General features: G+C 44.3%; 1 long non-coding RNA gene across 1 annotated transcript; it reads right to left on the bottom strand.

Annotated features, from left to right (window-relative positions):
• Positions 1-63,560: 63,560 nt before the first annotated feature.
• Positions 63,561-64,357, bottom strand: LOC131400506 (uncharacterized). The gene is made up of 3 exons (XR_009217365.1): positions 64,237-64,357; positions 63,937-64,027; positions 63,561-63,597 (listed from the first exon to the last, which is right to left on the bottom strand). It is a non-coding gene; the product is annotated as an uncharacterized LOC131400506 (long non-coding RNA).
• Between the last annotated feature and the right edge of the window lie 79,822 nt (positions 64,358-144,179).

Raw genomic sequence — 144,179 nt, 5'->3', positions numbered from 1 at the left:
TGCTAAATTTTATGATAAAAATTAATTGAGTATCTAGATCATTTCCAAATAAGATAAGATATTAGACATTGATTGTTAAATGTACGTTTGTTTACATTTGGCTTTTTATTACAGAAAAACTAAAAGGTGTTTTGGGTCTATTGGTAAACATGTCTTGTGTTTCATTAAGAGATTGTAGTATAAAGTAACGTTTCCAGAAATTATGAAGTGTTTATAAATTTTCCAAGCCACAAGACACTAATGTAAAAAAAAGTTTATAATTGTTTACTTAGTTTTTACTTACAAATTAAGGTTTCTAAAGGTTAAAATTTCTGGGCCGGCCCAGTGGCTTAGCGGTTAAGTGCGCATGCTCTGCTACTGGGGGCCTAGGTTCGGATCCCGGGTGCGCACCAATGCACCGGTTCTCCAGCAATGCTGAGGCTGTGTCCCACATACAGCAACTAGAAGGATGTGCTACTATGACATACAACTATCTACTGGGGCTTTGGGGGGAAAATAGGAGGAGGATTGGCAATAGATGTTAGCTCAGAGCCAGTCTTCCTCAGCAAAAAGAGGAGGATTAGCACAGATGTTAGCTCAGGGCTGATCTGCCTCACAAAAAAAAAAAAGGAAGAATCCCCTGCCAAAGGGTGTTAAAGGTTAAAATTTCTAATTAGTATATGTGATTGAAGCTACTAAAAATTAAGAAAAATATGTCTATGTACGAGGAAAGTATGATGTATAAAGAAGGTACAAAGAATGTAAATATTTTGGTTGATTAAAAAAGATAAATTTGTCCTCAAGTACTAGGAGGGAAAAGAGAAGCATAGGACAAATTCTGAATGTAAAAAGAAAGTTATAGAATGTTTGTGGAAGGAATTTTTGAAAAGGAGGTTTATACATGGTCAAGTTGGCTAAGATTAAAATGAATTTAATTAAGTAAATGTGTTTTAATATCAGAAGGTGGTACAAAATTATAATTTGTTCTTCTTTCTCTTAAAAGGATGATTTTCTTAAACTTGATAAACGGGTTATAAAAGATTTTTCTTTACCTTTGAGTAAATCTACCTAAAAGACAGAAAAATAACTGTTAAAATAATTTCCTGTGTTTAAAAGACTGACGTCTCTCTATTAAGACTTTTTGGACTGTTACTGCTCTGTTTGCATTGACTTGACTGTTTATATTTTTGACAAGCTCCCCAAAATTCATATCTTAAATAAAGTCTTTTTTTTACTTTTTTTGTTTGAGAATTTTCAAAGGGCCCTGGAACTTCTCACAGAAATTTGCTCTCTTCCTATAAGGAGGAAGATACTAAACTTATTAGGCTTATTCAGTATGTTAAACTACATGGGAAGCATTGTCAGACAAGTGGTGATAAACCTGCTTAGGTGGTATTTTGTGGGTAAATGTTATTGATATAGATGTTTTAAAATTGTATAACATTACTGAAATTCTGATCTGTCCTGGTTATCAGTCATAATTCTGGTTATTATTATTTTAAAGTGTTGTATGTCACAAAATTAACCAAATTTCTTTATCAATTGCCATTTTGAGGTTTTGTTTACAGACTTATTTCTCTGCTCTAATGCTTTTGCAAAATATTTCAACTTCAGAATAATTCATGGAAAGGACTCTGACGTTTACCCTGGAGTACAGGTTTCTGATAAACTTTCTGATCATAAAACTGAACTTGGTAAGAAATTACAGAAATCTGATGGAGAAACTGATGACTTCATGAAGCTGCTAACAAAAAGATCGTGATCAAGAATGGATTACACAGGACTGAATGAACTGATAAGGATGATTATAATTTTTATGATTTTTCATTTGAAGTATTGCTGAATTTTTAATGTTTTATTTTTTCAGATTTAAGGAAAACTTTTTCTCTTTTCTCCTTAGCTAGCTATGATTTATAGCAATTTGGTAAATGATACTTTTGTAAGCAAAATTTAAATATTTATCTTTTTCTCTCTACCTGATCCCTCCAGGATTTTTAAACTCTTAGTAAGTGAGTATTGTTGTTTTCCTGGCAATATAGTTATTTGCATAAGTTCAATAAGAATCTATTCTCCTTATAACAGGACACAATTGGAACCACTGGTTATATTACCAAGGCTGTCACTAGAACATCATATTTGCGATATAACTGTATAGCTTTTGAGGAATGAAGATTGGACTTTATGGAATAAAACCACGTGGAAATATTGGCCTGGTACCTTATGTTCCAAACAACACTTACCAGGATAAGTAAAGAATGTCACTTATCTGGCAGGTACAAGGAACCTCAAAATATTTTGAGGGAACCTCGGAAGAGAGGAATTAACCGAAGTCTGTAGGTATTACAGGTGAATTTTGATGACAAAATCGTTAGCTTGGCTTTCCTGACCTCGATTTGCCTTTGAAGTTCAATGTGAGATTCCTTATAAAAAGTTCCAGCAAAGCAGATTTAAAAGAGCTTATATGATCAATTGCTATTCTTGCTGTACTTATGTAAATAATTGGGCCAAGTTTATTAAGACTGAACTTATTTTACAAACTAGTTAGTTTTAATTTGGCTATCTTTGATAAACATGAGGATGATTTTAGAGAGAAAAATTATATTTCATTAAAAACTATAGTATACATTTGTGGATATTAGATTCTAGTTTTGTTAATTGTCTTTTAAGGGTTTTGTTTTATATCTGTTGACTGGACTGGATCCTGATTTCTTCTAGTCTCCTAAAATATCTGGATACAGATCTTCTAACCAACGTTTTTTATTTTTTCCATCATTTTCATTTGAAATCACTGAGAACTGAACCTGCCCTTTATCCTGAAGCCTTACAAACTGAAGCCGATGGATTTGATATAAACCGCAAAGATTGCCTGATGACATCATCAGGGACAATTAAACTGCAAAAGATACTTTGACGCTGACATCTAAAAACCTTCTTAACTGGCTGTCATTTGACTCAGAAACTGGTTTACAATTTGCTACAATCATTAACCTTGTTTTTCTTTTGTTTCCATTGAAATGCTTCTTATTAAATACTTGATTGCTTACTTCCACAATATATAAAGCCTAACCTTGAGAGCCCACCTGCATCACCGCCTTCTAAAATGAACTTAATTGAACTATTATCAGGACTAAGAAATGTGTTCAGTGAGATGAAACAGCCTACCAACTCAGCTTCTGGACTATGAAACTTCTTTAAATTTCAAAAGGACTGTGAAACTTTTAGTTTCAAAGGTGTGACTGTGGGAGATCAAGATTTGGCCACCCTGAAATCTATCGTTTTACCTTGATTTTTTTTCTCTGACGGACATTTGACCACCCCCACTAACTGCATAAAGAATTTGACATAGTAACTCCTTCCTGGAACAGATCTTCTATCTGATGGCTGTAATATAATGTAAAATAGATGTTACAATAGGAAAGGCACCAACAAGCCCATCTTGTCGGAAGTTCTGTCTTTCTGGCCACATTCTCTGGACGACCCTGGGAGGAGTTGCTAGACAAACATTTACATTTATAAGGGAAATCTCCATTTGGAAAGTTATCTCCCTCTCTGTATTGGGAAGAGGTGGGATGACCTCATTTCTAGAAACTTATCAATGTGGAAAGTGAGGCCTTAAATCTGCATAATAACCTTACTCTTGTTTACTGTGCTTTAGTGGTAATCGCCTGTAACTGACTTCCCCCAGCCTTAACATCCTCCTTTGTCTTTAGCTGAAGATGTTATTTAAGACGAGAATTTCTGCTATTGTATTGAGAAATGCAGTGTCCCTGCTTTCTCCCATGTATACATGTTATTAAACTTGGTATTATTTTCTCCTGATAACCTGCCTTGCTAATTATTTGACCAGCCATAAGAACCTTAAGGGAAAGGGCAGAGGGGGCTTCTCCCTCTTCCCCCAACACTGTCTAGCAACAAGTTTGTACAGGATTGGCAATCATACCTATAGCTGAGATAAGTTGGGTATGAGACCCATTCCTGGAAATAACTTTGTGCCTGATTTCTCTCCCTTCCATCTCATAAGGATCACACAGCTAAACCAGGTTTAGAACATGATGCCATTTAGGCCCCTTGAGAAGGAATCTCACATGCATTTCAGAAGGCAGTGTTCTGATCTCGGCTTGTCAGGGCAAGTCTGGGAACAGGTTTGCATAGGACTGGGAATCCAGAGTAGAGATGAGCCAAACCTTGTCTAGCACCCCTTCCTGGAAATAACATCATGCCACAATTCCCTTCCTTCCAGCTAGTAAGGATCACATAATACCTAAACAACTTTTGGAACAGATTCCCTTTTGGGCCTTCAGAAGGAATCTCACGTTCCTTTGAGATGCACTTTCTGATTTCAAGTTCCAAGTCACTGTCTAGCAACAAGTTTGTATAGTACTGGCAATCATGATTAGAGCTGAGCTAAACTGGGTATGACACCCATTTCTGGAAGTAACTTTATGCCTAATCTCCCTCCCTTCCATCTCATAAGGCTCACACATCTAAACCAGGTTTAGAACATGATGCCATTTTGGGCCCCTGAAAAGGAATCTCACATGCTTTTCAGAAGGCAGTGTTCTGATTCCGACTTCTCAGGACCGGTCTGGGGACAGGTTTGAATAAGAGTGAGAATCCAGAGTAGAGCTGAGCCAAACCATGTCTAGGCCTCATTCCTGTAAATAACTTTATGCTCCCTCTCTCTCCCTTCCTGCTACTAAGGATCACATAATAGACAACTTTTGGAACATAGTCCCGTTTTGTGCCTTCAGAATGTGTGACATCACCCCCATTTTTATGAGTGACATCACATCAATAGTGTGACCACTTCCACTGCTCTCTTTGACATCATTGACATGTAACTCTAGACATCACTCCCATTGTGTGCATGTGATATCACACCCTTTCTTATGCATGATGTGACACACTTGGTTATGATTGACATTGCACTCCTTCTGTGTGTGTAACTACACCTGCATTGTGTGTCACATCTCATCAATTTTTAGTGACATCAATCTTAATTGTCATATGATATCAAACCATTATTATGTGTGGTGTCACTCCCAGTATTATGTGTGACATCACACCAATTGTGTGTGACATCACTCTGATAGTGTGTTTGACATCCCTCCAATGTTGTGTGACATTGCTCACATTTTGTGTGTGACATCACTCCAAACGTTTTGGGTGACATCACACCCATTTTCGGACATCACAAGCTTTGAGTAAGATAAAACTGGGTTGACATGTCACATCTCTCAACTTGTGTGATATCACTCCCATTCTGTGACGGCAGTCATACTGTTAACTTTGATGTGACATTCATAGTTTTTGTATGAAATCACTCCCAGGTTTCTGTGAAATCTCTCACATTTTACTCTGACTTATGTCCCTATTGTGTGTTTTGTGTAACTCTCATTGTTGTGTGTGAATTTAGACTCATTTTCCTTAGATACAACACTCCCAATGTCCATGACAGCACCAGGTTGTTGTGTGCCTTCATACACATTGTGTGTCTGAAATCACTCAATGTCTGTATAACATCACACCAATGGTGTATGTGTGATGGTGCTCACATTTGTGTGTGAAAACACACCCATTGATATGTATGACACCATTCACATTTTTGTGACATAACTCACAATTTTATGTATGACATTACACCTATTTTGTGTGTGACAGCACTCGAATTTACCATATGAAATGGCTATTGGTAAGTGTCGTGTCACTCCCAATATTCTGTATGATGTCACATACATTCTCAAGGACATCTCTCTGTTATTGTTGTCACATCACTCCCATGGTGTTTCTGTGACTCCACTCATGTATTTTGGGTGACATCTTTCTGTTATGTGTGATATCACGCCTGTTGTGTTGTATGACATCAGACCAATGGTGTGACATCACTCCCACAGATGTGTGACATCAGTCACGTGTCCTTTGTGATATTACTCACATGTTTATGTGTTACATCACTCTCATTGTTATGTGTGACATCACATCAATAGTGTGACATCACTCCCACTATGTGTGATATCAGTGACATGTCCCTAGTGACATAACACACATTTTAAAGTTTGACATCCCTCCCCTTGTGTGCATGTGATATCACTCCCACTCTTTTGTGTGGCGTGACCACACACTTATTGGTGACATCACATCAATTGCTTGAGTGTGACAACATCCTCATTGTGTGTCACATCACAACAATTGTGTGTGACATCAACCTTAATTACCATATGGTATCTCAACCACTATTATGTGTGGTGTCACTCACAATATTATGCCTGACATCACACCAATTGAGTGTGGCATCACTCTGATAGTGTTTGACCTCACTCCAATGGTGTGTGACATGGCTCACATTTTGTGTCTGACATCACTCCAATTGTTATGTGTGACATCACACCCATTTTGGGACATCACACACCTTGAGTGTGATAACACTAGGATAGACGGTCATATCTCTCAAATTGTGTGATATCATTCCCATTGTGTGTGATGGCAATCATGTCCTTAACTGTGATGTGACATCCACTGTTATGTATGAAGTCACTTCCAGGTTCCTGTGAAATTTCTCACATTTTATTCTGACATATTGCACTGGTGTGTTTTGTGTCACTCTCATTGCTATGTGTGAATATACACTCATTTTCCTTAGAGACACCACTCCCTTTGTCTGTGACATCACCAGGTTGTTGTTAGCCTTCACACACATTGTGTCTGACATCACTCAATGTCTGTGTAACATCACACCAATGGTGTATTTGTGACAGGGCTCAGATTTGTGTGTGAAAACACCCCCATTGATATGTGTGACACCATTCACTTTTTGGAGACAAAAAACACATTTTTATGTATGACATCACACCTATTATGTGCATGATAATATTCACAGATGTTGACATCACGCCAATTGCGTGTGACATGGATGCACTTTAACATATGAAATCGCTATTGTTATGTGTAATATCACCCCCAATATTGTGTGTGACATCACACTAATTCTTGAGGACATCACTCTATTAGTGTTGTGACATCACTCCCATGGTGTTTCTGTGACTTCACTCATATATTTGGAGTGACATCTCTGTGTTACTTGAGATAACATTCCTGTTGTGTTTATGACATCACACCAATAGTGTGACATCACTGACACATATGTGTGACATCAGTCACGAGTCCTTTGCTATATTACTGACATGTTTCTGTGTGACATCACTCACATTATGTGTGACATATGAATTGTGTGACAACACTCCCACTGCTATGTGTGACATTGTTGTGTCCCTTTTGACATAACTCACATTTTATAGTGTGACATCAGTCCCATTGTGTGCATGTGATATCACTCCCATCGTTATGCATGATGTGACACACATGGTTATGGGTGACATCACACCAGTTGTCTGTGTGACAACATCCTCATTGTGTGTCACATCACATAAATTGTGTGTGACATCAACCTTAATTAGCATATGATACCCCAACCGTTATTATGTTGGTGTCACTCCCAGTATTATGTATGACATCACACCAATTGGGTGTGGCATCACTCTGATAGTGTGTTTCACATCGCTCCAACATTGTGCTTGTGACATCATTTTGTGTGTGACATCACTGCAATCGTTATATGTGACATCACACCCATTTTTGGACATCACACACCTAGATTGTGATAATACTAGGATAGCCAGTCACATCTCTCAAATTGTGAGATATCACTCCCATTGTGTGTGACGGCAGTCATATTACTCACTGTGATGTGACATCGCTCTTATATACGAAATAACGCCCAGGTTTCTGTGAGATCTCTCACATTTTATTCTGACTTAAATCCCACTTGTGTGTATTATGTAACTCTCATTACGTGTGAATTCACACTCATTTTCGTGAGAGACACCACCCCCATCGTCTGTGACTTCACCAGGTTGGTGTGTGCCTTCACACACATTGTGTGTCTGGCATCTCTCAATGTGTGTGTGATATCACACCAATGGTGTATGTGTGACAAGGCTCACATTAGTGTGTGAAAACACACCCATTGATATGTGTGACACCATTCACCTTTTTTCTGACATAATTCATATTTTTATGTATGACATCACACCTATGGTGTGTGACAACATTCACATATGTTGAAATCAAACCAATTGTGTGTGGGTTAGGGTTAATGTTAGCATTAGGTTTAGGGTTTTTGTTAGGGTTAAGGTTAGAGATAGGGCTATGGTTAGGGTTGGGGCTAGGGCTAGGGCTAAGGCTAGGATTAGGTTTAAGTTTAGGGATAGGGCTAGGGTTAGGGTTAGGGCTAGGGGTAGGGTTAAGACTAGGCTTAGGGCTAGGGTTAGGGTTATGGCTAGGGATAGGGTTAGGGTTGGGGCTAGGGTTAGGCTTGTGGCTAGGGTTAGGTCTAGGGCTAGGTTTAGGGTTAGAGCTAAGGGTAGGGCGAGGACTAGGTTTACGGTTATTGCCAAGGTTAGGTTTAGGGTTTAGGGTTTGGGTTAGGGCTAGGGTTAGGATTAGTGTTAGCATTAGGGCTAAGGCTAGGGATAGGGATAGTGTTAGGGCTAGGGTGAGGGTTAGGGTTATGGTTACTGCTAGGGCTAGGCTTAGGGCTAAGGTTAGTGTTATGTTTAGGGTTAGTGTTAGTGTTACGTTTATGGTTGGGCTTATGGCTAGGGCTAGAATTTGGCTTAGGTTTAGTGCTAGGGTTAGGGTTTGGAGTAGGGCTAAGATTAGAGTTAGGTCTAGGGCTACTGTTAGCTCTAGATTGGGTGAGGGCTAGTCTAGGGCTAGCGTTAGTTCTGTTAAGGCTAGGCCTAGTGTTATGGCTAGGGCTAGTCTTATGGTTACAGTTATGGTTAGGGCTAGGGCTAGGTGTAGGGCTAGGGCTAGGGTTAGGGCTAGGGTTAGAATAAGTGTTAGTTCTATGGTTAGGGTTAAGTTTATGTTTAGGGTTAGTCTTAGTATTGGGGTCAAGGTTATGGTTCGGGTTACTGTTCAGGTTCGGGTTCGTGTTCGGGTAAATGTTCAGGTTTGCGTTTGGGTTCTGGTTCGGTCAGGTTTATGGGTAGGGTTAGCGGTTAGGGTCAGTTTTAGGGTTAGAGTTAGGGTTAAGGTTAGGATTAGCATTGGTTCTGGGCTATTGTTAGGGTTAGGTTACAGATTAGGGTTAGGATTAGAGTTAGCTTTAGGGTTATGTTAGAGATAGCACTAGGGCTAGGGATAGAGTTAGGTTTATGGATAGGATTTGGGTTAGGGTTAGGATTAATCCTCCGTTTAGGGTTAGTGTTAGGTTTATGGATATGATTTGCGTTAGGGTTAGGATTAATTCTCCGTTTAGGGTTAGGGTTATGGGTAGTGGTAGGTGTTGGCTGTGGGCTACAGTTCGGGTTAGTGTTGTTGTTATGGTTAGGGCTAGATTGAGCATTAGGGTTAGTGTTAGGGTTCAGGTTAGGGCTTAGTGTTAGGGTTAGAGTAAGGTCTAGGTCTAGCATTATGGTTAGGGCTATGGCTAGGATTACATTTCTGTTTAGGGTCATGGTTCGTGTTAGACTTAGTGGCAGGGGTACTGTTAGGTTTAATGTTAAGGGTTGGTCTATTGGTTGGGAATGAGAGAGGTAAGTTAGGGTCATGGTTAGGGTTAGGATTAGCATTATTGTTGAGACTATGGTTAGGGATAAGGTTAGTGTTAGAGTTAGGGTTAGGGCCAGGGTTAGGGTTAGGGCTGGGATTAGGCTTAGGTCTAAGTATAGGTCTGTGGTTAAGGTTGGGGTTAGGGCTAGGGTAAGGGTCCAGTCTAGGGCTGGGTTAGGGTTAGGTCTAGGGCAAGTGTTAAGGTTAGCATTACACTTAAGTTTAGGGTTTGGCATAGGGCTAGGTTTAGGCTTAGGGTTGGGTTAGGCTTAGGTTCGGGGTATGGGTAACGGTTTTGGTTGGGCTTGAAGTTAGGGTTACTGTTAGGTCTTGGGGTTGGGTTAGGAACAGTGTTCTGGTTAGTCTTAGGGCTAGGCTTAGGGCTAGGGCTAGGGTTAGTGTTAGAGTTATGCTTGAGGTAGGTTTAGTGTGTGGGTGAGGGTCAGGGGTATGGTTAGCGTTAGGATTAGGTTTTGGGAAAGACTTAGGTTTAGGTCTAGAGTTAGTTAGAGCTAGGGTTAGGTTTAGTGTTAGAGTTCAGTTAGGTTTATGGCTATGGTTAGTGTGAGGGCTAGGTTTAGTGCTAGGATGCTGCTTAGGGCTAGGGCTGGGGCTGGCTTTATGCTTATGGCTATGGCTAGGATTAAGGTTAGTGTTAGGGTTACTATTGGGTTAGCATTAGAGGTAGGAGTATGGGTAGGGTCAGGGTTATCTTTAGGGTTAGGTGTAAGGTTAGGTTTATATTTAGGGTAAGCATTAAGGTGACAAGTAGGAGTAGTGGTAGAGTTAGGGATAAAGTTAGAGTTGGGTTAGAGTTAGGGTTATGGTTGGGGTGGGGTTAGGGTTTGATTTAGGGCTACTGGTAGTGTTAGCATCAAGGTTAGAGCTAGGGCTAAGGTTAGGGCTATGGTTAGGTTTAGGGTTAGGGTTTGCGTTAATGTTAGGGCTAGTATTATGCATAGGGTTAGGGGTAGAGTTAGGCTTAACACCAGGGCTAGGGATAGGGCTAGGTTTAGTGTTAGTTCTAGGGCTAGGTCTAGGGTTACTGTTAGGGTTAGAGTATGGATTAGAGCTAGGCTTAGGGTTAGGTTGAGGTTTAATGTTAGGCTTAGGTTTAGGGCTAGGTTTACATCTGTGGTTAGGGTTAGGGTTAGGACTAGGGCTTGCGCCGGGGTTAGGGCTAGGGCTATGATTAGGTCATGGTTAACATTAGAGTTAGGGTTAGTGTTGGGTTAGTGTTAGGGTTGGAGTTAGGGTCAAGTCTTTGACTAGGGTAGAAGTTAGGCATATTGCTAGGGTTATGGTTAAGTTTATGGTTACGGTTATGATTAGTGGTAGGTCTCCATTTAGGCTCAGGTCTCAGTCTCGTCTTTGGGTTTGCCCTAGGTTTATGGCTAGGTTTAGGGTCAGTGTTAGGTTTATGGTTAATGCTAGAGCTAGGTTTAGGTTTAGGGGTAGGGTTAGAGTTACAGCTAGGGTTAAGGTAGGGTTAGGGTTAGGGCTAATGTTAGGCTTAGGACTATGGTTATGGTTAAGGTTATGGTTGTGTTCAGTTTAGAGTTAGTGTTAGAGTTACGGGTAGGGCTAGCATTAGGGTTAGTGTTAGGGCAAGGGTTAGGGTTAGGGCTCGGTTTAGGCCTAGGATTAGCGTTAGGTTTAGGCTTAGGGTTTGGGTTAGGTTTATAGCTACAGTTAGGGTTAGGGCTAAAGTTAGTGCTACAGTTAGTGTTAGGGCTAGGTTTAGGATTAGTGTAGGGTTAGGGTTAGTTTTGGGCTAGGGCTAGGGCTAGAGCTAGAGCTAGGGCTATCGTTAGGGTTAAGACTAAGTTAGAGATAGGGTTGGGGCTAGGGCTATGATTAAGATTAAGTTTAGGGTTATGATTAGTGTTATGGTTATGGTTAGGGATTGTTTAGGTTTTCGGTTAAGGTTAGGTGCAGGGGTAGGGCTAAGCTAAGAGTTAGGTTAGGGTTAGGGCTAGTGATAGTGGTAGGAGTTGCATTAGGGTTAGGGTTAGAGGAGTGGTAGGTTTAGGGGTAGGGTGAGGGTTGGGTTAGGGTTACAGTTACAGTGAGTGTTAGGGCTGGTGGTAATGTGAGAGTTAGCATTGGGGCTAGAATTAGAGTTAGGGTTAGGGTTAAGCTCAGGGCTAGAGTTACGCCTATCTTTAGGGGTAGGGTTAAGAGTAGGGCTAGGGTTAGGGTTATGGTTAGCATTATGGGTAGGGGCAGTTTTAGGTCTACAGCTAGGGTTAGTGTTATGTTAGGGTTACCTTTAGGGTTAGGGTTTGGGTTAGGTATAGGTTTAGGGTTAGTGTCGGGTTTAGGGCTAGTGTCATGGTTAAGATTAGGATTAGGACTAGGGTTAGTGTTAGGGTTTGGACATGGGCTAGTGTTGGCATTAGAGCTAGGGCTAGGATTAGGTAGTGTTAACATTAGGGTTAGGGTTAGTGTTGGGTTATGGTTAGGGTTAGCGTTATGGTCATCTCTAGGGCTAGAGTTGGGGTTAGGCCTAGGGCTAGAGTTAGAGTTATGATCAGGTTTAGGTTTAGGGTTAGTCCTAGAGTTAATGTTAGGTTTATTTTTAGTGGTAGGGTTAGGGTTAGAGGTAAGTTTAGGTTAGGGGTAGGGCTAGGGCAATGGCTGGGGCTAGGTTTTTGTCAGGGAGAGAGTTACGGTTAGGGTTAGGGATCAAACTAGGGTTAGGGTTGTGGCTCAGACTAGAATGGTTAGGGTCAGGGTTAGCGTAGGGCTGAGTTAGAGTTAGGGTTAATGTAAGACTTAGGTGGATGGATAGCGTTGGGTTTAGGGATGGTTTAGGGTTAGGTTTAGGAGTAGTTTTAGGTTTAGGGTTAGTGATAGGACTAGTGTTAATGTTACAATTAGAGCCAGGGCTATGGACAGGGTTAGGGTTAGCGTTAGTGCTAGGACTACGTCTAGATTTATGATTAGGATAAGGGTTAAGACTAGAGCTAGGGTTAGTGTTAGGGTTAGAGTTAGGGGTAGGGTTATGGATAAGTTTAGGGTCAGATCTATGGCTAAGATTTGTGTTGGGTTAGGGCTAGCGTTGGGGGTTAGGGTTAGGGATAGGGTTAGGGTTAGAGTCAGGTGTAGGGGTAGGGGTTGGCTTAGGGTAGTGTTAGGGTTTGGGTTAGTGTTAGGACTAGGGTTAGGGATAGGGTTTGGCTAGGGATAGGGTTAGGGCTAGTGTTAGGGTTAGTGTTAGATCTAGTGCTAGCGTTAGGGTAGGGCTAGGGCTAGAATTAGGGTACGGTTAGGGGTTATGTTACGGTAAGTATTTGGTTTAGGGTTAGGTGTAGTGTAGGGTTACAGTTAGGGTTAGGTTTAGGGTTCAGGGTAGGGTTAGTGTTAGGGTATGTGGATGGGTTTATAGTGGTGTACGGGGATGGGTTTTTAATGTTATGGTTAGGTTCAGGGTTAACATTAGTGTTTGTCCTAGGGTTAAGGATAGTGTTAATGTTAGGGTTAAGGTTAGGGCCAGGGCTAGAGTTAGAGATAGGTCTAGGTTTAGGGCTATGGTAGGCCTGGGTTTAGGATTAGGGATAGAACTATGGCTAATTTCATGTGTAGGCCTGGGTTAATTTCATGTGTTAGGTCTAGGGCAATGATTAGCTTTAAGGTTACAGTTGGGGTTAGTGCTACGGTTAGGGTTACAGGTAAGGTTATGGTTACTGTGTGCGATAGTGTTAGGGTTACGGTTAGGTCTAGGGCTAGGATTAGTATAAGGGTTAGGGTTAGGGTTAGTGTTAAGGTTGGGTTGGGGTTGGGTTAGGGTGAGAGTTAAGGCTCGGGGTAGCATTAGAGTAAGTGTTAGTGCAATGGTTAGGGTAGGACTATGGTTAGTGCTAGGTTTAGTGTTAGGTTTAGGGCTAGGGTTAGTGCTAGATCAAGCTTAGGGCTAGGGCTGGTGTTGGTTTTGTGTTTAGGGCTGTGGCTAGGATTAAGGTTAGGGGTACTGATGGGTTAGGGTTAGTGTTAGGCGTAGGGTTAGGGGTAGAGCTGGGTTAGAGTTAGCATTTGATTTGGGGTAGGGGTAGGGGTGGGGTTAGGGGTCAGTTTGGATTAGGCTTAGGTTTAGAGTTAGTGGTAGGTGTGGGTGCAGGGTTCGGATTAGTGTTAGGGTAAGGTTTAGGGTTAAGGTTAGGTTTGTGACAAGGTTAATGTTAGTTTTATGGTTAGTGGTATGGTTAGGGTTGGGGTTAAGCTTGCGTTAGGTTTAAGTTTAGGGATGGGGTAGGGTTTGGGTTAGGATTAGGGGAGGAGTAGGTGTAGTGGTTGAGTTAGGCTTAGGGTTAGGACTTGTGTTAGTGCTAGGACTGGGGTTAGGGCTAGTGTTAGGGTTGGATTAAGGTTAGGTTTAACAGAGTGGTACGTGTAGGGATAGTGTTAGGGTTAGGGTTAGGGATAAGGTTAGGGCTAGGGCTAGGATTAGGGTTAGGGGTAGGTCTAGGGTTAGGATTATGGCTAGTGCTAAGAATAGTGTTAGTGTTAGGGATGGAGATGGGGTTAAGTTTGGGTTTGGGTTAGGATTAGTTTTTCCGTTAGTGGTAGGGTTGAGGTTAGGGTTGCATTCAAGATGGTTTAAGGTTAAAAAGGGGGTAGGGTTTGGGTTAGGGTTAGGGTTAGGGGAGGAGTAGGTGTAGGGATAGGTTTAGGGTTAGTGTTAGAGTTAAGGTCAGTGGTAGTTGTAGGGTTTGGGTTAAGGTTAGTTTTAGGGTTAGGGTTAGATTTAGGTTTATGGCTAGTGTTAGAGTTGGCATTAGGATCTAGAGCCATGGTTAGGGTTAAGGGTAGGTTTATGGTCAGGGGTAGGTCTGGGGTACAATTGGGGTTAGGGTTTGGGTTTGTCTTTGGGTTAGGTTTAAGGTTAAGACTGGGTTTAGGGTTGGTTTTAGGGTTAGGGCTAGGGTTAGGCTTAGTGCTAGGGTTAGGGCAAGGGTTTGGGTTAGGGTTAGGGCTAGGATTAGTGTTGGGGTTAATGTTGTGGTTGGGTTAGATTAAGGGTTAATGTTAGGGTTCAGAGTAGTGTTAGGGGTAGGCGTAGGGTTAAGGTTAGGGTTAGCATTAGAGTTCAGATTAGGATTAGACTTGGGGTAGGGGTTGGCTAAGATTTAGGGTTATGGTTACAGTTAGGCATAGGGTTAGGTTAGGTTTATGGGTAGGTTTAGGGTTATAATTATGCTTAAGATTAGTGTTAGTGTTATCACTAGGGATTGGGTTATGTTTAGGCTTAAGTTTAGAGTTATGGTTAGGGTTGGGTTTAGGGTTGGGTTAGGGTTAGGATCCTTGTACCTTAAGTCTTAGGGTCTGGGTAAAGGCTGTTTTAGGGATAGGGGTAGGGTTACAGTTAGAGTTAGGGGTAGTGATATGGTTAGCTTTGGGACTTGCGTTAGGGTTATCATTAAGGCTGGGGCTAGAGTTAGGGCTAGGGTTAAGTTTATGGCTAGGGCTTGGTCTAGGGTTAGGTTTAGGGCTTGGGTTTGGGTTAGGGTTAGATTCAGTTCTACTACTAGGATTAATGTCACATATAGGACTAGGCATAGGGCTGCTTTTAGTGTTAGTGTTCGGGGTTGGGCTAAGTGTTAGGCCCAGTTTTAGGGTTAGGTTTACAGTTAAGGCTAGGTCTAGGGTTGGGGGTCGTGTTAGGATTATGGCTAACACTAGGGTTAGTGTTAATTTTAGGGATAGTGCTAGGTGTCAGGTGAGGACAAGGATTAGAGTTAGGATTAGGGCTGGGTTTAGGGCTAAGTTTAGTGTAAGGCTTGGGTCCAGGTTAGGGTTAGGGTTGTGGTTAGAAGTAGATTTAGGTTTAGGGTAAGGGCTATGGTTAGTGTTAGGGTTGGTGCTAGGGTTAAATTTAGGGTTAGGTATATGGCTATGGCTAGGGTTAGGGTTAGGTTTAGTGTTAGTTTTAGATTTATGGCTATGGTTAGGGTTAGGCATTTGTTTAGGGTTAGTCACAGCGGTAGGGTTAGGGCTACATTTAGGGTTATGTATAGGGGTATGGTTATAGTCAGCGTAAGTTTTAAGGTTAGAGGTAGGCGTAGGGATGGGGTGGGTTTGGATTAGGGTGAGGGTTAGGGTTAGGCTTTGGGTTAGGTTTAGGGTTAGTGTAATGGTTAAGGTTAGGGCTAGGGACAGGACTAGGTTTAGGGTTATGACTAGTGTTATGGTTAGTGTTATAACTAGGGCTAGGGTTAGGATTAGAACTAGGGCTAGAATTAGTGTTAGGGTTAGGATTTGGGTTAGGTTATGCTTGGTTTTAGGGGTAGGGGTAGGTGTTTAGTTAGGTTTAGGTTTAGGGGAGTGTTAGGTGTAAGGCTAGTGTTAGGGTTAGGGTTGCGTTAGGGTTAGGGTTAAAGATAAGGTTAAGGTTAGGGCTAGGGTGAGAATTAAGGTTCAGGTTAGGGTTAGGGTTTGGTTTAGGGTTAGGGGTAGGTGTAGTGGTAGGGGTAGGTGTAGGGTTAGTGTTGGATTAGCTTTAGGGGTAGGGGTAGTAGTAGGTGTAGGTGCTGTGTTAGTGTTTGGGTTAGGGGAGGGGAAGGGGGACTGGTACAGTTAGAGTTGCTTTTAGGGTTTGGGTTAGGGTTAGGGTTAGCGTTATGCCTAGGGCTAAGGTTGGGGTTAGGTTTTGTGTAGGGTTATGGTTAGGATTATGATTACATTTAGGGGTAGGTTTAGCATTGGAGTTAGGGTTAGGGCTAGAGTTCAGGTCAGGACAATGGTTAGGGTTTGGGCTAATTTTAGGCCTAGATTTATGGATAGAGTTAGGACTAGGTTTAGGGTGAGTTAGTGTAAGGGTTTGGGTTAGGAGTAATTTTAGGGCTACGGTTAATGTTAGTGCTACGTTAGAGTTACAGTTAAGGTTAGTGTTTGGTTTATGGCTACGGTTAGGGTTAGGGCTAGGCTTATGTCTAGGCTTAGGGTTAGGGTTAGGACTAGGGCTAGGGTTGGGTTTAGGTCTATGGTTAAGGTTAGCCTTAGTGTTAGTGCTAAGTTTAGGGATAGTGCTATAGTTAGAATTAGCATTAGGGCCAGGGCTATGGAAAGGGCTAGGATTATCATTAGGGCTAGGCCTAGGTCTATATTTATGGTTAGGGTTAGAGTTAGGGCCAGAGCTAGCGTTAGGGTTAGGGATATGGTTATGTCTGGGGCTAAGTTTAGAGTCAGGTCTAGGGCTTGGATTTGTGTTGGGGTTAGGGCTTGTGTGGAGTGTTATGGTTAGGTGTAATGTTAGGTCTAGTGTTAGGGCTAGGGTTAGGTTTAGTGCTAGCATTAGGGTTATTGTTATGTGTAAGGCTAGCATTTCTGTTAACCCTAGCGTTAGGCTTAGCAATTGGGTTAGGGCTAGGGCTGATGTTAGGGTTAGTGTTAGCTTTAGGAGTAGGTTTAGTGTTAGGGTTACCATTATGTTTAGGGTTTGGGTTTGGCTTAGGGTTAGGAATAGGGTTAGGGTTAGTGTTAGAGCTAGGGTAAGGGTTTGTGTTAGGACTCTGTCTAGGATTAGGGTTAGGCTTAGGGTTAGGGTTAGGGTTGGGTTAGAGTAAGCGTTAGTGTTAGAATTAGGTTTAGGGCTATGACTAGGGTCTGGGGTAGTGGTAGGGGTTGACTTAGGGCTAGGGTTAGGGTTTGGGTTTGGGTAGGGCTAGGGTTAGTATTAGGTTTATGTTTAAGGTTAGGGTTAGGGCTAGGGCTAGAGCTAGGTTTAGGGTTAGGGCTAGCATTAGGTCTAGGGTAGCGTTATTTTAAGGCTATGGCTCAGATTAGGGTAGGGTTAGGCTTAAGGTTAGGGTTAGACTAAGGGTTTCTGTTAAGTGTACTTGTAGGGATAAGGGCATGGTTAGGGTTAGGTTTAGGGTTAAAGTTAGGTGTGGGAGATGTCTAGTTTTAGTGTTATGGTTAATATTAGTGTTTGTGTTAACATTAGGGTTCTGCTTATGGTTAGTGTTAGGGGTATGGGTAGGATTAGGCTTCAGGTTGGGTTAGAGTTAGGGTCAGGGTCAGGGTGGGTGTAGGAGTAGGGCTTGGATTAGTGTTAGGTTTAAGGATAGGGTTAGAGTTAGGTTTGGGTTAACATTAGTGTTAGTTTTATGGAGAGAAGGAGCAGTAGCATTGGAGTTAGGGTTGCGTTAGGCTTAGGTTTAATGTTAGGGATAGGGAAAGGGTTTGGTTTACATTTAGAGTTAGGGTTAGGATTGGATTAGTATTAGGGTTAGGCTTATTGTTAGGGTTAGAGTTAGGTTTAGTGTTAGCCTTAGTGTTTGTACTAGAGTTACTATAGGGTTAGTGTTAAGGTTAAAGTTTGGGCCAGGGCTAGGTTTAGAGGTAGGGTTAGGGTTAAAGTTATGGCTAGTGACAGGTCTGGGTTTTAGGGTTAGGGCTAGAGCTAGGGCTAGGGCTAGGATTAGTTTCAGGGGTAGAGTTGGGTTAGTGCTAGATCTAGGACAAGGGTTGGGGTAAGGTTACAGTTAGGGTTAGAGTTAGGGCTAGGGCTATGGCCAGGGTTAGGGTTAAGGCTTCGACTAGGGTTAGTGTTAAGGATAGGGCTAGGCTTAGGCTTAGTGTTAGGTCTTGGATTATTGTTAGGGTTAGTGTTAGTGTTTGGGTTTGGTTTGGGTTGACGTAAGGGTCAGGTATAGGATTAGTGGTAGGCATAGTGTTAGTGTAGGAGTAAGTGTAGGGTTAGCTTTAGGGTTAAGGATAGGGACAAGGATATGTCTAGGGCTATGGTTAGGGTTAGGGTTATGGTTGTGGTTATGGTTATGGTTATGGTTATGGTTATGGTTATGGTTATGGTGATGGTTAAGGCTAGGGTTATGGTGAGAATTAGGCTTCAAGTTCAGATTAATGTTAACATTATTTTTAGGGCTAAGGTTGGGTTTGTGTCACGAACCCTAACCCAACTTTAGCTCTAACCATAAGCCTACTCCAAACCCTACAACTAGCCTAGGCCTAAGCCTAATTGTATGCCTACCACTAACACTCACTGTAACTATAGCCCTAAGCCAACTCTAACCCTAACTTTAAACCTAATCCTAGCCCTGGCCCAGCAGTAAACCTAACACTAGCATAACACTAACTCTAACCCTAGTCCTAACCCAAACAAAAACCCCACGCCTACTCCTACCCTTTCCATTGCCCCAATCTTAAGGCACACCCAACACTAACATCAGACCTAACCCTAATCCTACCCCTAGCCCTAACCCAAAAAACAGCCCTAACCCTAACCATAACAATAAATCTAGCCATTAACGTAAAATGAAACCTAACCCTAAATGTAATAACTAAACCTAGCCCTAAGCCCAGCCCTAACAATAACTCTTGCCATAACACTAACCCTAACACTACTCCCACCCCTAACCCTCATCCAAGCCCTACATATAATCCAACCCTAACCCTAACCCTAGACCTAGCTGTAGCCCTAACCAGCTCTGACACAAACCCTAGCCCTATTCCTAATCTTACCCCTACTGCTAAACCTAACCTTAACCGAAACTCAAAGCTCCTAAGCCTAAACATAACACTAATCCTAACCTTAGCCCTAATCATAACCTGGCCCTAGCCCTTACACTAACCCTAATCCTAACCCTAACCATAGCCTTAAGCAAAACTAACATTAACCCCAACAGTTACCCTCACCCTAACCCTAACCCTAACCTTAAACCTAACCCTAACACTCACCTAGTCCTAGACCTAACCCTAAAACTAACCCTAGCTCAAACCTTAATGCTTGACCAAGCCTTAGACCTAACCCTAACCTTAGCATTAATCCTAACACTAACCCTAACCCCAACCTTAGCCCTAACCAACAATAAACCTAACCCTACTCATAACACCAAGCCTACTCCTTGCCCTGCACCTATCCCTAAGCCAGTCCTAGACCTGACCCTAACCATGGCCCTAGGTAGAAAAGTAAACCTTGAACAAGCCCTAGACCTACGCCTAACCTTAGTACTAACACTAACAATGGCCTTAACCCTAACCATAACACTAAACCTATCTCTAACCCTAATACAAACCCTAACCATAACAATAACCGCACCGTAATCCTAACCCAAAACCAAACCCTAACCCTAACCGAAACCCTAACCAGACTGTAACCCTGTCCAGAACACGAACCCTAACTCCAACCTGAACCTGAACCCTAACCCTAACCTGAACCTGAATCATAACATTAATCCGCACCATAACCCTAACCCTAACTCGTACCTTAACCCTAACCCGAGCTCTAACCTGAACCCAAACCCTAAACGGAATCCAAACCCAAATGCTAACCCGGACTCTAACCATAAACTAACCCTAACCCAAAACCTTACCCTAACCCTAAAACTAACCCTAAACCTAAAGCAAAACCTAACCCTAACCAAACCAAATCCTAACCCGAACACTAACCCTAACCTTAACTCTACCCGAACCCTAATCCTAAGCCTAACTCTAACCCAAACCCTAACCTGACCAAATCGTAACAATAACCCAAAGCATAACCTCACAGTACGCTAACTCTAACCCGAATCAGAACCTGAAACCTAACCCTAACCCTAATCATAATCCGAACCATAACCCTGACCCTAACCAGAATCCCGAACCCGAACCCGAACCATAAACCCAATCCGAACACTAACCCTAATCCTACACCTAACCATAACTCTAACCTGAAACCGAACCTGAACCCTTGCCCTAACCCTAACCCTAATGTAACCCTAACGTAACCCTAACCCAAACCCAAAACCTAACACTAATCATAAACTGAACCCTAACCCGAACCCTAACATTAAGCCTAACCTGAACCCTAACCAGAACCCTAACAATAACGATTACTCTAACTATAAACCTAACCCTAACCCTAACCCGAATCTAAACCCGAACATTAACTTTAACCTGAACCCTAACCATAACACGAACCCTAACCCTGGCCCTAATATTAAGCTTAACCTGAACCCTCACCTGAACCCTAACACTAACAATTGCCATAACCCTAACCCTTTACTGAAAACTAACACTAAGCTTACCCCGAATCCTAAATTTAACCCTAACCTAACCCTAAACATAAGGAGAATGTGAACCCGAACCCAAACACTAACTCTAGCCCTAAACCTAACCAAATCACTAACCCGAACTCTAAACTTAACACTACCCCTAAACCTAACCTAAACCCTAACCATAACCCTAACCCTAACCCTACCACTAGCATTAACGTGAACCCGACCCTAAACCTAAAACTAACCCTAACCCTAACACTAACCCTAACCTGAACCCGAAAACCAACAACAAACCTATCAATAATTTAACCCTAATCCTAACTCGAATACACACCCCAACAATACCTCTAAACCTAACCCAAGCCCTAACCCGAACCCTAACCTAAACTCAGACCAAACCCTAACCTGAACCATAACCCGAAACTGAACCCTAAACCTAACCCAAAACCTAACTCAAACCCGAACCCTAGTCCTAACCCTGACCCTAACACTAACCCAGCCTAAAACTAGCCGGCACCACAAAATGTAACACTAACCCAAACCCTAATACGAACCCTAACCTGAAGCTAAATCTAACCTGAACCTGAACTCTAATTCTAACGCAATCCTGAACCCTATCAGGAACCCTAACTCTACCCTAACCCTAAACTGAACACTAACCCTAACTCTAAACTCTAACACTAAGCATAACCCTAAATAAAACTGGTGCCCGTACCCGAACTCTAACACTAACCAGACCCCTAACCCTAACCCTAACACTAACACTAACCCTAAAACGAACCCTAACCCGAACACAAACCTAAAACCTAACTGGAACACAAACATAAGCCTAACCCTAACCCTAACAGTAACCTTAAACATAACACTAGCCTGAAAGCTAACACTAACCCTAACCCTAACCTGAACCCGATCCCTAACCCTAACACTACTCCTAAACCTACCCCTAACCAAAATTCTAACCCTAACCCTACCCCGACACTAACCCTAACTTTACTCTGACCTTGAACCCAAACCGAACACTAACCCTAATCCTAACCATAATTTCAACCCTAATGCTAACCCTGACACTAACTCTAACCTTCACCCGAACCCTAACCCTAACCCTAACCTAAACCCTAGTCCTAACCCTAACCCGAATCCTAACACTAACTCTAACTTGATACCGATACTGAACACTAACCCTAACCCTAAACCAAACACTAACCCTAAGACTAAACCTAACGCTTACCCTAACCCGAACCCGAACCCAAACACAACCCTAACCCTAAACCTAAGTCTAATCCTAACTCTAACACTAACTCTAAACCTAACCTTAACATTAACCCTAGCTCTAGCCATAACCATAACACTAACCCTAATGTGAAAACTAACCCTAATTCTAACCCGAACCCGAATCCTAAACCTAACCCTAACCAGAACCCATACCCAAGCTGAACCCAGCCCTATCCCTGATCCAAAACTAACCCTAACACTAGACCTTACCCTATGCCTAAACCTAACAGTAACCATAATCCTTACCCAAACCCCAACCCTAAACTTGACTCTAACCCTAACCTTAACCCTAATCCTAAAACTAACCCGAACCAGAAGCCTAACCCAACCCTAAGGCTAACCCCATCCAGAACACAAACCCTAACCCTAACCCAACCCTAATACGAACACTATCCTCACCCGAAACCTTAACCTAACCCTAACAGTAACCTTAATCCTAAACGTGACCATAAAGGAAAACATAACCCTAACCCTAACCAGAACATGAACCCGAACTCTAGCTGCAACCCTAACCCAAAAACAACCCTAACCTTAAACCAAACCCTAAACCTGACACGAACATTAACCCTAACCCTATCAGATACCCTAATCAGAACCGTAACCCTAACCATAACCCTAATCCTAGACCAACTCTAACCCTAACCATAACCCGATCCCAAATCTGAACCCTAACCCTAACCCTAACTCGAACACTAACCCTAACACTAAACCCAAACTGGACCCTAATGCTAACCCTAATGCTAACCCAAACTCTGACCATAATGCTAACCCTAACCTAAAGCCTAACCCGATCACAACCCTAAGCCTAAACTGATACTGAAACCGAACCCTAACACTAACCCTAATCCCAAAATTAACACTAACACTAAACCTAACCCTAACGCTGTCTAACCCGAACCCTAACACTAAACTTAACATTAAACCTAACCCGACCACTGACCCTAACCTTAACCTTAAACCTAAACTCTAACCCTAAGCCTATACATAAAACAAACCTTTACCGAACCCAAACCCTAACCCTACACAGAACCCTAACCCTAATGCTAACCCTAATCCTAACCCCAACAGTAACACTAACTCTAACCCTAGCCCTAAAGTCATCATAACCCTAACCCTAAACTGAACACTAACCCTAACCTGAAACCTAACCTGAACCTGGACCTGAACCTTAACCCTAACCTTAACGCTAACCCTAACCCAACCATAACATTAACGCGAATCATAACCCTATCTCTAACCTGAACTATAAACTTAACCCTAACCCTCACCCTAAGCCTAACCCTAACCTGAACCATAACCTGAACCCTAACCCGAACTGTAACCGGAAACCAACCATAACTCTAACCTAACAGTTGCCCAGGCCATGGCTCTGGGGAGAGATCCACAATGGAGGGCATGCATGAGGCCCTCTGCCTGAGTGTGCAGGCACCACGCCGAGGGCCACAGGAAGGCTGGGTCAGTTAGCCTGCTTTGTCCAAAAGAGGCTGGCCAGATGGCTGGCCAGTCCAGCCACCTGGGCCCGTCCACTTTCAAGGGGACAAGTTCGGGAAGAAAGAAACTTGGCCTGCTGCCAAGTTTTCTGGGGCGTGTGCTGGGCTCCATCAGAGGAGGAACTTCCTGGCAACCGGTGTGACAGACCTGGGATCTGGCAGCCTCCCACACCAGGGTCCCTGCCCTGCCCAGGCCTCCCGAGGGAGGATGATGGTCTTGGCATTGGTGAGTGGGGTGGGGCTGGCGCTGAGCCTTTCCTGGGATGCCCCAAGAGAGGCGCCTGGGGATGGGCTGCCCCTGGCCAGGTCTGAGGGACCCATCCAACTCAGGGCTGTTGGGGGCAGACAGAGAATCCTCTCTCCGCCCTTTCCCTTGGGGATCTTACGGCTGGCCAAATCATTAGCAAGACAGGTTCGCTGGAGAAAATAATACCAACTTTAGGAACATGTGTACATGGGAGAAACCCAGGAAACTGAGTCTCTCAACACAATGGTAGAGATTCTCCTCTTAAATACTATCTTCAGCTCAAGAGAAAGAAGGCTGTTTGGGGTGGGGTTTTGGGATTTGAGAGGGGAAGAAGACAATTCTCATGGAGAGGCACATGTAAACATTTGTCTGAACCGTTTCCCTTGCACTGGGGTCTCGTCCGGAAAGGACAGCATGGAGGTGATAGGAAGAGGCCTCTCTGTAGTGGGGTTGGCCCTGGGGCAGGTGTGGGGGTGGTGGGGGCAAGAGGGATGGTGTGTGAGATGGCACCAGCGGTGGTGGCAGCGACTCAGAGGTCAGGGATCTCTCTCTCTCTCTGTCTCTCTGACTCTTTCTCTGTCTCTCTGTATCTCTCTGTCTCTGTCTCTCTATCTCTCTCGGGGACCTGAGGAGAGGAGGGGGGCACTCCCTGCCCACCTCACCTACCTATCCCATGGGCCCATCTTTCTCTGGCAGCTCTGGGAACCCTGCAGGCTTGGGTTGCACCTGACAGGCCAAGGGCACATGCGCAGCCGCCAGGGACTCGGGTGGGCCTCGGGGGGCCTCAGTGAAGGTTCCTCCCACCTGCCAGTCTCTGAATGAGTGAGTCAATCTCTTGCGGTGACCAGGTGCAGGTGAAGAAGGTATGCTGCTGTTCTAGACTTGGCTTCAGCTGTTGTCTCCCTCCCAACCCTCCACTTGCACCCAGCTTGCTGGCCATTTCCCTTCTTTGGAAGCGGTGGTCTGGCCATGGTGTCCAAAGGTGGACTGGAGTGCGAGGTCTAGGCTCTGCCTTGGCCAGCTGCTTTGTCCCGGGCCTCATTTCTTCTTGGAAAGACAAAACAATGGCCTCACCCCACACCAGCACTTTTGACTCCAGCCAGGTGGAGGAAAGGCTCTGTGGAGTCAGAAGGGCTGAGACAGGCATATGGCAATGCCGTGAGTGTGGCCCCAGCAGGCTGCAGGACTAGGGAGCCAGGGCCACACTGGGAAAGCCCTTCCCAGCCTCTTCTCTGGAGTCAGGAAGGCCTGGCCTTCCAAGTGCCCAGGCCATGGCTCTGGGTAGAAATCGACGATGGAGGACTTGCGTGAGGCCCTCTGCCTCAGTGTGCAGTTGCCATGCCGAGGGCCACGGGAACGCTGGCTCGGCTCACCTATTTTGTCCAAAGGAGGCTGGCCAGCCAGCAGGACTCGCCACCTGGGCCAGGCTGGTTTTAAGGTGACAAATTCCGCAGGAAGGTGCCCTGGGGCCTGCCACCAAGTATTTTGGGGCCTGTGCTGGGCCCTGTCACAGGAGGAAGCCACCTGGCAATTGCTGTGCCAGACCTGGGATCTGGCGGCTTCCCACAGCCAGGTCTCTTCCCTGTCCAGTCCTACCTCCATTGAGGGAGGATGATGGTCTTGGCAGTTGCGAGTGGAGATAGTCATTAAAGACTTAATTTGGACATGTAGTAAAAGAGCATAACACAAGAGCACTGATCTTTGTTCTGCCATTTATCAGCTTTGTAACCTGGGTGAGTTTTCTAGCCACTGTACAAAGTCTCTTCATTTATAAAATGGTGAGAAGAACAACATGTACTATGTCGGGATGTTTTGAGTGTTATGTGAGTTAATGTATGTTCAAGCACAGAATTTACATTCAGAGTGCAGTCCATGGCTCAGTAGAAGTGTTTGCTGCTGTTATTATAATTATCATTATTTCATGTCCTTATCTTCCTTATGAGTTCCCTGTAAAACCAACCATGACCCACGGTGTCAAAAGTTTTATTCCAGGTCCCTGCTTAAAGGCCTGCAGATGGAGCCTCATGCTCATAACCTCCTATTTTTAGCCCAGTCTCTGGAGGGATGCATTTACTTCTTTCTTCTTTGCACCGAGGCACTGAATGGAGGCCCACACGCAACCCTGCATGTCCTCCTTTTAATATGTGATGCTTTTGAAACACTGCTTAGTGTTTACTTGGTGGACTATACTCTCTGACATGAACATCGCACAGGAGATAGGATGTAGGAAACATTGTTCCATATAGGGCTCTGGGTTTACCATAACACAGAGTACAGTTGATCAAGGGCCAAGGTAGAGTTTCTTAATGCAAAGATCATCAGGGATGAGGGTGTTCTAATGTGACACCACCAGAAAATAAAGCAAACACATAACAGTATATGTAGTTTTAAAAGGAAAAGCACACAACTAAAGAATTGATCCCATTAAATACACTATTCTATTTGTTTATGTATCAAATTACTGACAGGAAATAGCCAGGTGTAGAGATAGTAGAATTGATCAATTTCATAGAGAATTCTTTTAACAGTTGCTCATATCTTGTGTTTTACCTCATTGATTAGGGTAATATTTTCATCTTTTCCTTTCCTAGTGTCTCTATCTTTCTCAACTTTTCCAAGAATTATATTTATATTATCTTCTAAAATTTTAGGGAAATTAAAAAAATGTTATGAAATATTTTAAGTTGTTGATTTTGTATATTGCAGGAGCACTAAATTGCAAGTTAATTAGTGATAATTAGAGTTTTAGTTTGGTAAAAGATGGTAGTTGGAATTGATACCAGGATGTTTGTAACCTAGTTTTTTACTTCACTATTTGATGTAGTTTTCAAAATGCCAGAGCCAGTAATTTTTAATATAATAACTTGTCTCATTTTAAAATATGTGTTCTTGGGGAGGGTGACAAAGGTAAGTAGAAAATAACTTAATGTAGTGACTGGTTTTTCTCCAATTGATCTGTTATAAACCCAAGAGCCACATAGCATTCTTTTGTCCAAATGACCTGATGGCACTGGGTTAACTTTTCTGTGTTAAGACTCTAGCAATCTGGGGTCACACAACCATCTCGCTCCTAGTCTTGCTTTCAGTTGTAAGAGTGACATTGTCAATAATATAGTGACAAATTTACACACAGTCTACTATTTACTAAAATAGATATATCAATTGCAAACTTTGATAACATAATTGTTAAGCAATGAACTATTTGCAGTGCAATTAACAACTGATTGCTACACATTATTGTGTAGTGACATCATGGTTACAACCATTATTTGCAACATGTGGCACCTTTCAATTTTATTTTAAAAAAAAGGGTTCAATGACCTTTTTCTTTTTGAAGAACAAAGACTTGCATTTCCACCTTAGAAAATTGAGAACTTGTTTTTTGCCTTTGTTTTTGTCTTCAGCTCTTCTTTATATTGATTACTAATTCACATGTCCAGTTACTTCAGATTCATGGTGCTACCTCCTCTGCCTTTTTCATGGTTCTCACTTTAATTTTTCCATAATCCCTTCTGTGAAAGAGATTTATCTCCACTTTCATACATTGAGGAAGGAACCGAACCTCCTTTATGTGAACTTGGAGACAGAGGCCAAGGTGAAGCCTTGGTGCCCCTCCCCACCAGTGAGCTGCAGAAGGGCTGAAGATTCCTGTGAATCTTTTACTCACCCCGGCTCCCTACATAGTTAGCATTGTCTCCACGGAGGAGCCCAACTTGTTACAATTGAATTTTTGAAGTCTATAGAAGCTGACTGAAGGATAAGATGGCTAGAAAGGACACCAGTAATCAGTGTGCTCCAAAAGTTGGTGACAGAAACATTAATAAGACGAAAACCTTTCCATTTATCTTGTTTTCTCTTTATCTTCTCTCTCTTCATTTTCCTTTACTTATATGGTACAAACCCTGTCCACCCCTCATGGTGGTTGTTTTTGTCTTCAAAGCCCCAGTACATAGTTGTATATCTTAGTTTTAGGTCAACCCATGGTGCTTCTTTTTCCTGGAGTCCCACGTCATTTTATTCATATCTCTTTCATTCAAATTATTTCTGCATTGTAATTTATCTGTTTATACATATCTGTCTTTCTTACAGACTGCCAACATTTCAAGACCTTTGGGCACATAGTATATACTTAAGTATTTGAGTGAATAAATGAAGATCTTTTGTTGAATAAGATCTAAATAAATAAAATACCTACTCAGCACGTGAATGCAAGCATTTGAGAGAGAGTTTTCTGGCTGCTGAAGCAGGCCATGGACAATTTTAGGGGCTCAGTGCCAAGGTTACTCAATAGATTTATACAAAATGAAAGAGATAATTAACTTTAGTTTTAAAAAGCATGGAGAACAGGAGCAGGATATCTAGGTGTGAATCAGGACTTGATCATTCTTGCTGCACCTTTGGAAAATCCAGTCCTTTATCTTTCTATGAAAATGTGACTGGCCAAGAGAGTGAACAGAGGACTGGATTTTAGAAAGGCAATTTGGTCACAGGAAATCCTGGAGGAAAATATATGAAAAGAGAGCTGGTAGAAACATGGCAGCAACTTTTTGTGTAGAAACCCTAAAAATTAGGTTTACATGCTGGCTGAAAGAATTGTAACCAAAATTTTCTCCAATATAGATTTGAGCAGCTTTTAAATATCTAGGTATACAAAAGGTTTACAAAGGAAAATAGATCAAACCAAAAGGAATTTAGGAAGTAACAATGAAATGAAGCTGAAGTAAGACAACACACTGAAATGTGTTTCAGAGGGACCTGCAGTTTTTAAAGGTAGTTGGAAATGTATCCCTCAGGTTTAAAGTAGAAAGGAAAATGGGAACAATTCTCTAACATCTCTTGTCCATGAGATTAAAAGCAAGAGTCTCTCAGAGAAGCAAAACTTTTCTGGCCTCTAATGTCCCAAAAAAGTGTTTTGAATGGTGCCTAATGAAAGAGATTCTGTGTGACATAATGCAAACACAGTATCATCAACTCATTTCCAAGTTTAGTTCAAACACTTTAGGACACGTTCAATTGAGATAATGCAGACATTCTATAAGGGGCCAAGGAAGAGGCTGACAGCATTCTCTCTCTCAGCTTCTCACTTGACCAAGGGAGAATATGTTCTTGAACAGATTGACCATGTCTCCTAAAGACAATGCTCCATTTTCAATTTTTCTTTTTGTAAACTCAGCCTGCATTTCCCCTTACTTATGCAAGCTCAGGTCCGTGTGTAGACATCCTTCGTTGGCAAGGAGGAGCAAATCCATACTATTAAATAATCAAATAAGCAGAACATACGTTTGGTGCCTTATAGGAAAATTACAGGTTACAGCTCACCTTCATTGGCGGAAGGACATGGTATAGCGAAATTAAAATATCTACCATTTATTGTGCAGTTAATCATAAGTTATGTTATTTAAATGAAACTTAATGAATTCTTCTTCTATTAGGTTGATTAGATTTTAGTCAAACGGATGTATAATTTTATATAAGTGCATTTTTACTTAAAATGTAAAACTCTTTAGAGACTGCTTCATTCAGTTTTAGAGGCATATTTTGTATATATTTGTGTGATTTTATTTATTTTCCTTCATAGCAGAGAGGCACATCCTACTCTTTTTCTTGCTTCTCTCTCTCTAGAAGATAAAACTCATCCAAGTTTATTTTGTTTTATAAGGCATAGGCTTACTTTGTGATGATAAAGAGATCATTTCTGAAACCTATTTTGAACTGTGGTGAACACAGAGTTTTAGATTATGCTCAGAATTTTGTGAGGTAACTTCAAAAAGGATGGAACATTTAAAGTTTTACCAGGAAAGTTTTCTCCTACTTTGCTTCACAGTAGTTTTTTTTTTTTTTTTAAACAGTTTAGTTTCTTAATTCTTCAGAAGGGTGAGTGAAGGATTTGGCAGGTTTAAATGTACCCTTGACATAGGTCTCTCTGTGTTACTCTTTCAAAACAACCATCCTAGTTGATGAATATTTAATGGGGACTCTGTCAGTCCCAGAGCTGAGAGAGGCAGTTCCCAAAACTCCAGTAGGTTCGGGGAGAGGAGAGTGTTGGTAACCAGTGTCGTCAGAGTTTGGATGAGGTTTGCTCATTCTCGGGATGTTAGAACTGAATGGAGTTCTCAAATGCAGCCCAGTGACTCTAGACCTGAGCCCTGCTCAGAAGACAGTTGACTTGTCATTCACTATGAGCATGGTGTCTTCCCTCTGCTCGTGCCCCTTTCTGCCATTTCTCATGCTTCTCCTGACTCTTTCTCTTTCCTACACATTCTTTCTCTCTTTCTTACTTTTACTCTCTATTATATTCCTTCTCTTTATAATTTTTTTCTTCTGTCTCTTATTGTTATCATTCATTTTCTTTTTATTTTGTAGTACAGTCACTCTGTACATCACTTTCATCTTAAAATCTTGACCCTCTACAACTCCTATACTTCAGCTAGCTATTTTGAAGAGAGTATTTTGATAAATTTCTCTTAGATATTATAACATGCTGATTCAAGGAAATAAAAACTATCACGAAACTGATGGGGATGGAGAATAAATTCAGTTCAGGAAGCCATGGAATTAGAGGGAAACTGAGAGCTTAGGTGTGGGTGTTCAAAATATTTCCTGATACATCTTTGTGGTTCATTGTTGTGGTAAACTGCACACAGTCTTATTTACTGTTGTAGCCCAGAAGTTTGCTCCTCTGGGCAGCTCACCAGGCCTCGGCCTATAGAAAAGAATCTAGGGAACACTGCATGCATTTCTAATGTAAAAAACTGCTCATGTTCCACCAGGAGACCCTTTGGGCTCTTCTCCACACTATCTGAATAGAAAAAGAGGAAGAGCAGCTTTTCTACATCTGCACAAAGCCAGGACCTTATTCTGAGTTTGAGAGGATTTGGAGGTGACTGAAAACAAAAGTATTCCCGAGTTTGGATTTGCTTTAACAAGAACTATTGGCTGGCTGTGATGTTAAAGGTCTTTATTTAAAATTGGCTACTTCTAGTGCTGAGTTCAGAGTGGAGATTTGTCAGTATAAGAGAGAAGAATCCCTTTTTGATTAAGTCAGTGAAATACAGTATTTGGGAAAATGGTTATATTTGAAGGCCACTTGTTAGTATTCTGTTGCCACAGTGACATCTGTTGGTAAGTGACTGCTTCATGCTATTCTTGACGATTTCTGTTTGAAAGACACACCTGACCTTGATAAATAAATGGGAAGCAATAGGACATATTGGAGCATATGAGGAAGCCATTTGGGGTAAAACTAATGAGGCCTGGGTTTGTTTTTCCAAAAGGGCCTGTCGCCTGCATTGCATATCTGCTTTCCCATGTCCCAAAGACAAAAGTAAATGCCCTTAAGATAAGGATGCAACTTCCCCCTCATTGGCATTTCCTTAAGGATAAACATTTCTCCCGAGGCTGGGATTTGATTGCTGCAGTCATCCTGTGACCACCCAGCTCCAAACAACAGACTTGACACCAGCCATGCCCATAGAGACAGAAGACGTGCTCCCCACTGTGTCCACCAATAGCTATTCTGGCAAGGAAATCCGGCAGGGCCATCTTGTGGCTACTGTAAAAGGGACATTGCAATCCGATATGATGCATGTGCTTTGACGGTATATAACCGCTCTCTATACCCCAATTCTTTGGTGCCCTTCCTTCCTTAGGGAAGGAAGGCCCTGGGCCACGGTCTTCAAAAGTTGGCTCATAATAAACTCACCCCAATTTTGATTTATAGATTGATTATGGATTATTTACATCGACATGTTTTACAAGTAATAAAATATCTTGAAAGGAAAAAACAATAAAGCAGCAGCCCTGCATTACACATGAAAGTTGTACTCCCCCTGGAGGGAAAATGAGGATCCAACATTGTTCAAGTACTTCATTTTATAATAGACTGGTGCTTTTCAAAAATATAGCTATTATTGTAAGAGTAAAGATACTCTTAAGAGTAGTGCCACAAAACAGGCTTTCCCAGCACCTTTTTGTCAGAGCTGAGACCGACATCAGGCTGGGGCACTTGAAGAGGCATGGTGCACTCAGCTGAGTGTTATTTAATTACTGTGAGATGATTAGCCAATAGCGAATAAGATGGAGAAAGATTAAAAAGAGGTAAAGGGAAATAAAGTTGGAAATAATTAAGAAAAATAGTGCCTTCAAATTATCCTCTCATTATTTTTATAGCATTTTTTTTGAGGCATGCCTAGGATAGCATGTTAGATTTTTCTAAATCCTTATCTCCGGGGCATATATTACTGAGTTCTTCATTATATATGATAACGCCAAAGAAAATCTGGACAAAAGTATTCTATACTATCGACAAGGACAAAACATGTACAGCATTGCTCTATATATTAAGATTCCAGTTGTAATAGTCTAGATATATATTCATGTGTGTAAAATTATAATGATTTTCTATTTTTCTCAGGCTGTGACCCATGGTAAAATATATAGTAAGAATCAGAAAACCTGATGAACTAGGTGACTTAAAACACCAGATGTTACATCTTGGACATTCAAGGGTGAAACAGATCAATTTAGATTTCACACCTTCTCCTTTCCTTGTAGCCAGTGAAGTTTCTGGGAGACAGAAAACACATAAAATTAATCGAGAGTTAACAGTATTTGGAGGCAGTTGAGGTTAAGCACTCAACAATGATGTCCCTTACTTCAGGAACCATTCACTCTTTGTCATAAGTTTATTGTATAGACGGGTTCTCTTCTTAGATGATTTGTGTAAGTTTCATAGAACAGAGTCAGGGCAGGAGAATTAACTATCACTTTACTGTGCACCGGTTCCTTTACTGTATTACCTCATGCAATTCTTACAGTAATCCTTTAAAGTAACTATTATAATTCATGTTTAACTGATAAAGAAAACCATGTTAGGGGCCTGCCCAGTGGTGCAAGCGGTTAAGTGCACGCGCTCCACTGCGGCTGCCTGGGATTTGCCGGTTCGGATCCCAGGTGTACCGACGCACCACTTGGCAAGCCATGCTGTGGCAGCGTCCCATATAAAGTGGAGGAAGATGGGCACGGATGTTAGCCCGGTGCCAGTCTTCTTCAGCAAAAGAAGAGGAGGATTGGCAGTTGATAGCATAGGGCTGATCTTCCTCACACACACAAAAAGAAAGAAAACCATGTTTACAAAATTGATCAAGGGTAGGAGGGAAGATCTGAACATCAGTGTGTTGGGTTTTATGCCTCATATTCTCTCTACTGTGATAAAAATGGTACTTCAACACGGCTAGTCACCATCTGGCTATTTAATACCAGCTCCTGCCAACATCATTGGATGAGATGAGATGAGAAGTTTATTTCCAAAGTTATTCTATTACATTCAAAGTATACTATTTATGAGTCAGATGTCAAGACATGTTTTAGAGGCATAGAGAACAACTTAGTTCACCTACACATTTTAAAGTTTTACTAAAACTTTCGTGTGACACATTGTGTCAACTTTACCAACTTTAGTGCCTCACTGTTCTTTTTTAAAAAACTCACAATTTCATTTTTCATGTAAAGCACTTTGCTGTTTTCTTTTTAGTCACTAGATGGCAGTTCTGTATCTCCCTAAATTACCACTGCAGCAGGAAACGAGAGGTCTTAAGCCAGTTTGATCTGTACAAATGATGGACATAGGATGATTTCTGGTCCAGCAAGGCTGCCTGTGTTATCCCATGGCCGTAACGGGGATATCCAGGACTACTTAGTCAGAAGCACGAAGCAGACTCAGAAAACATCGTCTAAGTTCTTCTTCAGATGTGAGTTCTGGCACCTGTCCTCTCACCTGAGCACACTGGAGTTTATTGAATGTGTTCTGACTCTTACTCTCTCCCTGTAGTTAATAAGTCTGGGAGCTCCATACCCCTAGAAAAAACACATGATTCATAAAGCCTTTTCTTAACTAAATGGAGTTGAGGGCTATGTTCTTGCCTGCGAGTCTGATGCTTAAAGCAAACACAACTGGAGCTCTTGCAGAAAGAAAGAGCGTCAGCTACTCCTGGAGGACATTTATTGATGCTCTTATGGAATGAGCAAGTTTAAAATAAAACCACATTGGTTTAAAACTCACTAACTGATTATTTTATTTTCAAGTAATATGCTCTGAAAATCTGCCAAGTCTAAAAAACTATTTCATAAAACTGAAACAATTCTGTTTTTTATTCTCTGGTATTTGAAATACTATTAAAACTGTAAATCCTTTAACAATCTGCAATATAAAAATAGGCAAATATCAATTATATTCTCTAAAAATGTTTGCTCTCATGTTAAAGATTAACATATGGTAGCAAAACTGGTTATCACCCACTTTTTAACTAATTTTTTGCTTTTGAAATTACGTATAAAATGTGTGTTTTGAAGTATTTTCCTAAAACAGCATCTTTCGGATATAAATGGACTAGTTGCAAGGTAACAAGAATGAAATTTTATCTTTAAAATTCTAGCTTTGTGTAAGAATTGATAATATCAGGCAGTTGAAAATTGGGTCTTTCCACATTATGATATTCATTAATTGTGAATAGCCACATCTATTACAAAGTGCTGAATAATAAAAAGAAATTAAACAATATCAGCTCTCTCTTACCCCACATGTACAGTTTATATGCAAATAAATTCTCAAAAGTCAGAAAAATGCTTATGATTTCAAATAAATGGTAAAATACTATCTCATTCCAGTTTTAACCTCATTTAAAATTGACTTAAAACTCTTCTCTTAAGATCCTGCTCTGATCAGTGCCCCCAGTTCCCCTCAATGCCTCATTTGATTGCAAACTTATATGAGGAATTGAATATTCTTTTCCATTTGTTCTCATTAATGTATCGGTGATAGTGCTTTTTATACAATGACCACTTGGTACAATTTATTGTTAGTTTCAGTAACATCTTTATTTAGGAACAAAGCAAGGAAACAGATATAAGGAATGTGGGGTCGCCTAGTTGATGGTGCTTGAGGAATTCCTCACGTGAGTCTTGGCATAGAAAAGTTTAAAGAGTAAAGCAACATTGGTCAGATCAAAAGTGTGGGGTGGGGCCTGCCCCGTGGCGCAAGATGTTAAGTGCACGTGCTCTGCTGAGGCGTCCCGGGGTTCACCGGTTCGGATCCCGGGCATGCACTGATGCACCACTTGTCAAACCATGCTGTGGCGGCATCACATATAAAGTGGAGGAAGCTGAGCACAGATGTTAGCCCAGGGCCAGTCTTCCTCAGCAAAAAGAGGAAGTATTGGCAGATGTCAGCTCAGGGCTGATCTTCCTCACACACAAAAAAGGTGTGGAAGGAACACAATTCTGAAGGAATAATGATGGAGACGTAAAAACAAGAAGCCACTTGAATTACATGGGAAGGTATTAGACACATTAAAGGGCTGGGAAAAAACATTGCTTAATGTAAGTTCCTTCTAAACTCTAAGGCAAAAAGTAATATGAATTTACATTGTAATTATAAAACACAATTCACAAGACAAGTAAACAACTAAAGTAGAAAGCAGAGTAAGAAAAGTAGAGGTTAAAGGAGAGATGGAGAGAGATGGTTGGGGTCAGAAAACATGGCTTAGTCATCCTTGAAGTCTCCCTCAGATTCTGATCATTCTTAGTGCTCAGTAAACACTTGACCCCATGAGCCTGGGGAGGAACAAAGTGAGAGGAGGTTGGGAGGGGAGACAATGCAAAGATACCCTTATGGAGGCACTGACATTGAAAATCAGTGACATTTTCCAAGTTCTTTACCATAATATATTAAAGATTATTCTGGAAAGTTAAGGATTTTTCTGGAATGTACATTTTCATTTCATGGAATTCCAACTAGCCCAGAGAAGGATTCAGACATTTCAGCTTTAGAAATGAAGAGAGGGGCCGGCCCTGTGGCACAGTGGTTAAGTGCGCGCACTCCGCTGCGGCGGCCCCGTGTTCACAGGTTCGGATCCCGGGTGCACACTGATGCACCGCTTGTCGACCCATGCTGTGGTGGCATCCCATATAAAGTACAGGAAGGTGCACACAGTTATTAGCCAGGACCAATCTTCCTCAGCAAAAAGAGGAGGATTGGTATCAGAAGTTAGCTGAGGGCTGATCTTCCTCCCCCCCAAAAAGAAAGAAAGAAATAATAAAATTTTCTGTGAGTTTTAATAACGAAAACCAATTAGCATCTGGGAAACAGTTGCAATTTGAGATGAGAATGTGAAGAAGGAATTAGATATCACACGTTGTTTTTGCTTTTCTCTATGGCAGTAAGGCTTTCAGGGGAATGAAGTTCCATCTTTGCTCTATTGAGTTTGAGAAGGTGTAAAATTCATTTGTGCTGGGCAACACTGTTGACCTGTAGAGAAAGACAAATGGTTCAAGCAGCAAATCTAAAGGAATAACTGAGCTCGTAAAAGTTTTTAGCTTATAAATGGTGCTTCATTTTTATTGAACTTTACTGGACATCCATTGACCTATATGTGCAAGGTATTTTTGGTAGGTATTGAAGGAAATACAAATAATTATAAGATTCCAAGCTCCTCCACATACATGACATTGTTTGCAAGATGTAATTTTATTCTTCCAAGGTATTTAGTGTATGTTATATTACAGAACCTTAAAAAAATTGGGAATGTTATTGAGAAATTGCAATTAAGGACAGCTTCTTAGGAGAGGTGGACTAGATCAAGTCCTCAAAGGGACCACTTTTGGGCAGATAGAGGGAAGAAAGAGTGAGGATTTCAGATTGGGGAAGAGAAGAAATGTACAGAAATAGAAAGGAACATGGCATTTGGGCATGGGGGTGGGGAGGCCATGATAGGCACAGTCTTCCCATGACTGAGAGCCAGCTCAGTTTCTTCCTCCAAGAGCCCAGCACTGCTTCCCACCTCCTGGTCTCCTCCACCTGCAGACCCCAACCTTGAGCCAAGGCCTATCTTTTTTGTGTGTGTGTGTGAAGAGATCAGCCCTGTGTTAACATCTGCCAATCCTCCTCTTTTTTTGCTGAGGAAGACTGGCCCTGGGCTAACATCCGTGCCCATCTTCCTCCACTTTATATGAGACACCACCACAGCAAAATGGCCTGCCAAGCCGAACCAGCGAACCCCGGACCATCTCAGTGGAACACGCACACTTAATAGCTTGCACCACCAGGCCGACCAAGACCGAACTTATCTGGATAGATGCCTAGTCTCCCAACAGGTCCCTTTACTTCCAGTCTTAATTTCTTCTAATCTTTCCACCACAATGCCTCCAGAGTTACCTTCTAGAATGCAAATTTGCTTAAATCTTATATCTGCTTAGACTCCTTCAATGACAGCTCAGAGCATCCGAGAGAACATTCAGATTCCTGAGCTGGACACGCAGGCTTTGCCTTGCTGTCCTCATCTTTAGCCTCGTCACCCACTGTGTCCTACATGTTCGCTTTGTTCCAGCCTTAAAAATACCCCCATTTTCGGAAAGATTTAGCATGCTTTATATCTGTCATTTCATATGTGTTTCTTCTACACTCCTACCCCCTTTTTTAATCAACTTAATTCCTATTTCTTAATCTACACTCACGTCAAATTTTCCTTCCTCTTGGACACTTTCCTGAGAGGTCTCCATCTGGAGACCTCTTTGGATGTTCCCACTCTGGGACCCTGTATTTATCTACTTTTTCATAACTGTTGTTTTATTCATGTCTCATAGACAGTGAGCTACTTAAAGCTGAGATTATCCTCCTTCTTGATAAATAAATGGCAAGCAATAGGATATATTGGAACATATGAGGAAGCCATTTGGTGTAAAACTAATTGGGTCTGACCTTGTTTTTTATTTTTTTTTTCCAAAAGGGGCCTGTAGCCTCTGTTCATCCATTGTATATCCGCTTTAAGCAATTAACATGTCCCAAAGGCAAAAGCAATGCCTTAATGATGTAAACGCAACTTCCCCCACATTGGCATTTCCTTAAGGATAAGCATTTCTCCCTAGGCTAGGATTTGATTGCTGTGCTCATCCTTTGACCACCCAACTCGAGACAACAGCCACACACATGGAGACAGCAGACCTGATACCCACTGTGTCCATCAATCAACGTGCCAACAGGTCGTGCACAACAATGTCGTGGCTATTGTAAAAGGGACATTGCAATCACATGTGGTACATGCTCTTTGATGGTATATAACCACTCTGTACACCCCACTTCTTTGGAGTGCTCAATTTCTTTGTGAAAGGACTCTCCCAGGCTATATGGTCCTCAAAGGTTGGCTCATAATAAACTCACCCCAATTTTGATTTATAGATTGGTTATCGATTATTTGCATCGACATTCTATTTCTCCCTCCAATATCTAAACACAGTACTTGACACCTTTGGTGCACTCAGAAAATTTTTGATGAGTGAATAAGAATGTGGGAGACAACACTGTCTGGAGCAGAAGGGGCTTTTCGGGGAGTGATAGAAAATTCACTCACATTCCTACCATAGTGGATGAGGCTGTGGGCTTTGGACCAGTTTGTCTGGGCACAAATCCCAGTTATTCCACTTTTAACTGGGCAACCTGTGCAAAGTATTTACTCTCTGAGCCTTAGTTTCCTCATCTATAAAATGGGGCTGCTGAGAACTCTTATCTCATAGGGTTTTAGTGAGATTTAAATGCATTAACTTATGTAAAGTACTTAGAGGAGCTCCTGGCATATAGTAGGCACTAAAATGTTAGCTGTTATGTTATCATTATTGCTCTTATATCTGAGCAATATTCTGGTTTTGAAAAGATGCTTTCATAATATAGTTGATCCTCATTATTTGTGGATTCCGTGTTTGCACACTTGCCCACTAGCTAAAATGTACCAGCAGCCCCCAAATCAACATTCACAGGGCTTTCATGTCCATTTGCAGATATACATAAAGTGGTGAAAAATTTGATTCACTCGATGTGCACGTTCCCAGCTGACAGCGAACAAGGTGACGCTCTGCCTCCTTGTTTCAGCCCATACTGTAAACAAATGTCCTTCTTGCAGTCTATTTAGTGCCTCATTTCTTATCTTTGTGTGCCTTGTGTTGGTGACTTTGCTGTTTAATATGTCCCCCATGTGTAGTGCTGCAATGCTGTCTGGCGTTCCTCAGGGCAAGAGGTTGTGACGTGCCTTTACGGAGAAGGAATGTGTGTTCAACAAGCTTCTTTCAGACACAAGTTACAGTGCTGTTGGTGTGAGTTCAAGGTTAATATATCAACAATATATGTTAAATAAGGTGACTTTAAAGAGAAGCACACAGAGAACAAGGTTATGTATTGATCAGTTGAAGAAAATGTGACTAAGGTTTGCAGGAACCTAACCCTGCATTTCCTGTAGGGGCAGTGGGTCATATTCACCAATTCAGTGTTCACAGTGACTTTATAGACTGTCACACTGTGCATAACGAGAACTGACTGTATCTTATGTAATCCTCATATACTCCTTTATAATAGGAAGTGTAGGGAACAGAGTGTCCACATTTTACTATTAAAGTAAGGCTATTAAAGTACTTATGAGCCAAATAGAGAATTTAAAATGTCTTGTGCTCAGCATAAGAGCCATGAGTTTTTGAGAAAGGAAGATCTATGATGAACTGATATTAAGGAAAAATTACCTGACAAGAGAATGTAGTTTTGAGAGGAAGAGGGATAACTGAGTCGGAAAGGAGGACCAGCTGTTAAAGTCTCCAAGTATTCCTATTGCTAGATGAGGAGATTCGGATCTAAGATGCTGATGTGATAAAGGAAAAGTAGCAGCTAAAGGATGAAATAATGGATTTTGTAACCATATATAGGGTATAAATTAGGCTGTGGTTCTCAAAGTGAGCTCCCTGGACCAGCAGCATCAGCATCACCTGGGAACTTGGTAGAAATGCAAATTCTCAGGTGCTGCTGCAGAACTGCTGAACTGGAAACTCTGGGGTGGGGCCTGGCAATCTGGGTTTCAACAAGGCCTCCAGGTGCTTCTGGTGCCCATCAGGTTTAAGAGCCTATGAATTAGAAAAATGATTTCAACACGTCGCCATGCCCAGGTAAGCTGCAAGGCAGGGAGGTGGTATTTCTTTGGAGGATAAGATGCATTTTAAATTTTAGGAAAAAGCATTTCAGTGTCTGTTTCATCGTAAGGATTCCAGAGATGCCATTTTAGCTCTCTGCGTGTGACGCTCTTTTTTCCACAATACATTCTTCTTTAGAGAGCCCTTGGTAAGTTATTTGCCACTCACCACATGTTCTGAGAGTCCCTTCTTTCTTGAAATCCCCTTTCATACTTGAAAACATACTTTATTTTTGTGCACAATCTCCTCTATTTAAAATCTGGATTTCTCTTCCTATAGGATCATGTATGGCACACACAGACTTACTGTAAATTTGGAATGCCATTGGTTTGTTCCAAAACCTTAGAATGTTTTAGAATTTAGAACATGATCCATAGAGAATTTGTATGTTTCTGTGAAGGATTCATATTTTTTAGATGTCTAGAGGTATCCCAACTTGCCAGTAATGTGGCCTTAGATTGAGCAGAACTTGAAAATCTGAATATAGTAGAAAATGAATCACATCTCTCATATTAACATTTACAAAATAAGTGATCGCAATGTTAACTTACCAATAAGAACGTTCTATATTCTAGGCTCTGAAAGTATCTTGCTTACATAATAAACATGATAAAGTTTCAAAGAGGAGCCTATTAACATTTCAGCAAAGGCTTTACTTGAGTATATCTTGGCTTCTTTTTGACAATTTTAGCCTTAATATTACAGTAATGTTTTCTTTTTCTGGGAATCAGATAATCTTGTATTTGGTGAACATTTTAATTTTTAATGGCCACTTGTATTTTGTGATATGCAAGTATTCAAACAATCTATAAGAACTAACCATTACCACCCACATATAAGATTATATAGGAATGGAAGCATTTTGGCTGACATTGTATACAATGGTTCAGCCAAAGCAGATGGTAGACTCTACCACTTACAATGATTTAGGGGTTTGAAGCAGTATTTTTAAATGCAAATAATCTCAAAATTGGTAATATATAAAGTATATTACTAACTGTGTTAACTAACCAAAATCGTTAAATTTGTTGTTTCCTCTGTTTATAAGGATGCACCCATTATATAGATTCTGTACAAAATTGCAAAGATTAATTTTTCCTTTTCAAAATTTATTTATTTCAATTTTTAATAGTGAGAATCTTAGTGTTGGGTAAACTGCTGCACAATTACTGGAAATGCTGAGAGTCATTTTGAAAAGTGTAGAAGTCTAAAGATAATGAAAAGTACATTTCTCCATTGTCAAGTCCCTTGAGGATATGATAGGCCTCTGTCTAGTTGTACCCTGAAGAGATGGAAGATTAAACACCAGCACAAGACACAAGGGAACAGGCTGCCAACTTGAGGGCTTCCGATGGACAACAGAGTGCCTGGTAGACTCTTGGAGATTAAATCTGGGCTTTGTCCATGGGTGGGCCCTGAAAGGAGGATTTTGCTTAAATGACCAGAGAATAGACAGCCTTTCTTCTTGATAATAAGTATTACCATGTAAATTTCTTTATAAATCTCTGAATAAAATATAACCCGTATAGAAATCAACTCTTACTGACAAGCCCCCACAGCCTTCTTTAGAGAGCTCAATAGAAAATGTCTCAGCTGACTGTGAATTGGTCTTCTCTGAAAGCCAGCAAGCCTTTCACTGACAGCCCTGGATAAGGAAGGCCAGATACAATTCTTTGAAGATATTTAGCTGAATTCAGAACCAAAAATCCTAACTCCAGTTGTCTCCTCTGTGAGAATGGATCGCCGGTCTTATTTCACAGGCTGGGCAGTTGAAGTTTCAGTTGAGCTTACTTGCTCTGTTCCCCAGGGATGGAAAAGCTGGACTGTGACATTGATTCAGAGCTGAGATTTTGCAAGTAAAGATAACGTCATAGAGGGGAATAAAGATTTCAGCAAACTGGTTTTTTGTTCTCTACAGTGGAAATAATTTAAGAAGCAGATAGTCTCTCACTCCAACTTCTCTTCCCTGTTCTCTATCTGTAATATCACTTTAAAAATTCTCTCTATCAAAATTTCAGTCTTTTTTCTTTGCAGTGTGTTTATTATCATCTTTACGAATTCTTTGACTTCCCCAACTTCATGGCACCACAACGCTAGCCATTGAGATATTATTATAGATTCAGTTTTGCAATTTCATCCCCTTATCTCTATTTCCTCTGCCATTTCGTAGTTTTAGTTCTTATTGTATGTTATGCTTGAAAACATTCAAAGCTTACAGAGTATATCAGTTCCTTATTTTCTCAATTTTTTATTATCTAAGTGCTCTCAACTATCACTTTTTTTTAAAAAAAGAAGTGAAATACATGACAGAACAATACACTGTAATAAATTGACCACTTATAAAATTAAATTCAACCTGAAATCCCTCCCCACTTAACAGAGACCATCTTTTATAATTCATCATGCTTTAGTTTGGGCAGGGTCAGTTTATCAATGATTTTTGGATGTTTTAATCCACATTAGATAAATACAGTGTAAGGTAAAATTGTTAACCTTGCAGAAGTTGTAGAATTTCCTGATCGTTAGAGAATTTGATGGCAAAGAACCTGAATCATATGAAAAGTAGTTGATTAATTAACACCTGACAAAGTTTGTTAATTTGGTAAAGATGATGATAAGACATACATGTTGAAAAGATAACTTTGCATATCAGAGTGTTGTCAGAGGGCACTGGGAAAATTCATAATGTTCTCAAATACTACAAAAAATGAACATTTCTTCATAAAAGATGTCATACATGATGGCATCATATACTTCTGTCAGAAAATTTGCAATGAAGAAAATTAACACTTGAGTCATTTTAATTCTAACAATTTGTTCATGCCTAATATTAGGTTAAAAAAACTTTTTGGAAATAAAGTGATAAGTGATGTACTTGCTTAATTTTTAATTTTTTTTAGTAAAAAATCTTTTTCACATTAAAAAAAATATTTATTTGCATTTATTCTATGCTGAATTTATTCATGGGCCCAAAGACTTTTTTTTAATTAACTAACACCAATTCTTTTCAAACTCATTCAAAAAGTTGAAGAGGAGAGAATACTTCTAAAGTCATCCCATGTGGTTAACAATACTCTGATATCAAAGCCAAAGACAATAAGAGAAAAGAAAACTACAGTTCCATATATTTGAGAAATATTGATATAAAAATCCTCAGTAAAATAGTAACAAAGTAAATTCAGCAGCATATTAAAAGGATTATACATTATTTTTAAGTGGGATTTATTCCTGGAATACGAGGATGTTTCAATATATGAAAATGAATCATTGTAATAAACCACATTAACAGAATGAAGGAAAAAAACACATGATCATCTCGAGGGTTGCAGAAAAAGCATTTGACAAATTTAAATATGCTTTTATGTTAAAAATACTAAAAAAACCTCAGAGTAAAAGGAAGCTACTTCAACATAATAAAAGCCATATATAGAAATCCACAGAAAACATCATATTTAAGGGTGAAAGACTGAAAGCTTTTCCTCTAAGATCAGGAACAAGGCAAGAAGGCCCATTTTCACCACTTCTGTTCAACATGGTATTAGAAGTTCTAGCCAAAGCAATTAGGCAAGAAAAAGAAAGAAATAGCATCCAAATTGGAAAGGGAGAAGTAATATTATATTTGTTTACAAATAATATCTTATAGCTTTTAACCCATAAAAATTCCACAAAAAAATTGTTAGAACTAATAAATTCTGCAGAACAGTGGGACACAAAATCAACATGCAAAAATTAGTTGTTCTTCTATACATTAATAATAAGTTTAAACTTATTAATGTATAGAAGAAATTTACAAACTTTACATTTTTCATTTACAATAGCATCAAAAAGAGTAAAATACTTAAGAATCAACTGAATCAAAGAGGTAAAAATTCCAATGATGTTTTTTACAAGAATAGAAAAATCTATCCTAAAATTCATATGGACTCGCAAGGGACCCTGAATAGCCAAAACAATCTAGAAAAAGAAGAACAAAGTCAGAGAACTCACACTTCTTGATTTCAGTACTTACTGCAAAGTAATCAAAACAGTGTGGTAGTGGCATAAATACATACAATATTCTAATGAAATAGTATAGAGAACCCAGAAATAAACCTTTGCATATATGATCAAATGATTTTTAACAAGGGTGCAAGGAACATTCATTGGAGAAAGAATAAGTTATTCAACAAATGGTGCTGGGGAAACTGGATACCCACATGCAGTGGGTACCCCTACCTTACACCATATACAAAAATTAACTCAAAATAGATCAAAGATCTAAATGTTAGAGTTGAAGCTATAAAATCCTTAGAAGAAAACACAGGGTAAAAGCTGCGTGTCATTGGGTCCAAATGCCATTGGCAACAATGATTTCTTTAATATGACACCAAAGACATAAGTAGCAAAAAAAATTATAAACTGGACTTCATCAAAATGCAAAAGTTTTCTGTATCAAAAGATATTTTCAACAGAGTAAAAAGGCAAACCACAGGATGGTTGAAAATATTTGCAAATCACATATCTGATACGGCATTACTAAAATATATAAAGAAGTCCTACAACTCAACAATAAAGAAACAACACAATTTAAAAATTCACAAAGGACTTGAATAGACATTTCTCCAAAGAAGATATAAAATGACCACTAAACACATGAAAAGATGCTCAACATCACTAAGTATCAGGACAATGTGAAATAAAACCACAATGAGATACCTCTTCACACCCACTAGGATAGTTACTATCACAAAATCAGAAAATAACAAGTGTTGGCAAGGAAGTTGAGAAATGGAACCCTTGTGCTCTGATGGTGAGAATACAAAACTGTGGAAAACAGTATGGCATGTCCTTCAAAAATTAAAAATAGAATTACCATATGACCTAGAAATTCCACTTATGGGTGCTGAAAGACTAAAACATATATTCATCGGCCTGTGCCTGCAGTTCCTGACACAGAGCTCCTAAAACACTTGTAATTTCATAAATGATAAGAACACTAAGAGCATCTCTTGTTCTAATATTTGTCTTTGACCCTATCCCTGACACAGAGCTCCTAAAACCCTTGTAACTTCTTAAGTGATAAGAACACTAGGAGAATCTTTTGTTCTATTGAGGTAACTCTGGGTGGTCTCCTGGATGGTTCCTGGATGGGGGCTGGTCGCCAGAAAGACCAAGTTCTGATTAGAAGCTTGGAATTTTTAGCCCTATCCCTTATCTTCCAGAGAGGAGAGAGAAGCTGGAAACTGAGTTAATAATTGATCATGCCTACGTAAGGGAGCTTCCATAAAAATTCCAATAGAAGGAGGTTCAGAGAGCTACCAGGTTGGCAATGACAAGGAGCGCTTGGAGAGTGGTGCATCTGGAGATAGCATGAAAGCTCTGTACCCCTTCTCACATACCTTTCCCTATGTACCAATTACATAAGGCTGTTCTTGAGTCATATCCTTTTATAATAAACTGGTGAACTAGTAAATGTTTCTCTGAGTTTTGTGAGCCACTCTAGCCAATTAATCAAACCCAAGGAGGAGGTTGTGGGAATCTCTGGTTTATAGCCAGTCAGTCAGAAGTACAGATAACAGCCTGGGCTTGTAACTGGCATCTGACGTTGAGGTGAGGTTTGGTGGGTGTGCAGTCTTATAGGACTGAGACCTCAACACTTGGAATCTGAGCTATCTCTGGGTTGACAGCACCAAATTGAGTTGAATTATCTGACGACCAGCTGGCATTCCAAGAATTGCTTGTTGGAGGTGTGGGGAAGCCTCTCACATGTGAAAAAAGGAATCTGTGAACACCATTTATGGGTATACTCCCAAAATAATTGAATACAGAGGTATAAAGACATATATGTACACCCGTGTTCTTAACAGTGTTATTCAAAATAACCAGAAGCTGGAAGCAAGCTTGGTGTCCATCAACGGATGACTTGACAAAAAAAATGTGGTTTATACACACAGTGGAATACCATTCACCCTTAAAAAGGAAGGAATTCTGACACATGCTATGACATGGATAAACCTTGAGGACTTTATGCTAAGTGAAATACAGCCAGCCACAAAAAGGAAAATACTGTACGATCCCACTCATATATGGTACTTAGAACAGTCAAATGCATAGGAATAGAAAGGAGACTGGTGGTTCCCAGGGTCAAGAGGGAGGGACAACGGAGTTGTCGCTTAATGGGCCCAGAGTTTCAGTGCAAGGTGAAAATAGTTCTGTGGATGGTTGGAGGTTATGGCTACACAATAATGTGAATATACTGAATGTCAATGAACTGTGCACTTAAAAATGGTTATAATGGTCAATTTTATGTTATGCAAATTTTATGACCATTAAAAAATTAACTATTTTCAACAAATGAACAAACACTAGCTACATGCAATAGCATGGATGAATAGCACAACTGTAGTGCTGCATAAAAGAAATTATATTCAGAAAGCTATATATTTTATAATTCCCTTTATATAAAATCCAAACAAGAAACACAACCGAGGTCTGGCTTCCAGTAATGGTGGAGTAGCTTGTTGAACTAACAGTCTCACAGATAACAATGATAATATCTGCATAAAATATTGTATATATTTATACAGACTCATGTAGCTATATGTAATACACATATAATAAATGTGTATATGTGTGTATGTATAAATAACATCCAAAAGCAAGCAGAACTGAGAGGGAGTCTTCCTTTGCATGATGGGAATTGCACAAGGAGATATTTGTAAGCTTGAGTCTTTTGTCTCAAAGCAATCCAAAATCTGTACATGGCCCAGACAGGGGAAAAACTACAGTCTTACTTGTAATTTTAGAGGATGTATTTTGGGGCTGGCAGAGTAGCTGGAAAGTTAGGGGAGAAGATCTGGAAGAGAGGGAGCCACAAAGAGGAAAATCTCAAAATATGTATGTAAGTCTCCCCCCCACATACACACCAAATTGGCAGATCTTTGAACAACACACATACAGGGTAGGCACCAGAGGGCCTAGTGTAAAAACAGCAGTTGGAAGATGAAAGAACTGAATGACAATTTCAGCTATGCTCGCTGTAAAGGAGATAGGATTGGAGTTTCAGTCCAGCCAAGTTAACTCCCTGCTAGAAAAATATCAACACTCTTCAAAGGAATACAATAGAATCCAGAGACTCTATAACTATCATTCATGGTTTCCAGTACACAATTTAAAAAAAAATCATGAGATTTGAAGAAATAGGAAAATGTAATCCATATATGAGCAAAAGCAGGCAGTAGAAACTATCACCAAGGTGTTGCAATTAGCAGACAAGGATAAGAAAGCAGATTTTATAAAGAGGATCATGGTGGTAAAGAAAATATTCTCATCATGAATGAACACATGTGGAAACTCAGCAGAGAAATGGAAACTATAAAAATGAACAAGGGCCGGCCCCGTGGCTTAGCGGTTAAGTGCGCGTGCTCCGCTGCTGGTGGCCCGGGTTCGGATCCCGGGCGCACACCGACGCACCGCTTCTCCCGCCATGCTGAGGTCGCGTCCCACATACAGCAACTAGAAGGATGTGCAGCTATGACATACAACTATCTACTGGGGCTTTGGGGGGGTGGAGTAAATAAATAAAAAATCTAAAAAAAAAATGAACAGAATAGGAAGATGAAATAAAAAAAATACTTTTGAGTTTACCAGTAGATTAGAAACAGTAGAAGAAACATGAAGACAGAGCAACAGAAATTATACCATCTGAAGAAAAGAATGTAAAAATATTGAAGAAAAATGAAGAGAGCCTTACTACATGTGAGATGATTGAGTCCCCAGCAGAGAAGAGAATGACAGAAAAATTAAGTGAGGCAGAAAGGCAAATCAATAAATAATAGCATAAAACTTCCAAAATTTGGTGGATAATCTTAAACTTTAGATCCAAGAAAGTCAGCAAACCCACAAAATAAAATACAAAATAAAACCATAACTAGGCACATGATAGTCAAGCTGCTAAAATCCGAAGATAAAAAGAAAATCTTGAAAGCAGTCAGGGAAATACATATATACAGAGGAAGACATTACATACATGGAGAAATAATATGAATGATGGATGATATATTATCAAAAACAAAAGAGACAGATCAACAAGAAAATGACATCTTTCAAGTGCAGGAAGAAAACCAAAAAGTCAACACAGGATTCTATATTAAGCAGAACTCTCTTTCAAAAAGGAAGCAGAAGCCACACTAAGTTACCACACACCTATTAGGTGGCTAATATAAAAAATAAAATTGCAAATACCTAGTGCTGGTGAGGACTAGGAGCAATTAGAACTGGGAATGCAACATGATAGTTGCATTCGGAAAAGAGTTTAGCAGGTTCTTATAAAGTTAAACATACACTTATTCTATGACTCAGCTATCCCACTCCTAGGTATTTACTGAAGCAAACTGAAAACTGATGTTTAAACAAAAATATTTGTGTGAATCTTTATAGCCATTTTATTCATAATTGCCAAAAGCTGGAAATAAACTAAATGTCCTTCATCAGGTGAATGGAGAAAGAAACTATGGTGCATCAGTACATTAGACTATTACTTGGCAATAAAAAGGATAAACTCTTGATTCACACGACAACATGGATGAATCAAGATTTCATTTCTCTAAGTGATGGAAGCCAGATTCAAAAAGCTATATAGTATATGATTCCATTTATATGACTTTCTAGAAAAGGCAGAATTACAGGGATGGAAAATTATCAGTGGTTGTCAAGGAATGAAGTAGGGGAAGAGGTTCACTACAAAGAGACAGTATGAGAAAATTTTGGGGGTGAAAAAACAGCTCTGTATGGTACTGTGGACGTGGATACATGACCATAAAGTCAAAACCCATAGAACTGTACACCGCACAGAGTAAATTTTACTCTGCAAATTTTAAAAATCAATCAGGATACTGGGGAACTCAGATGGAATGCCGTGACAAATGAATCTCACTGTATGACAAGCATGTGACATAACCACACAGAAGGGGTGGGGATGAAAGGTCCTGACCTAAGTAACTTTAGAAGACAGTGTTTTGATGGGATACTGTAAAACTAAATTACTGGACACAAACACTATACACTAAGTGGTAAATTTGTTTTTCATAAGGGTATGGATTAACAATTCTGAAACTAGTTGACAGATTAGTAAATGTATTGTAGTTAACTGGAGTTAAATTTCTGTTGGTGAAAGAAGTTAAAAATGAACAAAAGGAGAATGCTAGAATAAACTCTGTGGTGCTGGATTGGAGTTGGAAGTATCAATATCAATCCATGTCTCTTTTAATATATCTATCCAGATAGATAGATTGATAGATGGATAGATTGATAGATAGATGTGTATATCTGAGTTTATATTCATACATACATTTCCAAGCTCTGCTGAGTGGGTCTATAAGCAGTGACACCCTAGTATCAATGAGCACACCTAGCTCCCAGATCTTTGTTTCTAAATATCATTCTCCAATAAAAAGAACCAGGTTGTCTTGGAGAAATGGTTAATTCTAGGGCTGGAGATGGAAAATACAAGATGAACCTGGAGCATCTTGTAGTGCCAGGAAATAGGAAAGTGTTTTAAAAAAAACACAGAAAATGATGAGATGTGTCAAAAAGAATCAATCTGAAAGACTTCTCAAGTGCTCAAGCTGGAAAACTGTGAGCAACAAAATAAACAATGCTAGCATTGGATTATTACCCAGAGAATAAAATAAATATCCATGAGTCTATACTAATATAAAAAAGATTAGATAAGAAAGGAAGAAAGGGGAAAAAAAAGAATGAGAGAAAGAGAGAAAGAAGGGAAGAAGGAAGGGAGAGGAAGCGGGGGAATCTTCCTCACAGAATTCCAAATAATAATTGTGGCTGAACAGCATGAAATAGAAAATCACCACTAGAACACCACAATAATAATTACTGTGGGCAAGACCGACTGATGAATGCAAAAACTGTGAGTGAAACTTAAAGAAGAAACAGTACATTTGCAGAGCCTCAAAGCATCTCCCTCCAAATACTTCACTTTTTTCTCTTACTTTCTTTAAAAGACCTATGACATAGGTTAAAAATTATACAGGTTATATAGGTTAAAAATTATAACACTGTATTGTGGGATTTATAACATGGGTAGATGTAAATTTTATGACAACAATAGCACAAAGGACAGTCAGAGGTTAATGAAATTGTTCTGTAGCAAAGCTTCCATATTTTACATTGAATAACTGGTGCACTATAGAGTCTAGGTAGGCTGTGATATGTTAAAGATGCATATTGTAATCTGTACCAACCACTAAAAAATGCAAAGTTGTGTCACTTAAATGCTAATAAATGAATTAAACAGAATACAAAAAGCGTTTGTACGAGAATGTTCACAGGAGATGACCTGCAAGTCCCCAGGAGGAAGACGAGTGCACTGGGGGGCATCCACAGAGCAGAACACCCTCAGCCATGCCGTGGAGCAAACGCTGACACACACATGCTGGGAGAGTCTCATCAACCTCATGCCGAAGGAGGCAAGCTGGACAGAAAACAATACACGTGGGATGATTTCAGCCATGATGAACCTATGATGAAAAAACCAGCACAGTCGTTGCCTCGAGGGAATGAAAAAATTGCCTGGGAAGGAACAAGAAGGAGTTTTCTGGGGGTGATGGAAATACTCTATTCTTAAAGGGGTGAAGGATATATGGGCATGTTTATTTGCCAAAAATGTACGGTTGAGATTTGTGCCTTTCAGTGTGCGTACATCTTACCCCCCCAACACACAAAAAGGACTAAAAGAATAATAAAGTGAGGTGGGAATGGGATGGACTATGGATGAAACAAAAATGGCAGACGATTAGTAGTTGTTGAAGCTGGGTGAGGGGCCTACTGTGCTACTTTGTTTATTTTGTATATTGTTTAAATTGTTCTGTAATAAAACAGTTTTATAAGAAGACAAACTCTATATACAGTGTTCGCTGGTAAGATCTCGGTTACATTTGGGGAGGAAGGAGGGAGAAAGGGATTGTCAGGGCCTAAGTGAAGCTGGTGCTAGTTCTTGGTCACACAAGTGTGTTCACTTGGTAATAATTCTTTGAGGATTACATGGATGACTTCTGCATATATTTCTGTAAGCATATTATAGATCAATAAACATTTTAAATCCTGCATATTTGCACAAAGATCCTAACTCAATATCTCAAAATAACAGCAGTGTTTTGTTTTAAAGTGGAAGATTTTCACTCATGACATCATCAGACAGATTTTAATACTTCCAAGCATCTATTAATGCCCTCACCCTTGCGTGGTCCCCTGGGTCTTTCCATTTTTGCCCCAATTTGGAAAGTAGCATGACTTTGAGTTTTTATGATGCATTCTTTTTCCAGCGAAGTCCATCCACACGACGAAGCTTACCAAGGCCTTGGCACCTAGCACAATGCCGTGTTCACAGCATGCACTCAAGACCTATGGCACTCGGTTGAATGAGGAACAAAACGAGGAGCACATGATGTTTGTAACTTATACCTAGGTGCCATATCGTGACTTAGGAAATTGGTAGGGTTTTTCGATAGATTTACTATGCCTTCTAATTTTTCCTATTTAAAACAATGGGAAATAGGGTCTCAGAGTTCTTTCTCAGAGAAAGTCTGACATTTCAGGCACAGATTACTGACAATTATTAATGGCATATGACTTTCCCACCTCATTTTAGTTTTAAGTTTCCAATTCCTTACTGTGGAAATGACCTAACTTTGCTTCTTCCAAATCTTCTAGTAATACCGATGCTCCAGAAAGTTGGGCTATGGATATTCTGCTGTTGTACATCCTCCCTGCAAAGAACTGGAGCTGCGCATCCACCAGTCTGAGAAGCATGTGGTGCTGTAGTATTTGGAGTCAATCAGAGAAGCTAAATGGAAAAATGACTTCAGAGATTTACCACCATAACCCCCCACAGCAACAAATTATTTTGTTTAATTATTTTGTGATTCTGAGGGTATATTTAAAAAGGGATATTAAAACTGGTTCCCAACGAGCCAGCCCTATATTAGAGCAGAAATTGCATATTATCTTCCTACACAAACTTGCCTAACATTGTGGGAAGGACCAACGGGAAGTTTCAGTGCTGTTGCCTGTGTTAACGAGGCCAAGAGGTCCACACTGGGATAAGGAAGTCCAATGAACAAGCCTGTCTGCAGCATTGCAGAAGGGGCATACGTATGGTCCCCTGAAGTGGCTTAGGGGTCACTTACCAGTGCACCTGAATTTCCTGTCTGTGTAATGCAGGAATTGGGGCTGAGATTTGTGATATAGTCTCCTTTTTATGATATGGCTGAGGGAAGTCCTTCTAAGACACCTAACAAAGTATGGGCCCTTCAGGCTGGCAGAGTCCAAAGGGAGGATCTCTGCAGTGACCCTGGCCACCGGGTCCAAAGGGAGGATCATGGCAGCCTGGAGGGATGGAGAGGATGGTAGGACAGGTGACCTTGAAAAGGCAAATTCCAGGATCCTAGGCACCTGGTATTTCCATTTGAGATACTGAATTTACATTTCCAATACTGACCAGGGAGCTTCTACGATGGGTGCAAGCATCCTCAGCAGTAGCCAGGCTGGTGAGCCCCACCCCTACCTGAGTACTGGCCTCAAGGGATGCAGCCCAACCACACCGTGTATAGTCTGGGGGTGGGCAGGGCATGGACGGTGTGTGTGGTATAGACCAAAGGCAGGGTACAGGGTGGGGTGGAGAAGCAGAAGGGCGTGGCCCAGTGCTGGAGGGCCAAGGCGGGAGTTGGTGACCCTAGCTGTGCATGCTGGGAGCTTTTGTCTCTTAATTGCTCCCAGCCGGCAGCCTGCAGGGCTTCAGGACTACAATTCCCAGGATGCTCTGGGCATGGCACGGTGCCTAGCCCTGGGGGGAGGAGCAAGGCGGTGTACACTTGGCCCAGGGCAGAACCGCCATTGACTCAAGACTCTTGTCCTCCACCCGCTCCACGTTGACTGAGTCTTGGAGGGATGTGAGATGACGAGAGGGACCAGGGAGTTAGGAGGGTGTGGTGGCTGCATGGGCACCCGAGGGCCTGCAGCGTGCAACTGCTTTAGTCCAAAACTGAAGCCAGACTCATGCCTCTTCTCCAACACCTCCCTCCGTTGCTTGATTCCTCCACCCACCTGTGTGCCTGTGGGTCTTTGCACAGCCTCTTATCTAGTCCAGGGCCAGGTGCTTCTCTAAACTGCTTATAGCAACTGGTTTGACATCCCAGAATCTTTCCACTTTGCCTGATGCCCTCTGCCTTCTCCAGCCAAAGTGTCATCATTTCATCAGCTTTTGGGAGACATTCACCCTTGTGGCCCCTCTTGCAAGCAAAACTTAAGAGCCACGCAGCATGGTAACATTGTCTGTTGCTTGTCTTTTTTGCAGATGTGGAAGTTGAGGCATCTGTGAGGTTAATCATTGGTTTCCCCAAGATCCGTTAAGAGCAGAGGAGAACAACCCAATTCCCAGGCAAGTATCTAGTAGGCCATTTTCACAAACCCATTCCAGTGCAGAGGCCTCTGAAACAGCATCTTGAAGACTAGACTAGCTTAAGCATTTTTCCCTTTAGATTGATCTCTTAATCTCAGCTCAGGCCTGAGTGGTCAGTCTCTCAGGGACACAGGTGGTGACTCCGATCCCTCCAGAAGAGAATGGTGGTCCAGCTTTGGGAGAGGGATGTTCAAGGTAGACAGCACTTGGGCAGCATTTGAAACCCGTCAGCTTTAACATCTCTGCTTTGGATTCTGGCAAGTTTCCCGGATAAACACGCCTAGGGATAGTCAGATGCACTGTATTCCTTAAAAATTGATTAGAGCAGTGAAAGGAACAGAGCATAAGATATCTGCTTATTTGCAAAAGATAAAATTCAAGCAAGATCTTCCTGTTAATTTTTTTCTGCTCATTCTCTTGGCTGTACTGTACGCTTGAATGCAGAAATAAAAATCTTGAATTGCAAAATTCTCTTTTCCTGAGATTGGTAAATTAACTTAAAAGTCTTATTGAAATCTGTGGAGGAATGTTTAGCAGCTTTGATGATTTAATGTTGTCCCTAAAAATCTGGGCATTGATCTACGTGAAAAAAAGTCCTTGTTTATATTACACATCCCAATAGGTTGCATTTCCGATTCCTGAATGTGGGATATTATCAAAACAACTGAAAAACCTTTTCATGGAAACTGGACCCTGTTACTTTGTCAAGAATTTGCCTCTTTATGGTTGATGATACATTAATTCTTTAACATTTTTGTAAAGAAAGGATGAAAAAGTCTGTAGTGTCTCTGAATGTGGCAAGACAGGGAAGTCTCATTAGACCACATCCTCGGGTTCTTCTCTCGTGCTCAATAGGCTCAGCTGATAGTCCGTGTGGTCAGGTGCAACACCGCTTCCCCAGCCCCAGTGTTCCATCCTACTCTGGCCTGTGCCCTCTCCCGGGAGTTCTGACGACGCTTGTCTACAAGTGTTGGAAGGAGATACTGTAACCTGAGGCTATTCATCATCTTGAAACAAGGATTAATGGAGAGGAAAGTCTCGGGGTCTGTGTGCTCCAATGCACTGCTGTTGGGGTGTGGCTGCAGTGACCACTGTGATCCCAGCAGTCCCCACGATGGCTGTCTCAGACATTTGATCTCCTGGTGCAACCACAGCAGCTGTTGACAGAGCTGGGTGCTCGTCGTGGTTCAGTGTCTTCTGTCAGATTTTGTGGCTCTGACCCTCCTCTGCTCGCCCCATTCCTAACTGCTAAGTTGATTGCTTTGTAGTTGTTTCCTAGGAGCCACTGTGTGTAACTGTATTTCACAGTGACTTTAGGGACCACCCTCACTACACAAGTCACTGTACAACAGCCACTTATCCTGTTGTAAACTACTTTCGTCCTCTCCAGTGGAGATGTGAAGAACCCTGCTTACTCGAAGCTCCTCTCATTCTCATGCTGCTGGGGCTGCCCTGGAAGCTGGGCATCTCGTCTTTGGTCTCATCATCATTATTCATTTCATCGATTATTCTGAAGTCGGATACGCTTTGTTAATAATGTGGACACTGGCTGTCACAGGCACTTTTATGTATCTTCCCCAATAGCTCTGAGAAGTAGGCCTGTGATCCCCATTTTACAGGAGGGACACTGAGGCTCAGAGAGGTTGAGTAGGTTCCTTCACTTCACACAGTTTCTTGGTACATTTTGAGTGTCCACCTGGAACTCTACCCCTCAGGTGTGTGCACTTAGCTGGTGTTCCACATTGTGCCCCTCTGCCAGCCTCCCCAAAGGCACAGACCCCATCCTGAGCCCATTGTCTGCTTGATGGCATCACCCTGCACAAACAGGCCCCGGACGGGGAGTGGACTAGCCTGGCATGGTCCACCAACTTACCCTGCGAAGGTTCTAGGTTTATTGTGAGAGCTGGAGAAGTAGAAGCTACTGACCATCACTCACCTGGAAGGTTTGTTATGTAGAAATACTCCACTGACTTTTTGCAGGTGTCATGTCTTCTTTGTCTTCATTGCTCCTCTGGGCTTTCTCCTACAGTCCATGCTGTGCAGTAACATACAGTACAGAGACTGGTGAACATAATACTGTTGCCCTGCACCAAACGGTCACATCGCTCATTTTTCTAATTATGAAAGAAATACATAGTGTAAAAAAAGTCAAATTTCACAGATCTATGTAGAGTAAAGTGAAACCTTCCCCTTCCATCCCCTTCCCTGTAAACTCTCTCCCCTGGTCAAAAGGAACAATTATTAACAGGGTGGGGTTTATTCTTCTGAACATTTCCTATGTATTTATAAATACACATAAAGTTTTTTTTAACATATATTACATAACTATATCGTTTTGCAATTTGCTCTTTCCCAAAAAATATCATAGACGTCTCTACTTATCTGTGCATGTCACTCTAACTTAGCTTTTTAGAAGTTTTAGAGGTACTCCACAGAACAGGAATACCATAATCTGTTTATTTCTTCTTTGATAGAGATGGGATTACATTCAGTTTTAATATTATACATAATGCTGCAGTAAGATAGTTGTATGGAATTTATTACACTGCTATTTAACTGCTCATTTTGCTGTGTTTCCTTTCAGTCAGAGACTGTGATATATTTTTAACATTTTTATGGGAATTATTTTATAGGGAAATTAATTTTATCACTGAATAAAGACATTTATGGGGAAATTGGACTTCAAGGTCATCCATCTCAGTATTCTGGAGAAAAATCATGCAACTTAGAAGGTATTATGCTTGCTCCATCACATTCTAACATGTCATGTTAACAATTTAAAGTTGAATGTTTGAATAGCCTCTACTCTGTTCAGAAGAAGGATGATTTTTTCTTGTCTTGAAAACTTCTGACTCCAGGGGCTCTCAGTTGGGCTTCAGAGAGGACAAGATATTGGTGTTGTATCTCTTTCTCTTCAGCCGTAGGCTGCAAACTTCTAAAAATCATAGAATTGAACATGGTCCAATAGATATATATGATTTGTGTCAAAAATTCAAAGTAATGAACCCAAGATATGAATCTATAACTTTGGTTCTTAATAAAGAACTTCATTTCATGTCCTCAAGTCTCTGTGATTATTGGTAAAAACTCACCTATGGGTGAAGAGATGTGGTTCTGCTGGCAATGTCTGGCTTGAACATCCATAGCTAAGCCTTCCACATCTGTAGGTAGATTAGACTTGATCTCTTGATGATCTCTGCCCTTGGTCTTTGACCTGGGAAAAATAAGAATTAAAAAAATCTGCAGTTATTATCACTCAATGCTAGAAATGCCCATTAAAGAGTGAGTTTGATTTGGTAAACCAAAGGGAGTATAAGCAGAACAAAGTCTTTAATATCTATAAAATTTCAAAAAATTCTAATTTTTAAATATAACTTTATTTTTGCTGCAGTGCAAACTGTGTAAATATGAATGAAATATCCCTCTGTCCAATTCTTAAGTTGTTTCCATTGATTTGATGGATTTATCCTCTAATCCGGATTCCAAATGTGAAAGAACATCTTGGTCCTTCAAAGAAAAGAAGCCATTGAAATTTGATTTTCTTTTAGCTCAGCATCCTATAGGTTTGAGGAACAAATTATCATGAAATGATACAATGATTCTGAAATCTAATTGTTAATTAGAGGGGTGTAAGGGATGATTGAATGGTGGTTCATCCCCATGGGCAGTGTTATTGTACACATGGAGGTTTAAACATGATTCAGGAAGCTGCTTTGGCCCCATGACATCCCTGAGAACCACAGTGCAGGAGGATCTCGGCACACAGCCATCTGCCTGGATCTCCTGGGTTACAGGTAGGTCCAGGGGTCTTGAGAGTGGCTTCAGAGCAGCTAACTTTTATCTATTTCTCTCCTTCCTTCTCTCCAGCTTATCTCAAACAGTCCTGATTATCATATTTTAAAGTAAGACCAATTATAGTTATTTACATGAGCTTCTTGTTCATTATTGCAGAGTAATAATCAGGCATACCATTAAATATCATTTAATTAATCTAATTAAATTTGTTGTACCTTATAATTGATTAGAACACTAAGTTTAGTTCAGAGTTCGATATTCACCAAAGGTGTTAATCTGCTTACTGCTGCCATGTGCCTCACTCCTCTTAGAAGTGTAACTTTGGCCCATCACAAGATTTTAGTGAATCAAATCATCATAAATTAAGATAATGTACAGTCTTTTGGATGATAGGGAAACATCTGAATCCGTTTTGGAAACATGCCTAACTGTCTTTACCCCCCATGGGAAGTATCTGGTCACTAGTTCTCCAGGTGGCTTTCACAAACCATAGGTCTGTAATACCTTCGTGTCTCTCCTTCTACTTGGGGTAGAAATAAAAGAGGTCAGAGAGACTTATTAAAGTTTTGGTTGCATGAAGTCTTCTATGAAGACCATCCATGCATATTGTTCTGGATAGCTCTCTGTTCCTAAGACTAGTAGTTACTTTAAGGGCTTGTCAGGAAATGTGAAAGTCTGATATTTTACCTTATCTGCAAGCTAATAAGTCAGCCAACCACGGTCTTATAGATACTGGCAAAAGACATGAGACCCATGGGTCAGAGACAAAGGACTTAATCACACAGCAATAGCAGTGGCCAGAGTATCAGCATTTGCATCGGTTCACTAAATCTCACTTCCTACAGGGTGATACACAGTGGGCCAGGTGACATGCAGAGGGTTACAAGATCCCAGAGCTAAAGGAACTCAAATCTTTGATAACGGGCAGGAAGTCTGCTGAGCTTTGCCTCGGGGAAGGGTGTAACTTTTATTATACTGGGCAGTAAACAAGCCTGCCCTTTGCACCAGAGGAGGCCACTATTTCTATCTTCCAAGGCTGACAGCTCTACATACATCCTTGAAAAGATAACCTGGTCTTACTGGCTTTCAAAGATAAACTTGAATGAGACTTGATCACCATTCAGTTCTTCTGTTTCCCTTATTGAGATTGTGCAAATATGTTCTTTTCTCTGTAAAGTTCATTAACTTCTTTCATACATAAGGGATGCTTTTGGTTTTATTTATTAAGTTGAAATTGTCTTATTAAAGCAAATGATTAAACTATTATGGGTTGGATCTGAAAGTATGCTTTTCCAGGAAAAATGTGAAAGAAGATGAGTGCTCACAGAACTCTGCCACAAGGAGCTTATAGCAACTTAAAAGATTTTAATTTGAATACTGTTTTGTACAACTTTCTTCCATCTTACTTCATCCTCTCTGCTTCCTGTAACTCTCATATGGGAACAGGGCAGTTTCAGGGATTCACTGAACTCATTTACAATATTCAAATAGTTTTGTCTGTTGTTTTTTTTTATTGAGGTAAAGTTGACATACAACATTATAGTAGTTTCAGGGGTACAACGTAATGATTCAACGTTTGAGTATATGTTGAAATGATCACAACAATAAGTCCAGTTAACATCCGTCCCCATACATATTTACAAATGTTTTTCTCTTGTGATGAGGACATGGCATATTTCAAGGTGTAGAAGAATCAACGATGATGTCATAGTTTTCCATATACAGCTTGATGAATTTGGACATAAGTATACACCCTTGAGACTGTCACCACCATCAAGGCCACAAACATATCCATCACCTCCCAAAGTTTTCTCTCACCTCCTTTATCAGTATCATTCTGTGGTAAGAACTCTTAATACCTACTCTATTAGCAAATGTAATGTATACAATACAGTTTTGTTAGCTGTAGGCACTATGCCATATCCTTTATCTCCGGAACTTATTTATTTTGATAACTGAAACTTTGTATCCTTTGACCATCAGCTCCCCATTTCTCCATCCCCCCAGCACCTGGCAACCACCATTATAACCTCTGCTTGTATGAGTTTGACTATTTTAGATTCCACATATAAGTGAGAATTTGCCTTTCTCTGTCTGCCTTATTTCACTTAGCATAATGTCTTCCAGGTCCATCCAAGTTTTCAAAAATGGCAGGAATTTCTTCTTTTTGCAAGGTTGACTAATATTCCATTTCTTTATCCATTCATCCATCAGTGACGTTTATTTTACTTCCGTATCTTGGCTATTGTGAATTAGCTGTAATGAACATTAAAGTGCAGGTATCTCTTTGAGACCCTTATTTCAATTACTGTGGGTATAAACCAGAAGTGGGATTGCTGGATCATCAGTTAGTTTATATTTTTGGAGGAACCTCCATACTGTTTTCCAAAATGGCTGTACTAGTTTACATTCCCACAAGGATTCCTTTTCTCCACATCCTCACCAGCATTTGCCATCTTTAGTTTTTTTGATAATCGCCATCTTAACAGGTGTAAAGTGATAGCTCATTGTGGTTTTGATTTGCATTCCCTGATGATTAATGATGCTGAACACCTTTTCATACACCTATAGGCCACTTGTATGTCTTCACTGGAAAAAGTCTCTTCGGGTCCCTTGCTCATTTTTTAAATTGATTTGTCTTTTTGTTATTGAGCCAACACAAAGAAGAGAACAAAATTTCCAGGCATTATGGGTGCTTCCCAGTTGATGCAGATGGTTTTTTATTTACAATGGTACCAAAAGATCATGTTTCCTGCTTTTTCTTCAGCTTGTTATAAGACCAGAAGTAGCTACAGATGGCAGATAATTGGGATCTTCTGGGTTTGGAGGTTTACAACATAAATAAATGGTAAGGAATTTTTTATTATTCCAAGGAAATTATTGAAATCATAGACCATGGAAACCAGGATTGATAGGTGTAGGAGGAAATTAAGGTGAGGATCAGTGATCTGGCATTAATTCTGACCTTGAGGGACAGGTATCTACTGTATGAGTGTTTGAATAAAAATATTATAGATCATGAATTTGTGGTGGGTGAATATATTTTCTGAATTATTTACTTTTGTACATAACCATTTGGATTATTTGAACATCTGGAATATGGGAGTAAGTCGCTAACAGGGGGTGGTTGATAATATCACTATTGATTTAACTTCTATGAACATCAAGTGGTCAATGGATTAAGCAAATGAGTAGTCAGAAAACACAGAAATGGGAGGATTTGGGATTTAGTAAAGGACTGGGGACCGACTGTCCTGAGACGGAGTGCCAGGACTTGTGCAGTTGAGAGTGACAAGGACAAGAAGAGAATAGAATCATACTCAAATAAGGAGGGGGTGTTAACAGGATAGGGGGTGAGAAATGATCTGGAGTAGCCTTGAGTTTTGACCTTGAGCTTTCTGTTCTTGATGCAAATCTGCCTGATGACATCTCAGGACATAGGTCAGATCTATCCCCAAAGGATAGAGGGAGGGTGGAAGTACAAAACAGCCAGGATAACTGTCCTAAAAAGGCAGACTTCCTTTATCATTTGACCCAATTTCATGCTTTATTTTTGTAGGGTAAGAGGAAAAGAAGGATGATAGTCACGTCTTCACAGAGGAAGCAGTGTAACTGTGGGAACCAGTCCAAACCAAAGCCTGGTTTAAGCATCTCCATCCCTTTGAGGATGTCCAGTGACATATTCAAGAGGCCGGTTACTAGAATCCCATCCCATCCTGGCAGTGACGCGTCTCTGGGGGGACACCTTGGACCAGCACCACCAGATCTGTTGGCCCTAGAAACTGCAAGGACTCCGGGCCTGCAGCAGTGCAGGACAATTTGTAAGTCCTTTCAATCTTGCCAAAGCGTTCCAAAAATTTGCACCTAGTCACACAGGTAAATCCCTGCCAGGTGTGCTTGCAGGTGGTCCACACTCCAGGTCCCATGTCCACTCCTGCCGGTCTTCCGATTTGGCAGAGATGATTCCAGGAGCTGATCTGGGCATTCCACAGCTCCACTGCCAACAATTTCTGGAGACTGAGGAAGGTATCAGGAAGGAGGTAAGGGCAGTGAAGAGCACAGGAGAGAGACTGGTGATAGCACTGATGGCGGACAGTCTTGCTACCGAGGCAGAGAAAGTGAGGGGCCAAGAAGGCTGTCCTGACAGCAGATGAAATGGACCAGGCACCTCAGTGAGGTCTCTTTGCAGCCTCCCTAATGTTTCCTTGCTTAGAGCTCTTGAAATTTTAAAATATACCAATACTTTTCTTTTATTAAACTCTGCTGTGTGACATAGAGAATATAGACAGCAGTTTCTTTCTGAGGTGAGAGGTTGAATTTCAGGTGAAGAGAGAAAGATTTTCAATTTTCATGCGTTCTCTCATTTTTCTTTACTATGTACATTATTTATTTGTACTTTAAAGTCAGCAGCCAGTTATTAATGTCACGGGATGATTCAGCTTTTCCCCTCACAGTCACAGTAAAACCTACTTAAAGTGGATTACTCTTTTTGTGTAATATTCCAATCGATTCCAAAATATTATTTCAAAAGCACTTTCATGTCTATGTTTTCAAATTAGATATTTACTTCTAGGTCTCCATTTTTCTGTTCCTTGTTGCATGCTAATTCAGAGTCGCATCCAATGAAATGCCAGATTTCCCTCAGTTTTTTAGATCCATATGTGTTGTAAATTTGATTCATGAAGATGGACATGGCAGTTGGGGGATCGTGCTATTATCAAAAGAGATCTTTTCAGCATCAGTAATGCTGAACGAACCCACTGTTTGTTGGGATTTCATTGTCTATTTGAGGGATCAAGCTTTCGCTGTTGGCACTTCTCTTTCTCTTTTGAGGGCAAGTATGGCCTTCCCAGTCTTTCCATTACCAAATCACTTGCCTGGTTGGCTGTGCCAAGTAAGGAAGGGCTTGGGATGTCGGGAACCAGGATTCATCCTCAGCTTATGGCTGTCTTGAGAAGGCTTCCCTGGCAGAGTCCAGCCTGTGTGTCTGGGTGACACTTGCAGCTATCAGAAAGGAGGGGATACCTACAAGTGCCAAGCGATTCATCTGGCCCTTGTCTTACAGGGTGTTCCAAGGGATGAGGTTCAAAATGCCACTTGGTAACCCTTTGAAAGCTCCTAGTCATGGGGTGGGTTCTCAGTGTGAGCTCAGATCAGTGTCTGTTCACCACCAGTTGAGAAGCATTTCAGTATTTTAATTGGTAAGGCTGTGCTCCTGTACGTCCATGGATCATCAGTACTGTGGCATTCCCTGCTGAGCCACACACACCCCTGTCATGACTCATCTTTCAAAGCTCCAAACAGGGTTCACACCCCAGCAGGTGTTGGTAATGTAACCACAGCACAGGACTGGGGGAAAAAACACAACTACCTAGGGGTGACACACTTTAAGGGCTCGAGCCCAATTACCCCATTTGGACAAGTTGGTAACACCAACAATTAGTTTGTAAACTGGAGGATTGTCCAAGACTATGGACCTCAGAATGACACTGGCTCAAAAATCACCTTGGACAGCAAAGGACAGTGTGAGGTCACTCACTGGCCAGGATTATGGTCCCTTATCCTGGCAAAGTAGAGCTCACCCAGGATCCAACAGGCCAAGACAGGGAGGAGGCTGGATGCCTTGTAGGGAATTTCTGCACTAAAGGGATTTGTAGAAGGAAGGCAGGGGTGCTGAAAATCTTAATTCACAGGGAACAGTCATGTTTAAGGAACGAGGCCCAGCAGTAGCCTTAAAAGCTGCATCACAAATTTTTCCTCCTGGATACAAAACAAGCAGGAAAAGGAATTCAGAGTCTTGGACAAGGATCCCAGCAGGATTCAAATATATGTCAGGGGTGAACACGGAGCACCTAGAGGGGCCTCAGGAGGGAAAGTCCTGTCTGCCTTTAGTCTATTTGCAAATGACCTTCCTTGGGCCTTGTCCTCTCCACGTGCATGTTTTCATCATTTTACATTGTTTTCACCACTTAGAGCTGATGCAATTCCAGAGATTGAACTAGAAAACCGCAATTTCCTAAAATTTGGTCAAAAGAAACCTCAACAAGAGAAGCAGAAAACATTCCCTGTTCCTCCAGAATGTAGAAAGGCAGCCCCTGCCTGTGGTAGGACATGGTCCTGGGTATTCTTGTTTTAAAGACACCCACATTTCAGTGGTTGTTGCTCTGCTTGTGAAAGTACTTTCAACCTTTAAATCCCAAGAGATCAGACAGGGGGCCGTGTCTGCTCCTGGAGCAGCTGAATGATACTGAAATGAACTGGTCCTCAGAGTTAGGGGGACTGGGGAGTGTCCCCACTAGTCAAGGAAGGGGCTGGCCCTTCTCCCTTCTCCCACATACAATAAGCTGACGACCCGGAAGAGTTCTTGGTTCAAGGAGAAATGCGAGATTCTGTGTCTCACTTACATGGCCACAGAAAGTGACAGAACCACACCACAACTCCCAGGCTGTAAAGGGAACAGGACTTTCATATAATATTCAAATATGGCATTTATTATTTACAACAAATAACTACTGTCCGTCCCCAATGGTTGAATAGGTGCTGAGGTAGAGATGTCAGGGAGTGGGGTGGGGTCGTCTCCTATCCCTTTGGCTTCAGGGGCCCCAGGAATCAGCCTACAATGCTCCCTTTCCCATCAGGTGGGAGGAGCTGGCCTGGTGCATCGCAAGCATCCCAGCTGTGTCCCCACTGTGGAGGATGGGGCTGTGAACGGCCACTGGTACGGGGCTTGGTGTTGGGGCCTGGGGGCTGAATAGAAGAGTCGGGTTATCTTTGGGGGCCTCCCTCAGAATCATGGCCCCCCACCCTGTCCTCACTGCACTGGGTGCTCCAGACGCTGTGCTCAGTGCTGTCAACCACCAGTACCCCATATGTACCTACCACATGAGTGATCATTTAGTATCACCTATTTCACAGAGGAGGAAATGGATTCTCAGGAAGCTGAAGAGAGTCACCTCAGTCACAGGACTGCTCAGTAGTGGAGCTGGGATCCCAGTGCCAGCTATATGTATCCCCAAGGCCATGCTTAGCCCAAAGCTTTACTGAACCCCAGCCCAGACAGTCACCCCAGCCCAGACACTCACTCACCCCTGACCTTAATGATGGCTGGTTCTTCTTGGCCTTGAGTATTCTGCTGGCCAACTAGGTCTGGGGCTCCAGCTGGCAGGACAGGCTGTAGCTACAGGACAGAGACGCAACTGTGAGCCTACCAGGAGCCACATCTCAGGTGTCCCCCCACCGCCTGCCCAGAAGCTGGAGTCTGGATGTCCCAGATGTTGCCATGCAATAAGGCCTGGGGCTGACCGGGGGCCCACAGAGACAGGCTCACTGGACTGGCCAATAGGGAGAGTCCACCCCTGCCCTAACCCAACTCCTGCCCGGCCTCACCTATCACTCTCGTTGAGCAGCTCCATGTCCTGGAACCAGGCCCCAAATCACTCCTCGGGCTCTAGGTTGTAATTCTTTGCAGTCACCTGGAGCAGCAGGATCTCCCTCATGACTCGGTATTCCTGAGACGAGAGGGAAGGAGAGGATGCAGACAGGGGGTGTGTGGGGGATGCTCAGGGGCCCTGTGGAGGGTGAGGTGTGGGGCAGGGGACCAGTCCTATCAACCGTCCTTCCCTCCAGTTCCATCCAGGCTCTACCTGTTCTCAGAATGGGAATAATCAGCCCCTCCTCCAGGAAGTTTTCCTTGATGCCATCCTCCCCACAACCCACCCGCCAATTGGATGGATCTTCCACTTCTCTGTTATCAAACTCTTCCACTCAATGTAAGATACAGGGGGTGGAGCCAGGGACTGTTCTGCCCAGAGGTTCTCTGATTTCTTCCTCCTTCCCCTCCCCTGCAGGGAGTGCCACAGCTGCACACATCAGTCCTTTACTCAAGGTTGATCTCATTTCCCTGGAAGGCAGACAGCCAGAGTCCATCAGACAGAGCCCCCTAGCCTGACTAGCCACCTATGCCCACCCCTTCTCATGTTGCACTACTGCCAGGTCCCCAGAGGGGGCCAGGCATGCAGAGAAAACAGGACTTGGACCTAGGCTGGGATCTGGGCTCCAGAGAAGGAGGACATTGTGGTGAGGCTTAGGGACTTGGCAGTACAACCCTCTCTGATGAGAGACTTGGAGGCTGAGGCCTCAGGCAGAAGGCACTGCTCAGCCACTTATGTGCTGCCTGACTTGGAGGGGCCCGACCTCTCTCTCCCTCCATGGGCAGCATGGGAGTCAGAGGCTGAGTCCAGCTCAGAGGAAAGCTCATGCAGCTGTGTCATCAGTCAGCTCTGAGCTTCCCCAGCCTGGGGAACCGGAATGGGTGTCTCAGGTGGAGCCTCTATTCACTCATCCCTAAGATGGGCCTGATGCCCCAGCTCCCAGGGGCGGCTGTGAGGCACTCATGAGAGATGTGCAAGTGCTGAGAGCTCAGAACTCAGTTTGGGGGTTCCCGCATCCCAAGGCTCAAGATCCTGGCCCTCCTTGCCTGGTCCTCAGGTTCACCCACCTAGAGATAATCACCCATCACCAGATGCAGCATCAGCAGGTCACCGAGGAAAGTGCCAAGATAGGGGATGACACTATGTAACATCGGGGTGCGGGTGGGATGAGCCCTTGCTTTCAAGTCGGCCCCCTGCAGACACTCCCCTCAAAAGTCCTCACCCTCAGCCTCCTGGTCCACCCCAGGTTTCCAACGGGGAGCAGCCTAGGATCCTTAGCAGTCTCCCCTCAATTCTTCCTCCCTTAACACCCCAAGGACACCACACTCCTCCTCCTCCTGACCTCCTAGGGCCGGCTTCTGGAAAATCACAGGGTATGTAGTCCCTGGCCCTCCCCACAACAAACCCATCCTGCACCAGCTCTTCCAAGCCCTCCTCCTGGTCACTCCTACTGAGAGATTCAGGCACTGTGGCACCAAGAGGAAGGGCCCTCTTCTCTTGATTTGAGGCCTCCAGCTGGGAAGGCAGAACCCCTCCCCCACAGGCACACTCACCTGCTGCTGCTGCTGCTGTTTCTCCCGCACTCTCTGGGGGCTGATCTCCGGGGGGGGGGCAAACTTGGAGGGCGCTGCCTGCCAGGGTCAAAGAGAGTGTCAGAGGGCCATACTCCCCTTGCCCCATTTCTCTCCAGCACCACTGGCCTCCAACCCTGGACATCTGACTTGAGTTAACTGGTACCAATGCCACTCCACCCTCCAAGGTGTTGTGATTCTAGAACATGCCCAGCTCCAACTCTCACTGTGAGTGTCAGCTTGGGCTTTTGTCCTGGCCTCTCCAAGCCTGTTTCCTCACCTGGAAGGTGTGAGAACTCCAGCTACCTCACAGGTTCTCCTGAGGACTCAGTGTCACATGACTGTCATCATTGTGCTCACCCTCACTCCTCCAGGTGGAGCAGGCAGAAAGCTACCACATTCCTTTCCTCCCTCTTACCTCATCACCACCCTGTGAGACCTGTACCACACAATCACCATCCCTCCCTTCCCTGATGAGGAGACAGAGGCCCAAACAGGGGCAGTGAGTTGCTCAGGGGCCCACAGAGGAGAGACCACTTGCCCCTCCCAGCCAGAGGCCCTGTTCCAACATCCTCACCTAACCTCCAGCACCACCACTGACAACAGTCCTGTCCCCTGAGCTCTCAAAGCTGGGTCCTGGGCCAAGCAGTGGAGAGGACGGAGTGTCTGGGGAGTCTGCTTGAGTGGTTCCTGCCTGCCCCAGTCCCGTGGAGTGTCTGGTCCCCAGGCTGGGCCAGATGCCATGCCAAAGCCTTCTCCTCCCCAAGGAACCCCTCAGGACATTCCCCTGCATTGAACTCTTTCTTTATCCACTCAGGAACTGGACCCCCAAGGTTCCACCTCTGATCCACAGGGAAGGGGGTAACAGGAGGCTTTGCTTCCTCATTTACATGAAGCTCCTAACTTCCTTTTAGCAGGATCCACTAAGAATCCATCAGTTGCCTAGACGCTTCTCATAAGCCACTTGGGGCGTATGTCATTGCCAACCAGGCACTCAGGTGAAACTCTTGTGGTTGAGTCGAGTGACTGCTCTACAGGTTCAGGGGTGGGTCCCAGAATGCACACACATCTGTCTCTGGTCCAGCCGTTCAGACCCAAGGATGAGCAGCCTGTTTTGTCCACCTGAGCCATGGGAATCCTCTGCAGTGCATGTCCCTGGGGCAGGCAGGGTGCCCTCCCCTTGGAGACGTGGTGAAGACAGAAGGAACATCAGGGGCCTGGATTCCTGAGGACAAGTTTAGGCTGAGGGCTAAACCTACCCCAACAACCCAACAGCCTGGAAGAAACTACATCCGGTAAGAAGGACATGCACGGAAGCCAGAAACCTGCTGATGGCACCAGCTCAGCAACTCCTCCTGGAACAGCCCAGCCAACGCCACTGTGTCTCATCACCAGGGCCTCCTGCCCAAAATTGGCACCCCGCTGGCCATGGGCTGAACAGATCCCTCTGCTTGTTAACCTGGACAACATAGACAGGAATGTTTCAGAGAAAGTTCAAGTAAGAAACTATCAAAACCACAGGCTGCCCAGTGCCCCTCCCCTCTCCCCCCTCCTCTCTTTCCAGACCCCCAGCCTCCACTCTACCTTGGTCATCAGTTCTCTGTTCAAGGACTCCTCTTGGCTATAGAGCTCCTTAAGATTTTCAGAGCTCTACCTGAGGGGAGGCGAAAGAGTGCAGGATAAATTTAAGGATAATGTGAGGGGTCTGAGTACAAATCCCTGTTCTTTGACAACCCAAGCGATTTCAACCTGCCTGGAGGAGTGTTCTCACTGGGCTCCTCTGAGCACTAAGGTCTCATGGGACTGGGAGGGTGCTCTCTTGTTGGTCACTGGGGTCTCCACTCCTCAGCTCTACAAAGCAGCTCTGTTTTGACCACTTTGAGTTTCAACTGGCTGTAGAGTTCTGTTCCTATAAACACTTGAAAATCTCCAATGTGGCTCAACCCAGTACCTGACATTTAGGGAAACTGCGTCCTGAAGCCGAACTGCTGCACTAAGGACACCAGGAGACTTAGAGACAAACCGCCGAGGCCCAGGCCTTGTCCCCAGCATTTGCTGCCTCCCAGGAGCTCCCAGCTGACTGAGGGGCCAATGGCAGACATACAGGAGATCCCCCATCCACCCTGGTCCTCCTATGGTGAGAGGCCTACCCACCAGGAAACTTCCCCCCGTGTGTTCTTCAGGTGGTTTGTGGAGGTTTTCCGCCGAGCAGAGATGACAGTGTGGGGCAAGGAGAAGTTCTCCAGGATCTCGTACTCCTGGGGAAGGGAAGAGAATGAGCTGTGAGGTCGGGCTCTGGAGCCTCTCTTGCTCTAGATTCAGTCCGCTTCTATTTAAATATCCCCTCCTGGATGAGACAGATGCTCAGGGAGCCCCAGAAGGGCACATTTAGGACCCAAAGAGTAACACTCACAGGGAGGAGGAGTTTAGCTCCACCCAGGGAAGGAGCCAGGTAGGAAATGAGCATCCTCCCACTGAGACCTGAAGTCAAGATCAGCGGTCCCCAGACAGGAAGGGCCTAGGGACTTGCAGGGGTTTAGACCACACACTGCAATCCTGGGAGCTGATAAAGGTGGAGAGGCAGTTCCCAAGTCTCCAGAGAGGGGCTCCACTGGGCCACCCACAGCATACCTGGGCCACCTGGACCCAATGCTCCACCACCCTCGCCCTGTCCTGGGCCATGATGCTAGGGTCCCCGAGGCAGGTGGTGATGACGAGGCTGACCACCCTTCTGAAGTGGTCGACGGTGGCCTGGACGGTGGGTTCCAGGTGCTCATTGCCAGGCTTGTTCTTCTTGCCCCAGGTGGAGCCCAGGCACTGAAAGGGCACCATCTTCCAGATGAGCTCCTGGGGAACAGGGGGAGTGTCATCTAGCCCTGCCACAGGCCAACTCTGTGTCTACAACACCCAAAGTCCCACACAGGGGTCACAGTTTAGAGCTGGAACTCAGGAAGCTCAGGATGTGGCCTGAGCCTTGTGAGAGTCCCTGGGTTTTCTTCTCTGTCCACCGAGTGCGCCCTGCACAGGATGACCCAGGACCCAATACTGGCATGGAAGGGAGAGGAGCATTTGCACCCAGCCTGTCCTGGCTAACTCCAAGTTCCAGAGAGTGGCTCAACTAGGCTCATCCCAATGGGGCATCTTCCACCACCCTGATGCACCCTCTGGTCTCACTCCCCGTTCTGATGCACATTTCCCCATGGCAGCTACAACCACAGGCCTTGTCTGTCTCCGTTGTAGTGAAGTACACATCTGGTGTCTAATAAGTCCTAAGGCTGTTGAGCCTCCTGAGGAGATGGCTGGGCCACCGTGGACCTGGCTGTACACAGTGAGTTCCCCTCCACCACTGAGGGCCAGGCCCTGCCCAGATTTCCATCTCTTCTACCTCATGGAGCTGGCACAGCCACTCTGTGCAGCAGGTCTTCTTAATGTCCACCTCTATGGTCTGCAGGTGGACAGCAAAGGCTTGGGGGTTCAGAAAGTTGCCCAGGTCCTACGGTTGGTAAGAGGTGGAGCCGGGATTTGGGCCCAGATCATAGGAGTCCGGATCAAGTCTGGGGCAACGATGGCAGACGGAAGGCCTGCTCCACTCTTCCCTGACAGCCCAGCTGCTCACCACATCCATCACGGTCAACTGCTCCAACACCAGCTTAGGAGGGAAGGCCATGAGGTTAGGCTTCTTCTCACACTACTTAACAGCCACAGGTGGAGATGGACTTACCACTGGAAATGATGGTTCAGGTGACTCCAGCTCAGTAGCTCCCACTGCTGCTGGAGCCCATTTTGGCCCTTGCTCCAGCTCCAACACTGCTCGTGGAGGGGACGTTGACTCCAGCGCTAGAATTGGTGATGTCAATGGAGCTGGAGCCAGCTCTACCTCCACCACTGCCCACTGCTCTGCTTCTGCCACTGGCTGGAGCTCTGCAGCTGGCACTGGAGTGGGCTAAAGAGAAAGGATCACCCACATAGCTGACTTTCCATGTGTCCTTCTAAACACAGGAAAGATCCCACTTCCCTTCCAGGAATACCGAGTCTGGAGTTCCCCTTACCCTCTGACTCTGCCTCAGTGGCCTCCAGAAGCTCACACCGGGCAAGCATAAGAGGGTCATGGCAGCTCAGCTCTGAAACATGCAAGGTTACCTGCATGTACATCCTCTTTAGCTTGAAAAATGGACAGCTCCAGTCTGTTCCCTCCCTAGTTCTGGTCCAACCCCGTCATCTTAAGGTCCTGAGTGTGGAGACCCTCTGCTCCTGCTCTCATTTCAGAGCAGCACTGGATGGTGTTTGTGGCCTCGTGCACCTGCCCCTTGTCTAGTGAGTTGGTGGAGTTGAAACCATTGGGAAGCTCCTTGATGACTTCCTGAGTGGAGTTCTGCAAAGACTGCCTGGGAGCTGGGCCAGAAGGAATCAGGGGATGCTTGCACACTGCCACTGGGGTCAACTCCCAAGAGAAAGTCTGCTCCTCAGTTCAGGCACAGAGGGAATCCCTTCAAAGAAGTGTAGTCAGGGACGGAAGGCGATGAAACCTCTATGGCTCGGTAACATAAGAGTAGAGGAGCTCACCTTCTCATGATGCCAGCCATGACCTGGAGTATGAACATGACAGACCCACCATGCTTCTGACACCTAACAACCAGCTCCTGCCCAGGAATGACCTGCCCCTCATGCCCTGCCTTCTCCCCTCCTCACAAACACACACAGACACACACACACATACGACGAGGGTCAAGGGCTGTGGGGTTGATCAGGTGGGATCACAGTTGTGTTCTGGCCTGCACTAGCATTTCCTGGGCTGCCCTGTGTTACCCTTCACTGCCTCCTGCCAGACGCCCAGAGGCGTTAGGGATGAGGGCTGAGTCAACGTCGGCAACGACCAAAAAGATTCTTTTTCTGGGTTTTTTTGATCCCAGATCCTCCAAATGTTGGGATACAACAACAAAATATTTTTGCCTGTGGACTGTCTCAAGTCAAGTGAGCTGGATGGGGTGCTGTGGGTGCCTGGTTACAAGAGTTCTAAGATCTGTTGAGGTCTATGACCAAAGAAGTGAGGTCATTTTTCAAGATTCATTTACCTGGGTCCCTTCCCTCAATTAGACTTGTCCAGAGCTGCCCCCTGTGCCCGGGCTGCTCACCCTCCTCCCCCATGTCATCTCCTGAACTGTACACAAGGAGCCTACACAGCCCTAGCCACAGATCCTTGGAAACCTAAGTCGGGTCCTAGCTTTGAGGAGACAGAGATGAATGCAGACCTCCTTTTTCTTACCAGTTCTGCATCCTGGGAAAATCCCTGTGCCTCTCAGGTCCTCCCAAGTCTCCAAGCCTGCACCATGGGGATCAGGCTACATCCTAGGGATGTCACCCAGTGTATATGACATAATATCTATTACCCCTCTGTGTTGGTGTCACACGTACCTAAGGCACAATCTTAGAGATGGAAGAATAACAAGAAGGGGTGACAGGTAGCACAGAACACCACTCGAAACAGACCTGGGTTCTAGTAATGTGATATTGGAACAGTCGCTTCCAACTTGGCCTCATTTTCAGGTCAGCATCATGAGGGGGTTGAAACTAATGGAAATGTAGATACTGCTATCCTGTAGCATAAAACCATTCAATTGTTTTCTGTTTTATGGAGAATGAGACCCAAGTGCCTCATCTTGGCCTATGAGGTGGGCAGCCTCCACAGTGGTACCCAGTAATTCCCACCCATGGTATAGCCATTCCCGTGGAACCACTAAGTAGTTAGTAACTGGCTTCTACATAATAACAGCCAAAGTGATGAGATGTCTTGTCTAAATTTTAACTAAGAATGTCTCTCACTTCCCCTTACTCCCTCTCTCATGTTCCATCACTCTCTCTCTCACTCTGTCCAATCCCTGTAACTGAGGAATCAAATAACAGTGTTTTGGGGCTGCCCAATGTGGAGGTCTATAGAGGAGAGAAGCACGGGAGTGCCCAGGCCAACAGACAGAAAGAAACTCAGGGTCTCAGTCCAAACTGAATCCTGAACGTTGAGAGTGAACTTGGGGGCCAGTCCTCCACCAGTTGAGCCTCAGTTGAAGCCACAGCCACAATCTGTTAAACTCATTGAGTCAGAGGAACCCAGCTAAAATGTGCCTGATTGCTGATCCACACAAATTGTGAGATAGTCCACATTTGTAGTTTTGAAATGCAAGGTTAGGGGCAATGAAGTCAGAGAGGGAAAGGTAACTGACAGCCTACCAGGCCCTGGCCCCACCTTCCACCCCAGCTCCTGTTCTCTCCTCCCAGGCCCCTTCCAGCTGCACTGGCCACCTTTCTAACCTCCTCTGGCCAAACTCACTTCTGCCTGTGAGACTCAGGACCAGTGGTGTTATCTCCCTGACACACTGTTCCCAAACTCATGCAGGGTTGGCTCCCTCTTGTCATTCTGGCCCCAGAAAATGTGACACTAGTGAGGCCTTTCAGACCCTCCTACCCAGTGACGCCCAGCCCTCCCTCACAGCCCCCTGCTGTGTTTCTCTACAGCACTTGCTCTTTTCTTTCTCATGTCTTTGATTTGTCCATTTCCCCTCTAGAGTGTGAGCTCCTGATAGGCAGGGACATCTTGGTCATTTTCATCCTGCACTTTGGCCTACCAGGGCACCTGGCACAGGGTGAGTGCTTATTGCACAGCTGCTGAATGAGTACATGACAAGATCTTACACCCCTCCTCCTGCTTCTGACCAACTTTGATTGTGGAGATGAGCACTAGTAATAGGAGGTACAAGCTGTTTCTGAGGCAGGGGGACAGCCAGAAAGACCTCTGGTTGACTCTTTGCTGCTCTAGGAGAGCAAGTAAAGTTCAGTGGACACCAAGTAAATTCCAGGTTTACAGCAGAAGGAAAGGACTTGAAGTGTATATATATTACGTAATGGTTACCAAAATAAGTTTAGTTAACATCAATCACCAAACAGAAATAAAAGTTTTTTCCTGGTGGTGAGAAGTTTTAGGATATACTTTCTTAGCTACTTTCAAATATACCACACAGCAATGTTAACTTGCAAAGTGCTGTATATCAAGTGTATCTTAATACAACTGAAAAAAATAAAAGCAAAAACTCATTGGCCACTACTGACGCAAGAAGTTGCCAGCCCCCTGGTGGCCAGCACTAGCACTGCAACCCTCTCCCAAACTCCACCAAAAAGAAAGGAACCTTTCTTCCGGGTTCCTCAAGGCAGAGGCTCTCCAGGGTCCCAGGTGTAAAGGAGCAGGAAATTTCACCTTCAAGGGAGTTGGTGGAATCTTGGGAGCCTACCATTGCCCCCATCTTGCTGTCCCCCACCCGGTGTCCTCTTCACTCCTGAGGCATCCAACCTCAACCAGGACACTGACTCCCCGCTGCTTCCAGATGATGACCCCGAGGGTACAAGGACTGGTCTTCTCTCTCGTCTGTAGACTTGGTGTCCAGTGCTCTGGCATCTTTTTCCTTATCCCCAGTTCTCATCCAACCAAGCCCCCAAGCCTCCACAGTTCTAAACAGTCTCATGTGAGTGGAAAGCATTTTCTCCGCATTGCAGAGCACAGTGGGTCATCAACAGAGACCCTAGTCCAACAGACACTTTGCAAGTGCATGGAACCCTTGGAGTCACCTGCTGGATGCACTCCACCTTATCTAGGAGGCTGGGCCAGGGACGGGTCTGGCACAGGTAGAAACCTAGGAACCTTAGGGATTCCTCTGCTCATCTCTGGGCCCCTGGGCACGTATCTAGGAGAACTGATGTTATGGCCCTATGGGAGAGCTGCCCCAACCTCTCTCCCTCCTGCCTCTTGTCAGAACCCTGGTGTCGGCTCTTTCTTGACTGCACCTCCACGGCCCCCACATGAGAATTCAGTGTGAGTGGGTGTGCCTGTGCACATGTGATGATGAGGAGAGGAAAATGACCCCATATGGAGAGGGGTGGGCAGAAACCCCCTAGAATCTTAATGCCTTTCATTGCCAAAGGAAACCTGAGGGAAGGGGCAGAGCCTTGGCCAAGGAAGCTGGAGCTCTGTCTAGTCTTTGGGACCCTGACTACCTCCTGTGGTCTGAGCCAGTACTTGCCTCTTTCTGGGCCAGTTTCCCAACTGTACAGTGAGTGGTAAGAGGAGCAACAGCACAAGCATGTGCTTGACCAGGACAAGACATCAGGGTCCATCGATACATTAAGTACACTTTAAGTGTATTGAATACATTAATATTGCTGTGCAATCATCACCACGATCCATCTTCAGAAGTATTCTCATCTGCAAAACTGAAATTCTATACCCATTCATGTAGTACTCCCCATTCTTCCTCCTCCCAGCCCCTGGCAAACACCATTCTATTTTCTGTCTCTCTGAATCTGGCGATTTCAGGAACCTCATAGAAGGGAAATCACACAAGGTTGTATTTTTGTGACTGGCTTATTTCATTTAGAGTAATATCCTGAAGGTTCATCCACGGTGTGCCGGATCTTAGAATTTCCTTCCTTTGTTAAGGATGAATAATATGCCATTGTACGTATATACCACATTTTGCATATCCATACATCCCTGGACAGATACCATAGCCGGGCCCAAAACCAAGCCCAAAATAAAATGGAGCCCCAGCAAGATTTTTATCAATGGTCCTCTGGAGACTACTTTCTTAAGCCATGTTCCATATGATATTTACTAAGGATCTAGTCTTGTGTCATGTGTTGCTTTTCAGAAACTCCGTTTTTCCTCCTTGCGCAAGTTTCAACTGGTTTGAGCCAGTGAGACCACAAGACGGCTGACAAGACTTAAACCGTGACTTCACAAGAGACTGGAGGATGACCTGGGGGACCAAGATCTCCCCAGCCAAACATGTTAAGGACACTGTCTTTTGAATGTGGGATGTAGGACAGAACACGAAAATTTTCTTGTGCAAAATGCCTAGGACAGCCCCCAACCTTCCCACACCCACTCCTTTGCCCTAAAAAGGCCTTTTCAACAGCCCATTGTGGAGAAGGATTTAAACTTTGTCTCCTGTCTCCCTACTGGCCAACCTCGTAATAAAGATTTTTCCCTTCTACAAGAGCAAGTATCCCATGGTTGGCTTAAGAGGTGCATTGGGCAGCGAGCCCTTCCTCAGTTACAGTACTTGGGTGGCTTCCATGTTTTAGCTATTATGAATAATGATGCTATGAATATGGGTGTTGAAATATGTTTTGGAGAACATGCTTTCAACTCTTTTGGGGGGTATATACACAGAAGTGGAATTGCTGGGTCCTATATAATTACATTTTTAATTTTGTTTTGGGAATTGTTATACTGATTTCTACAGCAACTATATATTTTGTATTCCCAAGACAGTGCATAAGGGTTCCAACTTCTCCACGTCTTGGCCAACACTGGTTCTATTCTTCTTCTTCTTTTTATTTTTTGATAGATGCCATCCTAATGAATGTGAGGTGGTCTCTCACTGTGTTTCTGATTTGCATTTCCCTAATGATTACTTATGTTGAGCATCTTTTCATGTGCTTATCGGTCATTTGCAGATCTTCTTTGAGGAAATGTCTACTCATGTACTTTGTTCAATTTTGATTTGGGTTGTTTGATTTTTGTTGTTGAATTTTGGAGTTCTCTATCTATTCTGGATATTAAGGCCTTGTCAGATACATGGTTTGCAAATACGGTCTCCCATCCTGTGGGTTGTGCTTTTGCTCTGTTGATAATGTCTTTTGAGGCACAAAACTTTTTAATATCCATGAAGTACAGCATGTGTATTTTCTTATTTTATTGGCTGCTCCTTGGGTGTCATATCCATGAAATCATTACCAAATCCTATCTTGTAAAGTTTTGTCTTATGTTTTCTTCTAAGGGTATTATAGTTTTAGCTCTTACATTTACGTCTTTGATCCACTGGGAATTAAGCTCTGTATATCGTGTTAGGTAAGGGTCCAAGTTGATTCTTTTCCACTTTTTCCTGCATAGCTTGTTGAAAAGACTTCCCCATTGAATAATCTTGGCACCCTTTTGAAACACCATTTGATGACATGGGTGAGGGTTAATTTCTGGGCTCTCAATTCTGTTTCCATTGGAAATGTGTCTGTCTTTATGCCATGACAATGCTGTTTTGATACTGTAGATTTGTAGTAAGTTTTCAATCAGGAAGAATCAGTCCTCCAACTTAGTACCTCCTTTCAAGATTATTTTTGGTATCTGGGCTTACTTGAGATTCCATAAGAATTTTAGGAAGGGATTTCTTCCATTTCAGCACAAAACGTCCTTGGGATTTTGATAAGGACTGCACTGGATTTGTTGATCTCTTTGGATAATGTAGACATCGTCACAATAAGGAGTCTTCCAATCCATGATGAGGGGATGTCTTTCATTTCTAGTAGTTCCAGGTGACTGTTCAGGTTGAGGGGGCTGAACTCCTCGAGGTAGTCATGTGGAAACCCACAATTCCTCTTCACTGTGCCTTCACCATTTCCTTAGAACCCATCGACCGTCAACAGAGGGGAAAATGCATGTAAAATGCACGTGGGAAGTTTTCAAGGACTGGGTGTGCATGGAGCACAGATTTCTTCCACTCCTCTCCATTAGCAAAACTATGGACTGAACCAGCAGACCCTAACACATGGTGACTACAGACTCAACGAGCAGACCCCAACAAATGGGGACAGTGGACTAACCAAGGGCCAGGGACTCAGGTTCATGGTAGAATCAACTGCCAGCTCAAGCTCACGTGCTATGTCTTTGTCTGGCACTGTGGACTAGCCAAAGGCTAAGACTGATGCTCTGATAGAGCATCCTGTCAATCTAGACTGACCCATTGACACTGGAATGGAAAGCCAGTTGATCAGGAGCTAAACTCAAAGACAGTGGATCTCAGATCTGAGATGAACTTACTCACAGCCCTCAAAAACAGCGAGAAATATGGGGAACTCAAAGGTTTTGCGGGTACCAATGCCTGTGTTTCTCATCCCTGAAGCCATCAGCTGTCTCCTTTGGTTTCCAATGCTGCCACCAAACTGGTACACAACAAAATAAAACTGAGTAAAATTTAAATATCTTATTAGTTTTATTCAACATTTCATGAATCAGACAGCATCCAGTCTAGCAGAGAGAAAGGAGCTCCAAGGAACTGTACAAAATGAAAGACTTTTATAGGCAGAAGGGTGCAGGGAACAAGGAAGTTACACTAGATGAAAAAGTGGGTTGGTTACTGCAAGGTTACCTTCCTTTAGGGGATGCCAGGGCTCTATCAGGAAGATGACCTACCTGCTGCTCATCAGACGATTCCTGATTGACTGGTTTAAGATTCCATTCCTGAGAGAGCCAAAAGTCTAATTAAGTCTCAGCTTGTTGACATGGGGCTTAGCTTAAGTGGCTCCATTTGGGCCTGTTGTCTTGTTTTAAACACATGACTTCTGCTGGTCCCTGATTTCCCCAGTTGCACCCCGGCTGTCCCTTCACTGACCATTGTTGGTCACACACCCACTGCACCTGCCTCCATTCCTTCCCCCTCAACACTGTAATCTCACACACAGCTCCTTCCGACACTATGATGACGTCTCCCACCACACGTCTCCTATACCTTCCACGCTGCCAGCAAGATGATTCACAAACACCACCACTATTTATGGGCTGAGAGGGCTGCCCATGCCTGGAGAATCAGGAGTTGCAGGGTCTGACACTTGGCCTCCAATCACCTATTGACCCCAGCTGAAGGGCTTACCCTGCAGAGATACTCAGTTATAGCCAAATCCATCCAACAACATCATCTTTGCCCCAGACTTTGTTCAAAATGCTCCACTCACTTTCTGCCGCAACTGCTCCTTGAGGGGTCATATTGGGGTAGACTTTGAAGCCACCTTGGTGATTTTTTGCCTAGGCCCAAACAGCTCTTGTCCAACAAACACTTTAATTATATCCGCTGAAATCATATAGCACAGGTAACTAGTGAATGGGTGCAAATTAGTGGTTTTACCTCCAAGACACCTAATTAACATTTTACACCAGGAGCATCCACTTTTGGGTTTTACTGTGGGCTGATATCACAAGGCTCCCAGCCAATGAGATTCTCTCTCCCCCAGCCCTCTGAGCACCTTTCTCCAGGCTATATTCTGCAAGGCATCATTGTCTCTCTCTCAGCCTGCTTCCCTCAGGTCACAGGTCCCCTGAGTTTCCTGCCCTGACTGTCTACCACCCAATGATAGGAACAATGTCAGTCCTATAGCACTGGGTGTTTCAGTTCTACTAGGATTGACTGACTGGACTGGGCACGGGTTTGGTGGCCCTGCCCACACAAAATCAGGAAACTGAGGCAACCAAGAAGTATTGAAAACCTTAACACCACATGGACTAATCCATAAGGACCTATCCTAGCCGTTGCACAAGAGTCTCATGAGTCTCTTGCCTAAATGGTTTTAGAAAATGGCCTGGCCCTAGACCCTCTATACCGGCCAAGGAAGGAGGGGTTTGTGCCTTTCCTAGAACCACTTGCTGAATGTACATCAACATACAAGTTCAAACCTACCTCCATCAGATGGCCCAAGAGGTTAAAATATTGCATAGTATTACCTAAATCTTTGAACAGATACCCAAGGCCCCCAACATCACTGACCTATTTTCATGGCTGGTCTCTCCAAGTTGGGAACAAGGGAAATGGACCGAATTTTAGACTATTGCTTGTATAATCATAGGATTTGTTACTATAGCCCTCATCAGATGTTTACTCTCTTGGCTACAACCTGCTCTACCCCTAAGAATTCCATTAATTACCATTATTAAATATCCCAACCAACCTAAAATTAACCAATACCCTGATTAATTTAAAAAATTCAAAATTTTTATGGGGGAAAATCTGCTAAACATAGAATACACCGTTTTAAGCATTTCAAAATATACAATTCAGTGGGTTTTAGTACAATGATTATGTCATGTGGCTATCACAATTATCTAATTCCAGAACATTTTCTACACCACCAAACAAACCCATACTCATTCACACTCTATTTTCTCCTAACCTAAGCCAATGGAAACAACTCATCTGTTTTCTCCCCCTATGGATTTGCCTATTCTGGGCATTTCTTGCAAATGGCATCATGCTATCTGTTGCCTTTGTGGATGGCTTCAGTGAGCACATGTTTCAAGGTTCACCCATGGCCTAGCATGTAGCAGTACCTTATTCCTTTTTATGGCTCTATAATATCATATATTATGAATAGGCCACATTTGGTTTATGCAGTCATAACTGGATAGATATTTGGGTTTGTTCTACTTTTGGACCATTGTGAACAATGTTGCTTTGAATGTCCATGGGCAAGTTTGCTCTTGTGGATACATCTACCATGGGCCTCTCCAGGTCAAACGTAATTTTAGATTTAAGATATTAAAAAATGCCAAGATGTTTTCTGCAGTGGCTGCATCATTGTAATTTCCCATCAGTAATGTATGAGGGTTTCCTTTTCTCCACATCTTTACCAACACCTGTTATTTTCCATTATGTTGAATATAGCCTTCATTTTGAGTGTGAAATATTATCACACTGTGCTTTGAATTTGCATTTTCCTAATAATTAATGATAATGAGCATCTATCTTGTACTTATTGGCCATCTATGTATTTCTGGAAGACCTGTCTATTCCAGTTATTTATCCTTTTTCATTGACTGGTCTTTTATAATTGAGTTCTAAGAGATCTTTATATATTCTCAATATTAGAGACTTCTCACTTATATAAGTTGCAAATAGTAGGAGACTTCCATACCCCACTTTTAACAATGGCTAGAATATCCAGACAGAAAATCAGGACATAGCGGACATGAAAACATTAAAATCTAAATGGACCTATCAGACACACATAGAACATTTTACTGGACAGCAACAAAATGCACACCTTTCTCAAAGGCACACAAACTATTTTACAGAACGGATCATGTGTTAGGTCACAAAACAAGTCTTAACAAGATTAAGAAGACTGAAATCATACCAGGTATCTTTACATGACATGAAACCAGAAGTCAATAACAGAAGGAAAACTGGAACATTAATAATACTTTGAAGTTCAACAAAAAACTCTCAAACTTAAAAGTATATCCAGGGGCTGGCCCTGTGCTGTAGCAGTTAAGTGTGTGTGCTCCACTGCCGGCAGCCCAGGTTCGGATCCTGGGCACAAACTGACGCACCACTTGTCAGGCCATGCTGTGGTGGCGTCCTACATAAAGTGGAGGAAGATGGGCAAGGATGTTAGCTCAGGGCCAGTCTTCCTCAGCAAAAAGAGGAGGATTGGCATGGATGTTAGCTAAGGGTTGATCTTCCTCACAAAAAAAAATTAGATCAAAGAAGAAATCAAAAGGGAAATTAGAATATAGCTCAAGACATACAAAAAGAAACAATAAACACACCAAAACTTATAGGATGCAGCAAAAGTAGTACTAAGAAGAAAGTTTATAGTGATAAATTTGTACCTTTTAAGAGAAGAAAGATGTCAAAGAAACAACCTGACTTGCAACACACAGCATAGAAAAAGAAAAAGTGAAACCCAAAGTAAGCAGAAGGATGGAAGTCACCGAGAGGAGATTGGAAAAAAATGAAAGACAGTATGAAAGATCAATAAAAGAAAAATTTCATTTTTTGAAAAAATAAAATTGATAAACTCTTAGATAAAATATATAGAAAAAAAGAGAGATGACTCCAATAAACTAAATCAGAAATGAAAGAGGAGGAATTACAACTGATACTTCAGAAAGAAAAAGATCAGAAGAGACTATTCTGAACTAGTGTACACTCATAAATTGGATAACCTAGACAAAATAGATAAATTCCTAGAAATAACCTATGAAGGCTAAATCATGAAGAAATAGAAATCTTGAATAGACCAGTAACAAATAAGCAGACTGAATCCGTAATCAAACACTTCCCAACGAGAAAGGACTTCTTCACTCTGCCTGTCTTCTCCACAGACCCCTGAGCCAGCCTACCCCAGCCCCAGGCTGACTCCTGTGGACCTAGGTGTTTCCCTGTAAGCTTCTGCAAATCCAGGCCCATGGCTCAACCTCGAACATGCCAGCTCTGGTGGCCCCAAGCAGCATCCTTGACACCAGCCTCTCACCAGGCTCCTTGGAACCCAAGTCCCTGTTTCAGCCTAGGGGCTGCCCTCTTCAACAGCCCGAGGTGGCTCCTGTGACCCCAAGTGGTATCCCTGGCACCAGGCTCCTGGTGGGATCTGGTGAATCTAGACCTTGGCTCACCCAAGTTCCTGCCAACTCTAGGCATCTCACATGGCACCAGGCACTGGCAGGTTCCCATGAACCCAGTCTTCCATCTTGACCCAGTGCCTGCTGGCTTCTGCAGCCTCCAGCAGCTCCTGTGGCCCCAGGCTCCCAGCAGGCTCCCAGAATCCAGACTTCTGGCCTACCCCAGCACAAGCTGTCTCTCATGGCACAAGGCTCCTGGCAGGCTCCCGTGAACCAAGGCTCTCAGCTCATCCCAGCACTGGCAACTCCCCTGGCCCTGGATGACTCCTGTGGCTGCAGGCTCTCAATGAGGCCCTGCCAAATCAGGCTCCAGTGGGGCTACTCATGAACTCATTGTCTCAGCTGTGCCCAGGGCCAGACACAATACCATGGACTCAGGCTTTCCACTCACCCCAGTACCAGGCTGCCCAAGGACTCCAGCAGCAAGCCTGCCCCTGGACACCACCAGATGGCCTACCCAGGACCCCTAGATGGGCTTACTGTGAAGGCTTTGGTTTGCTAAAGCCAGTCTGTCAAGAGTGGAAGAGGTACCTACTTCCTCAAATTTGCAGACACCAATGGAAGGCCACAAGAAAAAGAATAATAAAAGAAGAAAACTGGATATCTGCATGCAAAAGAATGAAGTTGGACCCTCATCCAACACCATATACAAAAATTAACTCAAGGACGTAAATGTAAGACCTAAAATAAGAAAACTCTTAGAAGAAAACATAGGACAAAACCTTCATGACACCAGACTTGGCAATGATTTCTTGGATATGACACCAAAGGAACAGGTAATGAAAGAAAAACAATGGATAAATTGGACTCCATGAAAATTTTATAAGTTGGTACATCAAGAGGCACTGTCCACAGAGTAAAAAGGCAACCTAAGAGTGGGAGAAAATATTTGCAAATCATATTTCTCACAAGAGACTGATATCTGGAGTATACAGAGAAGTCCTAAAACCAAACAACTAAAACACAAGCCAATTCAAATATGGGCAAAGGACTTGAAGAGACAGTTCTACAAAGAAGACTTATGAATGGCATATAAGCACATGAGAAGATGCTCAACACCACTAATCATTAGCGAAATGCAAATCAAAACCACAATGAGACACCACCTCACACCCACTAAGATGAGTGCTATGGAAAAGACAGAAAACAACAAGTGTTGGCCAGGATGAGGCAAAATTGGAACACTTGTACACTGTTGATAGGAATGTAAAATGGTGCAGCCGCTATGGAAAACAGTATGGATGTTCCTAAAAAAATTGAACATAGAATTATCACATGATCCAGTAATTCCACTTCTGGATATACATGCAAGGGATCTGAAAGCAGAGGTTTGAAGAGATATTTGTACACCCATGTTCATAGCAGTATTATTCACAGTAGCTAAAATGTGGAAGAGACTCCAATGTCCATTGATGCATGAATGGACACACAAAATTTAGTATATCCATACAATGGAATAATATTCAGCGTTAAAAAGGAAGCAAATTCTGCAATATGCTACACATGTATTAACCTTGGGGACGTTATTATGACAGAAATAAGCCAGTCACAAAAAGATAAATACTGTATGACTCCACTAACACTAGGAACTGAGAGTAGTCAAAATCATAGAGATGGAAAGTGGAATGGTGGCTGACAAGAGCTGGGGGGAGGGGAGAAGGGAGAGTTATTGTTTAGTAGGTATAGAGTTTCAGATTTACAAGAGTTATGGGTGTGAATGGTGGTGATGACTGTACAACAGCGTAAATGCATTTAACGCCACACAAGTGAACACTTAAAAATGGTTAAGATGGCACACTTTTTGTTATGTATATTTTAACTCAATATACAAAAAGGAAAAAAAAAGAAATTAGCTATCAAGCCACTAAAAGACATAGTGGACCCTTAAATACATATTGCTAAGTGAAAGAAGCCAACCGGAAAGGGCTATATACTCTGTTCCATAGTTTTCGTATATTCCAATTACACGGCATTCTAGAAAAGGCAAAACTATAGAAACAGTATAAAGATCAGTGTTGCCAGGAGCTGGGAGGCAAGGGGTGAAGAGGCCGAGCACAGGGACTTTTAGGGAAATCCAACTCTTCTGTAGTCTCTGTCACTGTGGATACATGAGATTATGCATTTGTTAAAATCCAAGTACATGACAGCGAGACAGTGAACCCTAATGTAAACTATAGACTTGGTTACGAACACTGTAGCAGCATCAGCTCCTCACTTGTAAGGAATGAACCACACTAACACAGGTGGTCATGCAAGATGTTAACAGTAGGGGAAACTGCGGGGGAGGAGGGAGAAATGTCCTGCATTATCTGCTGAATTTCTCTGTCCATCTGAAACTTTCCTAAAAAACAATCTATGAATTAAAAAATAATCAATGGAAGATAGGGAGTGGGTAGAAATATGGACGAAACAAGAATATCAGAATATTGATAAATGTTGAAGCTGGGTAATAGGGACATAGGAGGCTATCACACTTTTCTGTTTAATTTGTGTATGTTCAAGGTTTTCCACAATAAAACATTTTAAAGCTCCAGATTAAATCTAGATTATGTACAAAGAATCAAAGAATGTGAAGAAAACAGATGTTTTTGAAGCAAGTACTCAAGGGGCACACTGAGTACTGGATAGAGAGTGAACGTCCTGGGTCCATCAGGAAGGTTAGGAGCTCAGTGAGCAAGGCAGGCAACAGCACAGTCAGGGAAGTGACAGATAATGAACATGGAAAAATGTTCGTCCTCACTGGTCACAGAAATGCCAACGATGGGCCCTGATAGGACTATCCTAGGATTTACAACATCGTGACACCCACAGTTAGAGCGGGCTCAGAGATAGAGCACCGGTGAGAATTACAATCAGCACTGGCTTTCTGGAGAACAAACCTCCTGAACCCTGGAACCTGCAGGCCACTGGTCAAGTTGCTCTGTTGTATGGAATCTGTCCAAAAACAAAGGGATTGGGTAAAGATAATGGATTGAATAAACACATGTAGAGACCCTAAAAAAAGACCCAAGATTCTTTCAGTGATGAACAAATTAATAATAGCCTTGGGGACCATCAAAAGACCTGACATTTTGAGGAAGATATTAAAGAGAGACAGCAGCTGGTGACCGGGGACCCAAGTGGGCAGCTCCGTGTGGGCCATGGAGATCAAGCCAGGGCGCCCTCTCTCTTCCCCCGCCGCTGAGCTAACACATCCTGCATCGCCCCTCCACTCTCAGCCACTGCCCACCTCACACTCCAGGAATACAGGAGCAGAGGCACAGAGCACCCTTTCCACCAGCACGTCTGTCATCTTGCTCTCTGAACCTCCCCTGGCAGCGGAGCCCAGCCCTGCACCCCCTCAGGGCCCAGAACACTCCTCCAGGGCCCTCAGGCTCCTCCTCTCCATCCAGTCCTACCTGCAGCATAGACACTTGCTAGCTCATCTCCACCCTACAAACAAAACTCTCCCTTGGACCCATCCTCCCTTTTGGCTACTGTCCACTTTCTCGACTCCCCTTCATGGCTAAACCTCTTAAGTGCCTCATCCCTATTGCCCTCCCATGGCCCCCGTTCACCCACTGTAGAACCAGCTTCATTCCCACTCTCTCAAGTAGACTGAGGTCACCAGTGATCCCATGGGGCCGAGTCCAGCCATCTTTTCTCCATTCTGATCAGAGCTGTATCCGACTCAGCTGAGCACCTCTCTGTTCTGCAATACCCTTTTCCCCTCGTGGTTCCTGCGACTCCATGCTCCACCGTTTCAGTCCCCTTTCCTGGACTCTCTTCAGCTGCACCTCTGCAAACACTGCCTGCTCCTAGGCTAGGCCATGGTCCCTTCTACAGCTGCAGTGTCTCCAGGAAACCTCATTCAATTCCATGGTTTTAAACATCTCTGACCTCATCCTGACTCTGCAGACACACCAATGCAACTTTAAGAGGCTAGGTGCTAGCTCCTCAGCATCAGCACCTAAGGGGTATCTCAGACTCGGTTCCTCTCAAAATTTTACTGTCATATGAGTTCCAAAATAGCATCAAATATTTCCAAAAAGGAGGAAAAATTTGGATACAATAAATAGTGGTCAACAAAGTAACCAATAAAATATATACTTACATCCAATCATGGTTGCTTGATGGGGAAAATAAGAACACAGAACTAAGATAAGAGAGTCTCAACCTGGGGAGTGGAAGGTGAGGAGTTGGGAATGTAGAACATAGGAACTGATAAACTCTAAGCATTTACAGAAAGGCAGAAATGGTTGTTCCTAAAAGCTGAAAGACACCCAGTAGAAGAATAGAAATATCATGAGAAAGCCTAACAAATTAAAAATTAAATTAAATGGTAGACTCAAATTCCAATTTATCAATAATCACAATTGTAAATGGTTTAAATTGCTCTATAAAAATACAAAGGCTCTCAAATTGAGTTAAATTATAGTTATAAAATAAAGGGATATAATATGATTGAAAATAAGGAGCTAAAGAAATAAGACATTAAACGGGACACAAAGGGGTTTTCTGTGTTGATAACTGTCAGGAACATTTATGCACCTAACAATATGGTCTTGAAACATAAAGGAAAACTGGACAAACAAGAAGACACAAGAACCTCCAGAATCACAGGGAAACCTACCTTACCTCTCTTAGAAATCCACAGGTCAAGTGATACAGTAAGTTAGGAAAGAGATCTGCTAACAAACACAAAAATGCTAGATCTAGCTCCAGCTCAAGTGACAACAAGATAAGCAAGTAGTGGAGAGGATACATTCTCCTCAAACCACAATGAAACAATCACCACAATGGACTGTGTGCTAAGCCACAGTGAAATCTCTAAAGAGTCCAAAAATGAGAAATCTGTAAGTGACCATATTACTGCACCTTAAAGCAATAAAATAAAAAAAAAAATCACAAAATATTGGCTCTTCTCCCCCAACCAATCCACTTGAAAATCTGTCAACACCCTTCTAAATCTTTCAGGTTAAAGAGGGAATCCAGACAGACAGGACAAACTCTTTAGAAATGAACAGCAACGAGAGCAGCATGAGGCAAATCCATGGTGTGGGGAAAAAGGGACAGAAGAAGGGACACATCCTCCACTGCATTTATCAGGGAATATCAACTGTACACGAAGAATCTGAGCACTTCCCTCCAGGAGCCAGAACAAAACCACAATAAAATCAAAGACAGCAGAATGAAGTGAGGATTCACGAGGCAGGAACATCATCGTATACCTGAGCAATGGAGTCAAGGTCTGGCTGTCTGGAAAGACCTGTAACAGTGAGAAACCTTGCCCAGTCTGACCAAGAGGAACAGACAAAGGCACCAAACTGTACCATCAGGTATGACAAACTATAGAAAAAGCTTTAACATGATAGGAGAACATAGTGGATAACTCTGACCAGGACATCAGCTGTCCTCAACTGGAGTTGTCCTTCCCCCAGGATGCATCTGGAAACACGCAGGATGGGTTTTGTTTCCTGCTTTGTGTTGTCCTAATGGTTGTTGCCCTGGGGGTCCAAGAGGTCCTGAACAGCCTGTCGCATAGAGCCGTTTCCCACCTGAAGTGTTACTGAAATCTGGGAAGACAAGCACTGATCCAGATTAAATTAAAAAGGTGGTAGGGAAATGTTTTCCATGGATGTATAACAGGCAAAATATGGTACCCTCAATATGTATGGAGTATCGAGAAACCAATATTTACAACTACTAAACTGTAAAAGAGTGGGAAAATCAGAAACGCAGCCAATAAACACACCAAAAATATATACAATCTCTTTGTACAGGTAGAGAAATATGTATGTAAAGCACAGGAAACAGTCTAGGAGATTACACACCAAATTTTACTACCAACAAGGAATAAAAGTTGGGAGGTAGGTGAGAAATAGGAGTTTTTACCACTTCTTAGTTTATGTATTTCTCTAGTGTTTTAAGTTTTACAAAAGAGAACGTATTCTACTCAAACCGATGTTTAAAATTTTAAAGAAATTATTAAAATGATCAAAATGACTTCAGTTCAATGATATTCATTAAAACATGATTGGAAAGAACCTTTGCATGACTTTAAGAGGCTCCCATAACTTTTCTAATAGTTTACTCTGTCGATTTTATTTCACATTTAGATCCTAACTCATTGGAATTTACATTTGTGTGAGGAATGCAACAGAAGCTAACTTTCTCCTGTTCAAGTGGAAAACCAAGCGTCCAGGCACCGTTCATTGGCTAGGTCTGGCTTTCCCAGCTGACCTGCAATGCTTCCTTTCCCACAGGCTAAACCCCAACAGCTACTACTGCCTCTCAAGTGCCCTAGAGTGAGCGGGGTAAGCTCTACAACCTGGGATCCCTGTCTGAGAGGGACAGCTACCAGCAGAGCCTTCTCCCAAGACAGCAGCAGGCATGCTGCACACAGAAGTGCTCAGGGGCCGTCTGCTGTGGAGCAGGAAACCCCTCATGATGAGCAGGCAGTGGAGGAAATCTGAGCCCCAGGACTGACGCTGGCTGGGGGCAGCAGGTTACTCAGGTAGGGAGGCCCCTCCCTTCAGCTCGTCCAGCTCCTCCTGCAGTGTGTGCACCTGGCTGTCAGCGGCTGCCTCCTTCAGCTCGCCGTTCTATCCACCTGCTCCTGCAGGCAGCACCCATGTTCCTGTTTCCCAGGGAGCAGAAGCAGTAGGAGTGCAGCAAGTCAAAGACTTCTTGGGACCACAGCACTGACAGGATAACCCTGCTGAGGGAAGTGGGGCCGGTGTCACTGTGCTCGCCATGCACAGCTTCTGTGGCTGGCTTCGGGGTGATGTCTGTTGGAGGGTGGAGGGGCTCTGGAAGGGTTTCTGAGGCATCATTGTGAATGATGAAATTGGGTGATCTGGGCCAAGCCCTCGTCAGGCCCCAGGCTGGTCCTGCTGCAACTGGGCTCCACATCTCTCTTCAGCCTCCTTTGCTCAACTAGCTCTTGGGGGACAGATGGCCTCTCTCAAGTGCGTGCTGAGGAGAAACTGTAAGCAGGAAGCCAGCCAATAAATCTACACGCCCCTGATCCTGGGGGGTAAAGTCACCCACGGAAATGCCACTCTTACCTAGCAGGCCCTTCCTGGGAAGAGGGGGTCTCATTGCCAGCATCTACAGCCGACTTGTTTGCATCTCCCTGGCTGCCAGACCCTGTGGAGGCCACAATGTCTCCTGGAGTTCCTTCCAGAGACTCTGTGCCTGCTCCTGACAGGCGGCTTCCTGGGCAGCCCTGGGTGCGGGTTCACCCTGCAGAGCCGCTCGCTTCAACTTGCGGGACCCCAGCTGTGCCCTCAGGTTTTCCTTCAAAGACCAAGATGAACCTGCAGCTCCTTTCCCATCTGCTTCACTCACATGTTCCTCAGGCCCCCTGAGGCCTTCCTGGTGTCCTTTCTCCTGGGGCAGCCATGGCCTTCACCACCCCCTTCTCAGTCAGGTGGAAGATGGAGGCCATGGCCGTGGGCTTGAGCACGTAGTACTGATCCTCCAGCATTTCTGAGAACTTTCTTTGGTGAAACGTTCACTGCAGACGAAAGAATGCTTAGTGGGGTCCAGTCATCCCTGTGAACAGCTTTTAACAACAGGACCAGACGTTTTGAGCCCTTTATGGTGAGCCTACAAGGATAAATGAAAAAGCAATTAGAAAGAAAGAGTTATGGTCCGGCTCCATGGCTTAACGGTTAAGTGTGCGCACTCCACTGCTTGTGGCCCGGGTTCGGATACCGGGCGCATACCAACGCAATGCTTCTCCAGCCACGCTGGGGCCGCGTCCCACCTACGGCAACTAGAAGGATGCGCAGCTATGACAGACAACTATCTACTGGGGCTTTGGGGGAAAATAAATAAACAAATAAAAATTTAAAAAAAAGAAAGAGTTAAATGTCTCCCCCTAAAATGATCAACTACAAAACAAAGCAAGTATTTTTACGAACACCCAAACCTTTAGAGACTTTGCCCATTTAAACCTTTAGTAAAGATTTAAGGAACACCTTCTGCTTGCAAGTTATAAGTGGAATAGAAAGATGAAAGACCCATTGTCTACCTTAAGGAGCTGACTGTCTGTAGGGCAGAGAAGGAAGGAAGGTGAGGAACTCCTTCCAGGCTGTGGTAAGTGCCCTGTAGGGACACAGATGCTCAGGCAGATAGCACAGGATGGCATCAAGATAACAGGAAAGGCTTCAGGAATCCTAGGAAATAGTTCCTAGAAGCTCATGGCTGCCCAATCCTCCTGCTGTCTCTGGGATGCAGGACTTTGGGTGCTAAAAGGGGGAGGGTTGGTCTCCCTATTTCAAAACCAGGCCAGGTGTCAGCCAGCAAAGCCTCCCAGGCACTCAGCAGGGAGACTGGCCCCAGCTCTGTTCAAGCAGCTGAGGATGTTGTACTGCCACCAACAGGAGGTCAGCCCCAAGAGCTGTGGGTCTATGTTCCTCCCCTCCTTCCACCACCAAAAGGAAAGCTGCTCCCTGTACAAAGCAAGCAGCCCATGCAAGGTACTGACTGAGACACTTCATAATCTTTTCTCCTCATTAAGGTAAAATCTGTATTTAGACCAAACTGTGCACATGGGTGTGGGGGCGTCTCTCCCGTGGGCTTTCTGATCCACCTGAGGTCATCTAGCCCCTCTGAGGCCACTGTGGACCAGACCAGGTGGATACTAGCTCCTCAGAGAGTTCCCAGCAACATGACATTCTAACATTTCTCATTGCTTTGTGACTAATTTCCCAAACACCCCCACCTCCTTTGCCCCCAGACCACGTTAGACCATGACACATGCCAAGAGCAACCTTCTCTGCAGTGTTTTGCCTCATTCTCAAAAACAGTAACAAAACTTTTGAGACACAGGCTCTGAAGGAATCCATCAAGAAATCATGGTGGGTGACCTCTGAAACAAGCTCATGTAACTAGTTCTTTGGATATATTGTAACAACTTCCAACTTAGAACAAAGCACTGTAAACTTTCAATAAGACTAAAGACAACAAGCGGCATTCAGGTCTTTCAAACTTCAACAATAACCTGCAACATGAAACAAAAGGATCTTCCAGGAAGTTTTCAAAGTAGAATGTCTTCAGTGCACTGTTCTGGGACCTCCAGTGCAGAGTCCACAGGCAAGGACTCATTGAACTAGCTGAATTCCAGAAGCTCTCCTGAAGGGAGCCAGGCCAGGGGGAAGGCAAACCCCTCACTATGCTGTGGGAGCCCAGGGAAGACGTGAAGAGAGGAGCCCTTTCCCTGACTCCCTGGCGTAAGCCTCCCGGTGAGGAGTGGGCCATGCCCTCCTCCACCCAGGATGCTGTCAGATGCAGAGACCACAGGGTCAGCCTCCCTGTGAGGAGTGGGCTGTGCCGTGCTCCACCCAGGATGCTGTTCAGATGCAGAGTCTGAGTAGACATAGTCTCCCTATGAGGAGTGGACTGTGCCCTGCTCCCCCAGGATGATGTCAGATGCCCTGTCTGCAGGGTCAGCCTCCCCGTGAGGAGTGGGCCTCACCTGGCTCCACCCAGGATGCTGTCAGATGCAGAGTCCAAAGTGTAAGTCTCCCCATGAGGTGTGGGCTGCACCCTGCTCCACCCAGGATGCTGTCAGAGTCCACGTTCACAGGGTCAGCCTCCCTGTAAGGAGTTGACCTCTCCCTGCTCTGCCCAGGATGCTGTCAGACGCCTCTCTAGGACTCACTTCCATGCACAGAGCCACCTTTCCCTGCACGGCCAGGACACTTCTATCAACAGAGCAAGTTGGAGGTGTATCCATTCAGCAGGTACAAGCTGCACTTGCTCAGCTACATTCCTGGTTGCAGAGATCAAGGCAGGCTCCCTGCCATCAAAAGAGCAGAAAAGTCACAGCAAATGCAAGAAGATAGTGACCTAAGGAAGAGCATTTCCAGAATACCCTGTTTCTTGATATTTAGCCCCAGCCTGGATCAATGGAGACCAGGGTGGCCGTGGGGTAGGGGTGAGAGGGTGGTAGAGGCCATAAGGTGGGCCCTGGAGGCTGTGGGGTGGCTGTGGTGGCCCGAGGCGCCCCAAGCAGAGACAGTGGCACAGACCAAGGCAACACAATGCCCAGCGCTGACTCACCCACTGGACCAGCCTTGAGGCCCCTAGCACAAAGTGCAGCCCACTTCGGGCTGGACCTCATGGAGGGCTGACTGGGCAGCAGCAGCTGGATACCTATGGAAGGAGCCAGCAGTTTCTCCTCGTTGTCCTGCCGATGGGAGCAGTGCGCGGCTGCGCAGCGATCACCATCCTGGGCCTCAGGCTGTTGAACTGCCAGGCTCCGGCCCCCTCCTCACAGCCCCCGAGTGGGACTGCCACATGAGGAGTGGCGTAGAGCTCTGGGCAACACTCTGTGGGATGTGAGGCTGGTCCCCGTAGCCCAAAGGACGGCAAGATGGCAGTGCGCACATGCCCATCCTCCATAAAGCAAGATGGCCATGCCCACAGGCCTAGGCAAAATGCCTGCTCTCACTCCCGTCCCGGGGTCACGCTGCCCAAACACTTCTGTTCCACTGCCCCATGGGTCGCTGAGCAAATGACCCAGACCATGGGGGAGCTGAGAGTGTGGCCCAGGCCTCCTCATGGGGCCCCGCTGTAGGCAAAGATGGCTACAGATGCACTTCCGCCCGCACTTCCGACCCCACCCACGTTGCTTGGCCGGATTGGCCTTGGAGTCTGCCTGTCGCGTTGCGCTCATTCTGCTGGGCAGCTGGAAGAGGGATGCAGGTGAGGCCACACCTGCACGAGGTGGCCTGGGAAGCTGTGCTCACCTGGGCCCTTGGCCGCCAGGACTTGCAGGCAAGGTTTGGGGCTGGGCTGCAGGGTGGAGCTGGGTCCTCGGGTGGAGTGGGTGGGGGCGGCACCCATGGTGAGACCAGCACAACTGACAGCCCAGTCCCTGCAGGTCTGGGTGCTTTTCCTCTCTGGCCGCTGGGGTGGGAGGTGCAGTAGGGCATCGGGGAGGGGAGGTAGGGGTGCTGGCGGGGCTGGGGCACCTGTCTGGCAGACCCTAGGCTGCTGGGGGTGGAGGTGCAGCGGGGCATCCAGGAGGGGAGGGAGGGGCGCTGGTGGTGCTGCATTGCCAGTTTTTGGGAGGCTTTTTCCTTCCCCTCCAGGAGTTAAGAAGTGGAAGCACTGTAACTCCTGGGAAGTTATGTTGTAGGGTGGAGGGGAGGAACGTACGCCAATGCTCACAACACACGCATGTTTTTGTTATTATTTCAGTGACTGAGAGATCATTCAAGCTTTTTCTTCCATGATGAAACAGAGAAACTGAATCTATCTCATTGTGCCTTAACTTCTAGGGGTCCTAGTACAATGTGTTGGGGCAGCAGGGGTGGGGTGTTGGTGCTTTGGCCAAAGCTAGTGTCTGGGAAGAGGGACAATCCCCTCCACCCTTTCCCTTAAGGTTCTTATGGCTGGCCAAATAATTAAAAGACAGGTTAGCAGGAGAAAATAATACCAAGTTTAATAACATGTATACATGGGAGAAACTCTGAAATGAGCAGCTCTTCATTCGGTCTAAACTGCTTGCTTAAGTATTGTAGCTAAATATGTGGAAGGTGTTGGGAGAGTAGTGGTTTGGGATTTCAGAGGGGAAGAAGACAATTCACATGGAGATAGAAATACAAATGTTTGTCAGAAAACTCTTTTCAGGGCCACCTATAGAGAATGTGGCCAGGGAGAGACAGAAACTTGGATAAAAATGGGGTTTTGGTGCTTTCCTATTGTAAAATCTATTTTGAATTATATTACAGCCATCATATGATATTGGCTCCTTCCTGAAACTGGTCTCCTATGTTAAATTCTTTAGGCAGTTTGGGAGGGGAAAGTCAAATGTTCTTCCTAAGTCTTCTGAGTTTTTGTTGTCTTCAGCTTGAAATAGTCCATATACCAGAGTGGTGCATCTTGGGGTGGCCTGCCCTGAGCACCATCCCTAGCATGCTTCTGCTCCAGAGGAGACAGTTTCTTAATTTTTACTGGCAAGATGTTTTGGATTTTTGCAAGTTGCCTTGGTAGCATTTGTACACGGACTTTCTTTTTCTTCCCACAGCAATTTTAGTTCCCTCATTCTTTGTAAGGAGTGATTTGCTTTCAAGTATCCCTGTATCTATAAAAGAAGACTTTCATTTGGTTTAATTCCACTTGTCATCGTGGATGGCATTGTTTTTGCTTCCTTTTTCTTTTCCAGGTAGCTGCAACTTAAGTTTACTGAAATCTCAGTTTGGGAACTGTATGGTAGACATGTAGGCAATATTTCAATGGTTTGTGGCATCTTGTCACTTAAATGTGTTAGGTGCCTGGAGGAATCAGTAGCCCTGACTTACAAAGGGGCATGCTCAGCAAATCAATTTTTGGTGAAGTTTGTTTAAAAAAGAAAAAGAATCAGACAGTGTTATACAGTTTGCTGAGGGCACAGGGTGGGGGAAGGAATAGAATTATTTACTTCTCCATTTGTTCTCAGGATATTACTGCTTGCATACCTACAACCATTCACATGTGAGACTTGGTTAAGGTAGAAAACACAGTTAATGTCAGTCATATTACCTTAGATGTAGAAGTCATCATGTTAAAGTTAGGAGTAGGCACATGATGAGTGGCAATGGGACACAGAAGCTGCTTCAAAGTAGAAAAGGTGTTTGCATTTGAAGGCCACTGTTGATGCTGATAAAAGCATGTATGGTATTTGTAGGATGTGGTGGGGAGTTTTCTTTCTAACATGACGCTGTACGTGCTTTTAGGGCTGATAAATGGACCAGGCTCCCCTGGCCCCTGGGGTTCTTAGAGATTCAGCCTTCCTTGCCCAAGGGTTAGGCAGTTCCTGGTTGTTTTTATAGTCATCCACTCATTAAGCTACATTTCTTATTGAGTGCAAGGTTTGTGCCATACATTATTCTAGACGCTGGGGCCAGAGAAGTTAACAAAACACAAAAAGCATGCTCCAGGTAATGTTCTAGACGTGACACCAATGGTGTGGCTCATGTGGGAGAGTGATGTGTGCCAGGCTGGAGGGGGGTGGAGTTGTAGCCAGGAGGGCCAAGAAAGGTCTCACCGCAGAGGTAGGTTTTAAACAAGGCCAAAAATCAGTTCAGGAGGAAGGGCAAGTGGCCTGCTGTGGGAGCAGCAAGGAGGCCAATGTGGCCAGGGTACAGCCGGGGAAGGCAGCAGGAGCTGAAGGCAGAGTGGTGACTTGGGCCCAATCGTAGTGCCCTGTTGGTCATATTGAGGACTTGGGCATTTGTTTATTCTGAATGAGATGGTGACCCTTTGGAAGGTTTTGAGAGGAGGAGTAACATGGCCAGGCATATGTTTAGCAGACTCGATCTGGCTGCTCTGTTGAGAATAAACCACAGACGGGCCAGGGCAGAAGCAAGGAGACCAGTTAGGAGGCTATTGCAGTAAGCCAAGCAAGAGGCCTTGGAGGCTTAGGTCAGGGTGGAGACAGGAGGTTGAATTCTGGGTGTGTTTGGAGGTTGAGACAGTAGGACCATGTACAGTTGGGAAGTGGTGAGGGGTGGGGCTGGGGAGGTAGGATTTGAAGTTGGTGCTGAGTTTATAGCCTGAGCTAAGAAATAAGAGACTCAGCTGGGGAGACTGGGGGAGGTCCTGTTTGGTGGCAAGCTGTTGGGAGTTTGGTTTTGGCTGAGTTGACTGTGAGATTTATATTTTGTCCGTGGCACTTTTCCGCAAGAGGAGAGCAGAGAATGGCCGCCTGGAATCCATCATATGAAGTCCCTGTGCCCCTCCCAGGCTCTCTCCAAGCACAGACATCCTACGGGAAGGCCTTGGAGTGGAGGTTCCTCTGTGCAAACTTTCTTGGGTGTTCTGGTCTGTCAGCACTGCCCCTCGCTGGGTTTGTCACCTTCAAAAGATTTATTCACTTAGTTGACCCTTAGATTTCCAAAAGTTAAAGTTTATGTAAACAGTGGGCTTGAAAAGCAGTAAAATATATTTCCAAAGAGGCAAGAAATAGGTAAATTTCAGAAAAAACTAAAAGACTCCAGTATTACACTGAATGTGTTAAAAATTCTTGTTTCCCTTTCTGCCTCCCCTGAGCGTGTGTAGTCATATTCTGAGGTCTGTTCTTTTCTTTGGGATGGGGTGTATTCTAATGGAATTCCAGTGCTTACATTTGAACAGCAATAGTGTTAAGTATGATTAATTGTACATAAAACAGTGTCTTGCCATGGAAATAACAATTAATTAATATTATTTTCTGGAAGTAATAAATACATATGGCTTATCTTGTTGAACTAGAAAAATGCTTTACAACTTTGTTCCCTCCTTTCCAGGTAAACCATAGGTTTGTGCGAGTTTGCTGGATTCTTCAAACACTGGGTTGTGCCATTTACAAGATCACTGTGGTCCAAAGCAACGTGACTGAGAGAAGAGGCCTGGGGTCAGGTTCTCTAAGCAAAGCCCACTTTGAGTCTGCACAGGGAAGTACTTGAGGGCCCACACGTTCTTCCTGGGTGTCCTCCCTGCTCATACCCACCGCAGAAGGAGCCTTTCTGCTGAGAGAAGCTACAGAGCCCTGGAAATCTGGGAAGGCACCTGCACAGGGGTTGGGGGTTGCTGTCCTTCTTGAGGTTGTCCCTGTTTTCCCCTTGGGCCTGTGTCTACACGTAGGGTGGAGTTTTGCACCCACAGTGCAGGTACACACAGACTGTAATTTGTGCACATTGAGAAAGTCTGTGAAAGTCAGGAGTTCTGTTTGTGGATTAGGGTTTATTAATTTAGAGTTCATTTGAGTCACAACCTTAAACTGCATCCTGCTGACAGTCTCCTCACTTGTGATAGTGGAAGTTGAGAGAGGGAGCCCTTCTCTTCCTCCGCAGGCAGAGGAGGGTGTGTGAGCTCCCAGAGTCCATTCCTGTGGCTGCTTAGGTGTCCCCACCCTTCTGCACCAGGGACTGACCCACTCCAGGGCTTATGTCTCTACCAGGAGAGTTTAGAATGTATTTAACTTTCTGAATGTGGCTTTCATTCTGTCCCTGGGAAACAGGCTGCTTATCTGTGCTGATTCCAATATTTGTGTTTATTTCCTTTGGAATCCTGGATCACTTGAACAGTGCAGTCCTGTGCTTCTGGTTTCCCTTAGCTCTTTGTAATTTTATTTCCTGTATGAGAAATAACATTTTCAGTTTCTTGGGCTTAAAAATGTGAATTGATGGAGAGATATAATGTCAGTAAGGCAAGAAAATTGTGGAACTAAATAGAATTTTTGTTCTTTTTAGGCAAGAGCATCTCAAGATGTGAAATGAATGTGTTGAAGTTTTCTGGTGCAGTTTTCATTTTTACATCAGTGTTTGCGTGTGCATGTCCCTAGAGAACATTGAGATTTAAAAAGCTACAGCAATGGAATTTCTATTTTAATTGATATGAGGAAAAGTAGTCAAACTAATCCTACTATGTTTAAGGAGCTAAACCCGAACACCTATTGCATTATAATATGCCACTGATTCCTGAAAATACTGCCTGTGTGAGATACAGTGAAAGGACAAACTAAGATGCAGTTTGTCCTTTTACTTAGCAAGAGGTATGAAAATTTCGTTTTGTATGGTTAATCTTTTGCAACTGTTAGTGTGCTAAAGAAATTAAATCTTAGAATGGTGTCCTATGTACAAAAGTTAAAATTAAAGAAAAACTATTAAATGGGAAAACATGGTATGTGTAAATTTCTCTGTTTATATTAGATAAATCTGTAAGATAGAAAAGTCTAACCTCAGAAGAGTCCCTGCCAATATTTCTGGGTCCCCTGCAGTGCTGTTACTCCAGCAAACCCAAGTACACAGTTATGATCTTTCTTAGGCTTCCTGATGGTGTTTCTTTATATAAAAAGAATCCATTGTGAATGCATATTTTTGTACGCATGTTGGTCCTTTTAATAAGCAGTCAGACTCCACACTTTTTGATGTGTGCTGACAGCTTACTGCTGTCTTCTCCTTCTTCCCCTCGTGTTTACACCAGGACAAGCTGAGGAGAAAGTCCAGAGGCTCCCTTCTCTGGCATTGGCTTCGGATCCAACCACACAGGCCCCTGTCTGTGTGCAGAACGCTTGCCCTGGTCTCATCCCTGGCAAAGATCTCTTGCTTTGACCAAACTTTAGTCAGGCTCCTGAACCTTCTCCTAGGCCTGTCTGTGCACTTCCTTGTAAAATCTAGTTTTAGCAAGAACTTTACTAAGTCAGTTTAACCAGAACCCCCACCAGTATGTCTGATCACCCTCTAGATCTGCTCAGGCTCCTCCTCCCCCTCCACCATGACTCAGGTGGTGTCTGATCACTCTGGCCTGTCTTGGGTAAGAATCTTGTTAGGGCAGGTTAGCCAGAAACCCTAACACTTGTTTTTTCTCTTAGTAATTTTTCATCCCCTGACCCCCACCATGCTGTCTGGCCTTGAATTGCCACTTGCCCATGCTGCACTCAGAGTCGAGCCCAATCTCATTTCTCCCCTGCTTTGAATCCCATTCCGGAGGTCTCTACATATCACAGTGGTTCTGAATAAAATATGCTTTACCATCTTTGACAAGTGTCATTGAATATTTTTTCTTTAAAACCTCCGACCACAGTAAAAAAACAGGCCAGGCTCCTTTCCTTGCTCTCTCAAGCCATTTCAGAGCTGCTTGAGATTATGGCCCTGCTCTCCTCAGAGACCTCTATTATGTGAGTCATATGACTTTTCCTAACTTCTGTGTGTGTGGAGGGGGGCACACATCAGCATCAGTCTCTACATGGGAACCACAGCACTTGCCAGTGAGCAGTCATATTTTGAAAGGAATCTCTTTCTCTGAGCAGTAGGTATCAACAGTGGGCTCAAAATATTCAGTGAACCAACTTGTAACAAGATGTGCTGTCATCCAGGCTTTGTTGTTCCATTTGAGCGTTCACTTTAACTTAAAGTCACCAGATGCATTACCCCTAACAAGAGAGTGAGCCTGTACAAAGGCCTGGGGGTGGATTGGAGGGGGAGGGGAGAGAACAGGATCAGTTAGAGGAACCAGAGGTCAGAGTGTGAGGCAGGAGCTGCAGAAGGGTCCAGAGCAGTCGGTAACAGCACAGCAGCCAGGTCAAGGCGACACACACCATGTCTGGGAGACAGGACCTTCTCCTAACTGCAGTCAGTGGGGGATCCCCACTTCTGGTTGGATCTCTGGTGGACAAGAATGTAGTGTCTTACCATGTCTGTCTGTGCACAGCTACAAGAACCTGGGCAGGGAACGTGAAGCACTGATTCAGAAGTACCTGCACCTGCTGTAGATCATGGAGCCGGAGAAGACACTGGCCAAGCAGCTATGGCAGCAGATCGAAGATGGGGAGATCAATATCGAGCAGCTGAAGGCAGAGGTGACTGTTGGATAGGGATGCAGTGGAGGATGGCCGGGGGGCCCAAGGCACAGGCCCAACACCTCACTCCCTGGGCTCCTGCAGGATCAAGGGGGGCACATGACTGGCAGGGGGACCAGCTTCCAGCCACAGCTAGGCCAGCCTCCAAACTTAAATTTAGTGATGCTGGCAGAGTGGGAAGGTCCTTAGTCAGATCTGAGTTCAGATCCTAACTCTGCCACTTGAGAGCTGCAACCGAGAGTACGTCCTCCCATCCTCTGTGCCTCCATTCCTTCATCTATAAAACAGCTTTTTTATACTTGCCTGAGAAGGTTGTGGGGATTTAGTGAGGTTATTTATGGGCGAGTTTTGATTTACTTTACTGATGTCCACATTGCCTAAGCATTCCCACATTATCAGCTGAAGAGTCCTGGGACAGAGAGTCCCTGATAGGTCGTCATAGTGTGGGTTCCTGGCTCAGTTCCAAGCAGTCATTCTCTCTGCCTGTCATAAGAGCTTCTACAGGGGCTCACTGGGCATTGGTCTGGAGGCCACACTCTTGCTAGGTTAAGCCTTCTAGAACTTCACTACTCAATATGTGGTCCATGAAGCAAGAGCATGTTAGAAATGCAGAATCTCAGGCCCTACCCAGACCTCTGGAACCACAATCTTCACTTTCATAACATCCCATTTGATTCCCATTTACATTAAAGCTTGGGAGGCGCTGGCTCTGAGTCCCTTAGATGCCCATCACTTGCTGTCTACCCCTGCACTGATTGATCTGATTGCCTCTCCCCCCTCATCTCACCAGTGCTCACCAGATGCTGAGAGGCATTTGGCCATGTCACACAAGGACCGTGGACTCTGAGCTGAGGACAGCAAAATGGAAACATAGATTCTAACCTGGGTTGGATACATGATTTGTAGGGTCTGAAACAAGGGAAAAATGCAAGACCCTGGGTGGAGTCAGGGAAGTCGACCTCAACTTCCCATAGACCACCAACCCACCCATGGCAGACAGGCAACTCCCCAATTTCAACTTCCAACCTCCTCTAACCTCTGTGCCATGATACACTTGGTACCTTGATGAGGGATGGGCAAGATGCCCGTGTTGAGTCACCCTCCAAGTGCCCAGGCAGTCTCCTCACCATGCCCTGAGACAACATAGGGTGTGCACTGCACCCACCATTTCTGCACCTACCCTGAAGACCCTGAAGAGGATGGAGGGAGACTCATGGTGGGATGTGAGTCTTCCTGGCTGACTCAACCCATTTGCTCCCAGACAGAGGGTAGAGGAGGTCATGGGTTCTGGGGTGCCAGCATGTGGGGAGAGAGCAGCTGAGAAAGCATCCCAGGGAGGCAGCAGGAGGCAGGAACACATGAGGGCTGAGGCTCCACTCCCCTGGGGTGTGCTCCATTGTTCCATCAGATGTTACTCCGTGAAACACAAATTCAAAGAGAAATGGTTAAGAACTTCAAGGTTGCAACTGCATAACTTGAAGCCCAAAGCATGGGGCCTTCTGAGCATAGAACCTCATCACACGCCCTTGAAGCCAGCTCTGCCTGGAATGTTCAAAGATCTGAAGTTGCCAATGCTAACTTATGGTGCCGCTGCCAAGTTGTGAATTAATGGTCACATCAACTTTGAACTTCAGGTTGAACGAAAGTTTCAGATTCCACACACCTCCTCTATCCTGAACCAGGCGTTGTCAGACAATTTTCCTTAGTCAGTCCTCTTAACCATCCTCATAGCATCGAATGAGGAAGCAGGCTCAGAGAACTCAAAAGTCATCTGCCCAAACTCACACAGCTGGGAGGTGGCAGAGTCAGGACTAGAACCCAGGTATGTGTGTCTACTTGCCAGTCTTCCCACTCTACTCATAGCCTCTTCTCACATGGCTCCTGGGTTGGGGGCTTGTCCCATGTCTAAACCATCTGGTTCATTCTGAGATCTATTCTAGCCCTACATATATCCCTGAAACAAAGCTGAGTCCTTTGCTAGGGGCCAGGGAATAGGTCTAGGGACCAAAACAAGGTTAGTGGCTTCATGATCAAGGGTCTTATTCACTCACTCATTCACTAACTGCCTAAGATCAGCTGACCACTGCCTCATCCTCTTCCCCAATCACTCAGGGCTCCAGCCAGTGCTTCATGGTTATGAGCTGTGCACCCCTTGTCCTTCACACATGCTGGGTCTTCTGTTTGGAGTACCCCTGCCACTACCATGCTTCCCTGCCTCGTGGAATCCTACCAAGCTCAAATGCCTCCTCCTGGGGACTCTCGTCCCAGAATGTGCTCTGTGCCCTCTGCTCCCGCGGCATTCCCACCCTCAGCATGCCACATCAGAGCCAGCTCCTTGAGTCTCTGTCCCCCATCCAGCCTGGTGGGACCTCCTTGAAGGCTGAGGTGTCGTTTATCACTGTGTCCCTTCTGCCTCGCACATAGTAGGTACTCTGTAAGGGCTTGATGAATGAATGGACATCAGGATCTGTGGTAGGCAGTAAAGAGATGGAAGTTTCTACCCTTAAGGTCTGATTGTGGTAGAGTGTGATTGGCACTGTAATAGACCTTGCAGTATTAACCCAGGTAGAAAGTGAGTCATTTTATGTCCAAAGAGGGTATGAGTTCATGTCGCATATGGTCTTGAAAGGTTTCGGGGTTGATAGGCCAGAGAAGGCGTAGGTACTAAGGGTAGGGCCCTCCCTGGTGCTGGGGAGCACAAAACTGGTCAGGCTTGAGTGAAATTGTGTGTGTGTGTGTGTGTGTGTGTGAGTGTGACAACAGAGGCTTTTTTGGTGGGAATTTGGAACAACGTTTCCAACTGAGTACATTACTCTCCAGGGCAAATGATTTTTTTAAAGAAGACTTTGAAAGATCAGCTTGGTAAAGCTTTCTGGCTGTAGTCTCTCTCCCTCTCTCTCTTTCTCTCTCTATCTTAATCTCCCTCACTCTCTCACACATACACATCCTGCAGGGCAGAGCGCACCTCTGTGCTCTGGAGGGTCTCCAGGGATGTGAAACAGAGCTCATTTCCCAGGAAGTAGGCCATCAGGTAGGCAGGAGGTGCTGAGGAGCCAAGTAAGTGATAAGTGAAGCCTGTGACAAAGACAGAGGGTCTTAGAATGTCAGAGCTGGTAGGGATCTGAGAACTCTGAGGTCCACAGAAGAGGAAGGGACTTATCCATGGTCACTCCAAGGTCACTTCCAGCACTGGAATCCAGGCTTAACCTTGGGTCTCCTGGCTGTAGATGCTTGGCCTGTGCCTTCCCCACAACTTATTCCTTCCTTGTTGGGGAGACGGGCCAGATAAAAGGTGCATATTCAGGAACCATTGTGTCACCTGCATGGCCTCAAGCTCTCATGGTCCACCTGATAGCCAGAAAAATTCCTCAAGCTCTATCCCACATATTCCTGAGGATTTTCAGCGTCTTCCATTTTCCTGGCCACGTATGGCTTCCAATTCTGCTCTCCTGACTTCTTGTATCACTTCCCACAGTGGCTGTCTTCACTCAGTCTTGACTGCTCCTTACACCCGTATGGTCAGTCCATGTGTCCGTCAGGTGGAGCTAGATTCTGCTGCAATTACAAATATCCCCCAAGTCTCAGTGGCTTAAAACAACAAAGACTGCTTTCTCTATCACACTGTGTGTCCATTGTGGGTTCTGCTCCACAACATTCTCACCCAGAGTCAGTGACACAGGCTGATGGAGCTCCCACCATCAGGAAATTCACCAGTCCCATGGCAGGGGAAGCAACCTGGCAAATGGTGCCTGGAAGCTCTGCTCACATTTCATTGGACAAAGCGAGTCACATGACCACACGCGACTTCAGGGTCCTGGGCAGTACAGTCCTGCCCAGTCCCAGGAGGAGAACCAGAGTATCCAGAAAAGCCCTAATGACACCCGACTGGATACTGCTTCGGTCCTCAAGCCCCACACTGGCCAAGTATGGACCAGACTTTCGGCAAGGCTTAGATACAGTAAAGGGGGTTTCCAGTACTGAAAGAGAAAACAACTAAAAGATGAAGAGAAGACATCTTTGCCGTCCTGTCACTCAGCCTTTCCTGCTACAGGGATTACTTGCTGACCTCCTCTCCTCACACTGGCCTCTCTCCACATGCTCCCAACTGCCATTTTGTTGGTGGTGGGGGTGTTCATAATCCCTTATTTGCCAAGAAACTCGCACTGCCTCCAGTGATGGGCTGGAGCTGGCTCATACCAATTTGCAAGTTGGTTGTGAAATTTTCAAGAATCTTGCAAGCTTGATATTTACCCTTTGGTAGCTTAAAATGGGCCAAGGTAGGAATGTTTACATCATGGAAATCGGCCAGTGCTACCAGTCAGAGTTTATCTTTCAGAGAGCTGGTTGTTAATCCTTTACCAATATACACTTGTCTACACTTTTTTCAGGAGCAGCTAAATACTTTGCTGGGCCCAGTGCAAAATGAAAATGCAGGGCTCTTAAGAATTTCAACGCAGCAACAACAGAGCTTTAAACCAGGCATTAGGCCCTTCTAAGTGGGCTGTGAACAGGTCACACATCGAAGACACTGGCCCTGTTTCTACTTCCTCTGTACTTTCCACCCCTACGACCCTCACCCGCAGCCATCTCTCCCTAGATGTAACGGGAAATCACTGCCAAACAAAAGTCTGCACAAAATTTATTAATCAAAACTATCCATCTCTGTCTCTGTCTCTTCTCTCCCATCTAAACAACCCTCTTGTGCTTCATTTTTTGTAACCAAAAAGCTCCAAGGACCATCTAAAACAAAGGGAGCATCCTCCTCTGAGAAGAATCCTCCCCTCCTCTAGAATCCTCAGTTTGCTACCATTTCATTGTTTTAATAGCTATTTTTCTCCCATTTATGATTGGAAGTAAGTTGGGATGGCTCAGGCAGCCCTAATGCGCAGGGTAGTAGTTTAGAGATGGTCGTGGTATTTTACTGGCTTTGGAGCACTCAGAATCCTGGAAGGCTGACTCTGCAAGAAACTGCAGAGATCTTTAGTTCAGGGTTTAAGGTAAATCTGTAGCCTTGGAATCAGGTTTGCAAACTAACTTTGACATGGAGAGGGCCGCCTTGACCCCTCCACAGGCAGCCCCTCTGCAGGGCCCTCTCTGTGCCTTGAGTCCTGTTTCCCAGGGTCCTTCTGCCATCCCCACCCTTGCTGCCCTGCACTCAATACCCTGTCATACTCTGCATCTTTGTTCACACCATCCCCTCTGCTCCAATTCCTTCTATCCTATAGCACACCTGTTGGGCTCCTTTTTTTGTGTGTGTGAGGAAGATCAGCCCTGAGCTAACATCCATGCTGATCCTCCTCTTTTTGTTGAGGAAGACTGGCCCTGGGCTAATACCTGTGCCCATTTTCCTCCACTTTTGTATGGGAAGCTACCACAGCATGGCCTGACAAGCGGTGCATCGGTGCAGGCTCGGGATCCGAACCCAGGCCGCCAACAGTGGAGCATGTGCACTTAACCGCTACACCACGGGCCCAGCCCAATTGGGCTCCTCTTTTGTCCTGCAAAACCTCTGGGTAGTGCTTGTGGCTTCCATGGTGTGACTCTACCACTGCAGTAGACATACACCTCTGTTCTGGCATCACTTTGTTGGAGTATAAGTTACCTCTGTGGGTATCTGACCCCCTTCCTAGGCTGGAAGCTCTTCCAGGGAAGGGATCTGACTTATCCACCTCTGGCTGTGTCTCACCCGTACCCAGCATGGTGCCCACCACAGAGACACCATCAGGACATGCTGACAGGATTGGCACAAAGGGAGACAGAGATGGGCCTCTCTTAGGCTTGGAAGAGACCAGAGGGAATCAAGAATGAAGGAGAGAGAACTGAGTTCTGTGGCAGCTGTTTGAAAAGCAAGAAGTACAGAGATCTTTAACAAAACCTTGACTGCTAACAAACAAGGAAAAACCCTGGACTAATTCCTCCATTAATGACTGCACTGACTAAATGAATTCTGGATTAAAGACACTGTCTCCAGAGAGTGGACTGGTGTGTGGCTGGAGGCAATGAGCAGTGCTGGTAAGGGGTATGTCAAACGACGGTTTGCCTCTGATGTGCCAAGGTCAGACTGTGGGGTGGCAAGTGGGCAGGGCTCAGCTGAGACGCCAGGCATTGAGCCAGGTTGGGCAGCCAGAGCTGGACTCTAGCCAGCAAGTTGAGCTAATAAGCCACAGTCCCAACTCTCCATGGCCATCGTTGACAAGGGTCAACTGAGCAGGCCTTGGATGTCAGCCAAGCCAACCCACATCCAAAGCAAACGCATCCCCACAAGGGACCTGCAGGATAAGGGAAAGGCAGCTTCTGCGAGCTCAGCAGGGCTGGGGCTCCTGCCACCATCCTGCCACTGGCTTGTAACAGGGGTGGGCCATGGCCCAAGGCTTCTGCAGGGTCCCCAGGCTCACAGCTCTCCAGAGCTTTGCCCACCCAGCCCGATCCTTAAATCACACTCCCAGACTGCTGGTGTTGCCTGTGCAGGGAGCAGAACACCTGACCTGACTTCATCTGGTTTTTGCTCTGGTCCCTGAGGACTAGATGTCCTGTAGATGTTTCTGAGAAGAACGCCATCAGTTTTACATACAGACTACTGTTACACACACACACCCCTCACTGTCCTACAGATAAAAGGATACCATGTGCAAATCCCAGAAATGGCAAAGAGAGCAGACTGGCATGGGGGTGATGACATCAGGACAGTGAGGGTGCAGACTGGGCATCCACGTGTCTCTGAGCTCTCCACGAGCCCGTGTGTGAGTCGCTTAGCTCTTTAGAGTTCAGATCCAAGAACAGCCATTATTTCATGTGCCAAGGTTCTCAGAGAATCGAAAAGATAGAAAAGCCTGCATCGGCCCTGAGTATTTCTCCATTAGATATTTTTAGCTGCTCTTCAAGCACAGGCCGGGGTAGTTTTAGCAACCCGGAAGTGGAGAGCATTTTGCTTGCACAGTGCTTCAATCACTCAATTGTCAGAGCCCATTCATTTTGGGGTTCAGCAAGTGGACTTGAGGGGACAAAGCCACGTGCCCTGAAAAGGGAGCAGAGCTGGATCTGTGGCATGTTTGCGATTTGCTGAGCTACTATCTTTGGATGTGTGCCCCACAGCTCAGGGGTGTCTCTGCCCCCACTGAGTACCTTCCACCCTCTGCTCTTATTGTACTGAAAGAGTGAGACCCCAGGGTGGGGGTTTGCCCTTAGGGCACAAACTGCTGGGCGAGGGGACAGCCCCTTGTGACAGCTCCCCCAGGAGGACAACACCAGAGACCTCCAACAGCCAAATTGCTGGGTCATCACAGAGGAAGGGAGCAGAGAGCACACGTGGAGAATGGGACCAGGGAGGGACATCTGATGTGGCAGAGAAAGACTGAGACCACTGCAGGGAGAGGGGGACAGCCTCCTAGGCTGGGGTTTCCCTGACTCTACTCTGGGCCTCAGTTTTCCTGTCCACAAATGGAGTGCAAGACAAAGTCCCTTTGGCTTCCCCTCTGTCGTTCAGCTCAAACCCCAGGTACCTTAGGGAGGCCACCAGTTCTCCAGCGTGGTAGGAGACGGGGGTGATGAGCAGGGGCAGAGGAGGAACAGTTGGGAGGGGAGAAGGCTGCGGGATGTAGCAGAAGTCTCTCTGGCATCCTTATAGCTCATCCTGGGAGAGGAGACCCGGGCTGTGTTCTGGAGCTGGCTGGCTGTGGAGCATGGGCTGGGAACAGTGTGCTGGGAGGAGTGTCATGGAAAATGTGGCTGCCAGGGGTGCTCAGAGGCCCATTAACCAGCCTGTTGCTAAGCTGACAATGAGAAGGCATGTTGCCCAGGGCTCTTTAGGTGGTGACAGAGCAGGTGTTTGGGAGAATCTGGGTGTTCTTGCTTTTCTAAGTTTTCCCCCAAAAGGGGGCGGTGGAGAGCTAGCATTTACTGAGCTCCTCCTCTGCACCAGGCCCTCAAATTGTCCCATTACTTTCAGGGGTAACCTCATTTCACCTTCATATTTTACAGGAAAGACCTGAGGTTCAGAGATGTTAGGCATCTTGCTGGAGTTCACACAGCTGAAAAGCAGCATAAGGTGGATTTGAGCCTGCTCTGTGTGGGTCTCGAGCCCTAGCTCTTTTCACATCATCAGTGGCATTTCCTCTGAGTTCTCCAGAGCCCTGAGTTCCTCTAAGATCCCTCAGGGTCACACCAGCAGGTGGGACTGAGGGTGCAAGGAAGGCTGGCAGCGAGAGCAGCTCCCGTCCTCTGCCAGCTTCTGGGGTGTGTGACCCATGTTTAGAAAAACCTGTGTTTGGTTTAGTGCTCTGTTGTCACCATCTTGATATTTTGTCATTTTTTAACAAGGGACCTGCGTATTTGCTCTGCACGGGGCCCCACAAGTTACATAGTCCATGCCGCTTATGGGGTTTTCACATAAGGTGTCACTTGAGAAAGGCGTTTGCTGCTAGAGTCCCATGGGTGGTGGCAGCCCCTGCCCTCTTCCTGGGCCCCTCAGCTCTGCTAGACTTGGGCGGGGCCTTGGAGGGGCAGGAACTCCGTGGCTGGAGCTTACCCTGTGGCTCCTCTGTCAGTGAGGCCATTGTGGGTTTGCACCAGATCTTTACCAAGGCCCGAAGGCCTGCATCTCCAGCTGGCCCACTGGGGCCTGGGTGAGCAGGCAGCCCTGGCAGAGGTCCCCAGCCGGTCCTGCCCCCGCCTTCACCTGAGAAGTCCCTCTCCAGGGCCCACTCCCCCAGGCTGGCGGCAGCTCCATCCTCCCAGAGAGTAACAGTGGCCCCTTAAAAACCTGCAGAATCCCTCAGAGGGAGCAGAAGAGGAAAGACAATTGGCAAAAGCTGTTTTTTTAGGACGAAGTGATATATTTTAGTTTCTTATCTACTTTTCCCTTTTAAAAATAATATATATGAACCCATTTAGGAAAATTTGACAATCTAGAGAAGCATAAAATGATGAAAGCTATATCAACCGTAGTTCTGCTTCCCAAAGATAACCACTGTAAACACTTTGGTGTGCTTTCTTCAAATTCTTTTCTATGCACAGATCTTGCGGTTTTTTCCCCCATTTGATTTACATAATGTCACACATATGAATATTGAATTTGAATCTTGATGTGTTTTTTTTTTACTTAACATTATATCACAAGTGTTTTCTCATGCTGAAAGTATGCTTTTTCATTGCTGTATGATGCTCCAGTACCTGTGCGTGCCATCATCCATGCAGCCATCTCCCATCATTGGCTCTTAATGTTGTTGCCATTTCTTTTACTAGAAACACTCATCTCTGCATCTGAAAGTTTCATATGAGAGAGCATCTCCTTGGGACAGGTTTCCAAAAGTAGAATGACTGAAACAAAAGGTAGAAGCACAATCAAGGCTCCCATTCCATCCACCCTGCGTCACTGCTCTCCGTGATGGCTTCACAGCCCTGACAGCCCTGAGGAATGCACAACAGGACGCCTGCATTGCGACTCTCCCACACTGAGTGTGACTCTTTTGTTGTTCACTTCCCTAATTCAGAAAGCCCCGCTTTTCCCCAAGGTGACAATGAGAAAAGGCCCTAGAAAGACGAGGTCTGCACTTCCTGTTGTTGCGTGGTTGAAGGTGCCATACCTTGGGTAGTGGAATGCCCTGTGTAAGAGCTCCCACTTAGTTCATTGTAAAGGAGGCATGTCTTTCTTTTTTGATGGAGTTTATAAGCAGAGCTTTCAGTGGGCCCATCCGTGCCAATCAAGTATTGAAGGGCAGGTTTGGGGAGATTGATTGGGCTTTTGGGCACTGGAAGGCAAGGTATTGTGTATCCAGGAGGTTGGGACAGAGTGGGCAGCAGCAGACCCACCTTGCTGAACGTGAGGAGGCATGGAAGGACAGGGACACATGGATAAAGAGACAGACAGCTGAAGGGATGTGACTCGGGAGGGCATGTCATGTGGGGGAAGCCCTGGAATGGAGGACTCAGGAGACCTGGTTCCAGGCCAGCTACTGACTCAGCTTATGACCTGGGATGGGTCACTTCTGTCACTGGTAGGGCACTATGGGAGGGAGGCTACTTGGGGGATCCAGGGACAAGGGGGATGTGGAGCTGCAATTCAGTTACCACAGAGGCCTCAGCTGATCCGCCCAAAGCCCCGGAGCTGGGTGGCCCTTCAGACACTTCAGGTGGCAGGGCACACCACATCACCCATGACAGCCCTCTCTGACCTTCCAATACACAGGTGTCAGACTAGACGGGGCCACATCTCTAATGATCTGTGACTCTGATGCAATCCCGATGCCCGGGGCCACCTATCTGGCCCTGGATAAGGCAGTGGTGCCAGAGTCATCCCCAAAGGCAAGGGTGTCTCTGAGTGGGAGGTCTGAGCCTGGCCCTGACCTCCATGGGTGGGGCTGGGTGACCAAGGTCTTGTGGGGCATCTTGCCGAGCAGACCTGTTGGACATCCTGCTGCCCATGGTCAATTTCTATCAGGAGCTGGTCTCCAGCCACCAGTACAGCCTGCAGATCCTGGACCACTACAAGCAGAACAGTGACTTTGACAAGCTGCTGAAGCACTATGAGGCCAAACTGACTGCAAGGAGAGGGTGCTGGAGACATTCCTCATTGACCCCATGTTCCAGCTGCCATCTAGCCCTGTCCTTGAGGGCACATGCCTGGGGAGCACACTGGGGTACCATGGCAGTGAGGGCCCCAGCTGGGAGGAAGCCACACCTGGTGGCATCAGGGGGCCATGGCCAGGAGAGCCCAGGCCCTAACAGACCCAGCTCTGGGCTGCCTGGGTGATGGGGTTAGAGCCAGCCCCTGACCCAGCAGACTGCAGGCCTGTCCAGCTCTGCTGAGCAGGCTGTGTGGGAAGGTGAGGGGGAGATCCTGGTCCTGAGCCCACCTCCAAGCCCTTCTTCCTGCCGGCTTAGAGCCTCAAGCTCTGGGCTCTTACCCCAGACAAGACCCTGTAAGAGCCTCCACGTTAGCATCTGAGATCAGAAGTGCTGTGGGTGTCCATCCTCAGCACTGCTGGTGGGAGTACTGGGAGCTGAGAGAACGATTCCCCGTCCACTTTGTATCTCTCTGTCCCTTTCTATGTTGCTGCTCTCTTTCTGACTTGTTTCATCACTGTCTCTCTCCTTCCCCATCCTTGCCTCTGCACTGTCCCCCTTCTTCTCCCTGCTGCAGATTCCCAGGCACATTCTGACACTGCACTAGCTCCTGGCCCACTTTTCATGGGCAAATCGAACCAACAGCCTGGACGACGCCAGGACTAAACTGGAGGAGCTGTCTGGGTGAGCCCGGCTCCCGGGTGCCCCCACCAGTGGACAGGCCAGGGCTGAGGATGCTCCCTAGTGGGAATTTGCTGAGCCCCAGATGGTAAAAGCTCATGTTCCGGTTAGGATCCCAAGGGGTGAGGGTTTTGGGACCCCAAGCCTGCCCCACCTGGAAGCAGCGTCCCCGGAGCAATCTGAGGAGTTCACAGCTCAAACCCAGGGGGCACTTGGTGGGATGGTGCGGGTGGTGTGCTGTCGCTGGCACAGATGGGGTTCAAGGAAGGGCCCGGTGCAGTCACGTCGGCCCACCTGCCAGGATGGGGATCTGCCCAGGTACTCGCAGGCACTCTGCCAACTTCCTTTGTTCTCCAGTGTCAGAGTGTCACAGCCTGTGGTATAGGAGCCCCAGAGGGGGTCCTGAGTGATGTGACTTCATGGGCCCAAAGTTGCAGTCAACAGCACGCAGTCATGGTTGGAGAAGCCCATGACTTGTCTAGTGACTGAGGCCCCAGCCCTCTGGTCAAGGCCCCTCTGCTGCCCCTCTTTCAGTCACCAAAGTGCAGGGGCAAGCTTCCTCTGCCAGGTCTGAAGCAGAGGGGCCAGGGAGGAGGCGGCTACAATAGCCCAGGCAGCAGTTGACGGTGGCCTGCACCAGGAGGTGGCAGTGCAGGTGAGGAGGAGTTTCAGATTCTGAGTGTGTTTTGAAGATGGAACCAACAGGAGTTTCTGATGCATTAGTTGTGAGGCGAGAGAAGATGGAAGTCAAGGGTGATTCCAGAGTTTTTGGCTGAGCAAGCAGAGGGTTGGCGTTGCTGCTAACCGAGATGGAGAAAGGTGCAGGAGGGGCAGGTGTGGAGGGGAAGTCTTCCTTGCTTCATTGGAGATTTACTGGGGGTATGTAGAACTTCAGATAGACAACAGTGGTGGAGAAGACAAGAAGGGAGGAGGGCGTTTGAGTCTGGAGTTTAAGGGAGAGAGCCATTCAGGAGACATCAGCTCGGAGATAGTATTTAAAGTCACAAGACTGGTGAGATCACCAGGGAAGTGAGTTTAGGCAGGAACGAGATGCGCACCAAGAGCTGAGCCCTGGGATCTCCACCTTAAGGAGGCCAAGAGATGATGAGCAGCCTCGTACTCAGTGATGGGCTGCCAGAAGCTGCAAAGGAGGGTCGGTCTGCAGCATGTGAGGTCCATTCCCCAGACCTGCTAACCACTCAGTGCCCTAAATGGCTTCTTGAGTCCAGCAAAAGGCAGCCGGTAGGACCACAGCTCCCAGCTGGGCAGAGGGAGGACTAGGCTGGACCAGGGCAGGGCACAGGCCCTGGAGTGGAGGATCATTGAGGGAGCAGATATAATCAGAGTGTGATTGCAGACTAACATAAAGCATTGTGGGGTGGGGACCCCAGTCCTCTCATGCCCCAAGGAACCAAATCCTGCACACTTCCCCAAGGAGAAGACGGGGGGCTCCAGCAAGGCTCCTGATCACTGCGGGATGCCCTGTCCTGGTGCCGGCAGGGGTGGGGAAGGCTCATGGGAGCCAAGACATTTGTCCCAAGATCCTGATCTTCTTTCCTGAAGCCTTCTCGTCCTTTGTCCCACTTGATCACCTGCCCCTGGCCTGAACCCAGCCCTAGTGGCACAGAAGAGGGTTTTCCTGTCGCCCTGACAGCAGCCCTTTCATCCTCATCTCTCCCTTCCTTGGGGGACTGAGGAAGGCTCCCAGCTCATCAGGAAGCCATCAGATAACCAAATCTCCCTGGCTTTGCTCAGAAACACTCCACCTCTGGCGCTGGCTTTCTCCTACCTCTGGCCTTTGTCCCGCTTTTTCTCTTGAACCCCATCTCTTGGGCTCACTGTATCCCAGGTCGTCACTTCCAGTTCCCCTGGAGCCTGTGGCCTTGGGAAATCCTCCCCAGCTGCGTGGACTGTGTGGCTCTCAGCACAAACCCCAGCTGGGGATGGCAGTAGTCCTGAGCAGCTGCAGCTGGCACTTGTCTGAGAGTGAAACTAGTGTTGTTACTCTGGAATCGCCCCCTTGTTTTCAGCAAATACAGCCCTCCTCAGCAAAATCCCCACCCTCTTCAAAAGAAATGGTTCTGCTTACCTTTGCTAACCTCCAAAAATGAGTCCATATCCAGGGAACTAGTATATCCTTGAAAGGTGCCTCCCTCTAAGAGGGCTAGGGCCTGGGCTGCTGAGAAGAGCATTGCTGGGAGGGAAGGACTGCGGCTTCTAAGGAAGAGACCCCATCTCCATGCCCCAGTCTGATAACCAGAAAACAACCGGTAATAATAGTTTTATAATAACACCTTTTCAACCAGTGATAATAGCAACAGTGATCATGGCCCTTTACTCAAGCACCTGCCGTGTGCAGGGCCTGAGGTCAGCACGTGAAATGCGTTCTCTTCCATATTCACTTCGACCTTCTACAGGTGAGGAAACTGAGGGTCAGAGGGGCCCAATAATTTGCTCATCACGCTGAGGTCGTTAATCACCGATCCAGCTCGACCAGGGTGATCTCTTATAGCTGGGAGGGTTAAATTGCACAGGGTCTACTAGAGAACTTCGTAAGCCAAGCATATTAACCAGCCCTCTTGGTGATCTGCTTGTGGTTGTAGAATCTGAGGCATCAGCAGACAAATAAGAGGTTTTGTGCTTTTCTTGGAGTAGGTGGGGTACTTTTTCCAGACACTCCTCCCTCCAAAATTACTAACTTCCTAAGACTCCTGAAAACCAACCAAGTCTCTTAGCAAATTTGGCAACTCACACCCCTCTTTTTCCACCAACGCTCTTTTTAAAAAGCAGTTAAATGGCTCCACCTGGAGAGGAGGGGTGTTGCGGCAGTCAGGACAAATAGGAGAGTTGTCCTTATTCTCAGATTAGGGGGCAAGGTGTGTCCTGCTCTCCCCCAGATGTGCTGGAGCCTACTGAACTCAGTCTTTCCATGAGCCAGTGGGAGTGCCAGGTGCTCCAAAGCTAAGCCATTCCAGGGCCCCAACATTAAGGAAGCAACTGTATAAAGTGCATTGGGGGAGGGATGGAGACAGTAAGTGCAAAGGCTCTGAGGCAGGATGGGTGGGTGGAGTTCTATGGATGGAGATAAGGCCAGTAGTGGTGTGGGGGGCAAAGTGATGAAGAATGGTTGTTTCCTGTACTCCTGTCCTCCTCCCAGTTTTGCCATCTCTGTTCCACGTGGTTCAGACTTTTAGATCAGATCTGCTTTCTAGCTATTATTCTCCATTTCCTTCTCTTTGAAATAAGAACACCTGTCTCCTTAGGCTGTCAGAAGGATGATGTGTGATCATGTCCATAGAGTGCCCAGCACAACAGGCATTCAATATGCATTCTCTCTCTCCCTTCGTGACCACAGGCTCCACCTGAGAATCCTGGGTGCCAGGCCTTCCTCCTAGGTCTGGCCAGAGGCCCGGCATTCCCTTCTCCCTGAGAGGTGGGGGCAACCTGTCTCTAGCTTATTTTCTGTCCAGACAGGATAATGCACAATGAAGTAAACGAGACAGAGAGCATCCAGGAAAACATAGCCATGGAGTGCATGATGGTCAAAGGCTGTGAGACCCTCCTGGACACAAGCCAGACTTTTGTGAGATGGGGCACGGCACCCTGCCTCCCTCCAATCTCAAGATAGGCCCCAGCTGTGGTGGTATTCGGGGACAACACCAGTTGGTTTGGCTGCCATGTGCCAAAACCTGTCAGCGTGATTGCGGAGTATTCCGGGGCTGCTGGAGGAATGTGACAGCTGTATGTAGGTGTCGGTATCTGCACATATGGATGCAGATATTACTGGTTTTCACACTTCCCTTCTCTCCAGATGTACACATGATACTTCTCAGCTGCCCTTGATGTGTCTGTGGGTGTCATAGTAAACACTGACACTTCCTTTTGGGGAGAGAGGAGTGGAGGATGAGGACAGATATTGATTGGCCCTGTGAATCACAACCATGTTCAGCATCTGAGGGGAAGTCGTGTGGGTCAGTCCCTCTGTCTCTTGCTCATCATCCTTGGCCCCTTGTGGAAGGCTGTGATCACAGCAGTTTTCACAGGTAGGAGATTTCCTTCACCCTCAGCCTCCACTCGCCTTGGGAGCTGTGTTTGAGAGGCACAGCCCTGTGAGGGGTCAGCTAGAGGCTGTGACTGAGGAGACTGACTTCCAACTCAGAGACTTAGAGCTGCCAGGAGTCTGAGGGTCACCTCTTCAGATTCCACTTGCTGTGGGAACATCAGCTTCTACTTATATGCCCCCGAGGTGACCTCGACCTCAGATGGGCCTCCTGAGTTCCTTCTATCCAGCCCTGGGTGTCTCTGAGCAGATGAAAAACTTGCTAGCACCTCCTGCAGCCTGTGCAGCTGCCTTTGGCCCCTGATGCCCTTTGCAAGGGTATTGTTGACTTGGATTTCTGTCTTAAGCCCCTCTTTTTGGCCCCTTGTGCCCTTTCCCCAGGCCAACCCTGTGACCTGCTGAGCCCAGAGCCAACCTCCCTGTCGTAGCTCCCCCTGAGCTGCATTGGGCCCAAGCTGGAAGTGAGCCAAAGAATGACCTTTCCTGGGGTGGGCAGTGTCACCACATTCCAAGAATCTGCTCTATTGCCCTAAGCCTAAGCATTTCCTCCCCTCTTGAGGGGCTGGGCTGGACATGGAGACCAGACAAGGAGGCCCAGCAAAGTTCCAGGCAGTGATGGACGTGGGCAGGAGGCAGAGTGGTGGCCCAGAGCAGGCCTGCGGAGATGGAGCATCAGGGAGGGCTTCCCGAGGAGGCATCACTGGACTCGAGTCTGGAATGTTAAGTAGGAGCGCACAAGGTGGATCAGGTGAAGGAAGAGCCTTCCAGGCCCAGGAGCAGCACTCAGGAGCCACAGGTAACTTGCCCTGGAACTAGATTGGGAGCAGAGAGGGGAGGCGATGGTAAGGAATGAGAAGTGCTGGAGCCAGACAGCTGGCAGGCCTTGAAAGCCAGAGTCCTGAGGACAGTGAAGAGCTGCTGAAGTAAGTGGGGAAAGGAGGAATGGAGCACATCTTAGGGGAGCGGGAATGGCAAATGGGTTCATCATAGTCCCCTGCTCTGCCCGGGAGTGGCTTCAGAGTGCACCTTGTTGATGACTGGGGGCTCTCTGGGCTCTGTATCCAAGCTTGTCGTGACTGATTGGTGATGTCTGCTGTAGCTGTGTGCGGCAGCAGGTGCCCTGTGTCTCTTGCTCATCCCTCTGGACCAGAGCCAGCTCCACACTTGTCCAGCCTCCTGCCTCCTCCAGACCCAACCCTCAAGAGGTACAGCCTTTTACATACAGGATACAACCTTCCTTAGAGAGGGAGTACAAATAATACCCTAGTCAGCCTAAATTGAGCCACCAATTAAGAAAGACTTCAGGTTCGACAATATACTTATCTTAATTTCAATCATAGAAACTAACTCCTAATCTAATACTGCATTAATCTATTAATTCATGGAAGCAGTACTGTTACTATGAGGAATAAGAATTATTTCACCTTGCATAATCTTAGAACAGATAATCACCGAAAGTTAACAATAAAATAAATTCAACCCAATAATTATTTAGTACATTAATTGTTAACACAGGTAGGCATTCAAGGAAAGCTTTAAAAAAGTAAAAGAAACTCTGCAAACACAGCCCCCACCTGTTTACCAAAAGCATCTCCTCTGGCATTTCTGGTGTTACAGGCTCTGCTTGACCAGTGACACGGTGTAAAGGCTGCAGTGGCCAGACCTTGCAAAGGCAACATCATCATTTGTTGTCTAAATGAGGACATGTATGAACGGCCACTCAAGGATTTTACTTTCTCTTACTTTTAATCAGTGAAATCGACCTTTCTCTGAAGCAGTGGGAATGACAAAATAAGACAAGAAGACCCTATGGAGCTTCAATTAATTAAAAACAAAAAAAAACAAAGGTAAGCCAAATCAAGGAATAACAAAACTTAAATGGACTAACAATTTTGGTTGATGTGACCGCAGAGAAGACAATAACCTCTGAGTGATTAAAATCTAGACCAGCTAGTCAAAATATTTTATCACTTATTGATCCAAAATATTGATCAACAGAAGATGTTACCCTCGGGATAATAGCACAATCCTATTCTAGAGTCCATATCCTCAATAAGGTGTATAACCGATGTTGGATCAGGAAATCCCAGTGGTGTAGCTGCTGTTAATGGCTCATTTGTTCAACGATTCAAGTCGTATGTGATCTGAGTTAGGACCAGAGTAATCCAGTCGGTTTCTCTCTCTTCCGTATTTCTCCCAGTATGAAAGGGCAAGAGAAACAAGGCATACTTTACAAAGGCACATTCAAACTAATGGATGATATAATCTTAATCTAATATATATATGTATATAGCCCTACCTATGAATGGGGTTTGTTAGGGTGGCTGATTAATTACATAAAATGTAAACCTTTATAGCCAGAGGTTCAATTTTTCTCCCTAACAGCATGTTCATAATCAATCTTCTTCTATTAATTGTCCCCAATCTACTTTCCATAGCATTCCTTACACTAATTGAATGAAAAGTATTAGGTTATATATGACTCCATAAAGGACCACACATCATCGGCCCCATGATCTGTGGAGGCACCAGTATTTACGTCAGTATCACAAGGCCATCAGCTGGAGTTCACATTGGAAAATGTACCCGGGAAGACACCCTACAAAGGAACCAGTAGTACACAACTGAACAAGTAATGTGGACTTTTGTCGATGACAATGTGAAAATGTACCCGGGTAAACATCCTACAAGGGACCCACTAGCACACAACTGGACAAGTCATTTGTACTTTTGTCAATGATCTAGTATTTAAAATGGTAGGATAAGGATGCAGTATTCTAAAGTGTTCATGGAAATTCTTAATGCACAATTCAGAAACAAGGAATAATCGACAAGGTAAACCAACGCCAATAGATTTATAATTGCTTACATGTACACAGTAAGAGTTTTTGCTGAATAATTAAGTATTCGTGTATTTGTCTTGATGAAAACATGAAACTTTATGTTGAATAAATATGGGCCATTTTCCTGTATTAGTACATTACTACTCATCATTTACTCAATTTCTATAGTTAATGGAGTTATAAACATAATTACAAATGCATGCATCCATCAGAAAATAACTGTGAATGAATCTGGAAATTGTAGGGCCGAAAATAATGTTTTCAATATTATGTCTTAGAATATGTATATACATAACAAGGATGAGAGAAAACTCTGATTAAATGATATTAAAATGTAATCTAATCTTAAAAGAGTAAAAAGGGTGTTAGTCCTGGGAGACTGGGTATAGGCAGTAAAATTTCAGAGAATTCTGAGATTGGAAATGCACCATTCCCTACTTTCAGTTTTTTATTGTTGTTGCCAAGGGAATTTTGCCACCAAGAACAGAGAGATGGAGGGGAAAGAGGACATAGAGGGATATTGCAGACATGGGAAGGGTTCTATTTTCAGGACACCTTAGAGCAGCCAGGTGTCCATATTCTAGATCATGTAGCCACAAAGAATTTCCCCTGGGAGATGCCTTCTGTAGCTCTTCCCTCCAAATTTCCATTCATTGCTCTTGGTGAGATCATCCTAAATGAGAACAGGCTGGGAGAAAGACAGAGCTGCCTGGAGGAAAGCCCACCTTGTAAATTGATGCTGCGCTGGAGCTGGCTGGACAGAGCACAGGAGCTGCACGATGGATACTGGCCCCTCTTCAGTCCAGGGACTTTCCTTTATTGCCCAAAGCACTGGCTGTAACATTGAGGTTCGCTGAAGGCTAATGGGATGAGGTGTGAGACTAAGGTGTCGATAAAGCACTTGATGCCACATGTTTTCATGTGTATCAATATGCGCATAACTAGGGAGAAGGGCCCTAACATCTTTATGATCCTTAAGGTAAATTTGACTCACACCAATTTAGGAATCATTGGCAATAATGCGTCATGTAGAAGGATCGTCAATCTAAACGAACTTATTCACACACTCAGTGTCCTAGTCAGTATGGGATGCTGTAACAAAAATACTATAGACTGGGTACTTTATTTATTTATATTTTTTGCTGAGGAAGATTCACCATGAGCTAACATCCATGCCAGTCTTCCTCTATTTTGTATGTGGGTCACCCCCAGAGCATGGCTGCTGATGAGTTGTGTGGGTCTGTGTCCAGGAACCGAACCCAGGCTATTGAAGAGGAGCTCACTGAACTTAACCAATAGGCGGTGGGGCAGGCCACTAGACTGGGCACTTTTTTTTTTGTGAGGAAGATCAGCCCTGAGCTAAGATCCAATGCTAATCCTCCTCATTTTTGCTGAGGAAGATTGGCCCTGGGCTAACATCTGTGCCCAACTTCCTCTACTTTTTATATGGGATGCCTCCACAGCATGGCTTGACAAGTGGTGCGTCAGTGAGCACCCTCAGGCTGCCGAAGTGGAGCACACTCACTTAGCCACTGCACCACTGGGCCGTCCTTAGACTGGGCACTTTTAACAACAAAAATGCGTTCCTCACAGTTCTGAAGATTGTGATGTTCAAGATCTAGGATCCAGCTGATTTGTTTTCGGTGAGAGCTCTCTTCCTGTTTTGCAGAAGGACAGCTTCTTGCTCTACCCTCATCTGGCAGAGAGAGCGGTGGCCCTCCATCTCCTTATAAGGGCACTAATCCCATCATGGGTGCTTCACACTCACGGCCTCACCTAATCTAATTATCTCCCAAAGGGCCCACTTACAAATACCATCACGTCGGGGATTAGGATTTTAACGTATGAAATTGGGTTACATAGACATTTAGTCCATAGCATTCATGAAACCAACAATTAGCAAATATTTATAGAAGTCATACAGCCCCAACTGAAGAATGTTCTGGAGATCATGTGGCAAATGATACAATGTCCTTCCCTTCACAGAGTCTTCTAGTGGAGGCAATAAAAATTAACAGCCAAACAAAGCTTGTGGTATTAAAAATCTAAAATAGATCAGTTATGACAGATTATACTTACATTGTCTTTTGGTAACACAAGTCTGACTATCAGAGTCCAGATTAAGCAAATTCCCCTGGGTGAGGGCATGTCTGGCAATCTCACCTAAAAAGGCTCTTCCCTTTTTGAAATTTTATTTCATCTAGTCCTGTTTGCTTCCACATCCCTTTGGTGTTTTCAAACATAGTATTTATTGCATCAATGTTTTTTTTCCCCCAAAAGCCCCAGTAGAAAGTTGTATGTCATAGCTGAACATCCTTCTAGTTGCTGTATGTGGGACGTGGTCTCAGCATGGCCGGACAAGAGGTGCGTCGGTGGGCGCCCAGGATCCGAACCCAGGCTGCCATCAGTGGAGCGTGCGCACTTAACCACCAAGCCACAGGGCCAGCCCTAAATCAATGTTTAATTGTTGCTCTGCCTTTACCACATCTGAGTGGAAGCAGAAGTTACTGGACTTTGCTGGAACCAAATTTCATTTCATTTTTCCTCCTCTTTCTACTCAGACTCTCTTCTCTCACTGTTGAAATAGCAAATGCTTTAGAGGAGAAGCCGCATGGAGCTGGTGCTCACAATCTTGTGCTTCCCTCATCTCAGAGATTATGGACCCTCAAGTCCTGCCTGCACAGGATGCTCTCCGACCCTTCAAAGAGCTGTTCTGTGTGCTTTGTCCAGCTTTTATAGCTGCCCAAGGAAAGCTACTCAATAAAAATGGAACCTGCAGTAATTTTATCCTGAAATGTTTTAAATGTTTTAAACCAATGAATATTTGTCATTTTTCAATGAGTATAATTTTATAAGAAACATTTAAATAGGAATTTTAACAGCAATAATGGCTGTTCTTTGGCCAGAATTCCATGTCATTCATTGTTGGGAATTATATCTAAGCTTTGATGCACTCACCTCACTGCCTTTTAAAATACCACTGTTCCTTACATTTAAATAACTTGTAATGGGTTTGTATCAGTCACCTCCTTTGTACCATTTCAGATCCTCTTGGCTCCTCATACCCTTGTGTCATATGTGATTTCACAACCAGCTTTGCAGGTATCATATTTGCTTTATGCAAGTGACTAATGACTGCTTCCTACATTTTTTGCCTGTGCCCTCTGCCCCTCCCTCTTGCCCCGGGGTGACCATGTTGATGCTGAGGTATGAAAAAAAGCCTGATCAAGTCACGTGCATGGCCATGTTCCTTGTTATATGGGTGTGTGTGTGTTCAGCAATTCTGTAAGGTCACAGGGTGCAAGGCTATTATGGCATCTATATGAAGGTGTGTTTTCTTGATGTCTGTGTGTGTTTAGAGAGTTCAAGTCACAGTGGGCTCTGATACAGTGAGTGGTCTGTATGTGTGTGTTTGTGTGTATATTCTGAGTATCAGTGTGCATTATCAGGTGTAGTTTACAGTCCGAATGCTGCTGGTCATTTGAAAATAGTGTATATATGGGTGTGGGTGTGTGTTGTCATCATTTCCAAGTGTTCAGAGGATGTCTGTCATTGTGGGAATGTGTGGAATAAGTACATTGTTAGAGATCAGCATGCACCAACACTGCCCTTTTAGTTCAACACTCTAGACCCCTCAAGAAACACTGAGTCCAGGCAGACACAGGCCCAATCAAGCCCACAGAGATCCTACTCAGCTGTTTTCTCTCCATCACACAAACATGAATGGGTAGCCAAGGACCACTTGATATTTGAGGAATTCCTCTAGCATGAAAGATGGAGCAAGAAACACATACACTGAAGTGAGGGACTAAAGGATCAGCAAGGAAATCCAGAGAACAGAGTGAAACTTCAATTACATATCTAGTAACATCTTCAAAACAATTAGAGATGATCCAGTCCCATGGCCTAGTGGTTAAGTTCAGAGAACTCCACTTCAATGGCCCAGGTTCAGTTCCTGGGCGTGGACCTACACCACTCATCAGTGGCTAGGCTGTGGTGGCAACCCACATAGAAAATAGAGGAAGATTGGCACAGATGTTAGCTCAGGGTTAATCTTCCTTAGAAAAAGAAGATTAGCAACAGATGTTAGCTCAGGGTGAATCCTCCTCAGCAAAGAAAAAAAAAAGAAAGAAGATAAAACATAAGTGTATATATATGTATTGATGTTACTGCACAATATGGGGGTTCTCTTGCCCAATGCACATTAAAAAAGCCAATTATTCTGGCATCAGCTTCTGGGGAAAGAATTGTAGCTTTATTTTGTGTGATTGATCTGCAAGGAGACAGGGGAAATGTGTCTGTCTCTGATCTGTCTCCCCAAGCCAGGGCTGGGGCGCAATTTATGGGATGAAGGGCAGGGTGGTCTGACATGTGGAGGTAGATGATTAGAAGTAAGGAGAAGTGAAGTAATTGATGATCTGTGCAAGCAAAGTCAAGCTTCATGGTTCTTCATCAGATGTGTGTTCACAAATTGGCAGTGTTACCATGATCTGAGGATGGAGCTTTTAGCTCGATGTCAAAAAGGTCACTTATCAAGCATTTGCACAGGCCCTGTGGATGGGTTGGTTGTCTCAACTGGCCTGAACTGAACGAGGGATCTCAGTTCCTGAAAGAAAACTCTTAACTACTTTGTGGATAAGATGGGGTCAGTTGAACTGGTCCTGGAGGTCCCATGGTTATGTTGGTATATGCGTATATGCATATGCATGATATTATCTGGATGTGTGTTAAATGTAGAGTATACACAAAGCCAGACCCTAGTTAAAGTGGTCAGGACAGATTTTAATCAGTAATACACCACTGCAATAGGGAAGAGGTAACAGGGAGAACTGAACTCAATTTGATTTGTACAGAGGTGACTGGGTATTTGAAAGGGAGAATGAGGGTGCAGGCAGAGGGGTGAGCAGGGGCTCAGTAGAGTCAGGGAGGGAAAAGTTACAGAGTGGTGGTCAGTGCAGTGTGATCTGGCCAGTTGTGTCTGCTAGTTGAAAATGATCAAAGTTTCACTTTTCTCCTCTCATAGAGTCTGGGAGACAGACATCCTGTCCTCATCTCAAGAAATGGCTCTCAGGACCTTGAGAAATGCAGTTATAGGAGACACACATACAACTCAAAAGGACAGAGGAATGATTCACAGTTGTAAGCACTTTTTGGTAAATGCTCTAAGAAAGGGATGTCAGGTGCCAGTGATCGAGTGTTGGCCAGAACAAACAGTCAATTCTTTTGGCTGCCTTGACCTTTATCAGGTAGGCACTTTAAGGGGGCAAGGGTCATCCTAGGGATGTGGATTTGAGCTGTTAGAAACTATGTCAGTGTTTAATTCTTATAATGTGTGTGGGGGGGTAAAACCATTTGTGCTGAGAGGCTGTAGTTATTAAAGGCCAAGATCGAGGCCTAGTGAAGAAGAGGGCTCAAAGGAACCTGGCTTGAGTTTGGTCAAGTACAGGAAACTATATATATAAATAATATGTGTATATTTTTTGAATAATAGAAATCATTATATTGAATAATATAATATATTGATTTAAATAATATAAATATATATTTAATGAATATATACCGAATGTGTATAACATAAATATGTGTATATATATTTGAATTAAATAATATAAATATATATGTGGTTTAAAGGAATATTCAGACATAATAACAGAAATTTCCAGAATTGATAAAAGACTTCTACTCTAGATTCAGGCAGGTGAATACATCTCAAGCACAATTAAAAAACAAATCTAGAGTCAGATCCATCCAGGGAAACCAAAGAACACCAAATACAAAAGAAGATATTCAAAGCCCCACAGAGGGACAGAACACTTACAGAGACTTACATTTAGCCCTATGATACACTTCTTAACAATAGAAGGCAAGAGAGAGTTGGATTAAATCTTCAAGGTACAGAGAGAAAATAAGGTTCAGTGTATACCCAATCAAACCATATCTCAAGAACTGGGGTAAATTAAAGATATTTTTATGGAAACATTTACTAAGGGTATTACCACTGACAAATTCTCATTAAGGAACTTTGAAAGAATGTACTTTAAGGGAACCAGCCACCTGGTGTAGTAGTTTAAGTTCAGCATTCTCTGCTTTGGAGGCCTGGGTTCGTGGGTTTGGATCCCAGGCGTGGACCTACACCACTCATCAGCCACACTGTGGTGGTGACCCACATACAAAATAGAGGAAGATTGGAACAGATGTTAGCCCAGGGCTAATCTTCCTCCAGGAAAAAACTTAAAAAGTAAAAAAAGAATGTACTTTAAGAAGAAAGAAATTGATAGAAGAAATGCTAAGATGTAAAAATGTATCATGAGGATAAAAAAGGGTAAACATCTGAATAAATCATTGAAAGCATGACTTTACCAAACAATAATAATATTCACAATGTATAACTGATCGAATTAAAAACTGACAAGGGAACGTCTGTTTTAGAGTAGACTAGGACAGGAAAACACTTTTGCTGCAAAACTGGACAAAGCCAAATAAATTATAAATATATTTTTAGAGCATCAGAGAACTTCAGAATCAACCAACGAAAATTCCAGAAAGAAGAAAAACTCTTTTATTTGAGCAAGGATTTCTATCCTTCTTTCCCCTGCAGGTGTTTTCTGATTCTGGGTGCTTTCCTAGGATCTGGCTTGCACAGTCAGAGACTTGGCTAAGGAAAAGAGAAACTAGCCAAACTTGTAGTGATTCTGCGGGAGTGGTGTGGCAGAAGAAACCTGAGGGCTTTCAGACACACAACTGTCTTCCTCACAGCACCTGTGCTAAGTTTTGGTGCCTCACAGGAATCTAGGGAACTAGGCCAAAAGCAAAGTGAAACATCCAGAAGTGGTGGAAGTGACCTAAGTCAAGCATACTGCTAGTCTGACCTTCAGGGTATTTGCCATATTGTGAAGCGACATAAGGTAGGAGGCTGGAGAGCTGTGCTGAGATGTCTGAAGGGAGTAGCTGAATTTTCTGTTGGCTCCCACACCTGAGGATACAGAGATATACCAGACTTAGAACCAGACCCCTGTGTGGGGGAGGGGAGGACAGCAAATAGGAACAGGGGGAAAGCGGAATGGCTGGGTTTACTAAAAGTGAGACACAGACCCAATTCTGATGAAAGTCTGATTGGACTCAGGTGCTCCAACCTCATTCTGTTTCCCAATGAAGGAAGACAAGGTCATGTGTAGCCTCCCGAGTTACGTTCCACAGACCTTCCAAAGACACTGGTGAAAGGATGGAGAATGCAAGCCACAGATTGGAAGAAGACATTTGCAAATCACATATCTGACAGGACTATAAAGAACTCTCAAAACTCGGCAATAAGAAAACTCAAGTTTAAAATGGGCAAAGATTTGGATATTTTGCCAAAGAAGATACACAGATGTCAAATAAGCACATGAAAAGATGCTCAACGTCATTAATCGTGACAAAAATGTGCATAAAAAACACATTGAGATACGACTATGTGCCTATTAGAATGACAAAAATTAAAGAAGTTGACCATACCAAGTATTAATGAGGATGGAAAGTAACTGGAACACTCCTACATTGCTGGTGGGAACACAAAGTGGTTCAGCCTCTTTGGAAAACAATTTTGAAGTGGAGTTTGTTATGCTGCTGTAACAAATTAGCACAAATTTCATGGCTTAAAACAACTCAGATTTATTGTTTTATAGTTCTGTAGGTTAGCAGTCTGACATGGGTCTCCTTGGGCTAAAATCAAGGTGTTGGCAGAACTAGGTTCTTTTTGGGGGCCTCTAAAGGTTAATACCTTTCCTAGCCTTTTCAAGCTTCTAGAGTCCACCACATTCCTTAGCCTATGGCCCCCCTCCTCCACCCTCAAAAGCAAGAACTCGGCATCTCTCTGGCCCTGCTTCCCTTGTTGCATCTTTTTTTCTACTCTTCTGCTTCTCTTTCTCCTTTAAGGGCCTTTGTGATGCACTGGGCCCACCTGGATAATCCAGGATAATCTCCCTATTTTAAATTCAGTTGATTAGCAACCTTAGTTACATCTGCAAATTTAATTCACCTTTGCCAAATAAACTAATATATTCCCAGGTTCCAGGGATTAGGACATCTTTGTGGGCCAAGACTTTGCTACCACAAACAGTTTTTAAAATAAAGTTAAACATCACATACCATATGACCCAGCAATTCCACTTCTATGTGCTTACCCAAGAGAAGAAGACTTATGTTCACACAAAAACTTGTTTGCAAAGATTTATAGCAGCTTTATTCATAGTCAACAAAGACAAAACTGAAAATAACTCAAATGTCCTTCAACTGGTGGATGGATAAACTGTGGTACATTCATAGAATGGATGCTACATTCAACAATAAAACAGAAGGAACTGCTGATACAGTCAACAAAATGGATGAACACTCAAATAAATGTATCATGCTAAATGAAAGAATCCAGACTCAAAAGGCCAAATACTGTAGGATTCCATTTATATGATATTCTAGAAAAGACAAACCATAGGGAAAGACAACAGATCATTTGTCACCAGGGGTTAAGGGTGGGGGAAGAGTTGACTACAAAAGAGCAGCTCAAGGGAGTTCTGGGTGCTGGAACTGTTCTGTATCTCAATTTTGGTCGTTGCACAGCTCTATGCATTTGTAAAAACAGTTGTACAAAGAGGAAAACAAATACATCATTTCTCACCCTTCAGATTGGCAAAAATTTAAAAATCTGACGATGCCAATCTGACAATTCCCAGGGCAAGGATGACTCAGACACCGTTGGCGGGAATGGAAATTGTTAAATCTTCAGAGGATGATTTGGCTGCAGCTCGTCAAGTTGCAGATGCACATCAGCCTCTGGCCCAGCAATCCACTCACAGGCAAGTGTCCATTCCAGGGAGTTCTTCACACGTATGCTCGAGGAGACATGCACAAGGATAGTCATTAAAAATAGTAGGGGAATGAATTAATTGTGGTTAGTAGTTATTTAAAAAAGAAAGGAAAGAAATGCATATGGGAAAGAATCAACCCTGCTGGCTACATATATGATTTAAGAAGGTAACTCATTGGTTTGTCTACTTAATAGTACGTAGCACAGAGAACCCTGTACTAGGACTCTGGAGACAAGCATCTGAGCATGTAGTTCCAACTCTGCCACTAAAGTAGCAGTCAGACTATGGATGACTTTACTCGAGAAATCTCACTCTCCATTTCCTGGAAAATGAAGAGTTTAGGCTTTACAACCACTAAAATTATTTCCAAGTCAACAATTCTATGCTTCAATAAGTGAACAATCAAAAATTATATTCCAAAGTACCTATGTTGAGAAACTGTTTTTCCCAGACACCCTGAAATCAGAAACTATCAGAGAAATAAGACATCTTAATATACTGATACATAAAATGGTCCAAATTTCTTGGTATGTCTATGACCAGCTTTTAACCAAGATCGTAACTCAGAAAGAGTGTATAAACAGCTGAACCCACCACATTGAGTTGCGTCACCCTCAGGTAAAACTTATATACCCTTTCCCATTTTAACATTCCAAAACAAGTTCACCATACTAATGAGTCCATCTTGTCAAGTTCAGGTGTGTCTAGCCAAAAGTCATTCATGTATGTGGTAAGATATACTTGATTTTGTAACAAACATAAAATGATGAATGGCTTTTTGTATTTTTACCTGTTTCATCTACAAAGATCTTACATTATAATTTAATAGCTTCAGCCTGCTACAATAATTTAAAGAGCCTTTTGAATCTTGTAATATGCCATGTCCAACAGGATCTAGTAAAAAATTCAGTAGTTCAGAATCCAAAAAAGCTTATTTAAAAATTGCATTACCACCAATACTTACACTTCAAAGGCACCAATGACGAACATGTCATTTCTTCCTACTGCAGAATTTAATAGGTTATTAACTTCTGGCATCGTCCAAAAGCATAGTTTGGATGCAATCATTATAATGTATTTTTTAATCAGAAATATTAAAACTAATGATTAAAATATAAAACTAATTGTTTAACTAAATATTAAAACTAATGACAACTGAAGATCTATTGTCTTTCCTTATGGTTTATCTTTTCTAGAATATCATATAAATGAAATCTTATAATATTTGGCCTTTTGACCTTTCACCTTGTCAGTCAAATCAAAATTTCAAAATTCTTGTTCTATGGGCTTTCCAAATCTAAATTCTTACAATTCTAGATGAGTACGGAGACAAAACACACACTACATACTACTTCTAAAAACCTCCTCCTTATCCGATTTTAATTTTAGCACCAAGTGCCAAGAAAATCTTTTCAACTGAAAGCAAAATTTCATACACATTATGTCAATCATCAATTGATCAGTCATCAGTCTCTGTTAACAGAAGGTGAGTTATTATTAGGAAGCTACATAATTTGCACCAAAGATTGTTTAAAGCTTTTGTCATTAAAGGCAGTTTACAACAATTCACAGGCCACAAAGTTTACCTTGCAAATATAGAGTCAATTATCAGAAGCCATTAATGCTATTAGGCTTTTCTATAAAAGTGGTCCCAGGGAAGTAGAAACCATTTATTTGTTTAATGAAGACAATGAGGAGCCCAATAGCCTGAGCAGAGTCAGGCAGGGGAGCGCTGACCACAGGCCGTCTTCTGAAGGAAAATGTTCACCCAGAGATGTCACGACCTGGACTACACGGGGTCCCTGGGGGCATGAACTGAAGGGCGCATGCACAGGGCAGCCAACTCCCTGCTGTCCCCTGCACCTCCGCTGGCTGTGCAGGAGGCCCCGCCGAGGTGGGTCCCCACCAAGGCAGAGGGACTGGATGGCCAGGCGGCGCTCCTCTGCTCCTCCAAGGGACAGAGGTTGGGCTCCCCAGCCTGGGGCAGCCCACCAGCAGCCCTGGCTCCCGTCCCTGACACCGCACTCCTGCTATCTGTAGTGGTGATCTCCATGCCAAGCCCACACCCACTGCCTACCTCGTGCCGCCTCCTGCCCAGCGCTCCTCCACACTGCAGAAAGGAGAGCTCCCCAGCGCTGAAAATCCTGGAGGAAGGATCCAGAAACTGCATAATCCCCCCACACAAACCCCAGCTGCTGCCACTTCTGCACCAGGGATCCCGCCTCCAGTGCACGCACCCTGGGGTCTCCAGCTCGCTGGCCCCTCTGCCACTCCGAGCGCTGGTCCTGCACACACACGGACCTCTGAGGATACAATGGGAACTGCTGGGGGGGCACCGGGAGGGGGTCGGGGTGGAGACCGAAGTGTGTGCCTGAGACGGAGAGCGAGATTGGGATGGCGCTCTGCAGCCCTTGACTTTGCTCTCCTTGGATGACCATCAGCTCCTGGGGAAGATCTGCCTTCCCTTGAGGTGGCTCCTTCTGTCCTGAGAAACATGTCACACAATCTAACATCTGTTTAAAAAAGAAGGACATCCTTAACACCCGATGTGTGTCGTGTCCCCAGAAGAATTCTCTGCTTCCCAAGAAGACTAGACAGTGAGCAACTGGGACTGAGTTCTGATCCAAGAAGTAAGGATGCTGAGGGCACAACTGTCTCCCCTCCACTGGCTCCTTCCCCTGATCTATGGCCCTGATGGTGCGAGAGCACTGGGGACTCCTGCAGCTGATAATGTTCAAGTGTTTTCCCACAGTATTACATTTCTTATGGTTTAGTGGTTAAAACGGGAGGCTAACTGTCAGTTTTTCATACGATTTCATTTGCAGAAATGTCTTTGGACAAAGAAGTTTGTTTTCTTCATCTCTGATTTTTAAAATCAATAACAATAATTAAAATACTTATTTTCCTAATCTCATTGGCATGTTAAAACAAACAAGTCACTTGGTTTTCACCAAACTGGCCACATTTTCATTAAAACTTTGGAAGTATTGCTGTTTGAGGTAAAGAAAGCATTTGGGAAGAACAATTACCCTCAGATAATATCTTCCCAGATAAATGTACAAAGACATAGTTATGAGCCATTTTGAGGGGCCTGGCAAATCTAGTTTGAGTTCTACAATGGATCATCCAAAGTACAGGTTAAATTAGTAATTTTCTGTGGAGTTTGCAAGTTAATTTTCATGTCGCCTTCATCAAATAGGTCTGGTGATTTAAATGAAGATTGAGCTAATGATAAAAGTTTTCAAGAGACTGAGAAATATTAGGTAATGTACTTAAAAAAAAGGGTGCAAATTAAAGTAAAACCTGCCAATATCCTCTTTAAAACAGAGTCACAGTAGCATTATTGTCAAGGTATAAGAAGGAATAGAAATGTTTTATAAAGACAATTTTACACTTCTAAAGGACCTAACGTGACATTCTGCATCTCCATAGTCTTTCACTCATCTAGATTTAAATTGCTCAATTTATACTTTAAAGACTAATGAATTTGAAGTCAAAAGATTCTAGGTGATAGTTTAACTGTTTTTCATTGTTGCAAAGTACATAGGTATAAAGTGTGGCTGATATCCATGGTCTTGAAGAAGGAAAATATCTAGAACTTATTTATCACTCTCATAGCATGTCCTGACTTAATCCTACACATGTCCCAAGAATAAAGCCTCAAGGAATTCCATTCTGTTCTTAGAAATGACATATTTCAATCATAATGAATATTCTCAAATTAGGCTCTAGCTAGTAATTGTGTTCCTGATGCAAATAGGCAAGTGAAAAGGATCCATGCTTGATTAAATTGAGCTTATAACATGTATAGATGGGAGAAACCTGAGAAACAGAGTCTCTCAAAACAATGGCCGAGATTCTCCTCTTAAATACTATCTTGACCTAAAGACAAAGGAAGATGTTGGGGGGGTGGAGATTTGGATTTGAGAGGGGAAGAAGACAATTATCATGGAGAGGGACCTGCAAATATTTGTCTGGCAAGACTTTGCAGGGTGCCCTAGAGAATGTTGCCTGGGAGAGACAGAATTTTTGATAGGATGGTGTTGTTTGTGCCTTTCCTATTGAAACAACTATTTGACATTCTATTACAGACTGCATAGGACAGTGGCTAATTCCTGAGACGAATCTTCTAGTTTCAATTCTTTAGGAAGTTTAGGGGAGGTCCAATGTACGACCGAGAAAATAATCGAGGTAAAGAGACATCTTTCAGGGTGGCCCATTTTGATCTCACAGTCCCACAGGGTCCAAAGACTGAGGGAGGCCACGACCATTGAATCAGTGTGGGACTCCAGGCTCTTCCTTGCCCCTGCATCCCTGGCTATTTTGCCGCCACCCACCCCCATCTGAACTGTTTCCCCTGCAATGGGGTCCAGAAGGGACTGCACGGAGGTGACTAGGAACCGGCCTCTCTGTGGTGGGGTTTGCCCCAGGGAGGGCATGTGGGTGGTGGGGGGGAAGGGGATAGCCTTTCAGATGGCGCCAGCAAAGGCGGCAGTGACTCAGAGGTCAGGGATCTGTCTCTGTCTCTCTCTCTCTCTGTGTCTCTCTCTCCTGGGGACCGGGGGGGTGGGGGTGTGCCCTGCCCACATCGCCTACCTGTTGCATCAGCCCTTCTTTGACTGCTTAGGGAGCCCTGTGGGCTTGGGTTCAGCCCATCAGGCAAGAATGCATTGCAGATGCCGGGGCCTAGGGCATGCCTCAGGGGGTCCTCAGTGAAGGCCCCACTACCCCACAGGCTCTGATCAGCTGGGACGCTCTCTAGCACCTGCCAGGTGCAGGTGAAGAAGGAATGCTGCCCTTCTTGACTTGGCTTCAGCTGTTGTCTCCCTTACATCCCCCCACTTTGACTCAGCTCACCGGCCACCTCCCATTTTTGGAAGCAGTGGTCTGGCCCTGGTGGCCAAAGGCGGACTGGTGTGCGAGCTCAAGGCTCTGGCTCAGTCAGCTGCTTCATCCTGGGCCTCATTTCTTCCTGGAAAGACAAAACCATGGCCTCACCCCACGCCCGCACTTTTTGACTCCAGCCAGGTGGAAGAAAAGCTCTGTGGTGTCAGAAGGACCATGACAGGCATATGACAAAGCAGTGAGTGTGGTCCCTGGTCTTCAGGGCCCTGGTCTAGGGAGCCGAGGCCACACTGGGAAAGCCCTTCTGGCCACAGGTCCCAGTCTCTTCTCTGGAGTTGGGAAGGCCTGGACTTCCTAGTGCCCAGGCCATGACTGTGGGGAGAAATCCACAATGAAGGGCATGCCTGAGGCCCTTGCCTGAGGGCACAGGTGCCATACACAGGGAGACTGGAAGGCTGGCTCAGCTTGCCTGCTTTGGCCAAAGGATCATGGCCAATCAGCCAAACCAGCCACCTAGGCCAAGCCCCTTTCAAGTGGACAAGTTCTGGAGGAATGTGCCCTGGGGGTTGCCACCAAGTTTTCTGTGGCGTGTGCTGGTCCCCATCAGAGGAGGAAGCAGCCTGGCAACCGGTGTGCAAGACCAGAGATCTGGCGGCCTCCCACACCTGGGTCCCTGTCCTGCCCAGGCCTCCCGAGGGAGGACCACGGTCTTGGCAGTGGCAAGTGTGGTGGGGCTGGCACTGAGCCTTTCCTGGGATGCCACAGGAGAGGGAGTCTGGGGATGGGCTGCCCCTGGCCAGGTCTGAGGGACCGACCCAGCTCAGGGCTGTCGGGGGCAGAGAGAGAATCCCCCTCTGCCCTTTCCCATAAGGTTTTTATGGCTGGCCAAATCCTCAACAAGACAGGTTAGCTGGAGAAAATAATGCCGAGCTTAAGAACATGTGTACATGGGAGAAACCTGGAAAACTGAGTTTCTCAACACAATGGCGGAGATTCTCCTCTGAAATCCTATCTTCAGCTAAAGACAAAGGAGGATGTCAGGGGTGGGGTTTTGGGATTTCAGAGGGGAATAAGACAATTCTCATGGAGAGGGACTTGTAAACATTTGTCTGAACCGTTTCCCGTGCACTGGGGTCAGGTCTGGATGGAACAGCATGGAGGTGACCAGGAAACAGCCTTTGGTGGTGAGGCTGGCCCCAAAGAAGGCGTGGGGGTGGTGAGGGGAAGTGGGGTGGCGTGTGAGTTGGCACCAGCAGTGGCGGCAGTGACTCAGAGCTAAGGGATCTCTCTCTCTCTCTGTCTTTCTGTATCTCTGTTTCTCCCTCTCTCGGAGACTTGAGGAGATGAGGGTGCCTCCCCCTGCCCACCTCGCCTACCTCTCCCATTGTCCTTTCTTTCTCTGGCCATTCCAGGAGCTCTGCGGGTTTGAGTTCAACCTGTCTCTCCATGGGTCCATGCATGGCAGCCTGGCCTTGGGGGTTCTCAGTGAAGACTCTGCATGCCCATGAGTCTCTGACCAGGTGGGACACTCTCTCGCACCTGCCAGGTGCAGGTGAAGAAGGAACACTGCCCTTCTTGACTTGGCTTCAGCTGTGGTCTCCCTCCCATCCCCCATTTCCACTCAGCTCGCCGGATGCTTCCCTTCTTTGGAAGTGGTTGTCTAGCCCTGGTGGCTAAAGGCATACTGGGGTCCGAGGTCAAGGCTCTGCCTCAGCCAGCTTCTTCGTCCCAAGCCTCATTTCTTCCTGGAAAGACAAAACAATGACCTCACCCTAGGGCTGCACTTTTCGACTCCAGCCAGGTAGAGGAAAGGCTCTGTGGAGTCAGAAGGGCCGAGACAGGTATATGGTAAAGCAGTGAGTGTGGCTCCAGTAGTCAGAGGCTTAGGGAGCCAGGACCACACTGGGCAAGCCCTTCAGATGACAGTTCTCAGCCTCTTCTCTGGAGTAATGAAGCCCTGGCCTTCCAAGTGCCCAAGGTTAAGGTTAACACTAACCTTAAACCTAACCCTAACCCAACCCCAAACCCAAACCCTATCCATGACTCCAACCCTAACCCTAACTCTAAACCTAACACTAAAACTAACCCACATACTAATCCTAAGCCTGAACTGAACCCTAACCCTAAATCCAACCCTAACCGAACCCAAACCCTAAATCTAAACTGAACCAGAAACCTAACCCTAACCCTAAACATAACCCGAATCGTAGCCTAAACCTAACACTGACCCAAAGCTACATGTAACCCTAAACTGAACCAAACTCTAATGATAACCATAAACCTTACCAGAACCCTCACCTTTAGCATAAACAGAACAGTAACGCTAACCTATGCCTGAATGCTAAGTCTAAACGGTACCCAAAACCTAACCGTAACCATAACCAGAGCCCGAATGTGAAATCTAAACTGAAACAGAACCCTAACCCTAACCATAAAGCTAACCCGAACACTAAACCTGTCCCTAACACCTAACCCGAATGCAATCCTAACTGTAAACTGAAATCGAACTGTAACCCTAACCCGAACCCGAGTAGTATGCCTTACCCTAACCAGAACCATAATCCTAACCCTAGCCCCTACAGTAACACTAACCCTTACCCTAACCTGATCATAACCCTAACCCTAAAATGACCCCTAACACTAACCTGAAACCTAACCAGAACCTGGACCCGAACCCTAACACTAACCCTAACTAGAAACCTAATCATAACCCCAACCCTAACCCTAACCCTAACCATAACATTAACACAAATCATAAACCTATCCATAACCTGAGCCATAAACCTAACCATAACCCTAACCCTAACCTAACCATAACTCTAAACCGAACCTGAACCCTAGTCCTAACCCTAACAAGAAGCCTAACCTTGACCCTAACCATAACCAGATCCCGAACCCGAACACTAACCCTAACCATAATGTGAATACAAACCATAACCCTAAACCTAAACCAAACCCGAACCATAAGCTTAACTGGAACCCTAACCTGAACCCAATACTAGCCCTAACTTGAACCAAAACACTGAAACTAACACTAAAACTAACCCAAAACCGATCCCTAACTCTAACCCACTTGAACACTAACCTTAAACATAACCCTAATACGAACCATAACCCGAACGCTAACACTAACACTAACCCACACTGTAACCCTAACCCTAATCGGTACCATAAACCTTACCCGAACCCTAACCCAAAACTTAACCCTAAACTGCACCCCAAACCAATTACTAACCCGAACCCTTACCCTAACCCTAAAACTAACCCTAAACCTAAAGCAAACAATAGCCGTAACCCAACCAAACCCCAACCCGAACACTAACCCTAAACCTAAAAAGAACCCTAACCCTAGGTGTAACCATAACCTGAACCAAATCGTAACCGTAACCTAAAGCATAACCTCACACTAACGCGAACTCTAACCAAACCCCAAAGCCAACTCTAACCCTGACCCTAACATGAACCCTAAACCTAACCTTAACTAGAACCCTAATGCTATCCATAACCCAACCCAACCCTAACTCTAGCCCTAACCCTAACCCAAACCCTAACCCTAACTCTAACCCGAACCTGAACCCTAACCCTAACCCAGCCCTAACCCTAACCCTAACACAAACCCTAACCCTAACCCAACCCAACCCTAACCCTAACCCTAACACTAACCCGAAGCCTAACCCTAAGCCAAACCCTAATAGCGATCCGAAACTGAACTCTAACCCTAAATCTCACCCTAAGCATTACACTAAAATGGAACCCTAAACCTAACCCTAACACAAAGCTTAAGCTGACAATAACCCAAACCCTAACCCAATCCAGAACCCGAACCCTAACCCTAACCTGAACACTAACCTCTTCCTGAATGTAACACTAACACTAACCTTAACCCTAATCCTAACCTTAAACATAACTCGAAACCTACCACTAACACTAACCCGAACAAGAACTTGAAGCCTAAACCTAACCTGAACCCCAGACCTAACCCTAACCAGAACCGAACCCTAACCCTATATCTAACCATAACCTTAACATGAACATTAACCCTAACACTATCAGAAACCCTAACCCAAACCATACCCATAACCCTAACCCAACACCTAGCCTGACAATAACACTAATCCTAACGTGATCTTGAAGCTGAAGCCTAATCCTAACACTAACCCGAAAACTAACCCTAACACTAAACCTAACCCTTACCCTAAAATGAACCCTTAACCTAACCTTAACTTTAACCCTACCCAGAACCATAACCATAAATCCAGCCCTATTGCTAACCCTAACCCGAACCTGAACCTGAACCCTAACCCTAACCCTAATCCAAACCCAACCCTAAACCTAGCACTAACCCTAACCCTAACCCGAACCCTAAAGCTAATGCTAACTCTAAATCGAAACCGAAACTTAATCGTAACATTAATCTGAACAACAAACATAACTCTATACATAACCCTAATCCTAACACTAAATTGAAGCCAACCGAAACCCTAACCCTAGCCTTAACTTTAACCGTAACGTGAACCCTAATGCTAAAACTAACCCTAACCCGAACCCGAAAACTAACCACAACCCAATCCAAACACTAACGCTAAAACTAAACCTAACGCTAACCCAAACAATAGCCCTTACCCTAACATGAACCCTAACCCTAACTCTAATCTGAAATCCAACCATAACACCAACCCTAATCCTAACCCTAACCTTAACATTAACCTTAACCCTAACCCTAACCCTAATCCTAACCTGAAACCTAACCCGAACCCTAAACTGAACCTGAACCCTAACCCTAACCCAAACACTAACGCTAAATAAAACCCTAACCCGAACTCGACCCTTAACCCTAAACTGAACCCTATACCTAATGCAAACACGAACCCAACCCTACCCCTAAACCTAACCCTAACCCTAACTCGAACACTAACCCTAACCCAAACTCGAACCATAACCCTAACTCATACCCTAAACCGATGCCTAAACCTAACCCTAACCTGAAGACTGAACCAACCCTAACCCTAATCCTAACACAATACCGAACCTCAACCCTAACCGTAACACTAACTAGACAACTAAACCCAACCCTAACCCTAACCTGACCCCTAACACTAACCTTAAACTAAAGCTAACCCGACCACTGACCTGAAGGCTAACCCTAACCCTAAACTTAAACCAAAACAGTATATGAACGCTAACTCTAACCCTAAGCAGAACCGTAACCCTAACCTGAACCCTAACCATTACCCTACACCTAACCCTAACTGTAACCTGAACACTAACCCTAATGGGAAGAAATGATAACCATAATTTTAACCCTAACAGTAACCCTTACCCTAAGCCTAACCCTAACCCAAACCCGAAACCTTACTCTAACCCTCACCCAAAGCGTAACCAGACCCTAACACTAACCAGAACCCTAAGCCTAACCTTAACCCCAATCCTAAATGTAACCCTAACCATAAATCAGCCTGAACCCTAACCCGCACCCTGACCCTAACCCTAAGCAGAACCCAACCATAACCCTAACACTAACCCTAACAGTAACCCTAACCCTATCCCAAACCCGAACCCAAAACCAAACACTAAACCTAAACCTGACCCTAACCCTAACCCTAACCCTAAAAATAACCCAAACCCTAAACCTAAACCTAAACCAAACCCGTACACAAACCCTAACCCGAACTGTAACCCTAACCCTAACTCGACTCCTAGCCTGACAATAACCCTAACCTTAACATGATCTCGAAGCTGAACCCTAACCCTAACACTAACCCGAACACTAACCCTAACACTAAACCTAAACCTTACCCTAACCCGAACCCTTGACCTAACCTTAACCCAAACCCGAACCCTAATCCTAACCCTAAACCTAACCTGATCCCTAACCCAAATCCTAACATGAACCTTAACCCGAAAGCTAGTAATGATTCACACTCAGATACAAAGATGTTTCTTTCTATCAACTTACAAACCAAGAGTAGAAAATGTGTTCTCTAAGGAGTCTGAGTGTTCCTGTCTCTAGGAACTCCATGGCCCTGTTTCCAAACCTCCTTTCGGAAGGTGATAATTAGCAGGTGGAAGGAAGAGAGATGGGGCATGAAGTTACTTCCAAGAATGGGTGTTATCCATAGTTTAACTCAGCTGTAGTAATGATTGCCCCTCAGATACCAAGATGTTTCTTACCACCTTCACACAAGCCGGGATAAGAAAGTGTCTTCTCTAAGGAATTTGAACGAGATTCTGTCTCAAGGCCCTACATGGTGCTGTGCACAACTTTCTTTGGGAAAGCAATCCTTAGGAGCTAGAAGGAAGGGAGAATGGGCATGAAGTTGCTTCTAGGAATGACTGGTATCCATCATTTCACTCAGCTCTAGTAGTGATTGCCACAAAGATAGAAAGATGTTTCATAACATCTACTTACTTTCCAGGATAAGAAAGTGCCTTCTCTAAGGCATGTGAGTGAGATTCTCTCTGAAGGCCCTATGTGGGCCTGTGCAAAACCTTTTGGGGAAGGTGATCCTTAGGAGTGGGAAGGGAGAGAGATGGGGCATGATGTTACTTCCAAGAATGGGTGCTATACATAGTTTATCTGAGTTGTAGTAGTGATTGCCACTCAGATACAAAGATGTTTCTTACCATCTAAATACAAGCTGGGATAAGAAGGTGTCTTCTCTAAACCATGTGAGTGAGATTCTATCTCAAGGCCCCTCATGGGCCTGTGTAAACCTGCTTTGGCAAGGCTATCCTTATGCGCTGGAAGGAAGGGAGTTCTGATATGAAGTTATTTCCAGGAATGGGTGTTATACATTGTTTAACTCAGCTGTAGTAGTGATTGCCACCCAGATAGAAAGATGTTTCTATCCATATACTTACAAGCCAGGATAAGAAAGTGCCTTCTCTAAGGCATGTGTGTGAAATTCTCTCTCAAGGCCCTACATGGCCCTGTGCACAACCTGGTTTTGGAAGGCGATCTTTAGGAACTGGAAGAAAGGGAGATTGGGCACCAAGTCTTTTCCAGGAATGGGTCTTATACATAGTTTAACTCAGCTGTAGTAATGATTGCCACTCACAAACAAAGATATTTTTAACCATCTACTTACAACCCAGGATAAGAAATTCCTTTCTCTAAGGCATTTGAGAGTGATCCTGTGTCAAGGCCCTACACGGCCCTGTTTCCATACCTGCTTTAGGAAGGTGATCCTTTGGAGCTGGAAGGAAGGGAGATTGGGAACATAGTAATTTCCAGGAATGGGAGTTATACTTAGTTTAGCTCAGCTGTAGTAATGCCTGCCACTCAGATACAAACATGCTTCTAACCATCTACTTAGAATGTAGTATGAGAAAATGAGCTCTCAATGGCTTATGAGTGAGATGCTGTCCCAAGGCACTCCACGGTCCTGTTTCCAAACCTGCTTTGAGAAGATGATCCTTAGGAACTAGAAGGAAGAGCTTGGACATGATGTTACTTCCACAAATGGGTGTCAATCATAATTTTACTCAGTTCTAGTAGTGATTGTCACAAAGACAGACAGATGTTTCTTACCATCTACTTACAAGCCAGGATAGGAATGTGCCTTCTCCAAGGCATGTGACTGAGATACTCTCTGAAGTCCCTATATGGACCTGTGCAAAACCTTCTTTGGGAAGGAGATTGTTAAGAGGTGGGATGATGGGAGATTGTGCAAGAAGTTACTTCCAGGTATGGGTGTTATACATCGTGAAATTCAGCTATAGTAATGACTGCCACTCAGATACAAAGATGTTTCTTATCATCTACTTACAAGCTGGGAGTAGAAAGTGTGTTGTCTGAGGCATTTGAGAGTGGTCCTGTCTCAAGGCCCTACACGGCCCTGTTTCCAAAGCTGCTTTATGAAGGCGATCCTTAGGAGCTGGAAGGATGGGAGATTGGGCACAAAGTCATTTCCAGCAATGGATGTTATACTTAGTTTAGCTCAGCTGTAGCAATTCTTGCCACTCAGATACAAACATGTTCCTAACCATCTACTTAGAATCTGCTATCAGTAAGTGTGTTCTCTATGGCTCGTGAGTGAGATGGTCTCAAGACACTACATGTTCCTCATTCCATACCTGCCTTAGGAAGGTGATCCTCATGTGCCAGAAGGAAGGGATATTGGGCATGAACTTAGTTCCAGGAACTGGTGTCATCCATAGTTTAACTCAACTGTAGTAGTGATGCCACTCAGATAGAAAGATGTTTCTTACCATCTACTTACAAGCTGGGATAAGGAAGTGCCTTCTGTAAGGCATGTGCCTGAGATTCTCTCTCAAGGCCCTACATGGCCCTGTGCAAAACTTTCTTTGGGAAGGCGATCCTTAGGAGCAGGAAGGAAGACAGTTTGGGCATGAAGTTACTATCAGGAATGGTTGTAATACATAGTTAAACTCAGCTGTAGTAATGAATGACTCTCAGATACAAAGGTGTTTCATACTGTCTACCTTCAAACCGGAAGAAGAAATTGTGTTGTGCAAGGCATTTGATAGTGATCCTGCCTCAAGGCCCTACATGGCCCTGTTTATAAACCTGCTTTTGGGAAGAGATCTGAGGCAGCTGGAAGGAAGGGAGATTGGGCACGAAGTCATGTCCAGGAACGGGTGCTGTACATAGCTTAGCTCAGCTGTAGTAATGATTACCACTCATATAGATACTTGTTCCTAGACATTTACCTACAAGGGGGTTCAGAAATGCCTTATCAAAGTAGTACTAGATTCGTTCTCAGGGCACAAAATGGCATTATGCTCCAAACCTGCTTCAGGTTTTTCACCATTACAAGATGGAATGAAGAGAGTTTAGGCGCAAATTTATTTCCAGGAACGGCCTCACACATACTTTTGCTAAGCTGTAGGAATGATTGCCACTCATATACAAACTTGTTCATGGACTTCTACTTAGAAACCTGCATCAGAAATTTCCGTCTCAAAGGAATGTGAGATTAATTCTCATGTCCAGAAATGGCATTATGTTCCAAACCTGGTTGAGGAAGGTGGTCCCTCCAACATGGGAGGAAGAGAGATTATGCACAAAGTTATTTCCAGGCTTAGGTGTTATACATAGTTTAACTCTGCTTTAATAATGATTGTCACTCATTTACAAACTTGTTCCTACATATCTACATGTATGCCGGGATTACAAAGTGCTTTCTCATAGGAATGTGAGATACCTTCTCAGGGTCCAAAATGACAATATGTTCCAAAACTGGTTTAGGTTGGTAATGCTTACGAGCTGGAAGGAAGAGAGATATGGCACCAAGTTATTTTCAGGAATAGGTGATATATACTTCATCTCCGCTGTAGTAATGATTGCCACTCATACTCAAACTTGCTCCTAGACATTTACTTACAAACTAGGATCAGAAATTGTCTTCTCAAAGAAATGTGAGATTCATTCTCAAGGGAGGAATTGGCATTATTTACCAAACCTGGTTTTGGGTTTTGATCCTTACGTGACTGAATGAAGGGAGATAAGACACAAAGTTATTTCCAGGAATGGGTGTTATACATAATATAGCTCAACTCTACTAATGATTGAAACTCATATACCAACTTTTCCCTAGATATCTACTTAGAAGCCAGGATTAGAAACAGCCTTCTCAAGGGAATGTGAGATTTGTTCTCAAGGTGCGAAATGACAATATGTTCGAAATCTGGTTTAGGTTTCTGATCTTTACGAGATGGAAGGAAGAGAGATTAGGCACAAAGTGATTTCCAGGAATGGGTGTTATATCAAGTTTGTCAGCTGTAGTAATGACTGTCACCCCTATACAAACTTGTTCCTAGATATCTACTTAGAAGCCAGTATCAGAGAGTGTGTTCTCAAAAGAATGTGAGATTCCTTCTAAAGGCCAGAGAGGTCACTATGTTCCAAACCTGGTTTACAAAGGTGGTCCTTACGAGCTGCAGTGAAGAGAGTTTGGGCACGAAGTTATTTCCAGGAATGGCTATTAGTCACAGTTGAGCTCAGCTGTAGTAAGTATTGTCAATCATATACAAACTTGTTCCTAGACTTCTACTTAGAAGCCGGGATAAGAAGTTTCCTTCTGAAAGGAATATGAGATTCCTTATCTTTTTTTTGTGAGGAAGATCAACCCTGAGCTAACGTCCATACGAATCCTCCTCTATTTGCTGAGGAAGACTGGCTCAGACCTAACATCTGTCCCGATCTTCCTCCACTTTATATGGGACGCCACCACAGCATGGCCTGACAAGTGGTGTGTCGGTGTGTGTCCTCGGGATCTGAACTCGGGCCACCAGCAACACAGTGTGCACACTTAACCACTGCGCCACAGGGCTGGACCCTATGAGGTTCCTTCTCAAGGCCAGAAATAGCATGATGTGCCAAAAATGGTTGAGCAAGCTGATCCTGATGAGATGAAGGAAGAGAGATTAGGCACAAAGTGATTTCCAGGAATGGCTGTTATACATACTTTAGCTCCTGTAGTCATGATTGCCACTCATGTGCTAACTTGTTCATAGATATCTACATACAGGTCAGGAACAAATAAGGGCCTTCGCAAAGGAATGTGACATTCCTTCTCAGGGCCCAAAATCGCAATATATTCCAAACCTGGCTTAGGTTTGTGATCCTTAGGGCTGGAAGGAAGAGAGATTGGGCACAATGATATTTTCATGAATGGGTTTTATACATAGATTAACTCAGGTGTAACAATGATTGCCACTCATATACAAACTCGTTCCTAGTTATCCTCATCACCCCAGGATCAGAAAGTGACTTCTCAAAGGAATGTGATATTCCTTCTCAAGGCCTGAAACAGCAATATGTTCCAAACTTGGTCTAGGAAGGTGGTACTTACGAGCTGGAAGTAAGAGAGAATGAGCATTAAGTTTTTTTCCAGGAATTGATGTTACTCATAAAACAGCTCAGTTGTACTAACGATTGCCACTTATATAGTATCTTGTTCCTGGACATATATTTAGAAGCAGTGATCAGAAAGTGCCTTCTTAAAAGAATATGAGCTTCCTTTTCAATGCTGGAAATGGTAATATGTTCCAAACGTGGTTGAGGAAGGTGGGCCTTATGATCTGGAAGGAAGAGAGACCGGCATGAGGTTATTTTCAGGAATAGGTGTTATTCATAGTTCAGCTCAGTTGTAGTAATTATTCCCACTCATATACAAACTTGTTTCTAGTCACCCACTTAGAAGCTGGGATCAGAAATTTCCTTCTCAAGGTCATGTGAGATTCTTTCTCAAGGTCCGACACAGTATTATGTTCAAAACCTTGCTTAGGAATATAATCCTTTAGAGCTGGAAGAAAGAGAGATGGGGTAGGAAGTTATTTTGAGGAATGGTTCTTATACATAGTTTAGCTCAGCTGTAGTAATGCTTGCCACTCATTTAGAAACATGCTACTAGACATTTACTTACAAGCCAGGATCAGAAAGTGCTTTCTCAAAGGAATGTGAGATTTGTTCTCAAGGCCGTGAAATGGCATTATGTTTCAAACCTTGTTTAGGTTTGTGATCCCTACAAGATGGAAGGAAGAGAGAAACACAGCTCTATTAATGATTGCCACTCATATACAAACTTGATTCTAGACGTCTACGTACAGGCTGTGATCAGAAACTGCTGTCTCAAAGGAACGTGAGATTCCTTCTCAAGTTCTGCAACAGCAATATGTTCCCAACTTGGTTGAGGATAGTTTCCATTATGAGCTGGAAGGAAGATAGATTGGGCATGAAGTTATTTTCAGGATTGGGTGTTATTCAAAGAATAGCTCAGTTGTAGTAATGATTGCCACTTATATAGAATCTTGTTCCTGGACATCAACTTAGAAGCAGGGATCAGAAAGTGCCTTCAAAGAAGTGTGAGATTCGTTCTCAATGCCCGAAATAGCATGAGGCATGAAACCTGGTTTATGTTTGTGATCCTTATGAATTGAAGGAGGAGAGATGAGACAAAAAGTATTTCCAAGAATGGTTGTTATACACAGTTTAGCTCAGATCTAGTAATGATTAACACCATATACGAACTCATTCCTAGACTTCAACATTCTGGACAGGATCAGAATGTGCCTTCTCAAAGGAATGTGAGATTCCATCTCAAGGCATGAAATGGCAATATGTTCCAAACCTGGTTTAGCCTTGTGATCTTTATGAATTGGAAGGAAGAGAGATGAGGCACAAAGTTATTTCCAGGAATGGGTATTACACATAGCTTAGCTCAGCTGTAGTAATGCTTGCCACTCATATACAAACTTGTTCCTAGACATCTACTTCCACTCTGGGATCAGAAAGTGCCTTCTCAAAGGAATACGAGACTCCTTCTCAAGGCCCAACATGGCAATATGGTCCAAAACTGGTTTAGTTTAGTGATGCTTAGTGCTAGAAGGAAGAGAATTGTACATGAAGTTATTTCGAGGAATCGGTATTATAAATCATTTTACTCATCTGTAGTACTGATTGATGCTCCAATATAAACTTGTTCCTAGACATCTACTTACAAGAAGTTATCAGGAACTGTCTTCACAGAGGAATGTGAGATTTGTTCTCAACGACTGAAATAGCATTATGTTGTAAACCTGGTTTAGGAAGGTGATTCTCACATGCTGAAAGTAAGAGTGAATGAGCACAAAGATACTTCCAGGAATGGATATTTTATACAGTTCAGCTCAGCTGTAGTGATGATTGCCACTCATATACTAACTTGTTCCTAGACATCTACTTACAAGCTGGGACGAGAAAGTGCCTTCTCAAAGGAATGTGATATTTCCTCCTAAGGCTCAAAACAGCAATATGTTCAAAACCTGTTTTAGGAATGTAAACCTTTAGAGCTGGAACGAAGTGAGATTGGACATGAAGATATTTCCAGAAATAGATGTTAGCCATAGATGAGCTCAGCTGTAGTAATGACTGTCACTCATATACAAAGTCATTACTAGACATTTACTTACAAGCCTGGGTTAAAAACTGCCCTCTCAAAGGAATATGAGATTCAATCTCAAGGCCCGAAACGACATTCTGTTACATACCTGTGTTAGGTTTCTGATCCTTATGAGATGGAAGGAAGAGAGATTGGGCATGAAGTAATTTCCAGAAATGGAAGTTATACATAGTTCAACTAAGTTCTAGAAATAATTCAAACTCATTTACTAACTTGTTCCTAGAGCTCTACTTAGAACACGGGATCAGAAAGTGCATTCTCAAAGGAATGTGATATTCCTCCTCAAGGCCCAAAAGGGCAATATATCCCAAACCTGGTTAAGGAAGGTGGACTTCATTTGCTGGAAGGAAGAGAGACTGGGTTCGAAGTTATTGCCTTCCTTGCTACTGACAAAAGTGCTTGAGCAGTGGTATTTTGTTTTTCCATTGAGAAGGCAGCCTCAGTACAAGCAACGAACCAAAAGGAAGAAAAGGAACTTTCCATTATGAGCCTCAAAAACTAAAAGGAAATGTTTTTCTCCACAGAGTACGTTAATTAGATGGATACTATAGATATTCTCTCCTAGCTGCCGTGGAAATTTTAAAAACTCTCAGGGGTAGATCCTCATTAAACCTACTTGCAAGAAGAGTTAAGCAAGAACTTGCTGGCATGATATGGGAGAGAATTCTACTTTTTTTTGTGAAGAAGATCAGCCCTGAGGTAATATCTAATGCTGATCCTCCTCTTTTTTGCTGAGGAAGATTGGCCCTGAGATAACATCTGTGCCCATCTTACTCTACATGGGATGCCACCACAGCATGTCGTGGCAAGCAGTACGTTGGTGCATGCCTGGGGTTAGGAAACTGCAAACCCCTGGCCACCAAAGTGGATCATGCACACCCAACTGCTTGCACCACCGGGCAGGCCCCTGGGAGAAAATTCTTAAGTGAATGTCATTAAAAGCAATAGTGGGAAAGGCAATTTTCAGGATACTCCTCTACAGATGTAAGCAAGAAGTTTTCTCCAGACTGGCCTTTCCTTTTACAGATGCTACAGATACTCTCTCCCAGCTGTATTGAAGTTTTAA

The sequence above is a fragment of the Diceros bicornis genome, chromosome X, assembly GCF_020826845.1.
Source record: "Diceros bicornis minor isolate mBicDic1 chromosome X, mDicBic1.mat.cur, whole genome shotgun sequence".
Taxonomy (NCBI): Eukaryota; Metazoa; Chordata; class Mammalia; order Perissodactyla; family Rhinocerotidae; genus Diceros; species Diceros bicornis.
Note: the sequence above shows the minus strand (reverse complement) of the source record. Positions and strands in the feature narration are given on the sequence as shown.